The 135,863-nt window shown below is 45.3% G+C and overlaps 3 protein-coding genes across 8 annotated transcripts; 2 read left to right on the top strand and 1 right to left on the bottom strand.

Moving 5' to 3' along the window:
• Positions 1 to 7,717: 7,717 nt before the first annotated feature.
• On the top strand, positions 7,718 to 45,904 carry LOC120031732 (gamma-secretase activating protein). 6 transcript variants are annotated; one of them, XM_038977513.1, is made up of 31 exons: positions 7,718 to 8,099; positions 8,239 to 8,309; positions 8,955 to 9,011; positions 9,581 to 9,650; positions 10,063 to 10,110; positions 10,926 to 11,014; positions 11,177 to 11,246; positions 11,408 to 11,457; positions 11,549 to 11,653; positions 12,505 to 12,561; positions 12,654 to 12,700; positions 12,837 to 12,922; positions 13,637 to 13,714; positions 13,860 to 13,943; positions 15,494 to 15,586; positions 16,979 to 17,120; positions 17,750 to 17,834; positions 18,536 to 18,605; positions 18,690 to 18,850; positions 19,314 to 19,448; positions 21,162 to 21,220; positions 21,612 to 21,643; positions 25,877 to 25,938; positions 28,652 to 28,747; positions 33,439 to 33,509; positions 33,798 to 33,892; positions 34,121 to 34,240; positions 39,059 to 39,120; positions 43,924 to 44,028; positions 44,149 to 44,245; positions 44,447 to 45,904. In XM_038977513.1, the coding sequence occupies exons 1-31, from the start codon at positions 8,012 to 8,014 to the stop codon at positions 44,545 to 44,547; spliced, it is 2,586 nt and encodes an 861-aa protein (XP_038833441.1). In that variant the 5' UTR covers positions 7,718 to 8,011; the 3' UTR covers positions 44,548 to 45,904. The 6 variants fall into 6 exon arrangements, with proteins under 6 accessions (XP_038833441.1, XP_038833444.1, XP_038833442.1 ...); XM_038977516.1 differs by lacking the exon at positions 34,121 to 34,240 and having other exon boundaries at positions 44,447 to 44,564; XM_038977514.1 differs by lacking the exon at positions 18,536 to 18,605 and having other exon boundaries at positions 18,665 to 18,850; positions 44,447 to 44,564.
• Positions 45,905 to 46,757: 853 nt separating this feature from the next.
• ccdc146 (coiled-coil domain containing 146) lies at positions 46,758 to 98,402 on the bottom strand. Its single transcript, XM_038978036.1, has 16 exons — positions 98,150 to 98,402; positions 97,107 to 97,180; positions 96,572 to 96,799; positions 93,377 to 93,563; positions 85,805 to 85,915; positions 85,440 to 85,610; positions 84,181 to 84,269; positions 81,339 to 81,503; positions 81,055 to 81,130; positions 76,489 to 76,637; positions 62,013 to 62,241; positions 51,882 to 52,010; positions 51,498 to 51,635; positions 49,261 to 49,362; positions 48,506 to 48,652; positions 46,758 to 48,130 (listed from the first exon to the last, which is right to left on the bottom strand). The coding sequence occupies exons 1-16, from the start codon at positions 98,393 to 98,395 to the stop codon at positions 47,930 to 47,932; spliced, it is 2,442 nt and encodes an 813-aa protein (XP_038833964.1). The 5' UTR covers positions 98,396 to 98,402; the 3' UTR covers positions 46,758 to 47,929.
• A 15,198-nt stretch (positions 98,403 to 113,600) lies between these two features.
• On the top strand, positions 113,601 to 119,745 carry fgl2a (fibrinogen-like 2a). The gene is made up of 3 exons (XM_038978396.1): positions 113,601 to 114,471; positions 117,906 to 118,105; positions 118,387 to 119,745. The coding sequence occupies exons 1-3, from the start codon at positions 113,712 to 113,714 to the stop codon at positions 118,891 to 118,893; spliced, it is 1,467 nt and encodes a 488-aa protein (XP_038834324.1). The 5' UTR covers positions 113,601 to 113,711; the 3' UTR covers positions 118,894 to 119,745.
• Positions 119,746 to 135,863: the final 16,118 nt, after the last annotated feature.

A 135,863-nucleotide genomic window follows, 5' to 3' on the forward strand; every position in this document is an offset into this window, starting at 1 on the left:
CTAGAGTCATGTTGATGGTAACTCAGTTATAATGTGTCCAGAGTCATGTTGATGGTAACTCAGTTATAATGTGTCTAGAGTAATGTTGATGGTAACTCAGTTATAATGTGTCTAGATTCATGTTGATGGTAACTCAGTTATAATGTGTCTAGAGTCATGTTGATGGTAACTCAGTTATAATTAGTCCAGAGTCATGTTGATGGTAACTCAGTTAGAGTCATGTTGATGGTAACTCAGTTATAATGTGTCTAGAGTCATGTTGATGGTAACTCAGTTATAATGTGTCTAGAGTCATGTTGATGGTAACTCAGTTATAATGTGTCTAGAGTCATGTTGATGGTAACTCAGTTATAATGTGTCTAGAGTCATGTTGATGGTAACTCAGTTATAATGTGTCTAGAGTCATGTTGATGGTAACTCAGTTATAATGTGTCCAGAGTCATGTTGTTTGTAACTCAGTTATAATGTGTCTAGAGTCATGTTGATGGTAACTCAGTTATAATGTGTCCAGAGTCATGTTGATGGTAACTCAGTTATAATGTGTCTAGAGTCATGTTGATGGTAACTCAGTTAGAGTCATGTTGATGGTAACTCAGTTATAATGTGTCTAGAGTCATGTTGATGGTAACTCAGTTATAATGTGTCTAGAGTCATGTTGATGGTAACTCAGTTATAATGTGTCTAGACTCATGTTGATGGTAACTCAGTTATAATGTGTCCAGAGTCATGTTGATGGTAACTCAGTTATAATGTGTCTAGAGTCATGTTGATGGTAACTCAGTTATAATGTGTCTAGAGTCATGTTGATGGTAACTCAGTTATAATGTGTCTAGAGTCATGTTGATGGTAACTCAGTTATAATGTGTCTAGACTCATGTTGATGGTAACTCAGTTATAATGTGTCCAGAGTCATGTTGATGGTAACTCAGTTATAATGTGTCTAGAGTCATGTTGATGGTAACTCAGTTATAATGTGTCTAGAGTCATGTTGATGGTAACTCAGTTATAATGTGTCTAGAGTCATGTTGATGGTAACTCAGTTATAATGTGTCTAGAGTCATGTTGATGGTAACTCAGTTATAATGTGTCTAGAGTCATGTTGATGGTAACTCAGTTATAATGTGTCCAGAGTCATGTTGTTTGTAACTCAGTTATAATGTGTCTAGAGTCATGTTGATGGTAACTCAGTTATAATGTGTCCAGAGTCATGTTGATGGTAACTCAGTTATAATGTGTCTAGAGTCATGTTGATGGTAACTCAGTTATAATGTGTCTAGAGTCATGTTGATGGTAACTCAGTTATAATGTGTCTAGAGTCATGTTGATGGTAACTCAGTTATAATGTGTCCAGAGTCATGTTGTTTGTAACTCAGTTATAATGTGTCTAGAGTCATGTTGATGGTAACTCAGTTATAATGTGTCCAGAGTCATGTTGATGGTAACTCAGTTATAATGTGTCTAGAGTCATGTTGATGGTAACTCAGTTATAATGTGTCTAGATTCATGTTGATGGTAACTCAGTTATAATGTGTCCAGAGTCATGTTGATGGTAACTCAGTTATAATGTGTCTAGAGTCATGTTGATGGTAACTCAGTTATAATGTGTCTAGAGTCATGTTGATGGTGTCTCAGTTATAATGTGTCTAGAGTCATGTTGATGGTAACTCAGTTATAATGTGTCTAGAGTCATGTTGATGGTAACTCAGTTATAATGTGTCTAGAGTCATGTTGATGGTAACTCAGTTATAATGTGTCTAGACTCATGTTGATGGTAACTCAGTTATAATGTGTCCAGAGTCATGTTGATGGTAACTCAGTTATAATGTGTCTAGAGTCATGTTGATGGTAACTCAGTTATAATGTGTCTAGAGTCATGTTGATGGTAACTCAGTTATAATGTGTCTAGAGTCATGTTGATGGTAACTCAGTTATAATGTGTCTAGAGTCATGTTGATGGTAACTCAGTTATAATGTGTCTAGAGTCATGTTGATGGTGTCTCAGTTATAATGTGTCTAGAGTCATGTTGATGGTAACTCAGTTATAATGTGTCTAGAGTCATGTTGATGGTAACTCAGTTATAATGTGTCTAGAGTCATGTTGATGGTAACTCAGTTATAATGTGTCCAGAGTCATGTTGATGGTAACTCAGTTATAATGTGTCTAGAGTCATGTTGATGGTAACTCAGTTATAATGTGTCTAGAGTCATGTTGATGGTAACTCAGTTATAATGTGTCCAGAGTCATGTTGATGGTAACTCAGTTATAATGTGTCTGGAGTCATGTTGATGGTAACTCAGTTATAATGTGTCTAGACTCATGTTGATGGTAACTCAGTTATAATGTGTCTAGAGTCATGTTGATGGTAACTCAGTTATAATGTGTCCAGAGTCATGTTGATGGTAACTCAGTTAGAGTCATGTTGATGGTAACTCAGTTATAATGTGTCTAGAGTCATGTTGATGGTAACTCAGTTATAATGTGTCTAGAGTCATGTTGATGGTAACTCAGTTATAATGTGTCTAGAGTCATGTTGATGGTAACCCAGTTATAATGTGTCCAGAGTCATGTTGATGGTAACTCAGTTATAATGTGTCTAGAGTCATGTTGATGGTAACTCAGTTATAATGTGTCTAGAGTCATGTTGATGGTAACTCAGTTATAATGTGTCTAGAGTCATGTTGATGGTACCTCAGTTATAATGTGTCTAGAGTCATGTTGATGGTAACTCAGTTATAATGTGTCTAGTGTCATGTTGATGGTAACTCAGTTATAATGTGTCTAGACTCATGTTGATGGTAACCCAGTTATAATGTGTCTAGAGTCATGTTGATGGTAACTCAGTTATAATGTGTCTAGAGTCATGTTGATGGTAACTCAGTTATAATGTGTCTAGAGTCATGTTGATGGTAACTCAGTTATAATGTGTCTAGAGTCATGTTGATGGTAACTCAGTTATAATGTGTCTAGAGTCATGTTGATGGTAACTCAGTTATAATGTGTCTAGAGTCATGTTGATGGTAACTCAGTTATAATGTGTCTAGAGTCATGTTGATGGTAACTCAGTTATAATGTGTCTAGAGTCATGTTGATGGTAACTCAGTTATAATGTGTCTAGAGTTATGTTGATGGTAACTCAGTTATAATGTGTCTAGAGTCATGTTGATGGTAACTCAGTTATAGTGTGTCTAGAGTCATGTTGATGGTAACTCAGTTATAATGTGTCTAGAGTCATGTTGATGGTAACTCAGTTATAGTGTGTCTAGAGTCATGTTGATGGTAACTCAGTTATAATGTGTCTAGAGTCATGTTGATGGTAACTCAGTTATAATGTGTCATGTTGATGGTAACTCAGTTATAATGTGTCTAGAGTCATGTTGATGGTAACTCAGTTATAATGTGTCTAGACTCATGTTGATGGTAACTCAGTTATAATGTGTCTAGAGTCATGTTGATGGTAACTCAGTTATAATGTGTCCAGAGTCATGTTGATGGTAACTCAGTTAGAGTCATGTTGATGGTAACTCAGTTATAATGTGTCCAGAGTCATGTTGATGGTAACTCAGTTAGAGTCATGTTGATGGTAACTCAGTTATAATGTGTCTAGAGTCATGTTGATGGTAACTCAGTTATAATGTGTCTAGAGTCATGTTGATGGTAACTCAGTTATAATGTGTCTAGAGTCATGTTGATGGTACCTCAGTTATAATGTGTCTAGAGTCATGTTGATGGTAACTCAGTTATAATGTGTCTAGTGTCATGTTGATGGTAACTCAGTTATAATGTGTCTAGACTCATGTTGATGGTAACTCAGTTATAATGTGTCTAGAGTCATGTTGATGGTAACTCAGTTATAATGTGTCTAGAGTCATGTTGATGGTAACTCAGTTATAATGTGTCTAGAGTCATGTTGATGGTAACTCAGTTATAATGTGTCTAGAGTCATGTTGATGGTAACTCAGTTATAATGTGTCTAGAGTCATGTTGATGGTAACTCAGTTATAATGTGTCTAGAGTCATGTTGATGGTAACTCAGTTATAATGTGTCTAGAGTCATGTTGATGGTAACTCAGTTATAATGTGTCTAGAGTCATGTTGATGGTAACTCAGTTATAATGTGTCTAGAGTTATGTTGATGGTTACTCAGTTATAATGTGTCTAGAGTCATGTTGATGGTAACTCAGTTATAGTGTGTCTAGAGTCATGTTGATGGTAACTCAGTTATAATGTGTCTAGAGTCATGTTGATGGTAACTCAGTTATAATGTGTCATGTTGATGGTAACTCAGTTATAATGTGTCTAGAGTCATGTTGATGGTAACTCAGTTATAATGTGTCTAGACTCATGTTGATGGTAACTCAGTTATAATGTGTCTAGAGTCATGTTGATGGTAACTCAGTTATAATGTGTCCAGAGTCATGTTGATGGTAACTCAGTTAGAGTCATGTTGATGGTAACTCAGTTATAATGTGTCTAGAGTCATGTTGATGGTAACTCAGTTATAATGTGTCTAGAGTCATGTTGATGGTAACTCAGTTATAATGTGTCTAGAGTCATGTTGATGGTAACTCAGTTATAATGTGTCTAGAGTCATGTTGATGGTAACTCAGTTATAATGTGTCTAGAGTCATGTTGATGGTAACTCAGTTATAATGTGTCTAGAGTTATGTTGATGGTAACTCAGTTATAATGTGTCTAGAGTCATGTTGATGGTAACCCAGTTATAATGTGTCTAGAGTCATGTTGATGGTAACTCAGTTATAGTGTGTCTAGAGTCATGTTGATGGTAACTCAGTTATAATGTGTCTAGAGTCATGTTGATGGTAACTCAGTTATAATGTGTCATGTTGATGGTAACTCAGTTATAATGTGTCCAGAGTCATGTTGATGGTAACTCAGTTATAATGTGTCTAGACTCATGTTGATGGTAACTCAGTTATAATGTGTCTAGAGTCATGTTGATGGTAACTCAGTTATAATGTGTCCAGAGTCATGTTGATGGTAACTCAGTTAGAGTCATGTTGATGGTAACTCAGTTATAATGTGTCTAGAGTCATGTTGATGGTAACTCAGTTATAATGTGTCTAGAGTCATGTTGATGGTAACTCAGTTATAATGTGTCTAGAGTCATGTTGATGGTAACTCAGTTATAATGTGTCTAGAGTCATGTTGATGGTAACTCAGTTATAATGTGTCCAGAGTCATGTTGATGGTAACTCAGTTATAATGTGTCCAGAGTCATGTTGATGGTAACTCAGTTATAATGTGTCCAGAGTCATGTTGTTTGTAACTCAGTTATAATGTGTCCAGAGTCATGTTGATGGTAACTCAGTTATAATGTGTCTAGAGTCATGTTGATGGTAACCCAGTTATAATGTGTCTAGAGTCATGTTGATGGTAACTCAGTTATAATGTGTCTAGAGTCATGTTGATGGTAACTCAGTTATAATGTGTCCAGAGTCATGTTGATGGTAACTCAGTTATAATGTGTCTAGAGTCATGTTGATGGTAACTCAGTTATAATGTGTCTAGAGTCATGTTGATGGTAACTCAGTTATAATGTGTCTAGAGTCATGTTGATGGTAACTCAGTTATAATGTGTCTAGAGTCATGTTGATGGTAACTCAGTTATAATGTGTCTAGAGTCATGTTGATGGTAACTCAGTTATAATGTGTCTAGAGTCATGTTGATGGTAACTCAGTTATAATGTGTCTAGAGTCATGTTGATGGTAACTCAGTTATAATGTGTCTAGACTCATGTTGATGGTAACTCAGTTATAATGTGTCTAGACTCATGTTGATGGTAACTCAGTTATAATGTGTCCAGAGTCATGTTGATGGTAACTCAGTTATAATGTGTCTAGAGTCATGTTGATGGTAACTCAGTTATAATGTGTCATGTTGATGGTAACTCAGTTATAATGTGTCTAGAGTCATGTTGATGGTAACTCAGTAGCTGTAGCTGATGCAATATCTAATCGTTTCCATTGTAAATGTCTACATAATATAGGATGCAGTAATAAACTGCTTTGATATGTCCCTACTAAGTGCTAGAGGAGTCACTACAGACACCCTGGTTCGAATCCAGGCTGTATCACAACCGGCCGTGATTGGGAGTCCCATAGGGTGGCGCACAATTGGCCCAGCGTCGTCCGTGTTCGGCCGTCATTGTAAATAAGAATTTGTTCTTAACTGACTTGCCTACTTAAGTAAAGGTTAAATATATATATATATTTTTTAAATAAGCTACTGTAGGTTCATTCAGAACAGTGTCCGACTCGCATTAGGTTTTCTATACACTACCGCCACCGTGTGGGTACAAAGCTAGATTGCAGATTTGATGAAAATCGAACTTGAGACAGTGCTGATATAACTAGCCTAATTTATTGTCAGGTAGTATTATATAGCGCTATGACTAGTAGCCATATCAATAATAGGATACAATGCATGACGGACACAAAGACACCAACATAGCAAAACGAATATAAAGTGGGCTATTGTGAAAGGTAAATAAATAGCCTTCTGTGTTTGTTTATGTTTTACCCTCTAGTGGTCGCACAGCACCTCCATTCTGTGTTTGTTTATGTGTTACCCTCTAGTGGTCGCACAGCACCTCCATTCTGTGTTTGTTTATGTGTTACCCTCTAGTGGTCGCACAGCACCTCCATTCTTTTATGTTTTACCCTCTAGTGGTCGCACAGCACCTCCATTCTGTGTTTGTTTTACCCTCTAGTGGTCGCACAGCACCTCCATTCTGTTATGTTTTACCCTCTAGTGGTCGCACAGCACCTCCATTCTGTTATGTTTTACCCTCTAGTGGTCGCACAGCACCTCCATTCTGTTATGTTTTACCCTCTAGTGGTCGCACAGCACCTCCATTCTTTTATGTTTTACCCTCTAGTGGTCGCACAGCACCTCCATTCTGTTATGTTTTACCCTCTAGTGGTCGCACAGCACCTCCATTCTTTTATGTTTTACCCTCTAGTGGTCGCACAGCACCTCCATTCTTTTATGTTTTACCCTCTAGTGGTCGCACAGCACCTCCATTCTTTTATGTTTTACCCTCTAGTGGTCGCACAGCACCTCCATTCTTTTATGTTTTACCCTCTAGTGGTCGCACAGCACCTCCATTCTGTGTTTGTTTATGTTTTACCCTCTAGTGGTCGCACAGCACCTCCATTCTGTGTTTGTTTATGTTTTACCCTCTAGTGGTCGCACAGCACCTCCATTCTGTGTTTGTTTATGTTTTACCCTCTAGTGGTCGCACAGCACCTCCATTCTGTGTTTGTTTATGTTTTACCCTCTAGTGGTCGCACAGCACCTCCATTCTGTGTTTGTTTATGTTTTACCCTCTAGTGGTCGCACAGCACCTCCATTCTGTGTTTGTGTATGTTTTACCCTCTAGTGGTCGCACAGCACCTCCATTCTTTTATGTTTTACCCTCTAGTGGTCGCACAGCACCTCCATTCTGTGTTTGTGTATGTTTTACCCTCTAGTGGTCGCACAGCACCTCCATTCTTTTATGTTTTATGTTGTCCATAATCAGGTGACACACAGCCCAGGCAGGCAGCAAAGGCGGTGAGATATTCTGGTCCACCGGAGTGATCGCTTGCCCGGCCTATCAGAGCGGGCGTCTCCGCTGTCTGACCCGATAAGGGCGGGCTCTATGAACAGGGCGCAGTGAGCTGTGAAACTTGTTCCGTGTAAAGTTGAGTAAATTGCTGTATGGCTGCAGATCTCAAGGGAAGTGATTCCCTTTCAAATCACGCCTTCTGCTTTGTTTTCGGTGCGTAAAACACTGCTTAAACGGCTTCTGGACTATCGTCAAAACGTTATTTACAACTATCACATGATGCTGCATTATATGACAAGTTGTAACTTCAGGCTATAAGGGTGGCATCTTCCGGATAGTGTGAAATCACGGAGGCTCTAATTGAAAGGATTTCTTCATAAGTGTTTGATGTATAATAGACGTGGAAATCAGTAAGTTGTGAAGGAGGGCATCCGCACACATGTTGCAACTAAGCGCAACATTCGATTTGCAGCAGGATGTGGTGTCAAGTATATTTAAGAAAGAGGCGACTGTAGGAAGAATCAAAGGTAAGAGCTATCCGGTTGTGTCGCTCGACCGATATCCAAAACCTGTACGTTGTGCCTTTACGCACAAGGTGACAATGTGTGACAAATACCATGATAGTAGTGACACATGTAATGGCAAAATGTATGTTTTCCTCTACAGAATACTCAGGGATCGTTGACACTCGGATCCTCAACATTGAAAGGGATGGAGGAGTCCTCTACTCCTGGAAAGTAAGTGGACACTGGGCAAGGGGCATTCACATAGCATTATAATGGGTAGGTCAAGCGTGACGTCCCACACATAACCAATAGTGCTCTCTTCGGGACGTGGTGGGAACATTCTCTCTGTCTAGGGTGCATCCCAATGGCACCCTATTCCTTATAGTGCAGCATCCCAATGACACCCTATACCCTATAGTGCACTACTTTTGACCAGGGCCCATAGGGATCTGGTCAAAAGAAGTGCACTATGTAGGGGTAAGGGTGCCATTGGGACGTAGTCTCCAAATAGAAGCCCAAAACTCATGACAGACCACTGCAGCTGAATAAGATACTGGTTAAGAGCTACTGGTTAAGAGCTACTGGTTAAGAGCTACTGGTTAAAAGCTACTGGTTAAGAGCTACTGGTTAAGAGCTACTGGTTAAGAGGTATTCTGTTTCTTTATAACATAGAGTTGTTCATAAAGTATCCTCAGACTGTGAGGGAGTGTTAAGCCCTGCATAGACAGCTGAGATGTCATGGGCATAAGTATAGGTCATTACACACACACACACACACACACACACACACACACACACACACACACACACACACACACACACCACACACAGTCATTATGAGCCGTAATGGCTTTCCTCCCTCCTCTCATCTCTCAGGGGACAACAGGGACCACCAGGATCGGGAAATACGACCCCAATACCAGACAGAATAAGGTAGAGCTTCCTCTGTGTGTGTGTGTGTGACTGTGTTTGACTGTGAGTGTGTGACAATAAGAGTGAGTGAGTGAGTGAGTGAGTGAGTGAGTGAGTGAGTGAGTGGGTGAGTATGTGTGTGTATGCCAGCACATAGTCTTAATGGAATGTGAGGTTACTCCTGGTACACTGCCCGATCACCACCAGCTGTTTGTAGTGTTCATCATGGGCCCTAACCCCTCTCCCCTGTCCCCTTACCCCTCTCACCTCTCCCCGTACACTTCTCCCCTTACCCCTCTCCCCTTACCCCTCTCACCTCTCCCCTTACCCCTCTCCCCTTTCCCCTCTCCCCTCTCCCCTCTCCCCTGTCCCCTTACCCCTCTCCTCTAACCCCTCTCCCCTCTCACCTCTCCCCTTACACCTCTCCCCTAACCCCTCCCCTGTCCCCTTACCGCTCTCCCCTAACCCCTCTCCCCTCTCCCCTAACCCCTCTCCCCTGTCCCCTTTCCCCCCTCACCTTTCCCCCCTCACCTCTCCCCTTACACCCCTCCCCTAACCCCTCCCCTAACCCCTCTCCCCTCTCTTCACAGCTCCTCTACACATTTGACAAGCAGGTGTGTGTCAGCAGCTGTTCTCTGAATAAGGAGGAGACTCTGCTGGGTAAGGACCTGTTCATGGACTTAGAGATAGAATGCGTAGAACATAGAGATACATTAATTGTTCTATTGAATTCTATGGTGTAGAACAGATAAAACTCTAGAATCCATGGTATTCTAATTCTATATAACACACATGCGTAGTACAAAGACACACAGACAGTGAAACAAGGATCCTCACTAAGTGTTGAGCCAGTGTCTCCTCTTCTAGTGTGTCAGTGTTAGACTAGATACAGGTTTTCCTACATATAGCCTACTGACATTTCCAGTCCAAGATTGGGATCACCCCGTGGGAGTATCTTGTCATCACGAGAGAGGAACAATGTCTTGTGACTGAGCCGACAGCCAAGAGCCGTTGTATTGAAGTCACTGAACCCACATCAACTCACATACTTGTCTTTTAATCTCATTTTTAGCAGTCAGTTTGGCACAGAGGACAAGAACAGAGGAGCGCCTCAGACCAGGTACCTGTCTCCCCTTGGCCCGACCCCCCCTTGCCACACACACACACACACCTCCCAACGCTGATACAGACAAACACAGAGGCTGAAGATTAGAGAAATGCAACTAGACAGATAACCATGTAAATCTACAGTGTGTTATGAAGAGGGAAGTGGTAAGCTGCTGATAACTAGCTCTCTGTTTCCCTCTGTTTCCCTCTGTTTCCCTCTGGTTCTCTCTGGTTCCCTATGGTTCCGTCTGGTTCTCTCTGTTTCCCTCTGTTTCCCTCTGGTTCTCTCTGGTTCGCTCTGGTTCTCTCTGGTTCTCTCTGGTTCGCTCTGGTTCTCTCTGGTTCTCTCTGGTTCTCTCTGGTTCTCTCTGGTTCCCTCTGGTTCTCTCTGGTTCTCTCTGTTTCCCTCTGTTTCCCTCTGTTTCCCTCTGTTTCCCTCTGTTTCCCTCTGGTTCTCTCTGTTTCCCTCTGTTTCCCTCTGTTTCCCTCTGGTTCTCTCTGGTTCTCTCTGAGCCAATAGGGAGACAGACCTGTGGCTGTATTCACTACAACTCTAATAGTCAGATGGGTAACATTCAGGATGTTATTAAGTATCTATCCACACATGCACCACAGGTTTTTAAGTGTTTCAAGTGTACTCTACACGACAGGTTCAAACTGTACACAACTATTGGCTGTAGGCCGCACTATATCGGTCACCTGTATGTGTTGGAATGAGTAACAGTTATCACACGGGCAGCACAGGCGGTGAAGCAGTTTTCTGCTGTTTCAGGTCAGTGAAGTTAATCATTACCATATATAACACCTTTCCCCTTGTTCTACTCCTAGTTTCAAAATGTCTGACCCTCCTCATTGAGATCCATCCCATTAACAACACTAAGGTCCTGAAGGCTGTCGACTGCCGGGTCAGAGTTCAGGTATAGAGCTGTATTGTTTTGTACTGGGCCTCTACTGTACTCTTATCAGGAACACCTATTACAATGAGCTTCCCCTCGGTTGTTATTACATTGATGTAACAATGTGCTATAACATGGTTATACTACAAAGAATGTTAACCAGTCATCTTTGGTTTCATACAGTTCATCCATCCAGACACAGAGAGGGACTCAGTGCTAGAGAGTCACCTGCTGCTGGTAGCAGAAGATGGCTGTGAGTATCTGGGATGTGAAGTGGTGTTAAATCTCTGAGGGTCACAGCTTTTAACTATGATAGTACAAAGACATTAGATGACACTGTTTTTTGTTTTTTGGAGAGTTTGACTACTGGGCCTTCAGGGTTTAGGCTTTGAACTTTGACCTTTGACCTTTCAGATGTGGAGCAGCTCCATGTGATGCTGGTCAGACAAGAGGGTTACAGAGTGGTAAGAAACACTGTCACAGACTATAGAGAGCTGGAATGGAATGCAACTGTTCCGTAGTGACATCACTTCCTGTTGACTGGTGTTCTAACAGGTGATGTTGAACCCAGAGTGCCTGGCCAAAGACAGGGTGGCAGAGGAGTTCAGCTGGGTCCAGTGGGACAGCCAGACACAGAGACTCTTCTACCTCACACACAGGGTAACATACCATATATACAGTACCAGTCAAAAGTTTGGACACACCTACTCATTCAAGGGTTTTTCTTTATTTTTTCTATTTTCTACATTGTAGAATAATAGTGAAGACATCAACACTATGAAATAACACATATGGAATCATGTAGTAACCAAAAAAGTGTTAAACAAATCTAAATATATTTTATATTTGAGATTCTTCAAAGTAGCCAGCCTTTGCCTTGATGACAGCTTTGCACTGTTGGCATTCTCTCAACCAGCTTCACCTGGAATGCTTTTCCAACAGTCTTGAAGGAGTTCCAACATATGTTGAGCACTTGTTAGCTGCTTTTCCTTCACTCTGCGGTCCAACTCATCCCAAACCATCTCAATTGGGTTGAGGTCGGGTGGTTGTGGAGGCCAGGTCATCTGATGCAGCACTGCATCACTTTGCTTCTTGGTCAGATAGTCTTTACACAGCCTGGAGGTGTGTTGGGTCATTGTCCTGTTGAAAAACAAATGATAGTCCCCATTAAGCACAAACCAAAGTAGGGTGGCTACTTTAAAGAATCTCAAATATAAAATATATTTGGATTTGTTTAACACTTATTTGGTTACTACATGATTCCATATGTGTTATTTCATAGTTTTGACGTCTTCACTATTCTACAATGTAGAAAATACTAAAATAAAGAAAAACCCTTGAATGAGAAGGTGTGTCCAAACTTTTGACTGGTACTGTAGGTAACACACAGTAGGCTCTGATCTGGGCAACAACACCTTCAACTAATATGTTCTATTTCTTTTGAATTGTGAAGACGAATGCAGAAATTCCTCCTGATAATGCAATAATGACCTCCCTTCTTTCTCTGTCAGGAAAAAGCTGTGCTGAAATGTGTGCAGTTCTGCCATGACCACAACTGTGAGACCTTGGTGAGCCTAGCAGTAGAAATCATTTAATCATCAACACTTTATGGGTAGTGTTTCAGGTCAGGCTACTTAATGCTTCCCCCTCTTTCTGACAGTTTGAGCTTGAACTGGAGTTGCCCTCTAACCCTTTCACCTGTATGAGGTAAGAATGAAAAGTAAAATTAAATTAAATAACATAACTTTTCAGCTAAACGGTGTATTTCCTGAAAACAGTTCATCAATATTCAGCAATTTCTAGTGATGCTGTATGGATAACTCCTTGTGTGTTTGACCCTCAGGTTTGTTAACCTGGGCTTTGACCATCACCAAGAGACACAGCATGAACGGGAGGAGATGAGGATGGTGGTGATCACCAATAAAACAGGCACGTTTTGTTTGAACATAAACTGATTCACCTCCATACTGTATTGATAATGAACTATGCTCAGAGAACATTCCTCTCTCATTGAGTTTGTCATTACTTTTTGTTTGACATGGGACATGAATGGAAACAGAGGGTAAGTGCTGTAGCTGCTGTGATCTAGATGAACTGGGTCACTCCTTGATCAATGGACAGTTCAGTTCACCACCAGCACAATCACACTCACTTCACAGAGCCCAGATTTATAGAACTTCTCAATTCTCAAGATTGCATTAGTCAAGCTGCACAATTGGAAATGCTGCAGGCTTCCCAATCGTAAAAATAATGAGTGTTTCTTTGAAAGGCCTATCAAATCTAAAGATGGTTGACGACGGCCCAGGGCCAGGATCATAATCACTTCACTGTGCTACTTATTCCAAATGACATTCAAGATTCAACCAATAAAACACTGTTGCTTTTAATAAGACCCCAATCAATACCACATTGTTAAAATGCTATCCTTCTGCTTCTGCTTCTTCTGGTTCTGCTTCTGCTTCTTCTTCTGGTTCTGCTTCTTCTTCTTCTGCTTCTTCTGGTTCTGCTTCTGCTTCTTCTTCTGGTTCTGCTTCTGGTTCTGCTTCTTCTGGTTCTTCTTCTTCTTCTGGTTCTTCTTTGTATTCATCTGTTGTTAGAGTGTAATTGGTTGTTTTAATACCTGATCCTTACTGTTGATTGCAGGGAGTATGTGTGTGTGTTACAGCCAGCCTGCTTGTGCCGACCAGGAGATCAAATACACCATAGTCCTGGTGCACAGAGGTTCAGTATTATACGTCTTACCATGTTGCATTAGTTCCATACATTATTCACAAATGACTAATTAAGTTCCGTCAGGGAAAATCCAAAGTTCTTCTAAGTTTCAAGTTGTACATTGTAACCAACAGAGCCTCTCTGCCCTCTACAGGCTGCAGTAAAACGTTCTCAGTGGCTCTGGATGGCACCCCTAGTCCATGTAGTACAGATCTCCTCCCTCTCTTCATCCCTATAGGTCAGTCAACACATCTGTCTCACAGACGGCCTGTCCATCCTATCACAGCCCCTTAGAACCTGCTGAAACACTCCCACACAGCCCATCCATCCTATCACAACCCCTTCAGTACCTGCTGGAACACTCCCACACAACCCATCCATCCTATCACAACCCCTTCAGTACCTGCTGGAACACTCCCACACAACCCATCCATCCTATCACAACCCCTTCAGTACCTGCTGGAACACTCCCACACAGCCCATCCATCCTATCACAACCCCTTCAGTACCTGCTGGAACACTCCCACACAGCCCATCCATCCTATCACAACCCCTTCAGTACCTGCTGGAACACTCCCACACAGCCCATCCATCCTATCACTACCCCTTCAGTACCTGCTGGAACACTCCCACACAGCCCATCCATCCTATCACGACCCCTTCAGTACCTGCTGGAACACTCCCACACAACCCATCCATCCTATCACAACCCCTTCAGTACCTGCTGGAACACTCCCACACAGCCCATCCATCCTATCACGACCCCTTCAGTACCTGCTGGAACACTCCCACACAGCCCATCCATCCTATCACGACCCCTTCAGTACCTGCTGGAACACTCCCACACAACCCATCCATCCTATCACAACCCCTTCAGTACCTGCTGGAACACTCCCACACAGCCCATCCATCCTATCACGACCCCTTCAGTACCTGCTGGAACACTCCCACACAGCCCATCCATCCTATCACGACCCCTTCAGTACCTGCTGGAACACTCCCACACAGCCCATCCATCCTATCACGACCCCTTCAGTACCTGCTGGAACACTCCCACACAGCCCATCCATCCTATCACGACCCCTTCAGTACCTGCTGGAACACTCCCACACAGCCCATCCATCCTATCACGACCCCTTCAGTACCTGCTGGAACACTCCCACACAGCCCATCCATCCTATCACGACCCCTTCAGTACCTGCTGGAACACTCCCACACAGCCCATCCATCCTATCACGACCCCTTCAGTACCTGCTGGAACACTCCCACACAGCCCATCCATCCTATCACGACCCCTTCAGTACCTGCTGGAACACTCCCAGACAGCCCATCCCCCTTTAGTACCTGCTGGAACACTCCCATACAACCCATCCATCCTATCACAGCCCCTTCAGTACCCACTGGATCACTCCCATACAGCCCATCCATCCTATCACAGCCCCTTCAGTACTCACTGGAACACTCCCATACAGCCCATCCATCCTATCACAGCCCCTTCAGTACCCACTGGATCACTCCCATACAACCCATCCATCCTATCACAACCCTTTCAGTACCCACTGGAACACTCCCACACAGCCCATCCATCCTATCACAACCCCTGATAGTGGTACTTCTACTTGGCACTGAGGAAGTGGTTTTAGGAGTTATTTGTGATAAGATGTTTATTATTATTGTACAGTAGACATTTACATAAGAGAACAAACAAATAAACCAACCAAAAACATTTGAGGTCATTCCAAGATAGCTGATGAATATACGTAGACTAGCCTGCTGTTCTCTGCCCAGGTTACTACGTGGTGGTCTACCTGTCTGGTCACTTACTGCACTGCATCAACACCAGACAACAGGAGCTGCTCTGCCACAGTCTCTTCCTCTCAGGTAAGGCTAGACCTGGGGCATGTTCATCAGGACACACCGTAGCCAATTGTTTTGCAATGGAAAAGCAAATGTAGTTTTTTTTTACGGTTGAGATACCTCTGTGTTTCACTCCATTACGTGTCTATGAACACGACCCTGGTTACCAACACAAGTGGACTATATGAGGAATAGGGAGTCATCTGAGATGCAGCCCAAGTGTGTGTTTGTTAAACTGGCCTCAGTGTAACTGTGTTGCAGGTGTTGATGATGGCCTCAGTATAACTGTGTTACAGGTGTTGATGATGGCCTCAGTATAACTGTGTTACAGGTGTTGATGATGGCCTCAGTGTAACTGTGTTACAGGTGTTGATGATGGCCTCAGTGTAACTGTGTTACAGGTGTTGATGATGGCCTCAGTATAACTGTGTTACAGGTGTTGATGATGGCCTCAGTGTAACTGTGTTACAGGTGTTGGTGATGGCCTCAGTGTAACTGTGTTACAGGTGTTGATGATGGCCTCAGTGTAACTGTGTTACAGGTGTTGATGATGGCCTCAGTATAACTGTGTTACAGGTGTTGATGATGGCCTCAGTATAACTGTGTTACAGGTGTTGGTGATGGCCTCAGTATAACTGTGTTACAGGTGTTGATGATGGCCTCAGTGTAACTGTGTTACAGGTGTTGATGATGGCCTCAGTGTAACTGTGTTACAGGTGTTGATGATGGCCTCAGTATAACTGTGTTGCAGGTGTTGATGATGGCCTCAGTGTAACTGTGTTACAGGTGTTGATGATGGCCTCAGTGTAACTGTGTTGCAGGTGTTGATGATGGCCTCAGTGTAACTGTGTTACAGGTGTTGATGATGGCCTCAGTATAACTGTGTTACAGGTGTTGATGATGGCCTCAGTATAACTGTGTTACAGGTGTTGGTGATGGCCTCAGTATAACTGTGTTACAGGTGTTGATGATGGCCTCAGTATAACTGTGTTACAGGTGTTGATGATGGCCTCAGTATAACTGTGTTACAGGTGTTGATGATGGCCTCAGTGTAACTGTGTTGCAGGTGTTGGTGATGGCCTCAGTATAACTGTGTTACAGGTGTTGGTGATGGCCTCAGTATAACTGTGTTACAGGTGTTGGTGATGGCCTCAGTATAACTGTGTTGCAGGTGTTGGTGATGGCCTCAGTATAACTGTGTTACAGGTGTTGGTGATGGCCTCAGTATAACTGTGTTACAGGTGTTGGTGATGGCCTCAGTATAACTGTGTTGCAGGTGTTGGTGATGGCCTCAGTATAACTGTGTTACAGGTGTTGGTGATGGCCTCAGTATAACTGTGTTGCAGGTGTTGGTGATGGCCTCAGTATAACTGTGTTGCAGGTGTTGGTGATAGCCTCAGTATAACTGTGTTACAGGTGTTGATGCAGAGCTGGGTGTGTTGGGATCAGACAGTGTGGTGTTGTCTCTACCTGAGTCCTCTCTGCTGGACCTGAACACAGGCAGGATGTTCACTGTAGACCTCAACCCCTCCTTCCTAATGGACCTACTGCACTGCAGGTAGAATGGACTAGAATGGACTAGAATGGACTAGAATGGACTAGAATGGAGTAGAATGGAATAGAATAGAATGGAATAGAATAGAATGGAATAGAATAGAATGGAATGGAATGGAATAGAATGGAATGGAATAGAATGGAATAGAATAGAATGGAATAGAATAGAATGGAATAGAATGGAATAGAATAGAATGGAATGGAATAGAATAGAATGGAATAGAATAGAATGGAATAGAATGGAATAGAATGGAATGGAATAGAATGGAATAGAATAGAATGGAATGGAATAGAATAGAATGGAATAGAATGGAATGGAATAGAATGGAATAGAATAGAATGGAATAGAATGGAATAGAATGGAATAGAATAGAATGGACTAGAATGGAGTAGAATAGAATGGAGTAGAATGGAGTAGAATGGAATAGAATGGAATAGAATGGAATAGAATAGAATAACATAGATACAATATAGCTCAATCCATTGTTGAATGGAAAATGGTCTTGAGTGTTGGAGTGTGTATTTCATGCTTACTGCATGTAGAAAGTACTGGAGCATTGGGTATTATATTGATGCTACACTTCACACTCTGTTTATGTAGTATTCATGATGTCTGTGTGCTCTGTGCTGTAGCCACAGTAGACCTGATGCTCAACGCCTGGCTGCCCTGCACTGTCTGCTGCTCTACATGGGACCCAACGCTGCACTACAACTGAAGGTAGGAGATGCAAGCAAAACCCCGGAGAACACTTTGCTCAGAGAGAGAGAGAGAGACACAGAGGGTGTTTAAAAATATATATGTCACCTTTATTTAACCAGGTAGGCTAGTTGAGAACAAGTTCTCATTTACAACTGTGACCTGGCCAAGATAAAGCAAAGCAGTGCGACACAAACAACAACACAGAGTTACACATGGAATAAACATGGAATGACCTTAGTTATCCAAACTTCCGAATACTGCCCCCTATCCCTAAAAAGTTTTAACTTGGCTTTCGAAGACCTTAGAAAGGCAGGGTAGGATAGATATAGGTCCGTAGCAGTTTGGGTCTAGAGTGTCTCCCCCTTTGAAGCGTGTGTGAGATAGAGAGAGATGTTTTGGAGGGAGAAGTTCAGGACTGGGTTCTGACCATGAGTCAGGTTGTTTATAACAGAGAAAGTGCTGCACTTGAAATTTCCATCTGCAGTACTTGTTCTAAATGGTGTCTCTGTGGCCATGACAACTCACTAACACAGTTAGAGAGGTAACCCATCTTAGAGGTCCACGAGGACGAGGCTGCTGTGGTTTTATCAATTCTGTGGAAGCCCCTTACATAACATGGTTTTATACATGTGTGGTAACACTGGAATTACTATAGTAACAATACCAAGATGTTGTTACATAGCATAGCCCGGGTGTTACTTCATGTGTTTTCTCTGCAGATCATAGATTGGATCTGTGACAATGTCATGCCGTTCGACACCTTCGATCAAATTCAGGAATTTATTCTGGGTAAGTGGAACAAGACTTATCATCATTTTAAAATCTATTTTTGTGGTGTTTTATGGAAGAATCATCGTCTCCCTTCAACGACAGCGTCACTGTACAGGCTCATCTATAAGAAGTGTCTCAGTCTGGATGAAGTCCTACCCTACTCCTCTGTGTTTGAGAAGAAGAAGGTACCCGAGGGTCTCGACCAGGTCCCTGGTGTCACCTGCACCACAGAGCTCCATGCTGAACCAGTGTTCAAAGGAAAGGTAAGATATCTGTCACACACTCTAGCTATTCAACTACCCGATCAGTCACGTGTGTCATATTTAGTGATTTATTTCGAGGTTAGACACTAGGGGGCAGACAGGAGTGGGAAGCAGATCCAGTGCTCAGTAACAGATAAAGAATGCATATCTAATGAATTCAATGAAGAAGAGTTGTGTTGAAAGAAGGGACGTGATAATATTATATAATCTGGGCTATTTCCAATGAAATACCCAGTGATTATTCTGTAGATGGAGGCCTTCTTTAATTAAAGGCAAAACATTAACCATTTGTTACAATCAAGTGCATTTTATTTAATGTTATGCAGTAGGAACCCCATGTCATAAATCATTTTGTTTCCAAGGAGGTCTCAAGATGACCATAAAAGATGGACTTATTTTGCACAAACAGTAAAAGTAGTAAACATCTGGTGTTTACTAGATGTTTGGTAATGTTTCGCTGCAGGCCAGGAGTCTCCAGGGCTTTTGGGAAGAGCTGCAGTGGAGCACAGAAAAGATGAAGTACTTTGAGGCGGTTCCAAACCCACGATACAGAACATCTCAGAACCTGCCAGACTGGACCAAGCTGCTCACTACCCTGGTGAGTTCTGTTCAGACCTAGAAATATGTAGCAGCATTGGTGAGTTCACACATATTAGAGGATCAAACTGCAGATCCAGAACCTCTCACAGTCTGCTAGACTGGACCACGCTGCTAACTACCCTGGTGAGTTCACACAGAGAGACTGGACTATAGATTATCTCTGGGAGCTCAGTCCAACACAGGAACCATGGTCTCTCTCTCTGATCCCAAGCTTTACACTGCAGCTAGCAGTAGAACAGTATGGAACCATGGTCTCTCTCTCTGATCCCAAGCTTTACACTGCAGCTAGCAGTAGAACAGTATGGAACCATGGTCTCTCTCTCTGATCCCAAGCTTTACACTGCAGCTAGCAGTAGGACAGTATGGAACCACGGTCTCTCTGTCTGATCCCAAGCTTTATACTGCAGCTAGCAGTAGGACAGTATGGAACCATGGTCTCTCTCTCTGATCCCAAGCTTTATACTGCAGCTAGCAGTAGGACAGTATGGAACCATGGTCTCTCTCTCTGATCCCAAGCTTTACACTGCAGCTAGCAGTAGGACAGTATGGAACCATGGTCTCTCTGTCTGATCCCAAGCTTTACACTGCAGCTAGCAGTAGGACAGTATAGAACCATGGTCTCTCTCTGATCCCAAGCTTTACACTGCAGCTAGCAGTAGGACAGTATGGAACCATGGTCTCTCTCTCTGATCCCAAGCTTTACACTGCAGCTAGCAGTAGGACAGTATGGAACCATGGTCTCTCTCTCTGATCCCAAGCTTTACACTGCAGCTAGCAGTAGGACAGTATGGAACCACGGTCTCTCTCTCTGATCCCAAGCTTTACACTGCAGCTAGCAGTAGGACAGTATGGAACCACGGTCTCTCTCTCTCTGATCCCAAGCTTTATACTGCAGCTAGCAGTAGGACAGTATGAAAACATTCATCATTTCCAATTCCTGACATATTCTCTTATAGAACCACTTCAACAGGTTCCTAGCGTTTAAGAGCGTCGTTGGGTCAGTAACCGAAAGGTCGCTGGCTCGAATCCCTGAGACGAATCTGTTGTTTCCTTGAGCAAGGCAATGGACCCTAATTGCTCTTGTAAGTTGCTCTGGATAAGAGCATCTGCTAAATCAGTGATTCCCAACCAGGGCTACTAGGACCCTGGGGGCACTTGGACTATCCACAGGGGGTACTTGAGAAGACTCACGACACCATAGGTCTACTGGTAACATCCACATGAGGGGGTACTGCGGGCAGAGCAACATTTAGCTGGTGGTACAGTAACAGGTTGGGAACCACTGTGCTAAATGACTAACATGGACATGTAAAATGTAGTACAGTATACCTTCATAAGAGGAAGTTAGAGAACACATTCCTCCCTCTGTCTGTTCCAGAAGTCAGAGAACACATTCTACCCTCTGTCTGTTCCAGAAGTTAGAGAACATGTTCCTCCCTCTGTCTGTTCCAGAAGTCAGAGAACACATTCTACCCTCTGTCTGTTCCAGAAGTTAGAGAACATGTTCCTCCCTCTGTCTGTTCCAGAAGTTAGAGAACACATTCTTCCCTCTGTCTGTTCCAGAAGTTAGAGAACACATTCTTCCCTCTGTCTGTTCCAGAAGTCAGAGAACACATTCTTCCCTCTGTCTGTTCCAGAAGTTAGAGAACATGTTCCTCCTTCTGTCTGTTCCAGAAGTTAGAGAACATGTTCCTCCCTCTGTCTGTTTCAGAAGTCAGAGAACAAGAAGGCGTCTAACTATCTGCGTCACATTGAGGAGAACACTAAACAGTAGGTGGAGAACCGAAGAGCGAAGGGTCTCTTGTGTGTTGCAGAATGTTGTGTGTGTTGGAGGAAGCGTGTTGGTGGGGTACAGAGGAACTTGACTATTGAAAGCACAGATAGACAAACTCACAGGGATCAATGACATTGATAGATATTAACACACAGGGATCAATGACATTGATAGATATTAACACACAGGGATCAATAACACTGATAGATATTAACACACAGGGATCAATAACACTGATAGATATTAACACACAGGGATGAATAACACTGATAGATATTAACACACAGAGATCAATAACACTGATAGATAATAACACTCAAACATACAGACAGTTTCCACTTAAAAGTCAAGTAAGTCATCATCTGATATTTCCTCTGTTATTTTCAGAGTTCTGTCGATGGTGGACAGCTGGAATCTTGGTAAGATGTCACATTCTAAAAGTCACTATCAATTAATGTTAGTAGAAGGAATGTAAGAAACCTTGTCTCTCTAGGAATGTAAGAAACCTTGTCTCTCTAGGAATGTAAGAAACCTTGTCTCTCTAGGAATGTAAGAAACCTTGTCTCTCTAGGAATGTAAGAAACCTTGTCTCTCTAGGAATGTAAGAAACCTTGTCTCTCTAGGAATGTGAGAAACCTTGTCTCTCTAGGAATGTAAGAAACCTTGTCTCTCTAGGAATGTAAGAAACCTTGTCTCTCTGGGAATGTAAGAAACCTTGTCTCTCTGGGAATGTAAGAAACCTTGTCTCTCTAGGAATGTAAGAAACCTTGTCTCTAGGAATGTAAGAAACCTTGTCTCTAGGAATGTAAGAAACCTTGTCTCTAGGAATGTAAGAAACCTTGTCTCTAGGAATGTGAGAAACCTTGTCTCTAGGAATGTGAGAAACCTTGTCTCTAGGAATGTAAGAAACCTTGTCTCTCTAGGAATGTAAGAAACCTTGTCTCTCTAGGAATGTAAGAAACCTTGTCTCTCTAGGAATGTAAGAGACCTTGTCTCTCTAGGAATGTAAGAGACCTTGTCTCTCTAGGAATGTAAGAGACCTTGTCTCTCTAGGAATGTAAGAGACCTTGTCTCTCTAGGAATGTAAGAGACCTTGTCTCTCTAGGAATGTAAGAGACCTTGTCTCTCTAGGAATGTAAGAGACCTTGTCTCTCTAGGAATGTAAGAGACCTTGTCTCTCTAGGAATGTAAGAGACCTTGTCTCTCTAGGAATGTAAGAGACCTTGTCTCTCTAGGAATGTAAGAGACCTTGTCTCTCTAGGAATGTAAGAGACCTTGTCTCTCTAGGAATGTGAGAAACCTTGTCTCTCTAGGAATGTAAGAGACCTTGTCTCTCTAGGAATGTAAGAAACCTTGTCTCTCTAGGAATGTAAGAAACCTTGTCTCTCTAGAAATGTGAGAAACCTTGTCTCTCTAGAAATGTGAGAAACCTTGTCTCTCTAGGAATGTGAGAAACCTTGTCTCTCTAGGAATGTAAGAAACCTTGTCTCTAGGAATGTAAGAAACCTTGTCTCTAGGAATGTAAGAAACCTTGTCTCTAGGAATGTAAGAAACCTTGTCTCTCTAGAAATGTGAGAAACCTTGTCTCTCTAGGAATGTAAGAAACCTTGTCTCTCTAGGAATGTAAGAAACCTTGTGTCTCTAGGAATGTAAGAAACCTTGTCTCTAGGAATGTGAGAGACCTTGTCTCTCTAGGAATGTGAGAAACCTTGTCTCTCTAGGAATGTAAGAAACCTCGTCTCTCTAGGAATGTAAGAAACCTCGTCTCTCTAGGAATGTAAGAAACCTTGTCTCTAGGAATGTAAGAGACCTTGTCTCTCTAGGAATGTAAGAGACCTTGTCTCTCTAGGAATGTAAGAGACCTTGTCTCTCTAGGAATGTAAGAAACCTTGTCTCTCTAGGAATGTGAGAGACCTTGTCTCTCTAGGAATGTGAGAGACCTTGTCTCTCTAGGAATGTAAGAAACCTTGTCTCTAGGAATGTAAGAAACCTTGTCTCTCTAGAAATGTGAGAAACCTTGTCTCTCTAGGAATGTAAGAAACCTTGTGTCTCTAGGAATGTAAGAAACCTTGTCTCTAGGAATGTGAGAGACCTTGTCTCTCTAGGAATGTGAGAAACCTCGTCTCTCTAGGAATGTAAGAAACCTCGTCTCTCTAGGAATGTGAGAAACCTCGTCTCTCTAGGAATGTGAGAAACCTCGTCTCTCTAGGAATGTGAGAAACCTCGTCTCTCTAGGAATGTGAGAAACCTCGTCTCTCTAGGAATGTGAGAAACCTCGTCTCTCTAGGAATGTGAGAAACCTCGTCTCTCTAGGAATGTAAGAGACCTCGTCTCTAGGAATGTAAGAGACCTTGTCTCTAGGAATGTGAGAAACCTTGTCTCTCTAGGAATGTAAGAAACCTTGTCTCTCTAGAAATGTGAGAAACCTTGTCTCTCTAGGAATGTGAGAGACCTTGTCTCTCTAGGAATGTAAGAAACCTTGTCTCTAGGAATGTGAGAAACCTTGTCTCTAGGAATGTAAGAAACCTTGTCTCTAGGAATGTGAGAAACCTTGTCTCTCTAGGAATGTAAGAAACCTTGTCTCTCTAGAAATGTGAGAAACCTTGTCTCTCTAGGAATGTGAGAAACCTTGTCTCTCTAGGAATGTGAGAGACCTTGTCTCTCTAGGAATGTGAGAAACCTTGTCTCTAGGAATGTGAGAAACCTTGTCTCTCTAGGAATGTAAGAAACCTTGTCTCTCTAGGAATGTGAGAAACCTTGTCTCTCTAGGAATGTGAGAAACCTTGTCTCTCTAGGAATGTGAGAAACCTTGTCTCTCTAGGAATGTAAGAAACCTTGTCTCTCTAGGAATGTAAGAAACCTTGTCTCTCTAGGAATGTAAGAAACCTTGTCTCTCTAGGAATGTAAGAAACCTTGTCTCTCTAGGAATGTGAGAAACCTTGTCTCTCTAGGAATGTGAGAAACCTTGTCTCTCTAGGAATGTGAGAAACCTTGTCTCTAGGAATGTAAGAAACCTTGTCTCTCTAGGAATGTAAGAAACCTTGTCTCTCTAGACCTTGGTATTGGTCCTTTGGCTATGAAGCTGTTATTATGATTATTATTCCTAGAATAACACTGGTATATTAAGACGCTGGCAGGTCATTTAACGTGAGCTCATTTACCCTTGACTACAGATAGGAAATGTTTTCTGCTTCAGTTTAAGAAATCCCCCAACTTGAGTTTCAGGGTCACATACTTGAGTCCACTGGAGAACATCGCTCTCGGAGCTCACAGTTGTTGATGATTCATCATTCAGGGAGAGAGAGAGAAAAGAGGGGAAGAATGCCACATGGTTATATAAGAATGGGAGGAGAAGGGCGTCTCTCGCTTTCTTTCTTTCTCCCTCTCTTTTTTCTCCTCTCCTTCACTGCTTCCTGACCCCAGTGCAAATGTGGTAGCTCAACCACGAGATTGGACATCGCTCTACCTCAACCTCACATGGGCCACGCTCGGACAATACACACCCTCACTCTCTGTCACACACTGCTCTCTCGCTCAGAACTGCAGTTCTGAAATACATTAAAAAGCGTCAAGACTTCTGCCTGAAGCCCATACACGCCGCAGCGTACATGTTGGACCCCAAGTATGCTGGCAAGAGCATCCTGTCTGGTGCAGAGATCAACAAGGCCTATGGTGTCATCACTACCATGTATACCATGGATGAGGGCAAGGTTCTTGGCAGTCTGGTGAAGTACACTTCCAAGCAAGGGCTTTGGGAAGGAGATGCAATATGGCAGTCGTGCCAACATATCTCATCAGCCACCTGATGGAAAGGACTTTGTGGATCTGAGGCTCTTTCCCCTGTTGCCTCCAGCATCCTCCAAATCCCACCAACATCAGCCGCCTCAGAGCGCAACTGGTCCTTGTTTGGGAACACACACCAAAGCACACAACAGGCTGACCAATACCAGGGTTGAACAATTGGTGGCCATCCGGGCAAATTTGAGGCTTTTTGAGCCTGACAACGAGCCATCCTCAACCAGGTTGGAAAGTGACAGTGAAGATGAGGCCTCAGAGTCTGATGTTCAAGAGGTGGACATTGAGGAGGTCCAGGGAGAAGACATGGAAGCCTGAGAGGAAGACAACCAAAGCTTTAGTTTCTACACTATCATTTTATGATATTATGTTTATGTTGAAAAAGTTTTTGGGAGCTGCGATGAATCATTGGGGATCATTCAATATTCCCTTTCTTTTGCTGTTCAGTGAAATCATCCCATGTGACGAGTCAACTCATTTAATTCAAGTTCAATTTGTAACTAAATTGTTTTTTAAAATTTCTATTGGAAGGAAGGAATAATTTGAATTATGTCTACTTATGATAAGGTAAAAGGTTTATGTGTCTGTCTCCATATGATATAGTAAATATATCCAATGCAAAAAACATCAATATTTAAAGGTTATTAATTTGCATATATTCCTGTTTATTCCTGTTAATTCCTATGGAAAGTTTCCACCTCTGAATATTCCTCAAAATGTGCAACCCTATTCACTCATCTCTCTTAAATCATTAGGCAATCCCCTTCCTCTTCCTGACTCATGACTGTTTGTTTTGTTCAACTCTTTGAGATGTCATGAAAAGTCTAAATACACGGTGTTATGGTTTACCTCTGCAGATCAGAAAGTGGTTCCGTTGTTCCAGGAGGAGGATAGCCAGCAGAGGGCGCTCATAGGCCTGGTGAGTCAGAGGATACAGCAGCCATCATACTCTGGGTGGAAGGTGCCCTCGGCACAGACAGATCTAGGATCAGCTTACCCTCCCCAGATCCTAATCTTAACCATTAGGGGGGGAAATGTTAAACTGATCTTAGATCAGTGTCAGCACTGTTTTAGTGCTGGGTTGGAATGCAGGCTTGTCCAGCTTACCAAGACCAAGGTTCATCAGGGCAGGCAGTTAGCTGACAACACACACACAATGATAAAAATAGTTGTCCCTTTTCCATCCTGACATTGCAGTCTATTCCCAGGAGTTTTTAGCCTTACAGCAGTAACTATTTCCATCCTGAAATTGCTGTCCCTGAGGTTTAGGTGACGTTAGCTTTTCAGCAGGTTCTGTTCTACCTATCCCCCGTTGTAAAACACTAGGGTAGATGTGGTCCTCTCAGCATCACCCAGCAGGGTAACTATTCTACCTATCCCCCGTTGTAAAACACTAGGGTAGATGTGGTCCTCAGCATCAACCAGCAGGGTAACTATTCTACCTATCCCCAGTTGTAAAACACTAGGGTAGATGTGGTCCTCTCAGCATCACCCAGCAGGGTAACTATTCTACCTATCCCCAGTTGTAAAACACTAGGGTAGATGTGGTCCTCTCAGCATCACCCAGCAGGGTAACTATTCTACCTATCCCCAGTTGTAAAACACTAGGGTAGATGTGGTCCTCTCAGCATCACCCAGCAGGGTAACTATTCTACCTATCCCCAGTTGTAAAACACTAGGGTAGATGTGGTCCTCTCAGCATCACCCAGCAGGGTAACTATTCTACCTATCCCCAGTTGTAAAACACTAGGGTAGATGTGGTCCTCTCAGCATCACCCAGCAGGGTAACTATTCTACCTATCCCCAGTTGTAAAACACTAGGGTAGATGTGGTCCTCTCAGCATCACCCAGCAAGGTAACTATTCTACCTATCCCCAGTTGTAAAACACTAGGGTAGATGTGGTCCTCTCAGCATCACCCAGCAGGGTAACTATTCTACCTATCCCCCGTTGTAAAACACTAGGGTAGATGTGGTCCTCTCAGCATCACCCAGCAGGGTAACTATTCTACCTATCCCCAGTTGTAAAACACTAGGGTAGATGTGGTCCTCTCAGCATCACCCAGCAGGGTAACTATTCTACCTATCCCCAGTTGTAAAACACTAGGGTAGATGTGGTCCTCTCAGCATCACCCAGCAGGGTAACTATTCTACCTATCCCCAGTTGTAAAACACTAGGGTAGATGTGGTCCTCTCAGCATCACCCAGCAGGGTAACTATTCTACCTATCCCCAGTTGTAAAACACTAGGGTAGATGTGGTCCTCTCAGCATCACCCAGCAGGGTAACTATTCTACCTATCCCCAGTTGTAAAACACTAGGGTAGATGTGGTCCTCTCAGCATCACCCAGCAGGGTAACTATTCTACCTATCCCCAGTTGTAAAACACTAGGGTAGATGTGGTCCTCTCAGCATCACCCAGCAGGGTAACTATTCTACCTGTCCCCAGTTGTAAAACACTAGGGTAGATGTGGACCTCAGCATCACCCAGCAGGGTAACTATTCTACCTATCCCCAGTTGTAAAACACTAGGGTAGATGTGGTCCTCTCAGCATCACCCAGCAGGGTAACTATTCTACCTGTCCCCAGTTGTAAAACACTAGGGTAGATGTGGTCCTCTCAGCATCACCCAGCAGGGTAACTATTCTACCTATCCCCAGTTGTAAAACACTAGGGTAGATGTGGTCCTCTCAGCATCACCCAGCAGGGTAACTATTCTACCTATCCCCAGTTGTAAAACACTAGGGTAGTCTAGCTGTGGTCCTCTCAGCATCACCCAGCAGGGTAACTATTCTACCTATCCCCAGTTGTAAAACACTAGGGTAGATGTGGTCCTCTCAGCATCACCCAGCAGGGTAACTATTCTTAGACCCGTCAGCTCTGCTCCCAGCAGGCTATTCCATCTGCGGGTTAGATAGGTCTCTCCTGCTCCAGGAGTGTGTATCTGCAGTGTGTGTGTGTGTACCTGCAATGTGTGTGTGTATCTGCAGTGTGTGTGTGTGCATCTGCAGTGTGTGTGTGTGTACCTGCAATGTGTGTGTGTGTACCTGCAATGTGTGTGTGTACCTGCAGAGTGTGTGTGTGTACCTGCAGAGTGTGTGTGTGTGTGTGTGTGTGTGTACCTGCAATGTGTGTGTGTACCTGCAGAGTGTGTGTGTGTACCTGCAGTGTGTGTACCTACCTGCAGTGTGTGTGTGTGTGTACCTGCAATGTGTGTGTGTACCTGCAGTGTGTGTGTGTGTGTGTGTGTATATGTGTACCTACAATGTGTGTGTGTGTACCTACCTGCAGTGTGTGTATGTACGTCCCAGTAGGCTCCTGCTCCACTCTCCTTCCTGTTAATAAGAATGTAGGACACTGTTAGAGGAACAGGGAAACCGAGGAACAGGGAAACCGAGGAACAGGGAAACCGAGGAACAGGGAAACAGAGGAACAGGGAAACAGAGGAGCAGGGAAACAGAGGAGCAGGGAAACAGAGGAGCAGGGAAACAGAGGAGCAGGGAAACAGAGGAGCAGGGAAACAGAGGAGCAGGGAAACAGAGGAAACAGGGAAACAGAGGAACAGGGGAACATCAAGGGAAGCACACACACACACAGAAAGACACCTTCAATGTGAAGTGTTGTGTTTTCTATAGATGGTGGACAAGCTGAGAGAGCACCTCAACAGACACCTGCCTCGTCTGGGGAAGAAGAAGATCGACGTGCTGGTGGTGAACTACGTGGCCAAGCTGGTGTGTGTAGTTATTCTATAGTGCATTACCCAAACACTGTTTTCATTGTTTTTGCGGGTACAGAAAGAAAGGGCTGTGTTGACAAAGAAAGGGCTGAGACAGATTGTAGTTGAGAAATGACAATAACCATTATCCTCCAATACATGTATTTCCTCCTGTGGATGACAGATCTACTTCCCACAGTTCACAGCTCAGTTATGATGTCAGAGAGGCTCTGTACGTCACACATAGATATCACTGACTGAAGAAGAACACCCTGAACATGGAAATAATGCACTCCACATCAGGAAGACACAAGCCGTTCCATAAAGTGTGTGTGAGTGTGAGATTGTGTGTCAGGATGTAAATGTGGTCGTGTTTCTTCCTGTTATTGCAGTAAGAGAGAGAGGGGAAGAGGATGTGAGTAGTCATGCTTGGTCAGTCACAGTGTGTGTTAGTTGGCTAGCGGTGTGTGTGTGTGTGTGTTAGTCGGCTAGCGGTGTGTGTGTGTGTGTGTGTTAGTTGGCTAGCGGTGTGTGTGTGTTAGTTGGCTAGCGGTGTGTGTGTGTTAGTTGGCTAGCGGTGTGTGTGTGTTAGTTGGCTAGCGGTGTGTGTGTGTTAGTCGGCTAGCGGTGTGTGTGTGTTAGTTGGCTAGCGGTGTGTGTGTGTTAGTTGGCTAGCGGTGTGTGTGTGTGTGTGTGTTAGTTGGCTAGCGGTGTGTGTGTGTTAGTTGGCTAGCGGTGTGTGTGTGTTAGTTGACTAGCGGTGTGTGTGTGTTAGTCGGCTAGCGGTGTGTGTGTGTTAGTCGGCTAGCGGTGTGTGTGTGTTAGTTGACTAGCGGTGTGTGTGTGTTAGTTGGCTAGCGGTGTGTGTGTGTTAGTCGGCTAGCGGTGTGTGTGTGTTAGTCGGCTAGCGGTGTGTGTGTGTTAGTTGACTAGCGGTGTGTGTGTGTTAGTTGGCTAGCGGTGTGTGTGTGTTAGTCGGCTAGCGGTGTGTGTGTGTGTTAGTTGGCTAGCGGTGTGTGTGTGTTAGTTGGCTAGCGGTGTGTGTGTGTTAGTTGGCTAGCGGTGTGTGTGTGTTAGTTGGCTAGCGGTGTGTGTGTGTTAGTCGGCTAGCGGTGTGTGTGTGTTAGTCGGCTAGCGGTGTGTGTGTGTTAGTTGGCTAGCGGTGTGTGTGTGTTAGTTGGCTAGCGGTGTGTGTGTGTTAGTTGGCTAGCGGTGTGTGTGTGTTAGTTGGCTAGCGGTGTGTGTGTGTTAGTTGGCTAGCGGTGTGTGTGTGTTAGTTGGCTAGCGGTGTGTGTGTGTTAGTTGGCTAGCGGTGTGTGTGTGTTAGTTGGCTAGCGGTGTGTGTGTGTTAGTTGGCTAGCGGTGTGTGTGTGTTAGTTGGCTAGCGGTGTGTGTGTGTTAGTTGGCTAGCGGTGTGTGTGTGTTAGTTGGCTAGCGGTGTGTGTGTGTTAGTTGGCTAGCGGTGTGTGTGTGTTAGTCGGCTAGCGGTGTGTGTGTGTTAGTCGGCTAGCGGTGTGTGTGTGTTAGTTGGCTAGCGGTGTGTGTGTGTTAGTTGGCTAGCGGTGTGTGTGTGTTAGTTGGCTAGCGGTGTGTGTGTGTTAGTCGGCTAGCGGTGTGTGTGTGTTAGTCGGCTAGCGGTGTGTGTGTGTTAGTTGGCTAGCGGTGTGTGTGTGTTAGTCGGCTAGCGGTGTGTGTGTGTTAGTCGGCTAGCGGTGTGTGTGTGTTAGTTGGCTAGCGGTGTGTGTGTGTTAGTCGGCTAGCGGTGTGTGTGTGTTAGTTGGCTAGCGGTGTGTGTGTGTTAGTTGGCTAGCGGTGTGTGTGTGTTAGTTGGCTAGCGGTGTGTGTGTGTTAGTTGGCTAGCGGTGTGTGTGTGTGTGTGTGTTAGTTGGCTAGCGGTGTGTGTGTGTTAGTTGGCTAGCGGTGTGTGTGTGTGTGTGTTAGTTGACTAGCGGTGTGTGTGTGTGTGTGTGTTAGTTGACTAGCGGTGTGTGTGTATCTGTTAGTTGGCTAGCGGTGTGTGTGTGTGTATCTGTTAGTTGACTAGCGGTGTGTGTGTATCTGTTAGTTGGCTAGCGGTGTGTGTGTGTCTGTTAGTTGACTAGCGGTGTGCGTGTGTGTGTGTGTTAGTTGGCTAGCGGTGTGTGTGTGTGTGTGTGTTAGTTGACTAGCGGTGTGTGTGTGTGTGTGTGTTAGTTGGCTAGCGGTGTGTGTGTGTTAGTTGGCTAGCGGTGTGTGTGTGTTAGTTGGCTAGCGGTGTGTGTGTGTTAGTTGGCTAGCGGTGTGTGTGTGTTAGTTGGCTAGCGGTGTGTGTGTGTTAGTTGGCTAGCGGTGTGTGTGTGTTAGTTGGCTAGCGGTGTGTGTGTGTTAGTTGGCTAGCGGTGTGTGTGTGTTAGTTGGCTAGCGGTGTGTGTGTGTTAGTTGACTAGCGGTGTGTGTGTGTTAGTTGGCTAGCGGTGTGTGTGTGTTAGTTGGCTAGCGGTGTGTGTGTGTTAGTTGGCTAGCGGTGTGTGTGTGTTAGTTGGCTAGCGGTGTGTGTGTGTGTGTGTTAGTTGGCTAGCGGTGTGTGTGTGTTAGTTGGCTAGCGGTGTGTGTGTGTTAGTTGGCTAGCGGTGTGTGTGTGTTAGTTGGCTAGCGGTGTGTGTGTGTTAGTTGGCTAGCGGTGTGTGTGTGTTAGTTGGCTAGCGGTGTGTGTGTGTTAGTTGGCTAGCGGTGTGTGTGTGTTAGTTGGCTAGCGGTGTGTGTGTGTGTGTGTGTGTTAGTCGGCTAGCGGTGTGTGTGTGTGTGTGTGTGTGTTAGTTGGCTAGCGGTGTGTGTGTGTTAGTTGGCTAGCGGTGTGTGTGTGTTAGTTGGCTAGCGGTGTGTGTGTGTGTGTGTGTGTTAGTCGGCTAGCGGTGTGTGTGTGTGTGTGTGTGTTAGTTGGCTAGCGGTGTGTGTGTGTTAGTTGGCTAGCGGTGTGTGTGTGTTAGTTGGCTAGCGGTGTGTGTGTGTTAGTTGGCTAGCGGTGTGTGTGTGTGTGTGTGTGTGTGTTAGTTGGCTAGCGGTGTGTGTGTGTTAGTTGGCTAGCGGTGTGTGTGTGTGTGTGTGTTAGTTGGCTAGCGGTGTGTGTGTGTTAGTTGGCTAGCGGTGTGTGTGTGTGTGTGTGTTAGTTGGCTAGCGGTGTGTGTGTGTGTTAGTTGGCTAGCGGTGTGTGTGTGTGTGTGTGTGTGTGTTAGTTGGCTAGCGGTGTGTGTGTGTTAGTTGGCTAGCGGTGTGTGTGTGTTAGTTGGCTAGCGGTGTGTGTGTGTTAGTTGGCTAGCGGTGTGTGTGTGTTAGTTGGCTAGCGGTGTGTGTGTGTTAGTTGGCTAGCGGTGTGTGTGTGTTAGTTGGCTAGCGGTGTGTGTGTGTTAGTTGGCTAGCGGTGTGTGTGTGTGTGTGTGTGTGTGTTAGTTGGCTAGCGGTGTGTGTGTGTTAGTTGGCTAGCGGTGTGTGTGTGTTAGTTGGCTAGCGGTGTGTGTGTGTTAGTTGGCTAGCGGTGTGTGTGTGTTAGTTGGCTAGCGGTGTGTGTGTGTTAGTTGGCTAGCGGTGTGTGTGTGTGTGTGTGTGTGTGTTAGTTGGCTAGCGGTGTGTGTGTGTTAGTTGGCTAGCGGTGTGTGTGTGTGTGTGTGTTAGTTGGCTAGCGGTGTGTGTGTGTTAGTTGGCTAGCGGTGTGTGTGTGTTAGTTGGCTAGCGGTGTGTGTGTGTTAGTTGGCTAGCGGTGTGTGTGTGTTAGTTGGCTAGCGGTGTGTGTGTGTTAGTTGGCTAGCGGTGTGTGTGTGTTAGTTGGCTAGCGGTGTGTGTGTGTTAGTTGGCTAGCGGTGTGTGTGTGTTAGTTGACTAGCGGTGTGTGTGTGTTAGTCGGCTAGCGGTGTGTGTGTGTTAGTTGGCTAGCGGTGTGTGTGTGTTAGTTGACTAGCGGTGTGTGTGTGTTAGTTGGCTAGCGGTGTGTGTGTGTTAGTTGACTAGCGGTGTGTGTGTGTTAGTTGGCTAGCGGTGTGTGTGTGTTAGTCGGCTAGCGGTGTGTGTGTGTTAGTCGGCTAGCGGTGTGTGTGTGTTAGTTGGCTAGCGGTGTGTGTGTGTTAGTTGGCTAGCGGTGTGTGTGTGTGTGTGTTAGTTGACTAGCGGTGTGTGTGTATCTGTTAGTTGGCTAGCGGTGTGTGTGTATCTGTTAGTTGGCTAGCGGTGTGTGTGTATCTGTTAGTTGACTAGCGGTGTGTGTGTATCTGTTAGTTGACTAGCGGTGTGTGTGTGTTAGTTGGCTAGCGGTGTGTGTGTGTGTTGGGATGTAATGGGTGTGAAAGTGGCAGTGTATAAATAAATCATAGTAACACCTGTTTCTCTTGCTACGTGTTGGACGGACTACTATTCATGTGTTGCTCAATAGAGATAATAGGAAGTGTTACAGTGTGTGAAACTGTAGAAATAGGAAGTGAATGTGAAACGTTTTAAGAGTGGTCTTATCATGTAACATTTGAGTAAATCAGATGTTTAAATTCTCAGAGCATTCATCCCTGACCTCTTTTCTGTGTGTGTTTGTGTGTGTTTGGTGTGTGTTTGTTGTGTGTGTTGTGTGTGTGTGTGTTTGGTGTGGGTGTTTGGTGTGTGTGGGTGTTTGGTGTGTGTGTGTGTGTGTTTGGTGTGTATGTGTGTGTGTTTGGTGTGTGTGGGTGTTTGGTGTGTGTGTGTGTGTAGCTGGAGCTGATCAGACGCATGCTGGAGTCTGTGTGGCTGAAGTACAAACTGGGCCCTCTGGTGCTGTGCTTGTAAGTTGCTCCCTGTGTTAGTGTGTGTGTGTGTTTAGTGTGTGTTAGTGTGTATGTGTGTTAGTCTATTATTGTGTGTTTGTGTTAGTGTGTGTTTAGTTTGTGTTAGTGTGTGTGTGTTAGTCTATTATTGTGTGTGTGTGTGTGTGTGTGTGTGTGTGTGTGTGTGTTTAGTTTGTGTTAGTGTGTGTGTGTTTAGTTTGTGTTAGTGTGTGTTAGTGTGTGTGTGTGTCTACAGTGTGTATGTAAGTCCTGTTCCATTGATGTTTACTATCCTATCTGCTGTAGAAAGCAGCAGGGGAGTTCAGCGGAGTGGGCAGTGTTTCACGTGATGTGTCGGATACTGGAGGCTACAAAGACTCTGTGTCTCCCCCTCCCTCCTGGTAAGAAGAACCCTGTTTAATCTCCTCAAAATAACACTGTTTATTCATGTATTTTACCTTGTTCAACCTTCTCGAAATAACCAAGGCGTTAAATTAACTTTAACCTCCCTGTCCAGTGTCTCAAAATAACAAAGCACTTCAACAGAGCTCATAGAGAGCCTGCCTCTACAATATTAAATAAATATTCAAGCAAATGGCATCTGACGTGGCGTTGCTGTGTGTCTGCAGGGTATCACACTCTACTGTCCGTGTTGGGGGTTCGCTGTCTCCCCAGACACACCTTCCTGCAGTACGTTGACCATGGTGTGCTGCAGCTCACTGAGACCTTCGTCTCACGACTCATGACAGGTTCACGCTGCACTACACACACACACACACACACACACACACACACACACACACACAGGGCTATAGACACACAATATGTACATATACCCTGTATATACACACAATTTATCAGACTGGCATGATTCAGTTATTGTGCCATAATGTAATTTCTCAGTAATTACTACAGGAAGGTGTGTCCTCATGAACACTGAGTCAGAGAGCTGGCAATACAGTTCTGTACTTTTCCACAGTAAGCTGGAACCTCTTAGATGCATTACTGTCTGACTTACAGTGTAACCGCGTCTGCCTCCTCCATGCTTCAATACAGATTAATACTGTAACCGCGTCTGCCTCCTCCATGCTTCAATACAGATTAATACTGTAACCGCGTCTGCCTCCTCCATGCTTCAATACAGATTAATACTGTAACCGCGTCTGCCTCCTCCATGCTTCAATACAGATTAATACTGTAACCGCGTCTTCCTCCTCCATGCTTCAATACAGATTAATACTGTAACCGCGTCTGCCTCCTCCATGCTTCAATACAGATTAATACTGTAACCGCGTCTGCCTCCTCCACGCTTCAATACAGATTAATACTGTAACCGCGTCTGCCTCCTCCACGCTTCAATACAGATTAATACTGTAACCGCGTCTGCCTCCTCCACGCTTCAATACAGATTAATACTGTAACCGCGTCTGCCTCCTCCACGCTTCAATACAGATTAATACTGTAACCGCGTCTGCCTCCTCCACGCTTCAATACAGATTAATACTGTAACCGCGTCTGCCTCCTCCACGCTTCAATACAGATTAATACTGTAACCGCGTCTGCCTCCTCCACGCTTCAATACAGATTAATACTGTAACCGCGTCTGCCTCCTCCACGCTTCAATACAGATTAATACTGTAACCGCGTCTGCCTCCTCCACGCTTCAATACAGATTAATACTGTAACCGCGTCTGCCTCCTCCACGCTTCAATACAGATTAATACTGTAACCGCGTCTGCCTCCTCCACGCTTCAATACAGATTAATACTGTAACCGCGTCTGCCTCCTCCACGCTTCAATACAGATTAATACTGTAACCGCGTCTGCCTCCTCCACGCTTCAATACAGATTAATACTGTAACCGCGTCTGCCTCCTCCACGCTTCAATACAGATTAATACTGTAACCGCGTCTGCCTCCTCCACGCTTCAATACAGATTAATACTGTAACCGCGTCTGCCTCCTCCACGCTTCAATACAGATTAATACTGTAACCGCGTCTGCCTCCTCCACGCTTCAATACAGATTAATACTGTAACCGCGTCTGCCTCCTCCACGCTTCAATACAGATTAATACTGTAACCGCGTCTGCCTCCTCCACGCTTCAATACAGATTAATACTGTAACCGCGTCTGCCTCCTCCACGCTTCAATACAGATTAATACTGTAACCGCGTCTGCCTCCTCCACGCTTCAATACAGATTAATACTGTAACCGCGTCTGCCTCCTCCACGCTTCAATACAGATTAATACTGTAACCGCGTCTGCCTCCTCCACGCTTCAATACAGATTAATACTGTAACCGCGTCTGCCTCCTCCACGCTTCAATACAGATTAATACTGTAACCGCGTCTGCCTCCTCCACGCTTCAATACAGATTAATACTGTAACCGCGTCTGCCTCCTCCACGCTTCAATACAGATTAATACTGTAACCGCGTCGAAAGTGGGTTTTGGTCAAAAGTAGTGCACTATATCAGGAATAGTGTGGCATTTGGGACGTACACCTAGAGGTCAATCTAATCTGAGGACACTAACAGCAATAGCTTAGTCACAAAATGTAAGATGCCGCTCTGTTCATTGATTTATCATGGTCACTGTAACTGTCAAAAAGCCTTTGAGTTATAGGTCTGGGAGTTCAGTGTGAAGGTGACATTACAACGTTAGAAAGATACAGTACACACACACGCTCACACACACACACACACACACACACACACAATATGAAGTACATGTTCATCAAAGTTTATACAACAGGTGGGTCTAATCCTGAATGATGATTGGTTAAAACCACATTCCAGCCGGTGTCTCTTTCACAAATGACCACCGGCTGAATGTATGACGTTGAAATGGAAGGATGCTAAACTCTTCCTTAGTGACAGTTTTGAAGTCAACAACTTGTTTTCTTCTCTGCTAGCCAGCCCTCGAAGCAACGCACATCGCAGTTTATATTCTTAACTGTGTTTTTTTTCGTTGCGGCTTTTCTCTGTCATTCAGTGTCGCCCAAATCTGAGAAGATCTAAATAGCTAAATGTTCCTCTCATCCATTTTAGTTTTGGCAACAACAACAACAAAGTGTCGATTTAGCTCGTCAACTGGAAACAGTTGTGTATGTTGCTATGACAACCGGCTCAATTTGTTGTCTGTCTAGTTCGGACACATTCACTTTATATGAGAAGGTAGAGAAAAAAAACAATTAAGAAAAGGAAGGAGAGACGGACAGCAAGTTTTTATACAAATTTCTGCTGTTGAAAACCAAATGCCACTCTATAAGAAATGGGAGATAATGTCTTGATGCTTTTTATAGTGGAGATCAAGTTTATACATTTCCTGGCAGGGTTGATGAGACAGTCATAAGGAGCTAATGAGGCATGATTCCGCCTGGCATAGAACATGTTCTCTCTCGTTAGGAGAGAGTGCTTCATAGTTTCATCATAGTGCTTGATAGTTTTTGCAACTGCACTTGAAGAAACATTAAAAGTTCTTTAAATTTCCCGGATTGACGGACCTTCATGTCTTAAAGTAATGATGGACTGTCGTTTCTCTTTGCTTATTTGAGCTGTTCTTGCCATAATATGGACTTGGTATTTTACCTAATAGGTCTATCTTCTGTATACCACCTCTACCTTGTCACAACACAACTGATTGGCTGGTACTGTAGTTGAAGTGAAGGACTGGAGTGAAGGACTGGAGTGAAGGACTGGAGCGAGGGACTGGTGCGAGGGACTGGAGCGAGGGACTGGATTGAGGGAGTGAGGGACTGGATTGAGGGAGTGAGGGACTGGATTGAGGGAGTGAGGGACTGGAGCGAGGGACTGGAGCGAGGGAGTGAGGGACTGGAGCGAGGGACTGGATTGAGGGAGAGAGGGACTGGAGCGAGGGACTGGAGCGAGGGACTGGAGCGAGGGACTGGAGCGAGGGACTGGAGCGAGGGACTGGAGCGAGGGACTGGAGCGAGGGAGTGAGGGACTGGATTGAGGGAGTGAGGGACTGGAGCGAGGGACTGGAGCGAGGGACTGGAGCGAGGGACTGGAGCGAGGGACTGGAGCGAGGGACTGGAGCGAGGGAGTGAGGGACTGGAGCGAGGGACTGGATTGAGGGAGTGAGGGACTGGAGCGAGGGACTGGATTGAGGGAGTGAGGGACTGGAGCGAGGGACTGGCGAGAGGGACTGGAGCGAGGGACTGGAGCGAGGGACTGGAGCGAGGGAGTGGAGCGAGGGAGTGAGGGACTGGAGCGAGGGACTGGAGCGAGGGAGTGAGGGACTGGAGCGAGGGACTGGAGCGAGGGACTGGAGCGAGGGACTGGAGCGAGGGACTGGAGCGAGGGACTGGATTGAGGGAGTGAGGGACTGGAGTGAGGGACTGGATTGAGGGAGTGAGGGACTGGAGTGAGGGAGTGAGGGACTGGAGCGAGGGACTGGAGCGAGGGACTGGAGCGAGGGACTGAGGGACTGGAGCGAGGGACTGGAGCGAGGGACTGAGGGACTGGAGCGAGGGACTGGATTGAGGGAGCGAGGGACTGGATTGAGGGAGCGAGGGACTGGAGCGAGGGACTGGCGAGAGGGACTGGCGAGAGGGACTGGCGAGAGGGACTGGCGAGAGGGACTGGCGAGAGGGACTGGAGAGAGGGACTGTGTTGTGTAGATGTTGCACAGTGTAGTGTGATGATCAAATGGAATGTAAGCGCTAGAAGGCCAAGTGCCAGTACCACTCCCACCCACAGTCCTGCAGGGTTTTATCCCTGTTAGATACACGCTCAGACTACACATGCCCTCATCCCTCATCCAGCTTGAATTGCAACAATACTTGCATTCATATCTTCATATCTATAGTTGTTTATTTACAAAGATATTCTCGTGTTATTGCTATACCCAAACAGTTTGCTTCAGAGAATCTAAATGTCTTGAGTTACACTCTTGTAATACAAAGGTCACCGAGTACAAACCCTCCCTGACAGTCAGTACTTGGTAAGAAGAATGGTGCAATGCCTACAGCCCTAGATACCCGTTCATGCTTGGACAGGTTTCTCAAACACTTGCATTGACATCTCAATCTTTTAAGATATCCCATTACAATACAGTCTTGTATTAAGATGTTACAATACCCAAACAGTGGGATGTTAGTGTGGAAACAGGAACACGGACTCTTTTTGTACCGGGGAACAATCAGAAGGCAATACTAGAGACTGTTTCATGCTTGGCCAGTTTCAGTACAGTTTATATCACAGCTCTTCCCCAGGGGACAAACAAAACAATCTCTGAAGATGAAAGCAAAGTACAAAACATGTTTTCAGTATTTCGTCTAGACGGTGATAAGGAAAATGTTAGAATTCTGGGGAATAAGTTCTGTGTAAGAAAGTGGCAAAATTAATTGGTGTAATTGCCCTTAAAGTCTTTTGAATAATGTAGTAGTTAGCTATGGTTGATAATGTTTGATATGGACTTTACCTTGGTGTTTTTCACACTCCCAGAAAGTCTTCCTGGGACAATAGAAACAGTATTACTGAAGATGAAAGGTTTCGATGATTTTAAGTGAATTAAAAAACTGTCTATTTTTCCTCTTGTGTAGATCTAGACAACAGTGATGCCAACGAGGAGCTGAAGTTCAGCGTTCTGAAGAGACTACCGGAGGTAAAAGTTACATTTCTCTCAAAGGTGTTAATTGCATCGTGTAGTTGCTGATATTTGTTACTTCCAGCTGTCTAAGCAGTGGAATGTGATTTTTGTTTTTAGCCAATCAGAGAATTCTTGGACTGTTGTTGCAGCCAAGAGGGGAAGTGGAGAAGGTACAACAGAGAAACAAAGCATTCCTTCTGCTGTTCATTCTCATAAGGGGGGATCCCGACCCGAGTTAAGAGCACGTAAATGGAACGTAATTCCCTTTAGATGCACTTCTCTCTATGCATATTCTGACCTCGGTTTTGTTTGGGGTGGAGGTTAGAGCGTGGCGGACGTATTCTGACCTCGGTTTAATTCCCTCATAATTCCACCACCCTTACGCGTGATGAAACCAGGAATAAGGTCTAGCGAACCTACTGGTCTCAAGTGAGACAGTGAAATAGGCTATAAATAGCTGAGCCGTTATTCAGAGTTTTAATTGTACGCCCTCATAATTTGCGTGGATGAAATGTGGAGATCCAAGCTACAGGCTTCTATAGGGCTGAACCTGCCGACTTGATGTATGCGCTTTCAAATGTTTTAATTATATGCCTCGGCTTTTCGCCGTTTTGTTTGACAATTTGTATCATGTTAAATATTAGGCACTATCAGGAGCCACCATCAGTAATACCCACATACATTTATAAGTGTTAGTTTTATTCAATTTGTACCTTACATTTTGCATCATTCCATTCTGTTGACCTTTCCTTCCTCTGTCACGTCAGTGTCGCTGTTCCTGAAGGTCGTAGCATTACTGGATCATATTAGACAACGTTGTGCAATAATTTAGGACATGTAGCCTATTAGATCATTATGGAACTCAGACCACACGTAGCAGGTTAAACCTGGATCCTCACGGTTCACCACGCCTGGACCGGTAGCCTATTAGATCATTATGGAACTCAGACCACACGTAGCAGGTTAAACCTGGATCCTCACGGTTCACCACGCCTGGACCGGTAGCCTATTAGATCATTATGGAACTCAGACCACACGTAGCAGGTTAAACCTGGATCCTCACGGTTCACCACGCCTGGACCGGTAGCCTATTAGATCATTATGGAACTCAGACCACACGTAGCAGGTTAAACCTGGATCCTCACGGTTCACCACGCCTGGACCGGTAGCCTATTAGATCATTATGGAACTCAGACCACACGTAGCAGGTTAAACCTGGATCCTCACGGTTCACCACGCCTGGACCGGTAGCCTATTAGATCATTATGGAACTCAGACCACACGTAGCAGGTTAAACCTGGATCCTCACGGTTCACCACGACTGGACCGGTAGCCTATTAGATCATTATGGAACTCAGACCACACGTAGCAGGTTAAACCTGGATCCTCACAGTTCACCACGCCTGGACCGGTAGCCTATTAGATCATTATGGAACTCAGACCACACGTAGCAGGTTAAACCTGGATCCTCACGGTTCACCACGCCTGGACCGGTAGCCTATTAGATCATTATGGAACTCAGACCACACGTAGCAGGTTAAACCTGGATCCTCACGGTTCACCTCGACTGGACCGGTAGCCTATTAGATCATTATGGAACTCAGACCACACGTAGCAGGTTAAACCTGGATCCTCACGGTTCACCACGCCTGGACCGGTAGCCTATTAGATCATTATGGAACTCAGACCACACGTAGCAGGTTAAACCTGGATCCTCACGGTTCACCACGACTGGACCGGTAGCCTATTAGATCATTATGGAACTCAGACCACACGTAGCAGGTTAAACCTGGATCCTCACAGTTCACCACGCCTGGACCGGTAGCCTATTAGATCATTATGGAACTCAGACCACACGTAGCAGGTTAAACCTGGATCCTCACGGTTCACCACGCCTGGACCGGTAGCCTATTAGATCATTATGGAACTCAGACCACACGTAGCAGGTTAAACCTGGATCCTCACGGTTCACCACGCCTGGACCGGTAGCCTATTAGATCATTATGGAACTCAGACCACACGTAGCAGGTTAAACCTGGATCCTCACAGTTCACCACGCCTGGACCGGTAGCCTATTAGATCATTATGGAACTCAGACCACACGTAGCAGGTTAAACCTGGATCCTCACGGTTCACCTCGACTGGACCGGTAGCCTATTAGATCATTATGGAACTCAGACCACACGTAGCAGGTTAAACCTGGATCCTCACGGTTCACCACGACTGGACCGGTAGCCTATTAGATCATTGTGGAACTCAGACCACACGTAGCAGGTTAAACCTGGATCCTCACGGTTCACCTCGACTGGACCGGTAGCCTATTAGATCATTATGGAACTCAGACCACACGTAGCAGGTTAAACCTGGATCCTCACAGTTCACCATGCCTGGACCGGTGTGAGAATCAGGGTAGACTCACGGTTCACCTCGACTGGACCGTTGTGAGAATCAGGGTAGACTCACGGTTCACCTCGACTGGACCGGTGTGAGAATCAGGGTAGACTCACGGTTCACCTCGACTGGACCGGTGTGAGAATCAGGGTAGACTCACGGTTCACCTCGACTGGACCGTTGTGAGAATCAGGGTAGACTCACGGTTCACCTCGACTGGACCGCTGTGAGAATCAGGGAAGACTCACGGTTCACCACGACTGGACCGCTGTGAGAATCAGGGTAGACTCACGGTTCACCTCGACTGGACCGTTGTGAGAATCAGGGTAGACTCACGGTTCACCTCGACTGGACCGTTGTGAGAATCAGGGTAGACTCACGGTTCACCTCGACTGGACCGCTGTGAGAATCAGGGTAGACTCACGGTTCACCACGACTGGACCGCTGTGAGAATCAGGGTAGACTCACGGTTCACCTCGACTGGACCGGTTTGAGAATCAGGGTAGACTCACGGTTCACCTCGACTGGACCGTTGTGAGAATCAGGGTAGACTCACGGTTCACCTCGACTGGACCGTTGTGAGAATCAGGGTAGACTCACGGTTCACCTCGACTGGACCGCTGTGAGAATCAGGGAAGACTCACGGTTCACCACGACTGGACCGCTGTGAGAATCAGGGTAGACTCACGGTTCACCTCGACTGGACCGTTGTGAGAATCAGGGTAGACTCACGGTTCACCTCGACTGGACCGTTGTGAGAATCAGGGTAGACTCACGGTTCACCTCGACTGGACCGTTGTGAGAATCAGGGTAGACTCACGGTTCACCTCGACTGGACCGTTGTGAGAATCAGGGTAGACTCACGGTTCACCTCGACTGGACCGTTGTGAGAATCAGGGTAGACTCACGGTTCACCTCGACTGGACCGTTGTGAGAATCAGGGTAGACTCACGGTTCACCTCGACTGGACCGTTGTGAGAATCAGGGTAGACTCACGGTTCACCTCGACTGGACCGTTGTGAGAATCAGGGTAGACTCACGGTTCACCTCGACTGGACCGTTGTGAGAATCAGGGTAGACTCACGGTTCACCTCGACTGGACCGTTGTGAGAATCAGGGTAGACTCACGGTTCACCTCGACTGGACCGTTGTGAGAATCAGGGTAGACTCACGGTTCACCTCGACTGGACCGTTGTGAGAATCAGGGTAGACTCACGGTTCACCTCGACTGGACCGTTGTGAGAATCAGGGTAGACTCACGGTTCACCTCGACTGGACCGTTGTGAGAATCAGGGTAGACTCACGGTTCACCTCGACTGGACCGTTGTGAGAATCAGGGTAGACTCACGGTTCACCATGACTGGACCGTTGTGAGAATCAGGGTAGACTCACGGTTCACCTCGACTGGACTCGTTGTAGCTACGTTAAATTGAATCACATCATTTAGTGTGCACCACTAGGTTGGCAAGACAACAAAAAAACAACAGGAAAGATGGTGGTTTAATGTGAGGTTTAGTGATGTTAGGATTTTGAAAGTCGTGTAGTATACATCCGGCTTTAAGAGAAATGTACTGAAAACCATATTGGCTTTAAGAGAAATGTAGTGAAAACCATATTGGCTTTAAGAGAAATGTAGTGAAAACCATATTGGCTTTAAGAGAAATGTACTGAAAACCATATTGGCTTTAAGAGAAATGTAGTGAAAACCATATTGGCTTTAAGAGAAATGTACTGAAAACCATATTGGCATTAAGAGAAATGTACTGAAAACCATATTGGCTTTAAGAGAAATGTACTGAAAACCATATTGGCTTTAAGAGAAATGTACTGAAAACCATATTGGCTTTAAGAGAAATGTACTGAAAACCATATTGGCTTTAAGAGAAATGTACTGAAAACCATATTGGCTTTAAGAGAAATGAACTGAAAACCATATTGGCTTTAAGAGAAATGAACTGAAAACCATATTGGCTTTAAGAGAAATGTACTGAAAACCATATTGGCTTTAAGAGAAATGTACTGAAAACCATATTGGCTTTAAGAGAAATGTACTGAAAACCATATTGGCTTTAAGAGAAATGTACTGAAAACCATATTGGCTTTAAGAGAAATGTACTGAAAACCATATTGAATGAAAACTCCACGAGAAAATCTGTTGGCCAGCAAGTGGGAGGGTTTTCATCGGTTGAATTACATGCGCAAGGTAAACACGCTTGCAAAGCCCGTTACGCACCTGCATAAAGTCTGAATAGCAACTACTGAGAAGTGCGTAGGAAAGGCGTCATTCCCTAAGTCGGAATCGGGCCCATAGCGAATAACGACTCATTTACCAGTCAACACGATAGGTTTTACACAGGTTGAGAAACGTCTGTTGAAGGCCTGGTGATAGAGGACATGGTGTAACTAGATAACTGTTGTTACTTCCAGCGCATGGAGCAGAGGATCTGTCACCTGTGGGATCACCCCATCAGTTCAGCCTGTATCTCCAGAGACTATGTCAGAGGCCTGCTGGAGAAACACGCCAAAACCAAAGTAACACTGTCTTATTCAGCTTCGACTAATCAACTGTACAATCACCAATTCAATATCACCAAGAGCAGGAAGTAAATACTGCTGGGCTTGATTAGTTAGATGGTTTGTCTGTTGTTCCAGGGTTCTATGTTCATGGAGAGAGACGAGCCTGGCTTCAGGCCTGAGTTCCTGCCTCTCACCTTCCTGACCAAAATTCTGTTAGATGTGGAAGATCGAGGTATTTATTCAGAGAATGTTTCTCTTGTCTCTACAAGTGAAACTAGCTTATTAAACAGCCAAGCCAAACTGTGTGTGTGTACTGTGTGTGTTCTGTGTGTGTGTACACTGTGTGTGTACTGTGGGTGTCTGATGGTGTGTACTGTGTGTGTACTGTGTCTGTACTGTGGGTGTCTGATGGTGTGTCTATTCTGTGCTGCAGCTCTGAACCCTTTTGAGGAGCAGGAGAATGTGGATGCCAGGTTTGTGGAGGAGACGGCTCTGAAACAGACTCTGATCCTGCTGGGCTTCCAGGACAAGTGAGGGAGGGAGAGACCGAGAGGTGGAGGGAGGTGAAGAAAGAGGGGGAGCAGGTCAAGGCTCCCAAGTTTTCACTCAACACTCCATATTCCACTAGTACTCAGAGAGCGGGGACTGTGTCAGAGAGCGGGGACTGTGTCAGAGAGCGGGGACTGTGTCAGAGAGCGGGGACTGTGTCAGAGAGCGGGGACTGTGTCAGAGAGCGGGGACTGTGTCAGAGAGCGGGGACTGTGTCAGAGAGCGGGGACTGTGTCAGAGAGCGGGGACTGTGTCAGAGAGCGGGGACTGTGTCAGAGAGCGGGGACTGTGTCAGAGAGCGGGGACTGTGTCAGAGAGCGGGGACCGTGTCAGAGAGCGGGGACCGTGTCAGAGAGCGGGGACCGTGTCAGAGAGCGGGGACCGTGTCAGAGAGCGGGGACCGTGTCAGAGAGCGGGGACCGTGTCAGAGAGCGGGGACCGTGTCAGAGAGCGGGGACCGTGTCAGAGAGCGGGGACCGTGTCAGAGAGCGGGGACCGTGTCAGAGAGCGGGGACCGTGTCAGAGAGCGGGGACCGTGTCAGAGAGCGGGGACCGTGTCAGAGAGCGGGGACCGTGTCAGAGAGCGGGGACCGTGTCAGAGAGCGGGGACCGTGTCAGAGAGCGGGGACCGTGTCAGAGAGCGGGGACCGTTTGAGAGAGCGGGGACCGTGTCAGAGAGCGGGGACCGTGTCAGAGAGCGGGGACCGTTTGAGAGAGCGGGGACCGTGTCAGAGAGCGGGGACCGTTTGAGAGAGCGGGGACCGTGTCAGAGAGCGGGGACCGTGTCAGAGAGCGGGGACCGTGTGAGAGAGCGGGGACCGTGTGAGAGAGCGGGGACCGTGTGAGAGAGCGGGGACCGTGTGAGAGAGCGGGGACCGTGTGAGAGAGCGGGGACTGTTTGAAATTACACTTTAAATGTTGATTACTCAACGTTCCAATACATGAGAATCTATGAAAAGACATTAGATTCTGATGAACAATGGGTCTGGTGACAATAGTCATCAGTTAACCAGATTTATATTTCTGCCCTCTCTGCCTGTTGCTCAACCCTCCCACACAGACCAGATGGATGAGGCTCTTACAGTAAGAAGGGAAGTTCTCTGGAAGGTGTCTGAATTACCACAACACGTGTCCTGTATGATGTCTGTACATTTCCATTTCAGAGGAACTGATGCATGGTTAGATTTCAGGAATAACACAGTGATTTGGAGTGGAATCCAGGAAATGCGTTGGATCAGGTACAATAATAAACTGGAAAAGGGATTTTTGTTGTCATGTTTCACGTGTAAAGCCATATTGTATCAATGAAACTCTAAATAAAATATTTGTTGCATGTTTCTAACAACTGTCTGTCTTCGTTCAATAAGACTGACAGCCGTGGCAGCGGCACATTGACACTATTCCCCATGACTCATACAGTGACATTAAGGGACAGATAAGTCAACCATAAATAAGTATATTATCCCATGCTAATGTTAGCCACTCTGCTGCAGTGTGGATTGTTATGGTTGAGACAGTCAGAGACACACCCTGTTAGCTGAGGGAACAGACGGAGACCTGGCTGACTCCACAGATACAGTCGCTCAGGAAATGAACAGGCGTTCTACACCATATGATGTCACTGGTTTGGACGCTTCCACAAATCAGAACACCAGGCACACTTCTCCCAAAGCCAAACTTTGATTCTCAGAATCGCAGAGCTCACACACACACACACACACAAACACACACTTACCACACACACCACACATGCACACACACACACTTACCACACACTCACCGCACACACTTACCGCACACACCACACTCACCACACACACACTCACCGCACACACTCACCACACACACACACACACGCACACACTCGACACACACACTTACCACACACACCACACACTCACCACACACACAAGCACACACTCGACACACACTCATCACCACATACTGACAGTCCCACTCCACTTTCTCTTCCTCCTTCACCAGAAATGTAAAGACTGATCAGTGAAATCCCTCTGAAAGGTTCTCTGTGAGGTTACTGGAGGAGGGTAAATAGAAACAGCTACAGTATCGCCAGTAAGACCTCGTGCCTCTGACTTCATCAGAAATCCAACCCAGATGCATGGCACGCTCCCTGCTCCGCTTCTCAGGAAGGAACAAGGACCAAGACAGCAGACGAGGTTAAAATATACCTGCTGTTTAATGAGCTGTGTTGAGAATCTAAAGGCCCTATGATGATTGGCTGCTACACTCCTAGATGATAAATATTCTCCTGTCCCTGGTAACCCGAGTATGGAGTACGATTGGTGCCAACAGAAATTTAACTGAATTAAATGTTGATTAAATGTATATTGACACTCATGTCACAGATAGATCTAGGTGGGTTAGACGTAGTAGTAGCAGGGTTTGGTCCAGGTCTACAGTATATCTCAATATGTTTGGTCCAGGTCTACAGTATATCTCAATATGTTTGGTCCAGGTCTACAGTATATATCAATATGTTTGGTCCAGGTCTACAGTATATCTCAATGGGTTTGGTCCAGGTCTATATCTCACTGGGTTTGGTCCAGGTCTATATCTCAATGGGTTTGGTCCAGGTCTATATCTCACTGGGTTTGGTCCAGGTCTATATCTCAATGGGTTTGGTCCAGGTCTATATCTCACTGGGTTTGGTCCAGGTCTATATCTCAATGGGTTTGGTCCAGGTCTACAGTATATCTCAATATGTTTGGTCCAGGTCTATATCTCACTGGGTTTGGTACAGGTCTATATCTCACTGGGTTTGGTCCAGGTCTATATCTCCATGGGTTTGGTCCAGGTCTATATCTCAATGGGTTTGGTCCAGGTCTATATCTCACTGGGTTTGGTCCAGGTCTATAGTATATATCAATATGTTTGGTCCAGGTCTACAGTATATCTCAATATGTTTGGTACAGGTCTATATCTCACTGGGTTTGGTCCAGGTCTATATCTCCATGGGTTTGGTCCAGGTCTATATCTAAATAGGTTTGGTCCAGGTCTATATCTCACTGGGTTTGGTCCAGGTCTATATCTCAATGGGTTTGGTCCAAGTCTATATCTCAATGGGTTTGGTCCAGGTCTATATCTCAATGGGTTTGGTCCAAGTCTATATCTCAATGGGTTTGGTCCAGGTCTATATCTCAATGGGTTTGGTCCAAGTCTATATCTCAATGGGTTTGGTCCAGGTCTATATCTCACTGGGTTTGGTCCAGGTCTATATCTCAATGGGTTTGGTCCAAGTCTATATCTCAATGGGTTTGGTCCAGGTCTATATCTCACTGGGTTTGGACCAGGTCTATATTTCAATGGGTTTGGTCCAGGTCTATATCTCAATGGGTTTGGTCCAGGTCTATATCTCAATGGGTTTTGGTTCAGGCTTGCGAATGTGTCTGATGTTGGTGCCGGGCTCGGAGGGTTTGAAGGGGGCCAGGGCTCCGTAGGGCTTGGGCAGGGGCAGGGTGTCCCCCAGGGGGATGTAGGCATTGGGTCGGGCCTCGGCTGTGGTGTACACCCCACTAGGGAGCTGGGACCTCTCCTCCTCCTCCACCAGCTGTAACAGAGGAGAGAATCCAGGTCCTCAACATAGTATACCATATACTGGTATTTAACTCATGGTATACTGTACAACTAAAAGAGTATCTAGAAATGTACTCGAGAGAATTGGGTTCAATGTCCTGAACGTTGCAGATAGAAATACCATGAATAGAGCTGACAAGATTCCTCATTCTCTACATGTCAGAGAGGCACGTCTATTCTACATACAACTGTTCTATCTGATTGCCAGACAGTCAAAGTGTTAAATGCAGTGTTAACTTATCAGTGTAGAAGTACAAAAGTTCAGCATCAAGTTCAACATGTATGAATTCCTCCATTCATGATCCATAATTGAAAGTCCTGTGGTAGAGGGCCATGGAGGGAGACTGACCCTGTCTTTCTCCTGCTGGTCGGCCCGTCTGCGCTGCTCATCCCGGAGAATGTGTTGACACTCCAGCTCCAGGTCTTCAGAGGGGGGCAGACCCTGGTCCAGGCGCCGGTGGCAGGTGTCCAGGAACAGCTCCCTCTCCTTCAGCTCCTGACAGAGGTGGGATCAACACAACATGGAATGTCAGGAAGAGGAAGATTATTAGGAGGATGTTTGTGATTGGGTAGATCGATGTAGGGGAAGAGGATGATGTCGTAGAAGCAGGACATCCTTAGACTTGACCTTAGCCTGGTCCCAGTTGGCTACAGGGATCTACAGTATAATTCTTAGACTTGACCTTAGCCTGGTCCCAGTTGGCTACAGAGATCTACAGTATAATTCTTAGACTTGACCTTAGCCTGGTCCTAGTTGGCTACAGGGATCTACAGTATAATTCTTAGACTTGACCTTAGCCTGGTCCTAGTTGGCTACAGGGATCTACAGTATAATTCTTAGACTTGACCTTAGCCTGGTCCCAGTTGGCTACAGAGATCTACAGTATAATTCTTAGACTTGACCTTAGCCTGGTCCCAGTTGGCTACAGAGATCTACAGTATACTTCTTAGACTTGACCTTAGCCTGGTCCCAGTTGGCTACAGGGATCTACAGTATACTTCTTAGACTTGACCTTAGCCTGGTCCCAGTTGGCTACAGGGATCTACAGTATGGGTCCACCAGACTAGGAAATGCTGGTCAATCTAAAAGAGTCTCCTATTTACCTGCTGCAGGGTCATGGCGCTGGCTTGGCGCATCGACAACTCAGACACCACGGCCATCATCCTCCTGGTTGACTCCTTGATACGGCCCTGCAACTCATTCACCTGAGAGAGAGGAGAGAGGGGATTGGTTAACGCACAGACAGCCTGACAGACTGACAGATAGACAGCCAGACTGACATGATATTTGAAAAGACAGAGTTTCTCTAGCCGGCGGGGTAGTTGGGAACATGTTCTACTAGCCTGGTCTGAACAGTACTAGCCTGGTCTGAACAGTACTAGCCTGGTCTGAACAGTACTAGCCTGGTCTGAACAGTACTAGCCTGGTCTGAACAGTACTAGCCTGGTCTAAACAGTACTAGCCTGGTCTGAACAGTACTAGCCTGGTCTGAACAGTACTAGCCTGGTCTGAACAGTACTAGCCTGGTCTGAACAGTACTAGCCTGGTCTGAACAGTACTAGCCTGGTCTGAACAGTACTAGCCTGGTCTGAACAGTACTAGCCTGGTCTGAACAGTACTAGCCTGGTCTGAACAGTACTAGCCTGGTCTGAACAGTACTAGCCTGGTCTAAACAGTACTAGCCTGGTCTGAACAGTACTAGCCTGGTCTGAACAGTACTAGCCTGGTCTGAACAGTACTAGCCTGGTCTGAACAGTACTAGCCTGGTCTGAACAGTACTAGCCTGGTCTGAACAGTACTAGCCTGGTCTGAACAGTACTAGCCTGGTCTAAACAGTACTAGCCTGGTCTGAACAGTACTAGCCTGGTCTGAACAGTACTAGCCACGGGCTAGCGGGCTACATTCATTTCTATCCCTGCCTCCAATACACACACAACATGTATATACTCAGACACACTCAGTCACCCAATAATGCACTAAAATGAATATCTAACATCCTCCAGATCAAACTGATATCTAACATCCTCCAGATCAAACTGATATCTAACATCCTCCAGATCAAACTGATATCTAACATCCTCCAGATCAAACTGATATCTAACATCCTCCAGATCAAACTAACATCCTCCAGATCAAACGAATATCTAACATCCTCCAGATCAAACTGATATCTAACATCCTCCAGATCAAACGAATATCTAACATCCTCCAGATCAAACTGATATCTAACATCCTCCAGATCAAACTGATATCTAACATCCTCCAGATCAAACTGATATCTAACATCCTCCAGATCAAACGAATATCTAACATCCTCCAGATCAAACTGATATCTAACATCCTCCAGATCAAACTAACATCCTCCAGATCAAACTAATATCTAACATCCTCCAGATCAAACTGATATCTAACATCCTCCAGATCAAACTAACATCCTCCAGATCAAACTAACATCCTCCAGATCAAACTGATATCTAACATCCTCCAGATCAAACTAACATCCTCCAGATCAAACTGATATCTAACATCCTCCAGATCAAACTAACATCCTCCAGATCAAACTGATATCTAACATCCTCCAGATCAAACTAACATCCTCCAGATCAAACTGATATCTAACATCCTCCAGATCAAACTAACATCCTCCAGATCAAACTGATATCTAACATCCTCCAGATCAAACTAATATCTAACATCCTCCAGATCAAACTGATATCTAACATCCTCCAGATCAAACTAACATCCTCCAGATCAAACTAATATCTAACATCCTCCAGATCCCAGAGCCTCAGCCTGGCATGCTGGCTGATGGGGCCCAGTGAGGTTATCTAAGCGTGCTGAGAGGATTTGCCTCAGAGTGCACAGCAACTTTGGCTCATTGGCTGTGTGTGTGTAACATGACTCATTGGCTGTGTGTGTGTTAGGGAGCGTGTGTCTTTGTGAGGCTGTGTGTGTGTGTGTAACATGGCTCATTAACTCATTGATATAACTAACAGCCTTGGCCTGGTGGGCAGGTGATACTTCATCCAGGAGACACTGGGCTGGGCCCTGCAGGGAGCTGGGGTGAGAGGGGAGTCAGTCTGCTAGGCAGCACCAGGCACATGGAGACACCACGCTCCAAGATCCTCTACCCCGACTGTGAGTGTATGAATGGATGAGTTTGGCAGGAGATGCCTTCTTGGCTGCTTCCTGTGTGTGTGTGTACACCCTCTAGGCAGCCTCCTGTGTGTGTGTGTGTGTGTGTGTGTGTGTGTGTGTGTGTGTGTGTGTGTGTGTGTGTGTGTGTGTGTGTGTGTGTGTGTGTGTGTGTGTGTGTGTGTGTGTGTGTGTGTGTGTGTACCTTCTTGGCTAGCTGCAGTGTGTCCTGCTTGCCGTTCTCGGCCTTAGCTCTGATTCGCTGAGAAAGCCGGGTCACCTGCTCAAACACCAAGTCCTTCTCCAGGAGCAGCTCTTCCCTCTCCGCCAAGCCAACCTCCAACTGAACACACACACATTAACCCACATTAACATGAGACAGCTTCAACCTCAATCAATTATAACGAAGGGATATGATTAATTGGTGGCAATCTTGATTGATGACTTCACCTTCCCTCAAGAAAGAAAAGTGGCATAGTTTGTGTTCTTAGTCTCCTTCAGATACACTGACCGTTTAGACTCAGACCTGGCCACTGTTCTGAAATCTGCCTGCATGACTGTAAAGCAGCTTCACTACTGTAGACTTTACCTGTTCTATCTTCTGGATGAGTTCAACTGGAGATGGGTCGTTCCCCTCCAGCTCTCTGGCCCTGTTCTCCTGTCCTGGATCCTCCAAGGCCTTCTCTAGTTCCAACATACGCTCCTTACACTCTGACAGCTACAGGACAGGACAGGGAAGAGAGGAGACAGAAGAGAGGAGAAAGAAGAGAGGAGAAGAGAAGAAAGGAGAGGAGAAGAGAGGAGAGAAGAGGAGAGGAGAGAAGAAAGGAGAGGAGAAGAGAGGAGAGAAGAAGAGAGGAGAGAAGAGATGAGATAAGTCGACTTTTATTATCCATGAGGATATTCAGAGACCATTGGAGGCTGCTGAGGGGAGGACGGCTCATAATAATGGCAGGAACGGAGCGAATGGAATGGCATCGAACACTTGGAAACCATGTGTTTGATGTATTTGACACCATTCCACTGATTCCGGTCCAGTCATTACCACGAGCCTGTCCTCCCCAATTAAGGTGCCACCAACCTCCTGTGTCAGAGACCAACTCGACCTCACAATCATCTAAATAGTGTTGGGGTGATGTGTCAGACAACACCATGACAGAAGTCGATATGGTTTGTTTCAGCATGACGAGCAGCTTAACAGAAACACTAGGCTTCCTGTCCTGGTAACCATTATATCCTCAATTAGCATTCACAGGGTTTGTTTCTGCATGAGTTGCAGGTTAATAATGTGTAGGTTTCCTATCCTGGTAACCATTATATCCTTTCTCATTATTCACAGAATTACTGTAAATCAGCTGTTGACCCCAGAATGGAGATTTGGGATGTGCAGATCTTTCACACAGCCATGGTTTCTACACATGTCCGTGCATGGAGCGCCACGCCACGCCACGGTCTGAATGAACCCGTCGGGAGACATATCACCACCCTCTCCTTTTGCGTGTGTGATGCCCATTCTTTTCCAGTTGAAGCTTTCTAATGAACCAGAGCTGATTGGGAGGAGAAGAGGTCAACAGACAGGAAGAAAAAAGAAGCTCCTTCTCTTCTTCTCTTCTGCCTTTAATGAAGGAGAGATGATCCTAGCAGGTCTGTGACAGGACGAGCGTAGCTGCATGACTCCTGTTTAACACCATACACCTCACATGATCAACCTCATGGAGTCCAGTGGAAGTGAGCACGCTCAGAGACTCACAGTTCCTCTGTCTCCAGTGTCTTAGTGTAATGTGATGTAATGTGTACGTGTTCTAAGCAACATCCTCCATGTACTCTAACAACGGAATGAGATTTTGAAATGCCTCTGCTATTCATAATCAAACTCTGATGGACTAAAAGACGACTGTACTGTAGCCTGAGACCACCCTCAGAGAGAGAGACCGAGAGGAGAGAGAGAGACCGAGAGGAGAGAGAGAGACCGAGAAAAAGAGGGAGAGCGCATGAGAGAACAAGAGAATGTGAGAGTGAGAGATTGGATCTGAGACCTACATTACATTAGAGGCAGATGATTTACTATGTGATTGAATCACTCTGCACACCACCCTCACATCAGTCACATCAGTCAGAGAGGGAGACAGAGCTGCATGCTGAGGCCCATTCTGGAGGACGTCACTGTCTCACTGCCTGACTGGCTGACAGTGACTGACTGTCTGGTTGGCTAACTGTCTCACTGCCTGACTGACTGTCTGGTTGGTTAACTGTCTCAATGCCTGACTGACTGTCTGGTTGGTTAACCGTCTCAGTGCCTGACTGTCTGGTTGGCTAACTGTCTCACTGCCTGACTGACTGTCTGGTTGGTTAACTGTCTCAATGCCTGACTGACTGTCTGGTTGGTTAACCGTCTCAGTGCCTGACTGTCTGGTTGGCTAACTGTCTCACTGCCTGACTGACTGTCTGGTTGGTTAACTGTCTCAATGCCTGACTGACTGTCTGGTTGGTTAACCGTCTCAGTGCCTGAATGTCTGGTTGGCTAACTGTCTCAATGCCTGACTGTCTGGTTGGCTAACCGTCTCACTGCGTGACTGACTGTCTGGTTGGCTAACTGTCTCACTGCCTGACTGACTGTCTCTGTACTGTAAAACCCCCATGCTCTCAGAGCACTGATAAACCAGGGCAGCTCTGTACTGTAAAACCCTTACCCCCTCAGAGCACTGATAAACCAGGGCAGCTCTGTACTGTAAAACCCCCACCCCCTCAGAGCACTGATAAACCAGGGCAGCTCTGTACTGTAAAACCCTTACCCCCTCAGAGCACTGATAAACCAGGGCAGCTCTGTACTGTAAAACCCCCACCCCCTCAGAGCACTGATAAACCAGGGCAGCTCTGTACTGTAAAACCCCCATCCCCTCAGAGCACTGATAAACCAGGGCAGCTCTGTACTGTAAAACCCCCACGCTCTCAGAGCAATGATAAACCAGGGCAGCTCTGTACTGTAAAACCCCCACCCCCTCAGAGCACTGATAAACCAGGGCAGCTCTGTACTGTAAAACCCCCACCCCCTCAGAGCACTGATAAACCAGGGCAGCTCTGTACTGTAAAACCCCCATCCCCTCAGAGCACTGATAAACCAGGGCAGCTCTGTACTGTAAAACCCCCACCCCCTCAGAGCACTGATAAACCAGGGCAGCTCTGTACCGTAAAACCCCCACCCCCTCAGAGCACTGATAAACCAGGGCAGCTCTGTACTGTAAAACCCCCACCCCCTCAGAGCACTGATAAACCAGGGCAGCTCTGTACTGTAAAACCCCCACAGAGCACTAATAAACCAGGGCAGCTCTGTACTGTAAAACCCCCACAGAGCACTGATAAACCAGGGCAGCTCTGTACTGTAAAACCCCCACCCCCTCAGAGCACTGATAAACCAGGGCAGCTCTGTACCGTAAAACCCCCACCCCCTCAGAGCACTGATAAACCAGGGCAGCTCTGTACTGTAAAACCCCCACCCCCTCAGAGCACTGATAAACCAGGGCAGCTCTGTACTGTAAAACCCCCACAGAGCACTAATAAACCAGGGCAGCTCTGTACTGTAAAACCCCCACAGAGCACTGATAAACCAGGGCAGCTCTGTACTGTAAAACCCCCACCCCCTCAGAGCACTGATAAACCAGGGCAGCTCTGTACCGTAAAACCCCCACCCCCTCAGAGCACTGATAAACCAGGGCAGCTCTGTACTGTAAAACCCCCACAGAGCACTAATAAACCAGGGCAGCTCTGTACTGTAAAACCCCCACAGAGCACTGATAAACCAGGGCAGCTCTGTACTGTAAAACCCCCACCCCCTCAGAGCACTGATAAACCAGGGCAGCTCTGTACCGTAAAACCCCCACCCCCTCAGAGCACTGATAAACCAGGGCAGCTCTGTACTGTAAAACCCCCATCCCCTCAGAGCACTGATAAACCAGGGCAGCTCTGTACTGTAAAACCCCCACAGAGCACTAATAAACCAGGGCAGCTCTGTACTGTAAAACCCCCACAGAGCACTGATAAACCAGGGCAGCTCTGTACTGTAAAACCCCCACCCCTCAGAGCACTGATAAACCAGGGCAGCTCTGTACTGTAAAACCCCCACCCCCTCAGAGCACTGATAAACCAGGGCAGCTCTGTACCGTAAAACCCCCACCCCCTCAGAGCACTGATAAACCAGGGCAGCTCTGTACTGTAAAACCCCCACCCCCTCAGAGCACTGATAAACCAGGGCAGCTCTGTACCGTAAAACCCCCACCCCCTCAGAGCACTGATAAACCAGGGCAGCTCTGTACTGTAAAACCCCCACAGAGCACTGATAAACCAGGGCAGCTCTGTACCGTAAAACCCCCACCCCCTCAGAGCACTGATAAACCAGGGCAGCTCTGTACTGTAAAACCCCCACTCCCTCAGAGCACTGATAAACCAGGGCAGCTCTGTACTGTAAAACCCCCACAGAGCACTGATAAACCAGGGCAGCTCTGTACCGTAAAACCCCCACCCCCTCAGAGCACTGATAAACCAGGGCAGCTCTGTACTGTAAAACCCCCACTCCCTCAGAGCACTGATAAACCAGGGCAGCTCTGTACTGTAAAAACCCCACCCCCTCAGAGCACTGATAAACCAGGGCAGCTCTGTACTGTAAAACCCCCACCCCCTCAGAGCACTGATAAACCAGGGCAGCGCTGTACTGTAAAAAAGTGTAATTGTTTATTTGGAAGCGATTAAAGGTTGCTTCTGGCTTGGGTCAAGGAAAGCTATCCAGAGTGTATATTGAATTTCACACACAAACTTTAATATTTTATACTGTGTGATCTTAAGTGCATTCTAACAACAGACACATTCCTCTCTGAAGTGTAAACAGCCTGAGAATAAGAGACATCTGTTTCACAGTAATACATTGTTGTTTAATGTGATCACATCATGGTGGATCGTGAGTGGATTGTGAATGCTGTTTACTTCCTCTCTGCCAATACCACAATCCCCCTGACTGTCTAAATCACACAATCTCCCCCCGACTGTCTAAACCACACAGTCTCCCCTGACTGTCTAAAACACACAGTCTCCCCTGACTGTCTAAATCACACAGTCCCCCCCTGACTGTCTAAATCACACAGTCCCCCCCTGACTGTCTAAATCACACAGTCTCCCCCTGACTGTCTAAATCGCACAGTCTCCCCTGACTGTCTAAATCACACAGTCTCCCCTGACTGTCTAAATCACACAGTCTCCCCCTGACTGTCTAAATCACACAGTCTCCCCCTGACTGTCTAAATCACACAGTCTCCCCCTGACTGTCTAAATCACACAGTCTCCCCCTGACTGTCTAAATCACACAGTCTCCCCCTGACTGTCTAAATCACACAGTCCCCCCCTGACTGTCTAAATCACACAGTCCCCCCCTGACTGTCTAAATCACACAGTCTCCCCCTGACTGTCTAAATCGCACAGTCTCCCCTGACTGTCTAAATCACACAGTCTCCCCTGACTGTCTAAATCACACAGTCTCCCCCCGACTGTCTAAATCACACAGTCTCCCCCCGACTGTCTAAATCACACAGTCTCCCCCCGACTGTCTAAATCACACAGTCTCCCCCCGACTGTCTAAATCACACAGTCTCCCCCCGACTGTCTAAATCACACAGTCTCCCCCCGACTGTCTAAATCACACAGTCTCCCCCCGACTGTCTAAATCACACAGTCTCCCCCCGACTGTCTAAACCACACAGTCTCCCCCGACTGTCTAAATCACACAGTCTCCCCCCGACTGTCTAAACCACACAGTCTCCCCCCGACTGTCTAAATCACACAGTCTCCCCCTGACTGTCTAAATCACACAGTCTCCCCCTGACTGTCTAAATCACACAGTCTCCCCCTGACTGTCTAAACCACACAGTCTCCCCCCGACTGTCTAAATCACACAGTCTCCCCCTAACAGTCTCCCCCGACTGTCTAAATCACACAGTCTCCCCCCGACTGTCTAAATCACACAGTCTCCCCCCGACTGTCTAAATCACACAGTCTCCCCCCGACTGTCTAAATCACACAGTCTCCCCCTGACTGTCTAAAACACACAGTCTCCCCCTGACTGTCTAAAACACACAGTCTCCCCCTGACTGTCTAAAACACACAGTCTCCCCCTGACTGTCTAAAACACACAGTCTCCCCCTGACTGTCTAAAACACACAGTCTCCCCCTGACTGTCTAAATCACACAGTCTCCCCCTGACTGTCTAAATCACACAGTCTCCCCTGACTGTCTAAATCACACAGTCTCCCCCTGACTGTCTAAACCACACAGTCTCCCCTGACTGTCTAAATCACACAGTCCCCCCCTGACTGTCTAAATCACACAGTCTCCCCCTAACTGTCTAAATCACACAGTCTCCCCCTGACTGTCTAAATCACACAGTCTCCCCTGACTGTCTAAATCACACAGTCTCCCCCTGACTGTCTAAATCACACAGTCTCCCCCTGACTGTCTAAACCACACAGTCTCCCCCCGACTGTCTAAATCACACAGTCTCCCCCCGACTGTCTAAATCACACAGTCTCCCCCCGACTGTCTAAATCACACAGTCTCCCCCCGACTGTCTAAATCACACAGTCTCCCCCCGACTGTCTAAAACACACAGTCTCCCCCTGACTGTCTAAAACACACAGTCTCCCCCTGACTGTCTAAAACACACAGTCTCCCCCTGACTGTCTAAAACACACAGTCTCCCCCTGACTGTCTAAAACACACAGTCTCCCCCTGACTGTCTAAATCACACAGTCTCCCCCTGACTGTCTAAATCACACAGTCTCCCCTGACTGTCTAAATCACACAGTCTCCCCCTGACTGTCTAAACCACACAGTCTCCCCTGACTGTCTAAATCACACAGTCCCCCCCTGACTGTCTAAATCACACAGTCTCCCCCTGACTGTCTAAATCACACAGTCTCCCCCTGACTGTCTAAATCACACAGTCTCCCCTGACTGTCTAAATCACACAGTCTCCCCTGACTGTCTAAAACACACAGTTTCCCCCTGACTGTCTAAATCACACAGTCCCCCCCTGACTGTCTAAATCACACAGTCTCCCCCTGACTGTCTAAATCACACAGTCTCCCCCCGACTGTCTAAATCACACAGTCTCCCCTGACTGTCTAATTAACACCATCTCCCCCTGACTGTCTAAACCACACAGTCTCCCCCCGACTGTCTAAACCACACAGTCTCCCCCTGACTGTCTAAACCACACAGTCTCCCCCTGACTGTCTAAATCACAGTCTCCCCTAACTGTCTAAAACACAGTCTCCCCCATGACTGTCTAAATCACACAGTCTCCCCTGACTGTCTAAATCACACAGTCTCCCCTGACTGTCTAAATCACAGTCTCCCCTGACTGTCTAAAACACAGTCTCCCCCATGACTGTCTAAATCACACAGTCTCCCCTGACTGTCTAAATCACACAGTCTCCCCTGACTGTCTAAATCACAGTCTCCCCTGACTGTCTAAAACACACAGTCTCCCCTGACTGTCTAAAACACACAGTTTCCCCCTGACTGTCTAAAACACACAGTCTCCCCTGACTGTCTAAAACACACAGTCTCCCCCTGACTGTCTAAATCACACAGTCTCCCCTGACTGTCTAAATCACATAGCCAACAGCACGGCTGAGGAACAGAGGGGACAGAGGGGTGGATAGATGGATGAATGGCTTGACTGATTTATGGATGGAAGGTAACAGAATAGGACAAAACTATGGTAGAATTTCCCACTGTCAGAAAGCAGCTGAGCGGTGATTGGAGAGTTGAGGAGTCTGTCCCAAGTCCACCCATTCTCTCCAGTGGGCACTGAGAGGCCTGTGAGACTTGGGGCCATAAGAAGCCATTGCCCCTTAGTTATTGGGGCCAGGTTACACAATCCAGACAGAGACATTGGGGCCATCAGGGGACATCCACTGCCTGTTGGTCATTATGGACGGATTCTAGTAAAGAGCAGTGGGCCAACGACACCCCAACTCAGGCCTCAACCTTTGCTCCGGCCCCGTCTCCAATGCTGGCCTGTCTGGCTTGTAGACAGAGAGAAGAATGTCTCTATAAAAGTGCCAGGTTATGGAAAGACAAAGGTCACCTATTCAGCCGAGGAACAACCGAGGCATGGAATCCTAGAACAGTTCTGAATTTATTCACCCTTAGTAAAAAGCTAACTACAGTAACTAAGAGCAATGGTTGATGTCAGGAAATTAAAGCTCAAATACCACCTGTCTGATGAGGCAACAGAGGCTGTCTCTCTCAGACTTAGCCTTTGTGACAGTGTTTGTGTTATATGATCGGTTACATTGGCACTGTAGCTAATGAGCCTCCTCTCTAACCCAGTGGTATTCAAAGTCAGGGTTGCAACCCCTAGTGGGGTCATGGTGGAACTGCAGTGGGGTCACCCCCCCCAAAACAAATATAATATATAAGAGTACAGATTATTGTTATACGTTTTTGAAAAATATAATTTATTGAATAAAAGTATTTATTGGTTTCTTTTCATTTTGATAAGAAAATGCAATGAATTTAAGGTTATTTGTTGATATAAAAATCTAAATGTACAGATTTTAAGGTTTAAGATTTGGCCTGGGATGGAGTCGCGAGAAATTCTGACAGAAAAAATGGGATCCCGTTGAATTGTTTTAATAGCATTGCTCTAACCCTTTGAGCACTGAACATCACAGGAGGATGGTGAAGGGAGGACGGCTCATAATAATGCCTGGAATGGAGAGAATGAAATGGTATTAAACACAAGGAAACCATATGTTTAATGGGTTTGACACCATTCCATTCAATCCGTTCAGCCCATCCTCTGATTTAGAGTGCCACCAGCCACCACTGCTGAGCTATTGAATCCATTAAAGATATGCTCCGGAACTTTGGTGACTAGTAAATATTTTTTAAACCACCCGCTTTGGGCCGGATGTGTCAACATGTAGTTCATACATGCATAATCTATGAGCAGATTACTCTCTTAAATTAGCCACGAAAGCGACTGTTTTCTGGAAGCTGTGCTGTGCCATTTTCCCTACATTTTCCCCCCATGTGGGCCAGACCCTTAGCAAATCGAGTTTCAGCCAATGAGCTTCAGCCCTGCGCCATTTGAGTGACGCACACACAACAGAGCGAGAGAGAGAGAGAGAGCAATGACGTGGTGCACATATCTGCACATATGTGACGTAGTACACGATTTTTGGGGACCACTTTTGGCTCGTGAGTGCTACTTTCAGAACTGCTGGATAAAAAGTATACAAAAGTACCGGAGAATCTCTTTAAGTGGCTTTTCTCCAGGGTGTCCTTGTCAGGTCCCTACTAGCAGATGGTGTCATGGAGAAGCTATCTGAGGAGGCATCTAGTCAGCTACCCATTAGGCTACAGTACTCTCCAGTCAGAGATGTTGGCGAGGACAGCCACGTTACCGTACGACAGTAACGTTCAAAAGTGTCGGTTGGTTTGAATGTTTACATCAAACACTTTTAAATGTGGAAGTCATTTATATATTATAAAAACAATGTTTAGACATATCACTGCACAAATGGGACAAATTTCAGTGGAATAGTTTATGGCTGCATCTCAAATGGGACCCTATTCCCTTTATAGTGCACTACATTTGACCAGGGCCCAGGATACTATATAGGGAATAGGGTGCCATTTGGGATGCATCCCAAGTCTCTGAGAACATCTGATCTGACAGGACTTTAAAAACCTATAAAGGTGAGGAGAGACTGGAGTGACTCACCAGGCATCAATATGTACAGCATGAAGTCCATTATACACAGCTTTGTGTGTGTTATGTTTAGCTAAAGACTAGGAGGTACAACAGGGGACTTTAGATACACGTCTCCTTAGTAGGGGCCTTTCTGAGTCCTGACAGTGTTAAAGAGGCTGTGTAGTCCAACGTTAAGTTATACTGGGGATATCAACGAGCAGTCAGTGCATGGGAAACTCTGAAATAAACATCCTATTATCCATCTAGAGCTCTGGTTAAAAATAGAGCAAAACATGAGGACTTGAAACAACCTGCTCGAAATCAAGTCAGAGTTAACAACCAGTTCTCAGAGGTTCCTATCCACTTCCTCCCGTCTGACGCTGTCATTCCTACCCGCCCTTTGACTGACAGTCCAGTGTTATCTGACGTCAGACAACAGGGTCGTATTCATAAGGCTCTAAACGGAAGAAAACTGACTGAAACAGGGAGGGACTAGCTGAACAGGGAGGGACTAGCTGAACAGGGAGGGACTAGCTGAACTGGGAGGGACTAGCTGAACAGGGAGGGACTAGCTGAACAGGGAGGGACTAGCTGAACTGGGAGGGACTAGCTGAACAGGGAGGGACTAGCTGAACAGGGAGGGACTAGCTGAACAGGGAGGGACTAGCTGAACAGGGAGGGACTAGCTGAACAGGGAGGGACTAGCTGAACTAGGAGGGACTAGCTGAACAGGGAGGGACTAGCTGAACAGGGAGGGACTAGCTGAACAGGGAGGGACTAGCTGAACAGGGAGGGACTAGCTGAACAGGGAGGGACTAGCTGAACAGGGAGGGACTAGCTGAACAGGGAGGGACTAGCTGAACAGGGAGGGACTAGCTGAACAGGGAGGGACTAGCTGAACTAACCAATAAGAAGGGACTAGCGTTTTGGAACGGTGTGCCTTAGTGAATATGACCCAGGCTTCTAATGTACCTGTATCTGCAGCATGGTGCTCTCTCCCTCCAGTCTCCTCTGGCAGGGCACCAGTTTCCTCCTGAGGTCTGTCTGTCTTCCTTCTTCCTTGGTGATCATCTGCAGGCAGCACGTCTCCTCCTCCAGCACCTGCATCTCTATGTTACCGTCTCTGATCAGGCCCTCCTGAACATTCACCTTCTCATAGAAAATACACATCTCCTCCTCACGCTCCAGCAACTGTACCCCTCTGTCAGAGAGAGAGAGAGAGAGAGAGAGAGAGAGAGAGTCATGCTCAACATGAGCTCCTGATATATTTGATTTTTTTTGGTTTTTAGAATGAGATAAACACTCTAATCGAAGAAGAATTCCAGACAAGAAGTGATGAACAACAACTCTATACATTCAGAATAGAAAAAAAAGTAACTTTGCGCCTCAAGTTAAGAAGTTTTGAGTCTAGCTAGCTAGCTACACAACAAAGACCTAGCCAGCAGACTAACAAGCTAGCCAGAAGAAACGAGCTAGAACAAACCTAGCAAGGACAGTTAATACAACTACATCAAACGACCAAACTGAGTGAGTAAACCAAAAAGGAGCACGGACTAACTGTAAACATATCTTCAGTTTTTTGTGTGAGGATTTTTCACTCTTATTGCTGTTTTTTGAACTAAAGTAGCGCGAACAGCAGACAAACAAATCGGTTGCCATGGCAACGGGGCAGCAGAACAGCGCAGTAGGAGCAGTAGTAGCAGAGCGCACAGACACCATGTCCCCACTCCCCCTCAGCGCAGAATCCATTCTCTACCCAAAAAGGGCCAAAAATGACACAATGAGGAAAGCTTTTAAACAGAAACTACTAGAGGAGAGGCCAGAAACCCTTTTTGCAGACCTCTACAAAAACGGTGACGTGAGTAATCTCATCTTCCTCACTGACCAGCCAAATGCATGGCGCTCAGCAGTCTGCTCTCACTACCCATCCATAAAGAAAGAGGGAATCTGTAATGGGTGGAAGCTGAAAATCAAAGAGACAGACGACCCTGACAGCACCATGATAACAATCAACCTCTACAAGACTGGAACTGTCATGGTGCAAGGTAACATTAGGCTGTTTGAAACAGACTTTCAGACCATTAAGGAGAGAGCGGAGAGAGAGAAGGACACCACCAGTGACATGCCCTCCCACAACACAAACTCCACCCTCACCCCTACCCTCCCCACCCACAAAGGCACATCCAGCACCTCTCTTCCCACCACAGTGGAGGACACGCCCCAGGAGGAGAGCGACCCCCTCAGTGCAGAGCAGGCTCAGGCCCTCCTCACCACCATGGCTGCCATGAGGGATGAGTTCACCAAACTGGAGGGGGAGGTGGTCCTGCTCAGGGAGAGCGTGAGCAAACAGCAACCAGACAACCACACCTTAGAGGAGCTCCTAACCAAGGTGAGGACAGAGCAGGACAGCAGCCTTGCAACACAGCTGAAAGAGGTTCAGCAAGAGAGAGACGGACTCAAGAGAGAGCTGGCTGATCTAACAAAGGAGGTGAGAGAGCTCCAAAAAGACAGGCAGAGCAGCAATAAGGAGCTGACCGCACTAAGAGAGGAGCTGCAGGAGAGAAAGAGAGCAGAGGACAGGCTGCAGGAGCAGATAGATCACCAGCCTATGACCTGCCCTCACACAGCAGAGGAGCCCAGCTCAACCAGCCAGACTTCCCCAGCCCTGCCTGCTGCACCCCTCCTCCCCAACCCACAGAACAGCCTCCCACTGACAGTGGCACCAACACAGACCAGCCACACCCCAGCTCCAACACCCACCAGCCCCCACTCTGCCCCCCCCAGTCCAGAAGAAACACTGGCTGACATCGTCCTGTTAATGGACTCAAATGGGAAGTATGTTCAGGAGAAGAAACTTTTCCCTAGACACAAAACGAGAAAGGTGTGGTGCCCAACAACGCAGAGTGCCATGGAGCTGCTTGATAAGGCCCATCTCGGGTCGCCAAGCCACATAATCATACATACCGGAAGCAACGACCTGCGTGCTCAGCAGGAGAGGGTGGCGACTTCACTACGGGGAGTGATTGAGAAGGCCTGCGCAATCTTCCCCAACACAAGAATCATAGTGTCAACCCTTCTACAGAGGAGGGACTTCCACCCTGCCACAATCCAAAGAATAAACGCCAGCCTATCCCGGGACTGTGCCCTGCGACCCAATGTACACCTGGCCCACCATCCCACCCTCGATCTGGACTGTCTCTATGACCATGTTCACCTGTACAGGGAGACAGTCCCCATCCTTGCCAAGACTCTCAAGGACGTCGCTTTAAACCGCAGCCCGACCTCTCCACCCAGGAACAGCGGAGCAATCTCCACCCCGCCGAGATCACCGAGACAACATCCCGGACCAGCACCCTGGACCCCCCAGCCACGACCACAGCACCACCAACCTCAATGCCCACCACAGCCAGCGCAGCACAGACCACCCCAGCCCAGCTTCAGAGCCACCCAGACGAGGCCTCCCACCCCCCTGCCCCCCACCGCAGACCCAAACCTGGAGGAGCCACAGCCCAGCAGGCAGAGCTACGCACAGGCTGTGAGAGGAGCAACTGGCCCAGCCCCCACCAACCAAATGAGTGACATCAAACAAATGCTGAGTCTACTATGCTCACATGTGATGGGCCGAGGGTCATGGTAAGATGAGCACATGAACTCCACCATTCTCACACTACATCCACCCAAGTGGCATGACACAAATTCTATCTTAAATTATAAACAAATCACATTTGCAAAATAAGAGTTTACTTTAATTGAAAAGTCCTATTTTAATGGTTCTTCTTGGATTGTGAGTGTTTGTCTCATTTTGAAAGGTAAAGAAAAGAAAAGAAAAAAAAAAAAGTTATGAAGTCTTTTTACGTTGCATGTTGGAATTTACAAGGATTGAAGTCCTCTGCTTTTGGGCTAAAGAGCAGAAACCCAGACTTCATGAAAGAAATTGATGATGTTGATATTGTAGTACTACAGGAAACATGGTGCAGAGGTGATGTTTCCACTGGCTGTCCACTAGGTTATAGGGAGATAATCATACCATCCACTAAATTAAAAGGAATCAAACAGGGCAGAGACTCAGGGGGAATGCTAATATGGTATAAATCTGAACTAATTAATTCAATCGAATTGATCAAAACAGGAGAATTCTTTATCTGGTTAAAAATCAACAAGGAGGCTATCTTGACAGATAAAAACGTCTTCCTCTGTGCCACATACATTCCCCCCTCAGAGTCACCCTACTTCAATGAAGAGAGTTTCTCCATTCTAGAGGGGGAGATTAGTCACTTTCAGGCCCAAGGCAACGTACTGGTCTGTGGAGACCTGAATGCTAGAACAGCAGAAGAACAAGACACTATTAACAGTCATGGGGATAAACACCTACCAGGAAGCAATAACCTTTCCCTCCCCACATACCCCCACAGAAACAACTATGACAAAGTGAAAAACAAAAACGGAGTACAGCTCCTGAGGCTCTGTCGAACACTGGGTCTGTACATAGTCAATGGCAGGCTGAGAGGAGACTCTTTTGGTAGGTACACCTACAGCTCATCTCTTGGCAGCAGCACTGTAGACTACTTCCTCACCGACCTAAACCCAGAGTCTCTCAGAGCCTTCACAGTCAGCCCACTAACACCTCTCTCAGACCACAGTAAAATCACAGTGTATCTGAGAAGAGCAGAACCCAACCATGAAGCATCACGGCCCAATAAATTACATGGTACTAAACAAGCCTATAGATGGAGTGCAAACAGTACAGACATCTACCAAAAAGCAATTAGTAGCCAAAAAATACAATCTCTCCTGGACAACTTTTTAGCCTTAACATTCTCCTTCAGCAATGAAGGTGTAAATTTGGCCGTTAGGAACATAAACTTTATATTTGACAAATTAGCCTCCTTGGCTAATCTAAAGAAGCATAAGAGCAAACCAAAAATAACAGATAATGAAAAATGGTTTGATAAGGATTGCAAAAATCTAAGAAAGTCATTGAGAAATATATCTAATCAAAAACACAGAGAACCAGACAACAAAAATATACGCCTTCAATATGGAGAAACACTGAAGCAATACAAACGCACCCTAAGAACAAAAAAGGAACAGCACATTAGAAATCAGCTGGATGGAATTGAGGAATCCATAGAATCAAACCACTTCTGGGAGAATTGGAATAAATTAAACAAACCTCATCATGAGGAATTGGCTATCCAAAATGGGGATATGTGGAGAAATCACTTTGCAAACCTCTACAGCAATATAACAAAGAGCCCAGAACAAAAAGATATACAAGAAAAATTACAAATCCTTGAATTAGCAGTCAAAGACTATCAGAATCCTGTGGATACCCCAATTACAGAAGAAGAATTATTGGAAAAACTATGCAATCTCCAACCCAAAAAGGCCTGTGGTGCTGATGGTATTTTAAATGAAATGATCAAATATACAGACCACAAATTCAAATTGGCTATACTCAAACTCTTCAACATTATCCTCACTGCAGGTATTTTCCCCGATATTTGGAACCAGGGATTGATCACACCAATCTATAAAAATGGAGACAAATTTGACCCAAATAATTACAGAGGAATTTGCGTTAACAGCAACTTGGGGAAAATTCTCTGCAGTATTATAAATAGCAGACTACATCATTTCCTTGACGAACACAACGTCCTGAGCAGAAGCCAGATTGGATTTCTAAAAAATTATCGTACAACAGACCACATTTACACCCTCCACACTCTAATTGATAAACAAGTTAACCAAAACAAAGGCAAAATCTACTCGTGTTTTGTAGATTTCAAGAAAGCATTTGATTCAATTTGGCACGAAGGTCTTTTTTATAAACTAATAGAAAGTGGTATTGGAGGGAAAACATATGATTTTATTAAATCAATGTACACTAAAAACAAATGTGCGGTTAAAATTGGCAACAAGCAAACAGACTTCTTCTCTCAGGGGCGTGGAGTGAAACAGGGCTGCCCAATAAGTCCAACATTATTTAACATCTACATTAATGAATTGGCAAAAATATTAGAAGAATCGGCAGCACCTGGTATCACCCTACACAACACTGAAATCAAGTGTCTGCTGTACGCAGATGACCTGGTGCTGCTGTCTCCCACTAAAGAGGGGTTACAGCAGCACCTAGATCGTCTTCACAGGTTCTGTCAGACCTGGGCTCTGACCGTTAACCTAAAAAAAACAAATATAATGATATTCCAAAAAAGGTCGGGAAATAAGGATGACAAATATAAATTCTATTTGGACACAGTTCTATTAGAACACACCAAAAACTACACATATCTAGGACTAAATATCAGCAACACAGGTAGCTTTCACATGGCTGTGAATGAGCTGAGAGACAAAGCAAGAAGAGCATTCTATGCCATTAAAAGGAACATCAAAATTGAAATTCCAATTAGAATCTGGCTCAAAATTTTTCAATCAGTTATAGAACCAATTGCTCTATATGGCAGTGAAGTATGGGGTCCACTCTCTAATAATGAATTTACCAAATGGGACAAACATCCAATTGAAATATTGCATGCAGAGTTTTGCAAGACTGTATTGCAAGTACAAAGAAAAACTCCAAATAACGCATGTAGGGCAGAATTGGGCCAATACCCCCTCCTCATTCGAATAGAAAAAAGAGCCATCAAATATTACAACCATCTAAAAACAAGTGACCCCAAAACATTCCATCACACAGCTCTACAATGTCAAGAGATGAAACCAGAGAAGAGTCCCCTCAGCCAGCTAGTTCTGAGGCTCAGTTCACCAACCCAAACCAACCCCATAGAGCCTCGGGACAGCCCTCAGAAAATCTGGCCCAACCAAATCATCACAAAACAAAAAGAAAAATATATCACCTATTGGAAAGACACCACAAAAAATCAAAGTAAACTTCAATGCTATTTGGCTCTAAACAGACAGTACATGGTGGCAGACTATCTGACCACTGTGACTGATAGAAAACTGAGGAAAACATTGACTAGGTACAGACTCAGTGAGCACAGTCTGGCTATAGAGACCGGTCGTCACAGACAAACCTGGCTGCCCAGAGAGGACAGGCTGTGCTCACTCTGCTCCAGGGGAGAGGTAGAGACAGAGGTGCATTTCCTACTACACTGTGACAAATACTCAGACCTAAGAGCATATTTCTTTCCCAAAATTATAACTCAATACAAAGAATTTGAAACTATAAAAGATGAAGAAAAAATCAAATATTTATTGGGTGAAAAGCCAAAATGTGCAGTTTTGGCAGCCAAATATGTGTCCTCCTGCCACAACCTGAGGGACAGCCAGTGAAAATTGCAAAGTAATGTTGATAATATTTCCCATTTAGCTTAGTTTTGTTTTGTCTTTCATACCAGGTCATATGTCTTCTCAAGTCATGTTGACACTGGTCTACTACCATTGATTTAATATATTGTTGTTCTGATTAATATTGTTGTTGTAGTTGCTGTTAATGGTAATCCCATGTCCACTACTACTATTATTATTACTGTTGGTTCCACCATTTATTTATATATAAATATATATATATTTTGTATATATATACATATATATTAGATTTTTATTTTTCGATATGTATACTTTGACAATGTAAGTAATAATGAACTTGCCATGTCAATAAAGTCAATTGAATTGAATTGAATTGAGAGAGAGAGAGAGAGAGAGAGAGAGAGAGAGAGAGAGAGAGAGAGAGAGAGATCAAACTGTAAAGTAGGGATGAGGATCGGTCAAATACCATCAGTAGCTGCCCAATCGCCCACATTGTTCAGCATCGTTGCCTGTAGTTAGTCGTAAGCAGTAGCTGTCTTTCCCTATCTGGTATGTAGAATCTTGGTTGGTGGTCGTGTGGACGGTGCAGACTGATCAACAGAAAGCCAGACTCACCTGTCATTGTGGCTCTGCATGGCTGTGTTTTGTCTCTTCCTCATCTAACAGACAGACAGACTCACCTGTCATTGTGGCTCTGCATGGCTGTGTTTTGTCTCTTCCTCATCTGACAGACAGACAGACTCACCTGTCATTGTGGCTCTGCATGGCTGTGTTTTGTCTCTTCCTCATCTAACAGACAGACAGACTCACCTGTCATTGTGGCTCTGCATGGCTGTGTTTTGTCTCTTCCTCATCTAACAGACAGACTCACCTGTCACTGTGGCTCTGCATGGCTGTGTTTTGTCTCTTCCTCATCTAACAGACAGACTCACCTGTCACTGTGGCTCTGCATGGCTGTGTTTTGTCTCTTCCTCATCTAACAGACAGACAGACTCACCTGTCACTGTGGCTCTGCATGGCCGTGTTTTGCCTCTTCCTCATCTAACAGACAGACAGACAGACTCACCTGTCACTGTGGCTCTGCATGGCCGTGTTTTGCCTCTTCCTCATCTAACAGACAGACAGACAGACTCACCTGTCACTGTGGCTCTGCATGGCTGTGTTTTGTCTCTTCCTCATCTAACAGACAGACTCACCTGTCATTGTGGCTCTGCATGGCTGTGTTTTGTCTCTTCCTCATCTAACAGACAGACTCACCTGTCATTGTGGCTCTGCATGGCTGTGTTTTGTCTCTTCCTCATCTAACAGACAGACTCACTTGTCATTGTGGCTCTGCATGGCTGTGTTTTGTCTCTTCCTCATCTAACAGACAGACTCACCTGTCACTGTGGCTCTGCATGGCTGTGTTTTGTCTCTTCCTCATCTAACAGACAGACAGACTCACCTGTCACTGTGGCTCTGCATGGCTGTGTTTTGTCTCTTCCTCATCTAACAGACAGACAGACTCACCTGTCATTGTGGCTCTGCATGGCTGTGTTTTGTCTCTTCCTCATCTAACAGACAGACTCACGTGGCTCTGCATGGCTGTGTTTTGTCTCTTCCTCATCTAACAGACAGACAGACTCACCTGTCATTGTGGCTCTGCATGGCTGTGTTTTGTCTCTTCCTCATCTAACAGACAGACATACTCACCTGTCACTGTGGCCATGCATGGCCGTGTTTTGTCTCTTCCTCATCTAACAGACAGACAGACTCACCTGTCATTGTGGCTCTGCATGGCCGTGTTTTGTCTCTTCCTCATCTAACAGACAGACAGACTCACCTGTCACTGTGGCTCTGCATGGCTGTGTTTTGTCTCTTCCTCATCTAACAGACAGACAGACTCACCTGTCATTGTGGCTCTGCATGGCCGTGTTTTATCTCTTCCTCATCTAACAGACAGACTCACCTGTCATTGTGGCTATGCATGGCTGTGTTTTGTCTCTTCCTCATCTAACAGACAGACTCACCTGTCACTGTGGCTCTGCATGGCTGTGTTTTGTCTCTTCCTCATCTAACAGACAGACAGACTCACCTGTCACTGTGGCTCTGCATGGCCGTGTTTTGCCTCTTCCTCATCTAACAGACAGACAGACAGACTCACCTGTCATTGTGGCTCTGCATGGCTGTGTTTTGTCTCTTCCTCATCTGACAGACAGACTCACCTGTCACTGTGGCTCTGCATGGCTGTGTTTTGTCTCTTCCTCATCTAACAGACAGACAGACTCACCTGTCATTGTGGCTCTGCATGGCTGTGTTTTGTCTCTTCCTCATCTGACAGACAGACAGACTCACCTGTCATTGTGGCTCTGCATGGCTGTGTTTTGTCTCTTCCTCATCTAACAGACAGACTCACCTGTCATTGTGGCTCTGCATGGCTGTGTTTTGTCTCTTCCTCATCTAACAGACAGACAGACTCACCTGTCATTGTGGCTCTGCATGGCTGTGTTTTGTCTCTTCCTCATCTAACAGACAGACAGACTCACCTGTCATTGTGGCTCTGCATGGCTGTGTTTTGTCTCTTCCTCATCTAACAGACAGACTCACCTGTCACTGTGGCTCTGCATGGCTGTGTTTTGTCTCTTCCTCATCTAACAGACAGACAGACTCACCTGTCACTGTGGCTCTGCATGGCCGTGTTTTGCCTCTTCCTCATCTAACAGACAGACAGACAGACTCACCTGTCACTGTGGCTCTGCATGGCCGTGTTTTGCCTCTTCCTCATCTAACAGACAGACAGACAGACTCACCTGTCACTGTGGCTCTGCATGGCCGTGTTTTGCCTCTTCCTCATCTAACAGACAGACAGACAGACTCACCTGTCACTGTGGCTCTGCATGGCTGTGTTTTGTCTCTTCCTCATCTAACAGACAGACTCACCTGTCATTGTGGCTCTGCATGGCTGTGTTTTGTCTCTTCCTCATCTAACAGACAGACTCACCTGTCATTGTGGCTCTGCATGGCTGTGTTTTGTCTCTTCCTCATCTAACAGACAGACTCACTTGTCATTGTGGCTCTGCATGGCTGTGTTTTGTCTCTTCCTCATCTAACAGACAGACTCACCTGTCACTGTGGCTCTGCATGGCTGTGTTTTGTCTCTTCCTCATCTAACAGACAGACAGACTCACCTGTCACTGTGGCTCTGCATGGCTGTGTTTTGTCTCTTCCTCATCTAACAGACAGACAGACTCACCTGTCATTGTGGCTCTGCATGGCTGTGTTTTGTCTCTTCCTCATCTAACAGACAGACTCACGTGGCTCTGCATGGCTGTGTTTTGTCTCTTCCTCATCTAACAGACAGACAGACTCACCTGTCATTGTGGCTCTGCATGGCTGTGTTTTGTCTCTTCCTCATCTAACAGACAGACATACTCACCTGTCACTGTGGCCATGCATGGCCGTGTTTTGTCTCTTCCTCATCTAACAGACAGACAGACTCACCTGTCATTGTGGCTCTGCATGGCCGTGTTTTGTCTCTTCCTCATCTAACAGACAGACAGACTCACCTGTCACTGTGGCTCTGCATGGCTGTGTTTTGTCTCTTCCTCATCTAACAGACAGACAGACTCACCTGTCATTGTGGCTCTGCATGGCCGTGTTTTATCTCTTCCTCATCTAACAGACAGACTCACCTGTCATTGTGGCTATGCATGGCTGTGTTTTGTCTCTTCCTCATCTAACAGACAGACTCACCTGTCACTGTGGCTCTGCATGGCTGTGTTTTGTCTCTTCCTCATCTAACAGACAGACAGACTCACCTGTCACTGTGGCTCTGCATGGCCGTGTTTTGCCTCTTCCTCATCTAACAGACAGACAGACAGACTCACCTGTCATTGTGGCTCTGCATGGCTGTGTTTTGTCTCTTCCTCATCTGACAGACAGACTCACCTGTCACTGTGGCTCTGCATGGCTGTGTTTTGTCTCTTCCTCATCTAACAGACAGACTCACCTGTCACTGTGGCTCTGCATGGCTGTGTTTTGTCTCTTCCTCATCTAACAGACAGACTCACCTGTCACTGTGGCTCTGCATGGCTGTGTTTTGTCTCTTCCTCATCTAACAGACAGACAGACTCACCTGTCACTGTGGCTCTGCATGGCCGTGTTTTGCCTCTTCCTCATCTAACAGACAGACAGACAGACTCACCTGTCACTGTGGCTCTGCATGGCCGTGTTTTGCCTCTTCCTCATCTAACAGACAGACAGACAGACTCACCTGTCACTGTGGCTCTGCATGGCTGTGTTTTGTCTCTTCCTCATCTAACAGACAGACTCACCTGTCATTGTGGCTCTGCATGGCTGTGTTTTGTCTCTTCCTCATCTAACAGACAGACTCACCTGTCATTGTGGCTCTGCATGGCTGTGTTTTGTCTCTTCCTCATCTAACAGACAGACTCACCTGTCATTGTGGCTCTGCATGGCTGTGTTTTGTCTCTTCCTCATCTAACAGACAGACTCACCTGTCATTGTGGCTCTGCATGGCTGTGTTTTGTCTCTTCCTCATCTAACAGACAGACTCACCTGTCATTGTGGCTCTGCATGGCTGTGTTTTGTCTCTTCCTCATCTAACAGACAGACTCACCTGTCACTGTGGCTCTGCATGGCTGTGTTTTGTCTCTTCCTCATCTAACAGACAGACAGACAGACTCACCTGTCATTGTGGCTCTGCATGGCCGTGTTTTGTCTCTTCCTCATCTGACAGACAGGCAGACTCACCTGTCACTGTGGCTCTGCATGGCTGTGTTTTGTCTCTTCCTCATCTAACAGACAGACAGACTCACCTGTCATTGTGGCTCTGCATGGCTGTGTTTTGTCTCTTCCTCATCTAACAGACAGACTCACCTGTCACTGTGGCTCTGCATGGCTGTGTTTTGTCTCTTCCTCATCTAACAGACAGACAGACTCACCTGTCATTGTGGCTCTGCATGGCTGTGTTTTGTCTCTTCCTCATCTAACAGACAGACAGACTCACCTGTCACTGTGGCTCTGCATGGCTGTGTTTTGTCTCTTCCTCATCTAACAGACAGACAGACTCACCTGTCATTGTGGCTCTGCATGGCTGTGTTTTGTCTCTTCCTCATCTAACAGACAGACAGACTCACCTGTCACTGTGGCTCTGCATGGCTGTGTTTTGTCTCTTCCTCATCTAACAGACAGACAGACTCACCTGTCACTGTGGCTCTGCATGGCCGTGTTTTGCCTCTTCCTCATCTAACAGACAGACAGACAGACTCACCTGTCACTGTGGCTCTGCATGGCCGTGTTTTGCCTCTTCCTCATCTAACAGACAGACAGACAGACTCACCTGTCACTGTGGCTCTGCATGGCTGTGTTTTGTCTCTTCCTCATCTAACAGACAGACTCACCTGTCATTGTGGCTCTGCATGGCTGTGTTTTGTCTCTTCCTCATCTAACAGACAGACTCACCTGTCATTGTGGCTCTGCATGGCTGTGTTTTGTCTCTTCCTCATCTAACAGACAGACTCACCTGTCATTGTGGCTCTGCATGGCTGTGTTTTGTCTCTTCCTCATCTAACAGACAGACTCACCTGTCATTGTGGCTCTGCATGGCTGTGTTTTGTCTCTTCCTCATCTAACAGACAGACTCACCTGTCATTGTGGCTCTGCATGGCTGTGTTTTGTCTCTTCCTCATCTAACAGACAGACTCACCTGTCACTGTGGCTCTGCATGGCTGTGTTTTGTCTCTTCCTCATCTAACAGACAGACAGACAGACTCACCTGTCATTGTGGCTCTGCATGGCCGTGTTTTGTCTCTTCCTCATCTGACAGACAGGCAGACTCACCTGTCACTGTGGCTCTGCATGGCTGTGTTTTGTCTCTTCCTCATCTAACAGACAGACAGACTCACCTGTCATTGTGGCTCTGCATGGCTGTGTTTTGTCTCTTCCTCATCTAACAGACAGACTCACCTGTCACTGTGGCTCTGCATGGCTGTGTTTTGTCTCTTCCTCATCTAACAGACAGACAGACTCACCTGTCATTGTGGCTCTGCATGGCTGTGTTTTGTCTCTTCCTCATCTAACAGACAGACAGACTCACCTGTCACTGTGGCTCTGCATGGCTGTGTTTTGTCTCTTCCTCATCTAACAGACAGACAGACTCACCTGTCATTGTGGCTCTGCATGGCTGTGTTTTGTCTCTTCCTCATCTAACAGACAGACAGACTCACCTGTCATTGTGGCTCTGCATGGCCGTGTTTTGTCTCTTCCTCATCTAACAGACAGACTCACCTGTCATTGTGGCTCTGCATGGCTGTGTTTTGTCTCTTCCTCATCTAACAGACAGACAGACTCACCTGTCATTGTGGCTCTGCATGGCCGTGTTTTGTCTCTTCCTCATCTAACAGACAGACAGACTCACCTGTCACTGTGGCTCTGCATGGCCGTGTTTTGCCTCTTCCTCATCTAACAGACAGACAGACAGACTCACCTGTCATTGTGGCTCTGCATGGCTGTGTTTTGTCTCTTCCTCATCTGACAGACAGACTCACCTGTCACTGTGGCTCTGCATGGCTGTGTTTTGTCTCTTCCTCATCTAACAGACAGACTCACCTGTCATTGTGGCTCTGCATGGCTGTGTTTTGTCTCTTCCTCATCTAACAGACAGACTCACCTGTCACTGTGGCTCTGCATGGCTGTGTTTTGTCTCTTCCTCATCTAACAGACAGACAGACAGACTCACCTGTCATTGTGGCTCTGCATGGCTGTGTTTTGTCTCTTCCTCATCTAACAGACAGACTCACCTGTCACTGTGGCTCTGCATGGCTGTGTTTTGTCTCTTCCTCATCTAACAGACAGACTCACCTGTCATTGTGGCTCTGCATGGCCGTGTTTTGTCTCTTCCTCATCTGACAGACAGGCAGACTCACCTGTCACTGTGGCTCTGCATGGCTGTGTTTTGTCTCTTCCTCATCTAACAGACAGACAGACTCACCTGTCATTGTGGCTCTGCATGGCTGTGTTTTGTCTCTTCCTCATCTAACAGACAGACTCACCTGTCACTGTGGCTCTGCATGGCTGTGTTTTGTCTCTTCCTCATCTAACAGACAGACAGACTCACCTGTCATTGTGGCTCTGCATGGCTGTGTTTTGTCTCTTCCTCATCTAACAGACAGACAGACTCACCTGTCACTGTGGCTCTGCATGGCTGTGTTTTGTCTCTTCCTCATCTAACAGACAGACAGACTCACCTGTCATTGTGGCTCTGCATGGCTGTGTTTTGTCTCTTCCTCATCTAACAGACAGACAGACTCACCTGTCATTGTGGCTCTGCATGGCCGTGTTTTGTCTCTTCCTCATCTAACAGACAGACTCACCTGTCATTGTGGCTCTGCATGGCTGTGTTTTGTCTCTTCCTCATCTAACAGACAGACAGACTCACCTGTCATTGTGGCTCTGCATGGCTGTGTTTTGTCTCTTCCTCATCTAACAGACAGACAGACTCACCTGTCATTGTGGCTCTGCATGGCCGCGTCATGGCTCTTCCTCATCTAACAGACAGGCAGACAAACAGACAGACAGACTCACCTGTCATTGTGGCTCTGCATGGCTGTGTTTTGTCTCTTCCTCATCTAACAGACAGACAGACTCACCTGTCATTGTGGCTCTGCATGGCTGTGTTTTGTCTCTTCCTCATCTAACAGACAGACAGACTCACCTGTCACTGTGGCTCTGCATGGCTGTGTTTTGTCTCTTCCTCATCTAACAGACAGACAGACTCACCTGTCATTGTGGCTCTGCATGGCTGTGTTTTGTCTCTTCCTCATCTAACAGACAGACAGACTCACCTGTCATTGTGGCTCTGCATGGCCGCGTCATGGCTCTTCCTCTTCGGACAGACAGGCAGACAAACAGACAGACAGACTCACCTGTCATTGCCGCTCTGCATGGCCGCGTCATGGCTCTTCCTCTTCGGACAGACAGACAGACAAACAGACAGACAGACTCACCTGTCATTGTGGCTCTGCATGGCCGCGTCATGGCTCTTCCTCTTCGGACAGACAGGCAGACAAACAGACAGACAGACTCACCTGTCATTGCGACTCTGCACAGCGTTGTCGTGGCTCTTCCTCTTCGGACAGACAGACAGACAGACAGACAGACAGACAGACAGACTCACCTGTCATTGCGACTCTGCACAGCGTTGTCGTGGCTCTTCCTCATCTGTAGCAGGTTCTGTTCATGGTAGTTGATCATGTGGGTCAGCCGGCCCAGGTTCAGCTTCTGCTCCTCCCTCTTCTGTCTCATCTCATGAAGCACCTGGGTCACCTTGGAGATGGAATCAGAACAGAGAAACATCATAACCCTAACCCAGGTCACCTTGGAGATGGGATCAGAACAGAGAAACATCATAACCCTAACCCAGGTCACCTTGGAGATGGAATCAGAACAGAGGAACATCATAACCCTAACCCAGGTCACCTTGGAGATGGGATCAGAACAGAGAAACATCATAACCCTAACCCAGGTCACCTTGGAGATGGGATCAGAACAGAGAAACATCATAACCCTAACCCAGGTCACCTTGGAGATGGGATCAGAACAGAGGAACATCATAACCCTAACCCAGGTCACCTTGGAGATGGGATCAGAACAGAGAAACATCATAACCCTAACCCAGGTCACCTTGGAGATGGGATCAGAACAGAGAAACATCATAACCCTAACCCAGGTCACCTTGGAGATGGAATCAGAACAGAGAAACATCATAACCCTAACCCAGGTCACCTTGGAGATGGGATCAGAACAGAGAAACATCATAACCCTAACCCAGGTCACCTTGGAGATGGGATCAGAACAGAGAAACATCATAACCCTAACCCAGGTCACCTTGGAGATGGGATCAGACAGAGAAACATCATAACCCTAACCCAGTCACCTTGGGATGGGATCAGAACAGAGAAATCATAACCCTAACCCAGGTCACCTTGGAGATGGATCAGAACAGAGAAACATCATAACCCTAACCCAGGTCACCTTGGAGATGGGATCAGAACAGAGAAACATCATAACCCTAACCCAGGTCACCTTGGAGATGGGATCAGAACAGAGAAACATCATAACCCTAACCCAGGTCACCTTGGAGATGGGATCAGCAGAGAAACATCATAACCCTAACCCGTCACCTTGGAGATGTTCAGAACAGAGAACATCATAACCTAACCCAGGTCACCTTGGAGATGGGATCAGAACAGAGAAACATCATACCCTAACCCAGGTCACCTTGGAGATGGATCAGAACAGAGAAACATCATAACCCTAACCCAGGTCACCTTGGAGATGGGATCAGAACGGAGAAACTCTATAACCCTACCCGGTCACTTGGAGATGGGATCAGAACAGAGAACATCATAACCCTAACCCAGGTCACCTTGGAGATGGGATCAGAACAGAGAAACATCATAACCCTAACCCAGGTCACCTTGGAGATGGGACTAGAACAGGAAACATCATAACCCTAACCCAGGTCACCTTGGAGATGGGATCAGAACAGAGAACACCATAACCCTACCCAGTCACCTTGGAGATGGGATCAGAACAGAGAAACATCATAACCCTAACCCAGGTCACCTTGGAGATGGGATCAGAACAGAGGAACATCATAACCCTAACCCAGGTCACCTTGGAGATGGGATCAGAACAGAGAAACATCATAACCCTAACCAGGTCACCTTGGAGTGGGATCACAGAGAAACATCATAACCCTAACCCAGGTCACCTTGGAGATGGGATCAGAACAGAGAAACATCATAACCCTAACCCAGGTCACCTTGGAGATGGGATCAGAACAGAGAAACATCATAACCCTAACCCGGTCACCTTGGAATGGGATCGAAACAGGAAACATCATAACCCTAACCCAGGTCACCTTGGAGATGGGATCGAACAGAGAAACATCATAACCCTAACCCAGGTTCACCTTGGAGATGGGATCAGAACAGAGAAACATCATAACCCTAACCCAGGTCACCTTGGAGATGGGTCAGAACAGAGAAACCATAACCTAACCCAGGTCACCTTGGAGATGGGATCAGACAGAGAAACATCATAACCCTAACCCAGGTCACCTTGAGATGGATCAGAACAGAGAAACATCATAACCCTAACCCAGGTCACCTTGGAGATGGGATCAGAAAAGAGAAACATCATAACCCTAACCCAGGTCACCTTGGAGATGGGATCAAACAGAGAAACATCATAACCCTACCCAGGTCACCTTGGAGATGGGATCAGAACAGAAACATAATAACCCTAACCCAGGTCACCTTGGAGATGGGATCAGAACAGAGAAACATCATAACCCTAACCCGGTCACCTTGGAGATGGATCAGAACAGAGAAACATCATAACCCTAACCCAGGTCCCTTGGAGATGGGATCAGAACAGAGAAACATCATAACCCTAACCCAGGTCACCTTGAAGATGGGATCAGAACAGAGAACATCATAACCCTAACCCAGGTCACCTTGGAGATGGGATCAGAACAGAGAAACATCTAAACCCTAACCCAGGTCACCTGGGAGATGGATCAGAACAGAGAAACATCATAACCCTAACCCAGGTCACCTTGGAGATGGAATCAAACAGAGGAACATCATAACCCTAACCCAGGTCACCTTGGAGATGGGATCAGAACAGAGAAACATCTAACCCTAACCCAGGTCACCTTGGAGATGGGATCAGACAGAGAAACATCATAACCCTACCCAGGTCACCTTGGAGATGGGATCAGAACAGAGGAACATCATAACCCTAACCCAGGTCACCTTGAGATGGGATCAGAACAGAGAAACATCTAACCCTAACCCAGTCACCTGGGGATGGATCAGAACAGAGGAACATCATAACCCTAACCCAGGTCACCTTGGAGAGGGATCAGAACAGAGAAATATCTAACCCTAACCCAGGTCACCTTGGAGATGGGATCAGAACAGAGAAACATCATACCCTAACCAGGTCACCTTGAGATGGGATCAGAACAGAGAAAACATATAACCCTAACCCAGGTCACCTTGGAGATGGGATCAGAACAGAGAAACATAATAACCCTAACCCAGGTCACCTTGGATGGGATCAGAACGAGAAACATCATAACCCTACCCGTCACCTTGGAGATGGGATCAGAACAGAGAAACATCATAACCCTAACCCAGGTCACCTTGAGATGGGATCAGAACAGAGAAACATCATAACCCTAACCCAGGTCACCTTGGAGTGGAATCAGAACAGAGAACATCATAACCCTAACCCAGGTCACCTTGGGATGGGATCAGAACAGAGAAACATCATACCCTAACCCAGGTCCATTGGAGATGGGATCAGAACAGAGAAACATCATAACCCTAACAATCACAAAAAAACATAACACCACCGGTCGAGAGAGAGACACTAATAACAACAAACACAAACAACGCCAGACCCAGTCACCTTGGAGATGGGATCAGAACAGAGAAACATATCTAACCCTAACCCAGGTCACCTTGGAGATGGGATCAGAACAAGAAAACATCATAACCCTAACCCAGGTCACCTTGGAGATGGATCAGAACAGAGAAACATCATAACCCTAACCCAGGTCACCTTGGAGATGGGATCAGAACAGAGAAAATCATAACCCTAACCCAGGTCACCTTGGAGATGGGATCAGAACAGAGAAACATCATAACCCTAACCCAGGTCACCTTGGAGATGGGATCAGAAACAGAGAAATCTAACCCTAACCCAGTCACCTTGGAGATGGATCAGAACAGAAGAACATCATAACCTAACCCAGGTCACCTTGGAGATGGGATCAGAACGAGAAACATCATAACCCTAACCAGGTCACCTTGGAGATGGGATCAGAACAGAGAACATCATAACCCTAACCCAGGTCACCTTGGGATGGATGCGCAGGAAAACATCATAACCCTAACCCAGGTCACCTTGGAGATGGATCAGAACAGAGAACTCATAACCCTAACCCAGGTCACCTTGGAGATGGGATCAAACAGAGAAACATCAACCCTAACCCAGGTCACCTTGGAGATGGGATCAGAACAGAGAAACATCATAACCCTAACCCAGGTCACCTTGGAGATGGGATCAGAACAGAGAAACATCATAACCCTAACCCAGGTCACCTTGGAGATGGGATCAGAACAGAGAACATCATAACCCTAACCCAGGTCACCTTGGAGATGGGATCAGAACAGAGAACATCATAACCTAACCCAGGTCACCTTGGAGATGGGATCAGAACAGGAAACATCATAACCCTAACCCAGGTCACCTTGGAGATGGGATCAGAACAGAGAAACATCATAACCCTAACCCAGGTCACCTTGGAGATGGGATCAGAACAGAGAAACATCATAACCCTAACCCAGGTCACCTTGGAGATGGGATCAGAACAGAGAAACATCATAACCCTAACCCAGGTCACCTTGGAGATGGAATCAGAACAGAGGAACATCATAACCCTAACCCAGGTCACCTTGGAGATGGGATCAGAACAGAGAAACATCATAACCCTAACCCAGGTCACCTTGGAGATGGGATCAGAACAGAGAAACATCATAACCCAGAGAGCTGAGTCTCAAATGGCACCCTATTTCCTCTATAGTGCGGTAGGTCGATGCTATTATGTCTAGAGGATGGAGTGAGAAGAGCAGGATTTCCTGATTAATCAGGTAGGATAAATCACCTTGGAGATGTCGTTCCTCAGGCTGTCTCTGACGGTGTGGCTGTGGAAGTGCTTCAGACGGGACTTCTGGAGCAGCCTGAGGAACGCAGACACACACACACACACACACACACACACACACACACACACACACACACACACACACACACACACACACACACACACACACACACACACACACACACACACACACACACACGGGATGTTAATCATTTACATCTAAACAGGGTGGTGAACGTCTGAATGTTCTTTTGAGGACAGGATGTACTCTCTATCTCTCTCACTTCTCTTTGTTGATGGCGTTGGTTCTGAGGATCTCAATCTCGTTGTCCAGGATCTTGAACTTCTCTCTCATCTCAGCTGTTCTCTGGGAGGCCATCTGGATCAGGTTCATACACTTGTTCCTATCACCCTTGATGTTGTCGTACAGCTTGGCAAACACACCAAGCCTAGATGCAGGGATGGAGAAGGAGAGGGAAGAAAAGAGAGAGAGAGAGAGAGAGAGAGAGCGAGAAAGACAGAGAGACAGAGACAGAGACAGAGAGAGAGTTTGTATTGGCACCGAGGAAACACCAAAATGAATCAAGGTAGGCATTCAAATCTTTAGCCACCCAGACACGTTATTTTCCAGGTATGTCTGAACTGAACTGAACTGCATTAGGGGTTAAGGTAAGGGTTAAGGTTAGGGGTTAATGTTAGGGGTTATGGGTTAAGGTTATGGCTTAAGGCTAGGCATTAGGGGTTAGGGTTAGAGTTACAGGTTAAGGTTAGGAGTATGGGTTAAGGTAAGGGTTAAGGTGTTAGGGTTAGGGGTTAAGGTTAGGGTTACAGGTTAAGGTAAGGGGTTAAGGTTAGGGTTAGGGGTTAGGATTACAGGTTAAGGGTTAAGGTAAGGGGTTAAGGTTAGGGTTAGGGGTTAGGTTTACAGTTAAGTTGGGGTTAAGTGGTTTTTAGGTTAGGGTGGTTAGGTTAGGTTAGGGGTTATGGTTAGGTAGTGGTTAAGTTAGGTTAAGGTTAAGGGTTAGTAGGCGTTAGGTAGTTAAGGTAGCTAGGCGTTAAGGTACGGTTAAGGTATAGGCTAGGCTTAGGTTAAGGTTAGGAAGGTTAGTTAAGGGTTAAGGCTAGGCATTAAGGTACTAGGTTAAGGTTAGGCTAGGCGTTAGGTTACAGGTTAAGGTTAAGGCTAGGCTTTAGGTTACAGGTTAAGGTTAAGGTTACAGGTTAAGGGTTAAGGCTAGCGTTAGTTACGGTTAAGGTTAAGGCTAGGCGTTAAGGTTACAGGTTAAGGGTTAAGGCTAGGCGTTAAGGTTACATGTTAAGGGTTAAGGCTAGGCGTTAAGGTTACAGGTTAAGGGTTAAGGCTAGGCGTTGAGGTTACAGGTTAAGGGTTAAGGCTAGGCGTTAAGGTTACAGGTTAAGGCTAGGCGTGAGGTTACAGGTTTAGGTTAAGGCTAGGCGTTAGGTTACAGGTTAAGGGTTAAGGCTAGGCGTTAATTTACAGGTTAAGGTTAAGGCTAGGCGTTGAGTTACAGGTTAAGGGTTAAGGCTAGGCGTTAGGTTACAGGTTAAGGCATTAAGGTTACAGGTTAAGGGTTAAGGCTAGGCGTTAAGGTTACAGGTTAAGGGTTAAGGCTAGGTGTTAAGGTTACAGGTTAAGGGTTAAGGCTAGGCGTTAAGGTTACATGTTAAGGGTTAAGGCTAGGCGTTAAGGTTACAGGTTAAGGGTTAAGGCTAGGCGTTAAGGTTACAGGTTAAGGCATTAAGGTTACAGGTTAAGGGTTAAGGCTAGGCGTTAAGGTTACAGGTTAAGGGTTAAGGCTAGGCGTTAAGGTTACAGGTTAAGGGTTAAGGCTAGGCGTTAAGGTTACAGGTTAAGGCATTAAGGTTACAGGTTAAGGGTTAAGGCTAGGCGTTAAGGTTACAGGTTAAGGGTTAAGGCAGGGTTAAGTGGTTACAGGTTAGGTTAAGGTTAAGGTTAAGGGTTAGGCTACGTTAAGGTTACAGGTTAAGGGTTAAGGCTAGCGTTAAGGTTACATGTTAAGGGTTAAGGCTAGGCGTTAAGGTTACAGTTAAGGGTTAAGGCTTAAGGTTAACAGGTTAAGGTTAGCTAGGCGTTAAGGTTACAGGTTAAGGGTTAAGGCTAGGCGTTAAGGTTACAGGTTAAGGGTTAAGGCTAGGCGTTAAGGTTACAGGTTAAGGGTTAAGGCTAGGCGTTAAGGTTACAGGTTAAGGGTTAAGGCTAGGCGTTAAGGTTACAGGTTAAGGGTTAAGGCTACAGGTTAAGGTTACAGGTTAAGGGTTAAGGTTACAGGTTAAGGGTTAAGGCTAGGCGTTAAGGTTACAGGTTAAGGGTTAAGGCTAGGCGTTAAGGTTACAGGTTAAGGGTTAAGGCTAGGCGTTAAGGTTACAGGTTAAGGGTTAAGGTTACAGGTTAAGGGTTAAGGTTACAGGTTAAGGGTTAAGGTTACAGGTTAAGGGTTAAGGCTAGGCGTTAAGGTTACAGGTTAAGGGTTAAGGCTAGGCGTTAAGGTTACAGGTTAAGGGTTAAGGTTACAGGTTAAGGGTTAAGGTTACAGGTTAAGGGTTAAGGCTAGGCGTTAAGGTTACAGGTTAAGGGTTAAGGTTACAGGTTAAGGGTTAAGGCTAGGCGTTAAGGTTACAGGTTAAGGGTTAAGGCTAGGTGTTAAGGTTACAGGTTAAGGGTTAAGCTAGGTCTGTTAAGGTTACAGGTTAAGGGTAGGCGTTAAGGTTACAGGTTAAGGGTTAAGGCTAGGCGTTAAGGTTACAGGTTAAGGGTTAAGGCTAGGCGTTAAGGTTACAGGTTAAGGGTTAAGGTTACAGGTTAAGGGTTAAGGTTACAGGTTAAGGTTACAGGTTAAGGGTTAAGGCTAGGTGTTAAGGTTAAGGTAAGGGTTAAGGCTAGGCGTTAAGGTTACAGGTTAAGGCTAGGCGTTAAGGTTACAGGTTAAGGGTTAAGGCTAGGCGTTAAGGTTACAGGTTAAGGGTTAAGGCTAGGCGTTAAGGTTCGGTTAGGTAAGTTCAGTAGGGTTAAGGCTAGGCGTTAAGGTTACAGGTTAAGGGTTAAGGCTAGGCGTTAAGGTCTCCATTCAGCAGAGGGAGAGCTACCTGGACTGGACCTCCTGGTTCTGCTTCTTGAGTTCATGGATCACCAGACTCTTGCCTCTCACCTCTTGCTTGATGCGATTGTATCTTTGCTGTTGAGACATTAAAATAATACATGATCTTTCTTATCTTCTTAGTAAAAGCTGATGAGTCAACTTTCCCCAATGTGCAAGAAAGATAGTCTTAGCTAGTGTGTTTTGTTGTTTTGTTGAGAACATCAACATGTCACTATGGAAACCATTACCAGAGTCATGCTGAAGCTACACTGTAACTGATTACTGTAGCTGTAGTAAATGATTGCAGCAAAGGCCTGTTACCTCAGGCATGTCGCTGTTGCTCGGGTTATTTGGATTACCTGTGGACATATTACGTCACAATCTGTGTGTTACTTAACTCAGACTGTGTGTGTTATCTCAGGTCTATATGCAAACAGACCATTGCCATATATGGATCTGTGCCATTCACTTTGAACTGGGCTGTGTTTACAACATGAGCGGTCGATAGTAGATGCGTTTGTTTTGAGATCAAAGCGAGAGCTGCATGTAGCAGCGTGTGCACATTTTGTTCATGTCCTTTTCTAGTCAGTGAGTTATTAGCCCAGTTCAAGATCAGTTGTAGTCGTCAATAGGGGAGTGGTGGCTTCCTACAAGACCACAACACCTGTACGTTTCTAGACATCTTTGAAAAGCGAGTCAGGTAAAGAGATTTTTTTTATCTTAAAGGGGCAGTGTTGTATTTTGAGACAGGCTTCAATAATTTGCCTGATTCTCTGTAATAATGGTATGGGAATAATAATGCATTTTATTGTGTAAAGTGGAGTCTTGCATCAAACAACACAGCAACATCTTCAGTCAAACAGGTTCATGTGAAGCCCTGCATGTTGTTTTCAAAAGTCTCATGGAATGTAGGTCCACATTGAACACCACACATTGGCTGCTACTGTCGGCTGAATGATAGAACAGATATTTCCATGTTTAAATGTTATGGGATACATGTTCTCCATTGTTTTTGATGGTAGGCCACTCTGGTAGGCCTACAGACATTATGATCAAATAGCCACAGTAGCCTACATAGTCACTGTTAAAACTGTAACTTAAAGTGGGTACAGCCTCAGTGTTCATTGTAAACACACACTGGGAGTTTCACAGAATTTTAACAACGTTCAAATTCGCGCTCAGCAGACCTGAAATTTGCCCCCCCAAAAATGGGAGGGAACATTGATGGTGAGATGTTCTATAGTGATCTGATATGATGTGTTTTACCTCAGCCCTGTGGCGGTCCCTGGACTTCTGCTCTCTCTCATCAGCTTTGATCTGAGTCAGACAGCGGAGGGTGTGGAGCTCCTCTCTGTGTCTGTGAGACTGTCTCATCAGCTCCTTCTCCTGTTCCACACACTGTTCTATCAGCTGGGTCTCCACCTCAGCTACTGGTTGCTACACACACACACACATTAATGCATATTTTAATCAAAATACACTACACAAGCACACACACACACACACACACACACACACACACACACACACACACACACACACACACACACACACACACACACACACACGTTTATGCCTTACACAAATCAAAAACACACACAAACACACAAATTCAAACATATGCTTTTTACCTGATGAATCAAGTTTCTCTTCAGCTTGTCCACTTCTAACTGTATCTCCTGTCTCGTCTTTAGAATCCTGTCACTTTTGGGTTTGGCATCCCTCTGTAACAACAACCTCTCCTAGTATTAATGTCTCTAAACAGATATGACCTGTCTCTGTTTGACATCCCTCTGTAACAACAACCTCTCCTAGTATTAATGTCCTAAACAGATATGACCTGTCTCTGTTGGCATCCCTCTGTAACAACAACCTCTCCTAGTATTAATGTCTCCTCAAACAGATATGACCTGTCTCTGTTTGACATCCCTCTGTAACAACAACCTCTCCTAGTATTAATGTCTCTAAACAGATATGACCTGTCTCTGTTTGACATCCCTCTGTAACAACAACCTCTCCTAGTATTAATGTCCTCTAAACAGATATGACCTGGTCTCTGTTTGACATCCCTCTGTAACAACAACCTCTCCTAAGTATTAATGTCTCTAAACAGATATGACCTGTCTCTGTTTGACATCCCTCTGTAACAAACACCTCTCCTAGTATTAATGTCTCTAAACAGATATGACCTGTCTTCTGTTTGACATCCCCTCTGTAACAACAACCTCTCCTAGTATTAATGTCTCTAAACAGATATGACCTGTCTCTGTTTGACATCCCTCTGTAAACAACAACCTCCCTAGTATTCATGTCTCTAAACAGATATGACCTGTCTCTGTTTTGACATCCTCTGTAACAACAACCTCTCCTAGTATTAATGTCTCTAAACAGATATGACCTGTCTCTGTTTGACATCCCTCTGTAACAACAACCTCTCCTAGTATTAATGTCTCTAAACAGATATGACCTGTCTCTGTTTTGACATCCCTCTGTAACAACAACCTCTCCTAGTATTAATGTCTCTAAACAGATATGACCTGTCTCTGTTTGACATCCCTCTGTAACAACAACCTCTCCTAGTATTAATGTCTCTAAACAGATATGACCTGTCTCTGTTTGACATCCCTCTGTAACAACAACCTCTCCTAGTATTAATGTCTCTAAACAGATATGACCTGTCTCTGTTTGACATCCCTCTGTAACAACAACCTCTCCTAGTATTAATGTCTCTAAACAGATATGACCTGTCTCTGTTTGACATCCCTCTGTAACAACAACCTCTCCTAGTATTAATGTCTCTAAACAGATATGACCTGTCTCTGTTTGACATCCCTCTGTAACAACAACCTCTCCTAGTATTAATGTCTCTAAACAGATATGACCTGTCTCTGTTTGACATCCCTCTGTAACAACAACCTCTCCTAGTATTAATGTCTCTAAACAGATATGACCTGTCTCTGTTTGACATCCCTCTGTAACAACAACCTCTCCTAGTATTAATGTCTCTAAACAGATATGACCTGTCTCTGTTTGACATCCCTCTGTAACAACAACCTCTCCTAGTATTAATGTCTCTAAACAGATATGACCTGTCTCTGTTTGACATCCCTCTGTAACAACAACCTCTCCTAGTATTAATGTCTCTAAACAGATATGACCTGTCTCTGTTTGACATCCCTCTGTAACAACAACCTCTCCTAGTATTAATGTCTCTAAACAGATATGACCTGTCTCTGTTTGACATCCCTCTGTAACAACAACCTCTCCTAGTATTAATGTCTCTAAACAGATATGACCTGTCTCTGTTTGACATCCCTCTGTAACAACAACCTCTCCTAGTATTAATGTCTCTAAACAGATATGACCTGTCTCTGTTTGACATCCCTCTGTAACAACAACCTCTCCTGGTATTAATGTCTCTCAACAGATATGACCTGTCTCTGTTTGACATCCCTCTGTAACAACACCAACCTCTCCTAGTATTAATGTCTCTAAACAGATATGACCTGTCTCTGTTTGACATCCCTCTGTAACAACACCAACCTCTCCTAGTATTAATGTCTCTAAACAGATATGACCTGTCTCTGTTTGACATCCCTCTGTAACAACAACCTCTCCTAGTATTAATGTCTCTAAACAGATATGACCTGTCTCTGTTTGACATCCCTCTGTAACAACAACCTCTCCTAGTATTAATGTCTCTAAACAGATATGACCTGTCTCTGTTTGACATCCCTCTGTAACAACACAACCTCTCCTAGTATTAATGTCTCTAAACAGATATGACCTGTCTCTGTTTGACATCCCTCTGTAACAACAACCTCTCCTAGTATTAATGTCTCTAAACAGATATGACCTGTCTCTGTTTGACATCCCTCTGTAACAACAACCTCTCCTAGTATTAATGTCTCTAAACAGATATGACCTGTCTCTGTTTGACATCCCTCTGTAACAACAACCTCTCCTAGTATTAATGTCTCTAAACAGATATGACCTGTCTCTGTTTGACATCCCTCTGTAACAACAACCTCTCCTAGTATTAATGTCTCTAAACAGATATGACCTGTCTCTGTTTGACATCCCTCTGTAACAACAACCTCTCCTAGTATTAATGTCTCTAAACAGATATGACCTGTCTCTGTTTGACATCCCTCTGTAACAACAACCTCTCCTAGTATTAATGTCTCTAAACAGATATGACCTGTCTCTGTTTGACATCCCTCTGTAACAACAACCTCTCCTAGTATTAATGTCTCTAAACAGATATGACCTGTCTCTGTTTGACATCCCTCTGTAACAACAACCTCTCCTAGTATTAATGTCTCTAAACAGATATGACCTGTCTCTGTTTGACATCCCTCTGTAACAACAACCTCTCCTAGTATTAATGTCTCTAAACAGATATGACCTGTCTCTGTTTGACATCCCTCTGTAACAACAACCTCTCCTAGTATTAATGTCTCTAAACAGATATGACCTGTCTCTGTTTGACATCCCTCTGTAACAACAACCTCTCCTAGTATTAATGTCTCTAAACAGATATGACCTGTCTCTGTTTGACATCCCTCTGTAACAACAACCTCTCCTAGTATTAATGTCTCTAAACAGATATGACCTGTCTCTGTTTGACATCCCTCTGTAACAACAACCTCTCCTAGTATTAATGTCTCTAAACAGATATGACCTGTCTCTGTTTGACATCCCTCTGTAACAACAACCTCTCCTAGTATTAATGTCTCTAAACAGATATGACCTGTCTCTGTTTGACATCCCTCTGTAACAACAACCTCTCCTAGTATTAATGTCTCTAAACAGATATGACCTGTCTCTGTTTGACATCCCTCTGTAACAACAACCTCTCCTAGTATTAATGTCTCTAAACAGATATGACCTGTCTCTGTTTGACATCCCTCTGTAACAACAACCTCTCCTAGTATTAATGTCTCTAAACAGATATGACCTGTCTCTGTTTGACATCCCTCTGTAACAACAACCTCTCCTAGTATTAATGTCTCTAAACAGATATGACCTGTCTCTGTTTGACATCCCTCTGTAACAACAACCTCTCCTAGTATTAATGTCTCTAAACAGATATGACCTGTCTCTGTTTGACATCCCTCTGTAACAACAACCTCTCCTAGTATTAATGTCTCTAAACAGATATGACCTGTCTCTGTTTGACATCCCTCTGTAACAACAACCTCTCCTAGTATTAATGTCTCTAAACAGATATGACCTGTCTCTGTTTGACATCCCTCTGTAACAACAACCTCTCCTAGTATTAATGTCTCTAAACAGATATGACCTGTCTCTGTTTGACATCCCTCTGTAACAACAACCTCTCCTAGTATTAATGTCTCTAAACAGATATGACCTGTCTCTGTTTGACATCCCTCTGTAACAACAACCTCTCCTAGTATTAATGTCTCTAAACAGATATGACCTGTCTCTGTTTGACATCCCTCTGTAACAACAACCTCTCCTAGTATTAATGTCTCTAAACAGATATGACCTGTCTCTGTTTGACATCCCTCTGTAACAACAACCTCTCCTAGTATTAATGTCTCTAAACAGATATGACCTGTCTCTGTTTGACATCCCTCTGTAACAACAACCTCTCCTAGTATTAATGTCTCTAAACAGATATGACCTGTCTCTGTTTGACATCCCTCTGTAACAACAACCTCTCCTAGTATTAATGTCTCTAAACAGATATGACCTGTCTCTGTTTGACATCCCTCTGTAACAACAACCTCTCCTAGTATTAATGTCTCTAAACAGATATGACCTGTCTCTGTTTGACATCCCTCTGTAACAACAACCTCTCCTAGTATTAATGTCTCTCAACAGATATGACCTGTCTCTGTTTGACATCCCTCTGTAACAACAACCTCTCCTAGTATTAATGTCTCTCAACAGATATGACCTGTCTCTGTTTGACATCCCTCTGTAACAACAACCTCTCCTAGTATTAATGTCTCTAAACAGATATGACCTGTCTCTGTTTGACATCCCTCTGTAACAACAACCTCTCCTAGTATTAATGTCTCTAAACAGATATGACCTGTCTCTGTTTGGCATCCCTCTGTAACAACAACCTCTCCTAGTATTAATGTCTCTAAACAGATATGACCTGTCTCTGTTTGACATCCCTCTGTAACAACAACCTCTCCTAGTATTAATGTCTCTAAACAGATATGACCTGTCTCTGTTTGGCATCCCTCTGTAACAACAACCTCTCCTAGTATTAATGTCTCTAAACAGATATGACCTGTCTCTGTTTGACATCCCTCTGTAACAACAACCTCTCCTAGTATTAATGTCTCTAAACAGATATGACCTGTCTCTGTTTGACATCCCTCTGTAACAACAACAACCTCTCCTAGTATTAATGTCTCTAAACAGATATGACCTGTCTCTGTTTGACATCCCTCTGTAACAACAACCTCTCCTAGTATTAATGTCTCTAAACAGATATGACCTGTCTCTGTTTGACATCCCTCTGTAACAACAACCTCTCCTAGTATTAATGTCTCTAAACAGATATGACCTGTCTCTGTTTGACATCCCTCTGTAACAACAACCTCTCCTAGTATTAATGTCTCTAAACAGATATGACCTGTCTCTGTTTGACATCCCTCTGTAACAACAACCTCTCCTAGTATTAATGTCTCTAAACAGATATGACCTGTCTCTGTTTGACATCCCTCTGTAACAACAACCTCTCCTAGTATTAATGTCTCTAAACAGATATGACCTGTCTCTGTTTGACATCCCTCTGTAACAACAACCTCTCCTAGTATTAATGTCTCTAAACAGATATGACATGTCTCTGTTTGACATCCCTCTGTAACAACAACCTCTCCTAGTATTAATGTCTCTAAACAGATATGACCTGTCTCTGTTTGACATCCCTCTGTAACAACAACCTCTCCTAGTATTAATGTCTCTCAACAGATATGACCTGTCTCTGTTTGACATCCCTCTGTAACAACAACCTCTCCTAGTATTAATGTCTCTAAACAGATATGACCTGTCTCTGTTTGACATCCCTCTGTAACAACAACCTCTCCTAGTATTAATGTCTCTAAACAGATATGACCTGTCTCTGTTTGACATCCCTCTGTAACAACAACCTCTCCTAGTATTAATGTCTCTAAACAGATATGACATGTCTCTGTTTGACATCCCTCTGTAACAACAACCTCTCCTAGTATTAATGTCTCTAAACAGATATGACCTGTCTCTGTTTGACATCCCTCTGTAACAACAACCTCTCCTGGTATTAATGTCTCTAAACAGATATGACCTGTCTCTGTTTGACATCCCTCTGTAACAACAACCTCTCCTAGTATTAATGTCTCTAAACAGATATGACCTGTCTCTGTTTGACATCCCTCTGTAACAACAACCTCTCCTAGTATTAATGTCTCTAAACAGATATGACCTGTCTCTGTTTGAGCACAAATACTGTCGAAGAACAAAACTTTATTGTCCTTTTCAGAGCACAGAAATGTATCTTATTAAAACCCAGTTTTAACCCCCAGAGAAACACACACATACAAACTGTAATGGTTAATTGAGGAATGATTGAGGTGGAATGGGAGAATGGCAATGGTAGAACATGCCATGAATAATACTGGGACATAATTATGGTTAATCATTAGATCATGTTATTATGTTGGGTTTGTTGTCTCACACAACACAAGGCTTTATATTAAACCAGTCAATCATAAAGCATCAACAATGGCAGTTATTACAGAGAGGCTGTTATTACCATAAAACCACTATTACCATGGCTACCTTCCAAATGGTACACTATTCCCTACATAGCACCTTTTTTTTCTAAGAGTGCACAATCTGGAACATAAAAGGGTTCTTCAGCTGTCCCCATAGAAGAACACTTTGAAGAACCCTATTTGGTTCCAGGTAGAACCGTTCTGGTTCCAGGTAGAACCGTTCTGGTTCCAGGTAGAACCATTCTGGTTCCAGGTAGAACCCTTTTGGGTTACACGTAGAACCCTTTCCACAGAGGGTTCTACATGGAACACAAAAGGGTTCTTTCTACCTGGAACTATAAAAGGGTTCTCCTATGGGGACAGCCGAAGAACGCTTTTGGAACCCTTTTTTCTAAGAGTGTGCACAACTTTTACAGTAGTGCCCTATTGTAAGGAACTGGGTTCCATTTGGGACGCAGCCCTTCCCTCCGCTGCATAGTGTTTTATACAACTGTGGCAGACGGCGAAGCTCAATTAGATCAGAATTCAACTGAGGAAATAAATAATGACAGATAAATCATTGGATTGAGTTCATAAAACCGGGAAAACATTATATTGTGTAAGGTTTCCTTCATTAATAGGGGAAGTTCCACATGCGTCACGACACCAATGTCTTTCATGTTTTATGGTGTAAAATCTGCTGACACTTTTCCAGTTCCTCTCTCTGTCTGTCACTCATGTCCCATGTGGACATTTGTAAACCTGTGAGTGACGTGTGTCACTGCCACTTTGATCTTTGGACACATCATCAAGGAAGCACAGAGGCTTTTGGGGGGATGAAACATCAACCAATTAAAATCTATAAAATAACATATTTTAAAGTGAGAGAGAGATACCATTACATAGTCCATACATATTGGAAGTGGAGGTCGTGCAGGAGCTGTGTGTGAACTGTGAACTCCATTGACTAGTCGTGCAGCAGACTGTGGACCAGAACATTGTGGGCCTGTTTGGTGTTAGTGTGTGAACTGTGAACTAACCGTAGACTTGGTCTTGTCATGCAGTAGCTGAGCTGTGGACCAGTGCATCCTGGGCCTGTTTGGTGTTAGTGTGTGAACTGTGAACTAACCGTAGACTTGGTCTTGTCATGCAGTAGCTGAGCTGTGGACCAGTGCATCCTGGGCCTGTTTGGTGTTAGTGTGTGAACTGTGAACTAACCGTAGACTTGGTCTTGTCATGCAGTAGCTGAGCTGTGGACCAGTGCATCCTGGGCCTGTTTGGTGTTAGTGTGTGAACTGTGAACTAACCGTTGACTTGGTCTTGTCATGCAGTAGCTGAGCTGTGGACCAGTGCATCCTGGGCCTGTTTGGTGTTAGTGTGTGAACTGTGAACTAACCGTAGACTTGGTCTTGTCATGCAGTAGCAGAGCTGTGGACCAGTGCATCCTGGGCCTGTTTGGTGCTAGTGTGTGAACTGTGAACTAACCGTAGACTTGGTCTTGTCATGCAGTAGCTGAGTGTGGACCAGTGCATCCTGGGCCATTTTGAGCTGCAGCTCCACCTTCTTCAGCTCTCTGAGCTGCCGGTCCCTCTCACGCTGCTTCCGTGCCAGGTTCTCATGCACGCTCTTCCTTTCCATGATGCAGTGGCCTGTATTGATGTCCAGCATACCTCTGACAAATAGAGAGAGAGAGACATACAGAGAGAGAGAGAGAGAGAGAGAGACATACAGAGAGAGAGAGAGAGAGAGAGACATACAGAGAGAGACATACAGAGAGATATAGAGAGAGACATACAGAGAGATATAGAGAGAGAAAGAGAAAGAGAGAGAGAGAGAGAGAGAGAGAAAGAAAAGCATACAGAGAGATATAGAGAGAGGGATACAGAGAGACATACAGAGAGAGAAAGAGAAATAGAGAGATTGAGAGAGAGAGAGAGAGAGAGAGAGAGAGCGCGAGAGCGAGGGAGGGAGGGAGAGGGAGAGAGAACTCATAGGAAAACCCCATTATCATTGTTCCCCACAGCACTGTCCCCTTATATCTGCCAAAGACTACATAGAACCAGTAAGATAGAGAAGCTGCATATGGTTCCCATCTCAGTCTAGTTACAGTGGAATGGGTTTTTGTGCCGTCCTTGTGCTATGGCCAGAGGGGAGAAACAGTAAAGGCACTGCAGGTCCCAGTGGGGGGTTCTACAGCAGTTGTGGTTCTGAAGAGAGACAGCGTCTGGACTAATGGGGACAATACAACCTAATGCACCCACATTACAATGATTGAAAACCTTGTCAAAATGAATGGGGGATAATTAGAAAATGTTCTGACTCTTACTGGGCACATCAAGCTCTGTTTGTGGCCCCAACATGTGGCCCCAACATTTTGTGTTTTTGTTGTTTATTCTGTTGGGAACCCCTGAAAACATGATGGTGGGAACATCACTATCCAGGGATTTACCTCACGTAATAAAACATGTTCAGGAGAAGGCAGTGATACAATAAACAATGTATCAACAGTGTAATGTACAGCTGAAGTCGGAAGTTTACATACACTTAGGTTGGAGTCATTAAAACTTGTTTTTCAACCACTCCACTGTCACGCCCTGATCTGTTTCCCCTGTCCTTGTGATTGTCTCCACCCCCTCCAGGTGTCGCTTATTTTCCCCAGTGTATTTATCCCTGTGTTTCCTGTCACTCTGTGCCAGTGTATTTATCCCTGTGTTTCCTGTCTTTCTGTGCCAGTTCGTCTTGTATGTTTCCAAGTCACCCAGCGGTTTTCCCATTCTCCTGCTTTTTGCATTCTCCTTTTTCTAGTCCTCCGGGTTTTGAACCTTGCCTGTTCTGGACTCTGTACCCGCCTACCTGACCGTTCTGCCTGCCTTGACCACGAGCCTGTCTGCCACTCTGTACCTCCTGGACTCTGATCTGGTTTTGACCTGTTTGCCTGTCCACCATTCTCTTGCCTACTCCTTTGGGTTAATAAACATTGTAAGACTCCAACCATCTGCCTCCTGTGTCTGCATCTGGGTCTCACCTTGTGCCTTGATATCCACAAATTTCTTGTTAACAAACTATAGTTTTGGCAAGTCGGTTAGGACATCTACTTTGTGCATGACACAAGTCATTTTTCCAACAATTGTTTACAGACAGATTATTTCACTTATAATTCACTGTATCACAATTCCAGTGGGTCAGAAGTTTACATACACTAAATTGACTGTGCCTTTAAACAGCTTGGAAAATTCCAGAAAATTATGTCATGGCTTTAGAAGCTTCTGATAGGCTAATTGACATAATTTGAGTCAATTGGAGGTGTACCTGTGGATGTATTTCAAGGCCTACCTTCAAACTCAGTGCCTCTTTGCTTGACATCATGGGAAAATCAAAAGAAATCAGCCAAAACCTCAGAAAAAAAATGTGTAGACCTCGACAAGTCTGGTTCATCATTGGGAGCAATTTCTAAACGCCTGAAGGTACCACGTTCATCAGTACAAACAATAGTATGCAAGTATAAATACCATGGGACCACGCAGCTGTCATACCGCTCAGGAAGGGGTCACGTTCTGTCTCCTAGAGATGAACGTACTTTGGTGCGAAAAGTGCAAATCAATCCCAGAACAACAGCAAAGGACCTTGTGAAGATGCTGGAGGAAACGGGTACAAAAGTATCTATATCCACAGTAAAACGAGGCCTATATCGACATAACCTGAAAGGCCACTCAGCAAGGAAGAAGCCACTGCTCCAAAACCGCCATAAAAAAAGCCAGACTACGGTTTGCAACTGCACATGGGGACAAAGATCGTACATTTTGGAGAAAAGTCCTCTGGTATGGTGAAACAAAAATAGAACTGTTTGGCCATAATAACCATCGTTATGTTTTGAGGAAAAAGGGGGAGGCTTGCAAGCCGAAGAACACCATCCCAACCGTGAAGCACGGGGGTGGCAGCATCATGTTGTGGGGGTGCTTTGCAGCAGGAGGGACTGGTGCACTTCACAAAATAGATGGCATCACGAGGATGGAAAATTATGTGGATATATTGAAGCAACATCTCAAGACATCAGTCAGGAAGTTAAAGCTTGGTCGCAAATGGGTCTTCCAAATTGACAATGACCCCAAGCATACTTCCAAAGTTGTGGCAAAATGGCTTAAGGACAACAAAGTCAAGGTATTGGAGTGGCCATCACAAAGCCCTTACCTCAATCCTATAGAACATTTGTGGGCAGAACTGAAAAAGTGTGTGCAAGCAAGGAGGCCTACAAACCTGACTCAGCTACACCAGCTCTGTCAGGAGGAATGGGCCAAAATTCACCAAACTTATTGTGGGAAGCTTGTGGAAGGCTACCCAAAACGTTAGACCCAAGTTAAACAATTTAAAGGCAATGATACCAAATACTAATTGAGTGTATGTAAACTTCTGACCCACTGGGAATGTGATGAAATAAATAAAAGCTGAAATAAATAATTATCTCTACTATTATTCAGATATTTCACATCCTTAAAATAAAGTGGTGATCCTTACTGACCTAAAACAGGGAATTTGTATTTGGATTAAATGTCAGGAATTGTGAAAAAATGAGTTTAAATGTATCTGGCTAAGGTGTATGTAAACTTCCGACTTCAACTGTATGTACTATCGCTGCATACAGATGCTGCTCTAGATACATAGACATTGTCTGCAGTCCTGTACCTCTGTCCCATCATAATGACCTCCTTCTCCTTGGTCATCTCCTGCTCTTTCTGCAGCATGCTGTGTTCCCTCTCGGCAGCCTCCAGGTGTGCCCTGCGCCCCTCCACCTGCCTCCTCACCTCCCTCTTCTCCTCCTCCAGGGAGCGACAGCGGGCCTCCGTCATCTTCTGCAGAGCCGTCACCTCAGACAGCTGCTCGTCCAGGGCCGCCTTACTTTTCTCAACGTCCCTGGCCACCACAGAGGAAGACATACATTACACCAGGCTGGTAGACTGTAGGCTTAACCCAGCGAGCAAAACAGCCTGCAAAGACGTCATTCCAGCCAGTTTTGACAGATACATTGGTCTGTAGGGTTAGCCGTTTACTCTTGGTAGGTGCCCCAAAAAACTGTGGACTGGTTCAACATTTATGTTGAGTCTCCCTTCATGACTCATGAACATGGCCTTACTTCCTGCTTTAGTAGCTACAGAGTTAGTTATGAAGGTTCCATATAGCACATCACCAGTACATGGATTCATAGCCAGCCACATCTTACATCTTCTTCCTGTTGATCCTCTCAATCTCCTTCCCCAGCTGGCCAGGCACAGACAGAAGCTGGGCCAACTCAGCCTGGGGACACAAGACAACACACCACAGAGAAGGACATTATAGGAAAACTAATGAGCTCTTTTACTTCAATGGTTTTATATAATGCCCTTCTCTATGTTGTTTTAAACACAAGACTGACCCTCTACCACTCTCTAACACCCCTCTACCACTCTCTAACACCCCTCTACCACCTCTCTGCCACCCCTATACCACCTCTCTGCCACCCTCTACCACCCCTCTGCCATCTCTCTACCACCCCTCTACCACCCTCTACCACTCTCTAACACCCCTCTACCACCCCTATACCACCTCTCTGCCACCCCTCTACCACCCTCTACCACCCGCTACCACCCCTCCCCACACTCTACCACCCCTATACCACCCTCTACCACCCCTCCCCACACTCTACCACACTCTACCACCCCTATACCACCCGCTACCACCCCTCTACCACCCCTCTACCACCCCTCCCCACACTCTACCACCCGCTACCACCCCTCCCCACTCTCTACCACCCGCTACCACCCCTCTACCACCCCTCCCCACACTCTACCACCCCTATACCACCCCTATACCACCCTCTACCACTCTCTAACACCCCTCTACCACTTCCCTCTACCACTTTCTAACACCCCTCTACCACTCTCTACCACCCCTCTACCACCCCTCCGCCACCCCTCTACCACTCTCTAACACCCCTCTACCACCCCTCTACCACTCTCTAACACCCCTCTACCACCTCTCTACCACCCCTCTACCACCCCTCTAACACCCCTCTAACACCTCTCTACCACTCTCTACCACCCGCTACCACCCCTCTACCACTCTCTACCACCCGCTACCACCCCTCTACCATTCTCTACCACCCTCTACCAGCCTTCCCCACCCTCTACCACCAATCCCCCTCTACCACCCTCTGCCACCCCTCTGCCGCCACCCTCTGCTGCCACCCCCCCTCTGCCACCCCTTGTGCCCCCTCCAACCAGTCACCTGGTTGTTTACTATGATGTCCTTCTTGTGGTCCAGTTCTCTCTGCTCCCTGGTCATCAGTTTGTGCCTGGCCTCCACGTCCTCCAGCAGGATGTGTATCTCCTGTCTCCTCTGAGACACCTCCTTCCTCAGCTCCTCACTGCTGTCCTTCAGGGCCTTCGCACGCTTCTCCAGCTCCTGAGGACACACCAGGAGCAATGGCTTATGGGACATACAAAATACATCAACATTGACACAAATACACATTCATGCAAGTGCAAATCATGGACACACACACAGTACTGTGCCAGCTATTTGAAGCGGATATCAAAGCTAATAGCTGGGTCGTGACATTCTTGGGAATTTGATTATATACATCCATGTGATTATAGTGTTGCTTAACTGGGTGTTAAAAAGTAACTACTGTTTAACTGTAACCAAACCAACTGTAATAAAAAGTTCATTAAAGGAGTAATGTAAAATATCATTAGATCAATGATCGGGCCTCTCTTAGTGGTAGACACAGAAGCATGTATGGTACCACAACCCAATGACAATGAGGAGACTGAACTGTCAAGAAGCCAGCCTCATCAATCAAGCATTTTGACAAGGATGCCTGGCAGCAAAGACACAGTCTGTTTCTCTGTCCTGTCACTGTGTCATTTCTCTGCTTCTAAATGAGTGATTTACTACTATAGGTGACATGAAGGAATGTGATGCTGTGGTGCCAGGTGTATGATGGGACAGATCATGTGAATGACTATCAACGGGAGGTAAATCTGTGACTGTTGCACTGGGATACTTACAACTGGTTTGGGTTGAGTCTCATACTCCTTCTCCAGGCAAAGCTTCTCTTCTGTGAGACTGTAAACAGACACGGCATCATGTACAGCACGTGTCAGTCTCCTTCCACGGAGGGCCGAGCGTCTGCAGCTTTTCACTCTTCACTTGTACTTGACTGATGAATTAAGGTCACTAATTAGTGAGGAACTCCCCTCACCTAGTTGTCTAGGGGTTAACTGAAAAGAAAAACCTAAAACCCACAGACACTAGGACCTCTATGGAATGATGTTGACACCCCTGATTTAGAGGAAGGAACAAGAGGAAGGAACTTGAACACAAATTCTCAGAAATACAGAGAAGATGCAAAAGTGACCAACGTTCACGACAAGCTTAGGAAACAAGTGGCTGTGCAATATGCTCAAGTGACCTAGCCTAGGCCTTAGCTCAACCCCCTAACACAGTGACCTAGCCTAGGCCTTAGCTCAACCCCCTAACACAGTGACCTAGCCTAGGCCTTAGCTCAACCCCCTAACACAGTGACCTAGCCTAGGCCTTAGCTCAACCCCCTAACACAGTGACCTAGCCTAGGCCTTAGCTCAACCCCGTAACACAGTGACCTAGCCTAGGCCTTAGCTCAACCCCCTAACACAGTGACCTAGCCTAGGCCTTAGCTCAACCCCCTAACACAGTGACCTAGCCTAGGCCTTAGCTCAACCCCCTAACACAGTGACCTAGCCTAGGCCTTAGCTCAACCCCCTAACACAGTGACCTTGCCTAGGCCTTAGCTCAACCCCCTAACACAGTGACCTAGCCTAGGCCTTAGCTCAACCCCCTAACACAGTGACCTAGCCTAGGCCTTAGCTCAACCCCCTAACACAGTGACCTAGCCTAGGCCTTAGCTCAACCCCGTAACACAGTGACCTAGCCTAGGCCTTAGCTCAACCCCCTAACACAGTGACCTAGCCTAGGCCTTAGCTCAACCCCCTAACACAGTGACCTTGCCTAGGCCTTAGCTCAACCCCCTAACACAGTAACCTTGCCTAGGCCTTAGCTCAACCCCCTAACACAGTGACCTTGCCTAGGCCTTAGCTCAACCCCCTAACACAGTAACCTTGCCTAGGCCTTAGCTCAACCCCCTAACACAGTGACCTTGCCTAGGCCTTAGCTCTACCCCCTAACACAGTAACCTTGTCTAGGCCTTAGCTCAACCCCCTAACACAGTGACCTTGTCTAGGCCTTAGCTCTACCCCCTAACACAGTAACCTTGTCTTAGCTCAACCCCCTAACACAGTGACCTTGCCTTAGCTCAACCCCCTAACACAGTGACCTTGTCTAGGCCTTAGCTCAACCCCCTAACACAGTGACCTTGCCTAGGCCTTAGCTCAACCCCCTAACACAGTGACCTTACCTAGGCCTTAGCTCAACCCCCTAACACAGTGACCTAGCCTAGGCCTTAGCTCAACCCCCTAACACAGTGACCTTGCCTTAGCTCAACCCCCTAACACAGTGACCTTGTCTAGGCCTTAGCTCAACCCCCTAACACAGTGACCTTGTCTAGGCCTTAGCTCAACCCCCTAACACAGTGACCTAGCCTAGGCCTTAGCTCTACCCCCTAACACAGTGACCTAGCCTAGGCCTTAGCTCAACCCCCTAACACAGTGACCTTGTCTAGGCCTTAGCTCAACCCCCTAACACAGTGACCTTGCCTTAGCTCAACCCCCTAACACAGTGACCTTGCCTAGGCCTTAGCTCAACCCCCTAACACAGTGACCTTGTCTAGGCCTTAGCTCAACCCCCTAACACAGTGACCTTGCCTAGGCCTTAGCTCAACCCCCTAACACAGTAACCTTACCTAGGCCTTAGCTCAACCCCCTAACACAGTGACCTTGTCTAGGCCTTAGCGCAACCCCGTAACACAGTGACCTTGCCTTAGCTCAACCCCCTAACACAGTGACCTTACCTAGGCCTTAGCTCAACCCCCTAACACAGTGACCTAGCCTAGGCCTTAGCTCAACCCCCTAACACAGTGACCTTGCCTTAGCTCAACCCCCTAACACAGTGACCTTGCCTAGGCCTTAGCTCAACCCCCTAACACAGTGACCTTGTCTAGGCTTTAGCTCAACCCCCTAACACAGTAACCTTGTTTTAGCTCAACCCCCTAACACAGTAACATTGTCTAGGCCTTAGCTCAACCCCCTAACACAGTAACCTTGTCTTAGCTCAACCCCCTAACACAGTGACCTAGCCTTAGCTCAACCCCCTAACACAGTGACCTTGCCTAGGCCTTAGCTCAACCCCCTAACACAGTAACATTGTCTAGGCCTTAGCTCAACCCCCTAACACAGTGACCTAGCCTTAGCTCAACCCCCTAACACAGTGACCTTGCCTAGGCCTTAGCTCAACCCCCTAACACAGTAACATTGTCTAGGCCTTAGCTCAACCCCCTAACACAGTGACCTAGCCTTAGCTCAACCCCCTAACACAGTGACCTTGCCTAGGCCTTAGCTCAACCCCCTAACACAGTGACCTTGCCTAGGCCTTAGCTCAACCCCCTAACACAGTAACCTTGTCTAGGCCTTAGCTCAACCCCCTAACACAGTAACCTTGTCTAGGCCTTAGCTCAACCCCCTAACACAGTGACCTTGCCTAGGCCTTAGCTCAACCCCCTAACACAGTGACCTTGCCTAGGCCTTAGCTCAACCCCCTAACACAGTAACCTTGTCTAGGCCTTAGCTCAACCCCCTAACACAGTAACCTTGCCTAGGCCTTAGCTCAACCCCCTAACACAGTGACCTTGTCTAGGCCTTAGCTCAAGCCCCTAACACAGTAACCTTGCCTAGGCCTTAGCTCAACCCCCTAACACAGTAACCTTGCCTAGGCCTTAGCTCAACCCCCTAACACAGTAACCTTGTCTAGGCCTTAGCTCAACCCCCTAACACAGTAACCTTGCCTAGGCCTTAGCTCAACCCCCTAACACAGTGACCTTGTCTAGGCCTTAGCTCAACCCCCTAACACAGTAACCTTGTCTAGGCCTTAGCTCAACCCCCGTAACACAGTGACCTTGCCTTAGCTCAACCCCCTAACACAGTGACCTTGTCTAGGCCTTAGCTCAAGCCCCTAACACAGTAACCTTGCCTTAGCTCAACCCCCTAACACAGTGACCTTGCCTTAGCTCAACCCCGTAACACAGTAACCTTGTCTAGGCCTTAGCTCAACCCCCTAACACAGTGACCTAGCCTAGGCCTTAGCTCAACCCCCTAACACAGTGACCTAGCCTAGGCCTTAGCTCAACCCCGTAACACAGTGACCTAGCCTAGGCCTTAGCTCAACCCCCTAACACAGTGACCTAGCCTAGGCCTTAGCTCAACCCCCTAACACAGTGACCTTGCCTAGGCCTTAGCTCAACCCCCTAACACAGTAACCTTGCCTAGGCCTTAGCTCAACCCCCTAACACAGTGACCTTGCCTAGGCCTTAGCTCAACCCCCTAACACAGTAACCTTGCCTAGGCCTTAGCTCAACCCCCTAACACAGTGACCTTGCCTAGGCCTTAGCTCTACCCCCTAACACAGTAACCTTGTCTAGGCCTTAGCTCAACCCCCTAACACAGTGACCTTGTCTAGGCCTTAGCTCTACCCCCTAACACAGTAACCTTGTCTTAGCTCAACCCCCTAACACAGTGACCTTGCCTTAGCTCAACCCCCTAACACAGTGACCTTGTCTAGGCCTTAGCTCAACCCCCTAACACAGTGACCTTGCCTAGGCCTTAGCTCAACCCCCTAACACAGTAACCTTACCTAGGCCTTAGCTCAACCCCCTAACACAGTGACCTTGTCTAGGCCTTAGCGCAACCCCGTAACACAGTGACCTTGCCTTAGCTCAACCCCCTAACACAGTGACCTTACCTAGGCCTTAGCTCAACCCCCTAACACAGTGACCTAGCCTAGGCCTTAGCTCAACCCCCTAACACAGTGACCTTGCCTTAGCTCAACCCCCTAACACAGTGACCTTGTCTAGGCCTTAGCTCAACCCCCTAACACAGTGACCTTGTCTAGGCCTTAGCTCAACCCCCTAACACAGTGACCTAGCCTAGGCCTTAGCTCTACCCCCTAACACAGTGACCTAGCCTAGGCCTTAGCTCAACCCCCTAACACAGTGACCTTGTCTAGGCCTTAGCTCAACCCCCTACCACAGTGACCTTGCCTTAGCTCAACCCCCTAACACAGTGACCTTGCCTAGGCCTTAGCTCAACCCCCTAACACAGTGACCTTGTCTAGGCCTTAGCTCAACCCCCTAACACAGTGACCTTGCCTAGGCCTTAGCTCAACCCCCTAACACAGTAACCTTACCTAGGCCTTAGCTCAACCCCCTAACACAGTGACCTTGTCTAGGCCTTAGCGCAACCCCGTAACACAGTGACCTTGCCTTAGCTCAACCCCCTAACACAGTGACCTTACCTAGGCCTTAGCTCAACCCCCTAACACAGTGACCTAGCCTAGGCCTTAGCTCAACCCCCTAACACAGTGACCTTGCCTTAGCTCAACCCCCTAACACAGTGACCTTGCCTAGGCCTTAGCTCAACCCCCTAACACCGTGACCTTGTCTAGGCTTTAGCTCAACCCCCTAACACAGTAACCTTGTTTTAGCTCAACCCCCTAACACAGTAACATTGTCTAGGCCTTAGCTCAACCCCCTAACACAGTAACCTTGTCTAGGCCTTAGCTCAAGCCCCTAACACAGTAACCTTGTCTTAGCTCAACCCCCTAACACAGTAACCTTGTCTTAGCTCAACCCCCTAACACAGTAACATTGTCTAGGCCTTAGCTCAACCCCCTAACACAGTAACCTTGTCTTAGCTCAACCCCCTAACACAGTGACCTAGCCTTAGCTCAACCCCCTAACACAGTGACCTTGCCTAGGCCTTAGCTCAACCCCCTAACACAGTAACATTGTCTAGGCCTTAGCTCAACCCCCTAACACAGTGACCTAGCCTTAGCTCAACCCCCTAACACAGTGACCTTGCCTAGGCCTTAGCTCAACCCCCTAACACAGTAACATTGTCTAGGCCTTAGCTCAACCCCCTAACACAGTGACCTAGCCTTAGCTCAACCCCCTAACACAGTGACCTTGCCTAGGCCTTAGCTCAACCCCCTAACACAGTGACCTTGCCTAGGCCTTAGCTCAACCCCCTAACACAGTAACCTTGTCTAGGCCTTAGCTCAACCCCCTAACACAGTAACCTTGTCTAGGCCTTAGCTCAACCCCCTAACACAGTGACCTTGCCTAGGCCTTAGCTCAACCCCCTAACACAGTGACCTTGCCTAGGCCTTAGCTCAACCCCCTAACACAGTAACCTTGTCTAGGCCTTAGCTCAACCCCCTAACACAGTAACCTTGCCTAGGCCTTAGCTCAACCCCCTAACACAGTGACCTTGTCTAGGCCTTAGCTCAAGCCCCTAACACAGTAACCTTGCCTAGGCCTTAGCTCAACCCCCTAACACAGTAACCTTGCCTAGGCCTTAGCTCAACCCCCTAACACAGTAACCTTGTCTAGGCCTTAGCTCAACCCCCTAACACAGTAACCTTGCCTAGGCCTTAGCTCAACCCCCTAACACAGTGACCTTGTCTAGGCCTTAGCTCAAGCCCCTAACACAGTAACCTTGCCTAGGCCTTAGCTCAACCCCCTAACACAGTGACCTTGTCTAGGCCTTAGCTCAAGCCCCTAACACAGTAACCTTGCCTTAGCTCAACCCCCTAACACAGTGACCTTGCCTTAGCTCAACCCCGTAACACAGTAACCTTGTCTAGGCCTTAGCTCAACCCCCTAACACAGTAACCTTGTCTAGGCCTTAGCTCAACCCCCGTAACACAGTGACCTTGCCTTAGCTCAACCCCGTAACACAGTAACCTTGTCTAGGCCTTAGCTCAACCCCCTAACACAGTAACCTTGTCTAGGCCTTAGCTCAACCCCCGTAACACAGTGACCTTGCCTTAGCTCAACCCCCTAACACAGTGACCTTGCCTTAGCTCAACCCCGTAACACAGTGACCTTGCCTTAGCTCAACCCCGTAACACAGTGACCTTGCCTAGGCCTTAGCTCAACCCTCTAACACAGTGACCTTGCCTAGGCCTTAGCTCAACCCCCTAACACAGTGACCTAGCCTTAGCTCAACCCCCTAACACAGTGACCTTGCCTAGGCCTTAGCTCAACCCCCTAACACAGTGACCTTGCCTAGGCCTTAGCTCAACCCCCTAACACAGTGACCTTGCCTTAGCTCAACCCCCTAACACAGTGACCTAGCCTAGGCCTTAGCTCAACCCCCTAACACAGTGACCGTGCCTAGGCCTTAGCTCAACCCCCTAACACAGTGGTGGAGGACAGATGACCAGGGTTCTACTGTAACTCAGTTGATAAAAAGGCAGGGAAATATAGCCATGTAGCCATACTGAAAATATGTATTGCTTTCAGAAAAGTGTTGGTCAAATTCTGAGAGTTTCTTGGCAACATCTGAGTAAAACAGTGGTTTGTTGCTACTATGTGAAAGGTTCAACTGAGTTCAACTGTTGACAGGGATCAGATATTTAAGTCCAGGGGTAGATATTAAATTCCTGACACTTATAAAATATCCTCAGTGAGAAATTTCTGGGTGGATAGACAGCCCTCCAGGCTACTTTCACAGCACTTGTGTTGCTTCCTGGTCATCTGTAAATACTGCATTTGAAGTTAAAATGACTGACAGTTGAATTCCTGTCTATCTGTCTGGCTTGTGATCAAGGGCTTAACATTGCACATCTGAAGACATATCTTCCCAGTGAGCATCTGTCTGTCGTATGGAGGGTAGTTCAGCAGAGGAAGAGAGGAGGCTGCCAAACGGACTGTCAGAGCTATACACATCCACAAGATAATATACAACAAGAGACAGCAGAGTTCATTACAACATCTAGTCAGAATGCAATGTAAGCAATGGTTTTCATTTAGCCTCATATTTCAATTACTGCTGTAGGCCTTCTCATCTTAACAATAGGAACAACATCTACCCACTGATACAAAGGCCACATCATCAGGAACAATGTGAATATCATTTACCCACTGATACGAAGGCCATATCTTCAGGAACAATGTGAATATCATTTACCCACTGATATGAAGACCACATCTTCAGGAACAATGTGAATATCATTTACCCACTGATATGAAGGCCACATCTTCAGGAACAATGTGAATATCATTTACCCACTGATATGAAGGCCACATCTTCAGGAACAATGTGAATATCATTTACCCACTGATATGAAGGCCACATCTTCAGGAACAATATGTTCTAGGCCCCATCCCTGGTGAATCATAGTGTGCGTCTCAAATGGTACCCTAATCCCTATGTAGTGCACTACTTTTGACCAAAGCCCTATGGTCCCTGGTCTAATGTAGTGCATTATATAGGGAATAGGGTGCCATTTGGGACAGCCATAGCCGTATTCTAGTCCTTGCTGATTAAATGACTGATGAAGAGACCTTTCCTTTCATGTCCTCTTTCTTTGTTTTTTACACAAGCTTGTTTCATCAGTTGCTAAGCAATGTTCCAATGGCCTCTCTGTGGCCTTTCAGTTTAACTGTGTGTGTGTTGTGCAGAGAGAGGACAGCAGCGTTCTTTTCCGTGCTGTGTTTCGGAGGCGTGCTTGACCTTTCGGACACAAGGACAGGAGTGTTGTTGAGAACAAGTGGAGGAGACTAGTGACACGGCTGGCTGGAGCCAGAGGCACACCTAATAATGATGAATCATTTGGTGGGTTATATTTGTCCTGTTTCATTATACGTGTGTGTGAAGTGGTAATGTGTTTAATGCATAACCCCCTGAGACACCCTCAGAGAGTGGGGTCACATGCAGGGTCAGCCATTATCAACAGAGAGTGGGGTCACATGCAGGGTCAGCCATTATCAACAGCAACCCTGGAGCAATTAGGGTTAAGTGCCTCGTCAAGGGCACAATGGCAGATTTTTCACCTTGTCGTTAAGGGATTCGAACTAGCGACCGTTCAGTTACTGGCCCAACGCTCTTACCCCTAGGCTACATGCCGCACATACCACTTCCTGGACTGACTGGACTAAAGTGGCTCAAGAGCTGGGCCTACCCTTAACCTCAGACAGAGACAGAGACAGAGACAGAGACAGAGAGACAGAGAGACAGAGAGACAGACAGACAGACAGACAGACAGACAGAGACAGAGACAGACAGACAGACAGACAGACAGACAGACAGACAGACAGACAGACAGACAGACAGACAGACAGACAGACAGACAGACACACACACACACACACACACACACACACACACACACACACACACACACACACAGACACAGACACAGACACACAGACTCTCTCTCTCTCTCTACGCTAGGCTCTAGTCAGTGTGTGTGTCCTCACCACTCTAGCTGGTAGTTCATCTGGTAGTCCCTCTCCTCTGCCTGTCGCAGATCGTTGTGGAACTTGAGGAGCTGCTGTCTCATGCGGCAGACCTCTGTGTCCGGCCCCTCAGGGAACTGCTCAGCCTTCTCCAGATCTCTCTGCTGGCGCTCCAGCTCTGCTCTGAACCGCTTGGCCTCCTGCAGCAGCCGGATCTCTGACTGCTGAGAGCTGGGGTGGGGAGATGGGAGTCACAGACAGACACAGCCAGATCTCTGACTGCTGAGAGCTGGGGTGAGGAGATGGGAGTCACAGACAGACACAGCCAGATCTCTGACTGCTGAGAGCTGGGGTGGGGAGATGGGGGTCACAGACAGACACAGCCAGATCTCTGACTGCTGAGAGCTGGGGTGGGGAGATGGGAGTCACAGACAGACACAGCCAGATCTCTGACTGCTGAGAGCTGGGGTGGGGAGATGGGAGTCACAGACAGACACAGCCAGATCTCTGACTGCTGAGAGCTGGGGTGGGGAGATGGGAGTCACAGACAGACAGCCAGATCTCTGACTGCTGAGAGGGGGTGGGGAGATGGGAGTCACAGACAGACACAGCCAGATCTCTGACTGCTGAGAGCTGGGGTGGGGAGATGGGAGTCACAGACAGACACAGCCAGATCTCTGACTGCTGAGAGGGGGTGGGGAGATGGGAGTCACAGACAGACACAGCCAGATCTCTGACTGCTGAGAGGGGGTGGGGAGATGGGAGTCACAGACAGACACAGCCAGATCTCTGACTGCTGAGAGCTGGGGTGGGGAGATGGGAGTCACAGACAGACACAGCCGGATCTCTGACTGCTGAGAGCTGGGTACTGGTACTGATGGGTCATATGACAGGGCAGAGATGTGGTCAGCTGACTCAGCTCATCACCCTCAGGTAGGAGGGAATCACACAGGTCCTAGTGGTACACATACACAGATGCTGGTCGGGACTAGCCTCTGTCACAGACTGTCACCTCAACTGGGCGTCCGAGGGTAGTTATACACTGAGTCTACAAAACAATAAGATCACCTTTCCAATATTGAGTTTCACCCCCTTTTGCCCTCAGAACAGGCTCAATGTGTCAGGGCATGGACTCTACAAGGTGTCTAAAGCGTTCCACAGGGATGCTGGCCCATGTTGACTCCAATGCTTCCCACAGTTGTGTCAAGTTGACAGGTACTAATGGGTCATTTTAAACAGGTACTGATGGGTCATTTTAAACAGGTACTGATGGGCCATTTTAAACAGGTACTGATGGGCCATTTTAAACAGGTACTGATGGGTCATTTTAAACAGGTACTGATGGGTCAATAATATGGCACAGGTCCAGTCCAGTCCTCATACAGAGTGGCTTGTGTTATCCATATAAACATGTAAGGAGCGTCTGTGGACAGGGAGAGATGAGATCACTTACCTTTTCAAGGTGTCATGGAGCAGGCTGAAACTGGCTTTGAGCTTCGCTGCTTTGGTCCCGCTGATCTTCCCAGTAGAGAACAGCTACAAGAGAACAAAATCCTTCTTTCAATAATCATCTGCCTAAAGCCTTGGACCAGAATCAGCATCTGGGAAGCCATCCATGTCTCTCCATCTGACCACAGAGCGATTAGCTCTCCTTGCACATGTCAAATAATAGCTCAACCACACAGATTAGATAGTTCCAGTGGCTGTAAACAAGTCTGTTGTTTACCCCCATCTCTCTTTGGTGTTTATCACCGTGCCAACGCTACAGAACATCTGTCTTTGCTTCAACTACAAAGGAACAAAAACAGAACTCCATATCCGTAAACGTACTTCAGTTGCTATTCAGCGAGAAAAGTCTTCCAGCCGTGAAGTATCTTTATCCAGCTGATCTTCACAGAGCCAGACTGATCTTCACAGAGCCAGACTGATCTTCACAGAGTCAGGCTGAACTTCACAGAGCCAGGCTGAACTTCACAGAGCCAGGCTGATCTTCACAGAGCCAGGCTGATTTTCACAGAGCCAGGCTGTGATGGTTGGAATGATGAAAGACACATCAAACAGCCAACACGTGTGTGCATCACTGATGTTTTAGGTGATTGTCTTAGATCAGAGTGAACTACCACACTGTGATATGTTATAAAGACTTCATCTCACCGGGGAGCTACAGCTGGCAGAAAATAACTGATACTTTGGATTCATTACAGTTTATCAGAGCACTGCAAGTTTACTGGAAACCCCATGTCTTAAAAGGAACATGGAGAATAACGAAGGTATAGAATAATGTATTATTTACCTGGGGCTGGTTGCATCAAGAGGTTAATGAGTCATACAGGTATTAAGACACACATAGGACTACAGGTATAGAGACACATAGCACTACAGGTATAGACACACATAGGACTACAGGTATAGAGACATATAGGACTACAGGTATAGAGACACACATAGGACTACAGGTATAGAGACACACATAGGACTACAGGTATAGAGACACACATAGTACTACAGCTATAGAGACATATAGGACTACAGGTATAGAGACATATAGGACTACAGGTATAGAGACACACATAGGACTACAGGTATAGAGACATATAGGACTACAGGTATAGAGACACACATAGGACTACAGGTATAGACACATATGACTACAGGTATAGAGACACACATAGGACTACAGGTATAGAGACATATAGGACTACAGGTATAGAGACACACATAAGACTACAGGTATAGAGACACACATAAGACTACAGGTATAGAGACACATAGGACTACAGGTATAGAGACACACATAGGACTACAGGAATAGAGACACACATAGGACTACAGGTATAGAGACACACATAGGACTACAGGAATAGAGACACACATAGGACTACAGGTATAGAGACACACATAGGACTACAGGAATAGAGACACACATAGGACTACAGGTATAGAGACACACATAGGACTACAGGAATAGAGACACACATAGGACTACAGGTATAGAGACACATAGGACTACAGGTATAGAGACATATAGGACTACAGGTATAGAGACATATAGGACTACAGGTATAGAGACACACATAGGACTACAGGTATAGAGACACACATAGGACTACAGGTATAGAGACACATAGGACTACAGCTATAGAGACACACATAGGACTACAGGTATAGAGACACACATAGGACTACAGCTATAGAGACATATAGGACTACAGGCATATACACACATATGACTACAGGTATATACACACATAGGACTACAGGTATAGAGACACACATAGGACTACAGGTATAGAGACATATAGGACTACAGGTATAGAGACACACATAGGACTACAGGTATAGAGACATATAGGACTACAGGTATAGAGACACACATAGGACTACAGGTATAGACACATATGACTACAGGTATAGAGACACACATAGGACTACAGGTATAGAGACACATAGGACTACAGGTATAGACACATATGACTACAGGTATAGAGACACACATAGGACTACAGGTATAGAGACATATAGGACTACAGGTATAGAGACACACATAAGACTACAGGTATAGAGACACACATAGGACTACAGCTATAGAGACACACATAGGACTACAGGAATAGAGACACACATAGGACTACAGGTATAGAGACACACATAGGACTACAGGTATAGAGACACACATAGGACTACAGGTATAGAGACACACATAGGACTACAGGTATAGAGACACACATAGGACTACAGGTATAGAGACACACATAGGACTACAGGTATAGAGACACACATAAGACTACAGGTATAGAGACATATAGGACTACAGGTATAGAGACACACATATGACTACAGGAATAGAGACACACATAGGACTACAGGTATAGAGACACACATAGGACTACAGGTATAGAGACACACATAGGACTACAGGTATAGAGACACACATAGGACTACAGGTATAGAGACACACATAAGACTACAGGTATAGAGACACATAGGACTACAGGTATAGAGACACACATAGGACTACAGGAATAGAGACACACATAGGACTACAGGTATAGAGACACATAGGACTACAGGTATAGGTTGGTACTGTAACTCTACAAGTTCTGTCTGTTAGAGCTGAGATCCAGGCCTGGTTGGTACTGTAACTCTGCCAGTTCTGTCTGTTAGAGCTGAGATCCAGGCCTGGTTGGTACTGTAACTCTGCCAGTTCTGTCTGTTAGAGCTGAGATCCAGGCCTGGTTGGTACTGTAACTCTGCCAGTTCTGTCTGTTAGAGCTGAGATCCAGGCCTGGTTGGTACTGTAACTCTGCCAGTTCTGTCTGTTAGAGCTGAGATCCAGGCCTGGTTGGTACTGTAACTCTGCCAGTTCTGTCTGTTAGAGCTGAGATTCAGGCCTGGTTGGTACTGTAACTCTGCCAGTTCTGTCTGTTAGAGCTGAGATTCAGGCCTGGTTGGTACTGTAACTCTGCCAGTTCTGTCTGTTAGAGCTGAGATCCAGGCCTGGTTGGTACTGTAACTCTGCCAGTTCTGTCTGTTAGAGCTGAGATCCAGGCATGGTTGGTACTGTAACTCTGCCAGTTCTGTCTGTTAGAGCTGAGATCCAGGCCTGGTTGGTACTGTAACTCTGCCAGTTCTGTCTGTTAGAGCTGAGATCCAGGCCTGGTTGGTACTGTAACTCTGCCAGTTCTGTCTGTTAGAGCTGAGATCCAGGCCTGGTTGGTACTGTAACTCTGCCAGTTCTGTCTGTTAGAGCTGAGATCCAGGCCTGGTTGGTACTGTAACTCTGCCAGTTCTGTCTGTTAGAGCTGAGATCCAGGCCTGGTTGGTACTGTAACTCTGCCAGTTCTGCTCTACCAACATGGAATAGGTCAATTATAAGGTCTATGGTTTTCCCTTCCTCTGTAAAAATGAAAGCCAGTTTCTCGTTCAGTGGCTGGGAGCCACTTAAAGGAATGGATAGTTGAAAAGTTTCAATTCTCAACAACAAACACAGTTTCCCTGTCAGTTATATAGAGTTCCAGACAGTTACAATATTCATGAGGATGAGTCTTGAACAGTAGATTATTCCATAGATATCGTAGGAATAACAATAACAGTCACTTTATTCGTAAAGTCAAGTGCTTTTCCTGCAGGTGAGGAGGACTCGTTAATGTGCAGCCCATCTGGCTCAGAGGGAAAATACTTCCTGATCACAAGATGGCTGACGTTGACCCATGACCGCCACCACACAGAGCCCTGGGACACTGCCAGTTTCAGCCTGCTACAGGATCTGACCTGTTATGTTTATCTTTCACGGCTCTACTGTCATCTCACCTTTGACCCAAAACTAAGGTGTATAACGTGAGTTTCAATAGAGGGTTTGAATTGCAAATATTGCATCACTTTCAATATGACTAATCCTGAATGAAACACCCTACTGTGGAATAATATAGCGTGAATGACTTCCAGCTTGTGAAAAGCTATTGCCCACTTTACAGGAATCCCACAACCCACCACAAACTGACCTCAAACCGACCACTTCTACCACTTCATAAAGGGCTTAGTGTCCTAGTTCAGGTGTCACGCCCTGGCCTTAGTTATCTTTGTTTTCTTTATTATTTTAGTTAGGTCAGGGTGTGACATGGGGGATGTTTGTGTGTTTTTTGTCTAGTCTAGGGTGTTTGTATTGTATAGGGGTTTTTGTAGAGTTCATGGGGTTGTGTTCAGTGTAGGTGTTTATGTAAGTCTATGGTTGCCTGGATTGGTTCTCAATCAGAGACAGCTGTCTATCGTTGTCTCTGATTGGGAGCCATATTTAAGGCAGCCATAGGCATTAGGTAGGTTGTGGGTAATTGTCTATGTTTGACGTTAGTAGCTTGTGTCTGCACTTTCGTTTGTTAGCTTCACGGTCGTTTGTTGTTTTGTTTAGTTTGTATTAGTTTCGTGTTCGTTTCATTCTCTTCAAATAAATAGAAGATGTATCTATATCACGCTGCGCCTTGGTCCTCTCTTTCACCTAAAGACGATCGTGACATCAGGCTAAATATCCAAGAACACAAAACAGCAAAACAACAAGATGGGGGAAACCTACAGGAGAGAATCTTAATTCCTTTGTACTGACTCACTTGTCTGTTCAGGGAAATGGGCTGACTTTTAAAAGGACTGCAGCTCAGTCAGAACTCTGCCCTCCTACTTTCTCTTTAAATGTTTGACTTTGCTGCTGGTATGGAGTGGTGGAATTACGCAACACAGCCCCTCCCATCCCTCCCTCCCTCTCTCTCCCCTGATATTAATGACACAACTATCTCAGGCAGGAGGCTCCTGCGCTCACTCTCCTGCAGGCTGCTCTCACGCTGCTCTCGCTCTCTCTGACTGCATAGCTGAGAAACACTCACTCACTCACTCACTCAAACACACACCATGAGGCTGGTCGTGCTGTGTGTTGTGGCCTCCACCACTCTTCTGCTGGCAGTCCCATGGAGCTCTGCAGCAGACCCAGGAGACGGAGCCCAGAGATGGGATAAGGTCCAGGATAAGCCTGCTACAGGAGAGGTTTCAGGGGGCTGCCCTGTGAGGATGAAGCCTTCTGGCCAGTGTGGAGAAGAGGACGACTGCCCCTACCAGATCACCCTGCCTCCACTGACCATCCAGCTGCCCAAGCAGTTCAGGATGCTGGAGAAGACCATGAAGGAGCTGCAGAGCCTGAAGGAGACGGTGAACCGGCTGAAGAGGGACTGTCTGGAGTGCCGGCAGCAGGCTGACCAGAGCCTGCAGAGGGACAGCGGGGAGGCAGCAGGGGGTCCCGGTACGGGGATGGGACCAGGGTTTCTGGAAATACAGTCTAGCACCAGTAAGGAGGAACGAGGAGACGGGGGAACCAACACAGGACCTGATGGGGATGGCATTGGCACTAGCACCGGTTCTGGTACTGGCAAAGGCACTGGCTCTACCAGCGGTTCTGTGTTTGGGATGCAGGTGAAGATGAACAAGATGTCCAGCAGCCTGCGTAACGCACGGGGCCAGATCACGGCTCTGCAGGGCCGTCTAGAGGAACTAAGCCTCATCAACATGAGGAACGTGGAGGCCATCGTGGACAGCAAGGTGGAGAACATCACTGGAGTGATCAACAAGCTCAGCAACAACTGTAACCACCAGTGTGCCGTCCAGCCCTCTCCTCAGTGTACGTCTATTTACTTATTCTCTTGATTTAATTCAACAAATAGCTTCTTGAGAATTTGACAGTAAAATGCTGTATAACCTTTAACTGATTTACAAAACCCTGTGTTATTACTAAACTATAATTATTCTGTAAACTGCAGAACTCCCCTCGGTGAAAGTGTTATTGAAAATAGCCCCTCTGTTCTCTTATAGAAGCTCCTCTCGTCTCTTGTTATTGCTAACCTACTGTTCTCCTCTAAGCTTCAGTCAGACAGACTTATTATAAAACCAGGCTTTCATGCACTGCATGCAGTATTTTACAGTATGCCAGCCCTCTGTACTGAGTGTGAGTACTCTGCCGTATCAAAAGGAGAATCGCAGGTTTAACTCCAGATCATCACCCTTTATTTATGCATGGTCATTAACTAACACTGCTACTGTACAAGGGAATTACATCATTTCCTCACACTTTATCTTTCAAAACTCATTGGGATATTCTGATATTTTGAGTGTGAGATGTTCTGACATTTTGAGTGTGAGATATTCTGATATTTTGAGTGTGAGATATTCTGATATTTTGAGTGTGAGATATTCTGATATTTTGAGTGTGAGATATTCTGATATTTTGAGTGTGAGATATTCTGATATTTTGAGTGTGAGATATTCTGATATTCTGATATTCTGATATTTTGAGTGTGAGATATTCTGATATTTTGAGTGTGAGATATTCTGATATTTTGAGTGTGAGATATTCTGATATTCTGATATTCTGATATTCTGATATTTTGAGTGTGAGATATTCTGATATTCTGATATTTTGAGTGTGAGATATTCTGATATTCTGATATTTTGAGTTTGGGATATTCTGATATTTTGAGTGTGAGATGTTCTGATATTTTGAGTGTGAGATATTCTGATATTCTGATATTTTGAGTGTGAGATATTCTGATATTCTGATATTTTGAGTGTGGGATATTCTGATATTTTGAGTGTGAGATATTCTGATATTTTGAGTGTGAGATATTCTGATATTCTGATATTTTGAGTGTGAGATATTCTGATATTCTGATATTTTGAGTGTGAGATATTCTGATATTCTGATATTTTGAGTGTGGGATATTCTGATATTTTGAGTGTGAGATATTCTGATATTCTGATATTTTGAGTGTGAGATATTCTGATATTCTGATATTTTGAGTGTGAGATATTCTGATATTCTGATATTTTGAGTGTGAGATATTCTGATATTCTGATATTCTGATATTTTGAGTGTGAGATATTCTGATATTTTCAGTGGTCCTTCCGATGGAAAGAGATATGTATATTTTCATATGGGCTTAATAGGAACCAATTTGAAACTAATAATTTTCCTGTCAGTTTCAATACTGTAGACCACTGTAAGGTACTTCATTTTGGAGATCTGAACTGAAAACCCCATGTCCAATTATCAATGGAATGCAAACTAGTCATATCAAAGTTCCATTTCCATCTAGAGGTATCTCTAGGGGACATATTTCAGTAGTAATCATATAACATATTACCATCCATCCAAACGGATATGGAACCATTCCTAAAGCATGTGACAACCATCTCCTCCATTGGCTATTATCTGAAAAACACATGTGAGATCCTTTTGAAATGGATCAACTCCCGACAGCAGTGTGATTTCTCCAGCCAGTGTAACAGCTATAATTTCAGTGTGAACAGCTAACTCCTTTATTACACTTGCCAACAAAATGATGCAATGTGTTGCCTTCCGACAGTTGGTCATGGTGAGATCAGAACACTATGTAGAAGCACTTGTCTTAGATGAATCTGTCATGTAAGAGCTCTGCAAATTACTCTGGATAGCTTGACAAGATAATGTCAAAAGTGATTCATGTAAAGATGATGGAGAAACAGGCCATATAAAGTGTTTCCAGTAAGAGTCGGGAGTGTCCAGTATCAAAGTGCAGTAGTGCTTGTGTGTTCTGTTGTTGACACAGCCTTCTCTCTACTGGCCACGTTTCTATCTTGATATGGGAAACTCTACTGTCCACGTTTCTATCTTGATATGGGAAACTCTACTGTCGGCTCAACGACAACAGAACGTCAGCAGTCAGACATCTCACAATCTCAGCTCTGTAACGGATCATTAAGCCCCAATTCACAGTTAAACTAAACAGTGTGCTTTCTATCTCTGATTGGATTTGAAGGTGTTCGTGGACATACATGGAGGGAGTCTACCTTTGGATCATTTAACTGAATCATGTTCTCTATTCATTTATAAACACTTTTACGCCTTTTTCTGTAGGAATTAAAGGAACTGTTTGCCTGTAATGTGAGAATGCACAAGCTTTTCATTGGGACGATGTTACTTCCAGATGAGGGTTTTATGTCTCTGCATACTTCCTTGATAATACAGCTGCTCTTCTGTTGCTGTCAATCCCCTTTATCAGTCTGCATGGCTGTCTGTCCATCTGCCTGACGGACTGTTATATTTGGGTCAGTCACAGCCTGGCGCCCATATTCTGAGAACCACTAATACTATCACATATGGGCAGACTTTGATAGGAGTACTACCCACAGGGGGGAGATACAGAGACACACACACAGAGACACACACACAGAGACACACACACAGAGACACACACACAGAGACACACACACACACACACACACACACACACACGCGCACGCGCACACACACACACACACACACACAAACAGCCTGCTCTGCTGTGCTCTGCTCTGCCCTCTTCTGTGCTCTGCTCTGCCCTCATCTGGCTTTACTCTGACCTCTTCTGTGCTCTGCTCTGTCCTCTTCTGTGCTCTGCTAACTCAACTCCTCTCTCATGCTTCCTAGGCTCCTATCCTGAGCAGCCGACTGGCGTCACTTTCCAAAACTCAAAGCTCCAAAAGTGGGTGTCAGGATGCATTATCATCACAAACACAGAGTGGGGACTGGCAGGGTCTCCAGCAGCATTGGTTAATCCCATTTTACACTTTCCCACGTTTTGACAAGTCTGTCCTCCCCTTATATGAAAACACTCTGACGGTCGTGGCTCAACTCGCTCGGTCAGCTCTGGGGCTGAAAGTCAGTAACATTCCATGCAATGGCCTGCTGGGTTGTGAGAGTCTTGTGCTTTGAGGGAAACAGTGTTTTCTTTACTCCTCGGACACTGACCGTTGCCTCTCTCTCCCTCCCTCCCCCTGCCCTGTCTCTCTCTGTCTCTCTCCCTCCCCCTGCCCTGTCTCTCTCTGTCTCTCTCTCCCTCCCCCTGCCCTGTCTCTCTCTGTCTCTCTCCCTCGCCCTGCCCTGTCTCTCTCTGTCTCTCTCTCCCTCGCCCTGCCCTGTCTCTCTCTGTCTCTCTCTCCCTCCCCCTGCCCTGTCTCTCTCTGTCTCTCTCCCTCCCCCTGCCCTGTCTCTCTCTGTCTCTCTCTCCCTCCCCCTGCCCTGTCTCTCTCTCACAACAGTCATCATCGCTCCAAAGGACTGCTCTGACTACAACATGCTAAAGGAGAGGAGGAACGGCGTCTACCGGGTCACGCCAGACCCCAGGAACGGCACGTTCGAGGTCTACTGCGACATGGAGTCGTTCGGCGGCAGCTGGACCCTGGTGCAGCAGCGCCTCAATGGCACCGTCAGCTTCAACCGCTCCTGGGCTGAGTACAAGGTTAATAAACCCATTTGACAAAACTCTTTGACAGACCGTGGTTAGTAACATTCCATGCAATGGCCTGCTGGCCTGTGAGAATCAGGGAGAACAGGGGCTGTCCCAAATGGCACCCTATTCCCTATATAGTGCACTACCTTTGACCAAACACTATGTAGGGAATAGGGTGTCATTTGGGACAGAGTTTACTCCTCTGACACAGACCTATACCTTTTTCTCTCTCTCTCTCTCCCCCTGCCCTTGCCCTCTCGCTCTCTCTCTCTCTCTCTCTCTCTCTCTAGAGGGGCTTTGGTGACCCCCGGGGAGAGTTCTGGTTGGGCAACGACCGCATCCACCTCCTGACCAAGGCCAAGGACATGGTGCTGCGCATCGAACTGGAGGACTTCCAAGGGGTGCGGGAGTACGCCAAGTTCGACCAGTTCTACGTAGCCAACGAGTTCCTGAGGTATCGCTTATCCATCAGCGGGTACAGTGGCACGGCCGGCAACGCGCTGCACATGAACAAGCACTTCAACCACGACCAGAAGTTCTTCACCACGCCAGATAGGGACAACGACATGTACCCGTCAGGGAACTGCGGCGCGTACTACAGCTCTGGGTGGTGGTTTGACGCCTGCATGTCAGCCAATCTCAATGGGAAATACTACCACAAGAGATACAAGGGCGTGAGGAACGGCATCTTCTGGGGAACATGGCACAACATGTCTAGTGAAGCATACCCCACCAACTACAGGCAGGCCTTCAAGACCGTCAAAATGATGATACGGCCAAAGAACTACGCTCCGTAAAGGAAAGAGGCATGAGAACGGAAACGACCGGAAAGATCTGACATACTTTTTTTCTTCTTAACTTTCTGCTCCTTTGACCTTTCTGCCTCCCACTGTCAAGTTCAACCACGTGGTTCAGAGACAGTCTGAGACACCTGGGTTCCCGGTAATAAAACAGCAATGAAATCTTCAAAAGGTTGGAAAAGTCTCCACCGAAGACAAATGTATGATATCACAGTCATAGTAAAAGTCTGGCTATCGGTCAAACAACATACTATGGACCATGTGCTACTGAACTAATAACAGCAACAAAATGGAGTCAGATATGTTTGCTTTCTGCAGAATAATTACATTGGTTGACTGCAGGCACTGCAACTGTTTCCAGACATCTGTACGTCCAAAGCGTTTTCTGTATAATACTGCCACCTAGCTGTATGTCATTACATTGCATCCTCATCTAGACAGGCTAAGCAGCATGGAAACTAAAGGCCGCAAGTTCAAGGAGGAAATGTACAGTATTTATTTTTGAACGTATGATAGCTTTTATATAACTAATATATGGACTGTATTTTCATGCAGTACACAGCGATTGCCTAAGATGAGCACCCCAAAAAGTATTGTATTCGGAATAAAAAACATTGTATTGGGGTTGAGAAGTTGACCACAGAGATGTTTAAAACTAAAACATGGAGTATTTCGACTTGTATGAAAAGGTTTAAAGTGTAGGTCTATTTGAATAGAATAATTGATTATGTAGCTTGATGTATGGAACTGTATGTACACTAGAAGCTTTTTATTCACCTTCTATTGTCCTATTCAAATGTGTATTTACTTTTTATATAAAAACATGAATAAACTTTTTACAGATTTGCACTGAGTACTGAATGTTTTGTTATCCATATCCCGCATGAAACACAGCAGGTAAATAGCCCTGACCCAGCTGCCTATATCTGCCAACCATCAGCGGGCAAATAGCCCTGACCCAGCCTATATCTGCCAACCATCAGCAGGCAAATAGCCCTGACCCAGCCTATATCTGCCAACCATCAGTAGGCAAATAGCCCTGACCCAGCCTATATCTGCCAACCATCAGCAGGTAAATAGCCCTGACCCAGCCTATATCTGCCAACCATCAGTAGGCAAATAGCCCTGACCCAGCCTATATCTGCCAACCATCAGCAGGTAAATAGCCCTGACCCAGCCTATATCTGCCAACCATCAGTAGGCAAATAGCCCTGACCCAGCCTATATCTGCCAACCATCAGCAGGCAAATAGCCCTGACCCAGCCTATATCTGCCAACCATCAGCAGGCAAATAGCCCTGACCCAGCCTATATCTGCCAACCATCAGCAGGCAAATAGCCCTGACCCAGCCTATATCTGCCAACCATCAGCAGGCAAATAGCCCTGACCCAGCCTATATCTGCCAACCATCAGCAGGCAAATAGCCCTGACCCAGCCTATATCTGCCAACCATCAGCAGGCAAATAGCCCTGACCCAGCCTATATCTGCCAACCATCAGCAGGCAAATAGCCCTGACCCAGCCTATACCTGCCAACCATCAGCAGGCAAATAGACCTGACCCAGCCTATATCTGTCAACCATCAGCAGGCAAATAGCCCTGACCCAGCCTATATCTGCCAACCATCAGCAGGCAAATAGCCCTGACCCAGCCTATACCTGTCAACCATCAGTAGGCAAATAGCCCTGACCCAGCCTATATCTGTCAAAAATCAGCAGGTAAATAGCCCTGACCCAGCCTATATCTGCCAACCATCAGCAGGCAAATAGCCCTGACCCAGCCTATATCTGTCAACCATCAGCAGGTAAATAGCCCTGACCCAGCCTATATCTGCCAACCATCAGCAGGCAAATAGCCCTGACCCAGCCTATATCTGCCAACCATCAGCAGGCAAATAGCTCTGACCCAGCCTATATCTGCCAACCATCAGCAGGCAAATAGCCCTGACCCAGCATATATCTGCCAACCATCAGCAGGCAAATAGCTCTGACCTAGCCTATATCTGTCAACCATCAGCAGGTAAATAGCCCTGACCCAGCCTATATCTGCCAACCATCAGCAGGCAAATAGCCCTGACCCAGCCTATATCTGTCAACCATCAGCAGGCAAATAGCCCTGACCCAGCCTATATCTGCCAACCATCAGCAGGCAAATAGCCCTGACCCAGCCTATATCTGTCAACCATCAGCAGGCAAATAGCCCTGACCCAGCCTATATCTGCCAACCATCAGTAGGCAAATAGCCCTGACCCAGCCTATATCTGCCAACCATCAGTAGGCAAATAGCCCTGACCCAGCCTATATCTGCCAACCATCAGCAGGCAAATAGCCCTGACCCAGCCTATATCTGCCAACCATCAGCAGGCAAATAGACCTGACCCAGCCTATATCTGTCAACCATCAGCAGGTAAATAGCCCTGACCCAGCCTATATCTGTCAACCATCAGCAGGCAAATAGCCCTGACCCAGCCTATATCTGTCAACCATCAGCAGGCAAATAGCCCTGACCCAGCCTATATCTGTCAACCATCAGCAGGCAAATAGCCCTGACCCAGCCTATACCTGTCAACCATCAGTAGGCAAATAGCCCTGACCCAGCCTATATCTGTCAACCATCAGCAGGTAAATAGCCCTGACCCAGCCTATATCTGCCAACCATCAGCAGGCAAATAGCCCTGACCCAGCCTATATCTGTCAACCATCAGCAGGTAAATAGCCCTGACCCAGCCTATATCTGCCAACCATCAGCAGGCAAATAGCCCTGACCCAGCCTATATCTGCCAACCATCAGCAGGCAAATAGCTCTGACCCAGCCTATATCTGCCAACCATCAGCAGGCAAATAGCCCTGACCCAGCATATATCTGCCAACCATCAGCAGGCAAATAGCTCTGACCTAGCCTATATCTGTCAACCATCAGCAGGTAAATAGCCCTGACCCAGCCTATATCTGCCAACCATCAGCAGGCAAATAGCCCTGACCCAGCCTATATCTGTCAACCATCAGCAGGCAAATAGCTCTGACCTAGCCTATATCTGTCAACCATCAGCAGGTAAATAGCCCTGACCCAGCCTATATCTGCCAACCATCAGCAGGCAAATAGCCCTGACCCAGCCTATATCTGTCAACCATCAGCAGGCAAATAGCCCTGACCCAGCCTATATCTGCCAACCATCAGCAGGCAAATAGCCCTGAACCAGCCTATATCTGTCAACCATCAGCAGGCAAATAGACCTGACCCAGCCTATACCTGCCAACCATCAGCAGGCAAATAGCCCTGACCCAGCCTATATCTGCCAACCATCAGCAGGTAAATAGCCCTGACCCAGCCTATATCTGTCAACCATCAGCAGGCAAATAGCCCTGAACTAGCCTATATCTGCCAACCATCAGCAGGCAAATAGCCCTGACTCAGCCTATACCTGCCAAACATCAGCAGGGGTTGAGGGCAGGACTCTATTTGTTAGCTTATAATAATGTGTTTTAAGGTAGTGTATGTAAATCAAACAATTGTCTGGGTGCTGTAGTGCACAGCAATAGAACTAGCCACACACGCTGGCATACTCCTACAGCTTACACTGGAGTATACAACAGTGTACTGGCATACTCCTACAGCTTACATTGGAGTATACAACAGTGTACTGGCATACTCCTACAGCTTACACTGGAGTATACAACAGTGTACTGGCATACTCCTACAGCTTACACTGGAGTATACAACAGTGTACTGGCATACTCCTACAGCTTACACTGGAGTATACAACAGTGTACTGGCATACTCCTACAGCTTACATTGGAGTATACAACAGTGTACTGGCATACTCCTACAGCTTACATTGGAGTATACAACAGTGTACTGGCATACTCCTACAGCTTACACTGGAGTATACAACAGTGTACTGGCATACTCCTACAGCTTACACTGGAGTATACAACAGTGTACTGGCATACTCCTACAGCTTACATTGGAGTATACAACAGTGTACTGGCATACTCCTACAGCTTACACTGGAGTATACAACAGTGTACTGGCATACTCCTACAGCTTACACTGGAGTATACAACAGTGTACTGGCATACTCCTACAGCTTACATTGGAGTATACAACAGTGTACTGGCATACTCCTACAGCTTACACTGGAGTATACAACAGTGTACTGGCATACTCCTACAGCTTACACTGGAGTATACAACAGTGTACTGGCATACTCCTACAGCTTACACTGGAGTATACAACAGTGTACTGGCATACTCCTACAGCTTACACTGGAGTATACAACAGTGTACTGGCATACTCCTACAGCTTACATTGGAGTATACAACAGTGTACTGGCATACTCCTACAGCTTACACTGGAGTATACAACAGTGTACTGGCATACTCCTACAGCTTACACTGGAGTATACAACAGTGTACTGGCATACTCCTACAGCTTACATTGGAGTATACAACAGTGTACTGGCATACTCCTACAGCTTACATTGGAGTATACAACAGTGTACTGGCATTTCTGTTCATTTTCCTTTCATAAGGGTTCAGGATTGGCTGATGTTAAATACATTTTCCCTTCATAAGGGTTCAGGATTGGCTGATGTTAAATACATTTTCCCTTCATAAGGGTTCAGGATTGGCTGATGTTTTATTCATTTTCCCTTCATAAGGGTTCAGGATTGGCTGATGTTAAATACATTTTCCTTTCATAAGGGTTCAGGATTGGCTGATGTTAAATACATTTTCCTTTCATAAGGGTTCAGGATTGGCTGATGTTAAATACATTTTCCCTTCATAAGGGTTCAGGATTGGCTGATGTTAAATACATTTTCCCTTCATAAGGGTTCAGGATTGGCTGATGTTTTATTCATTTTCCCTTCATAAGGGTTCAGGATTGGCTGATGTTAAATACATTTTCCCTTCATAAGGGTTCAGGATTGGCTGATGTTAAATACATTTTCCCTTCATAAGGGTTCAGGATTGGCTGATGTTTTATTCATTTTCCCTTCATAAGGGTTCAGGATTGGCTGATGTTAAATACATTTTCCTTTCATAAGGGTTCAGGATTGGCTGATGTTAAATACATTTTCCCTTCATAAGGGTTCAGGATTGGCTGATGTTAAATACATTTTCCCTTCATAAGGGTTCAGGATTGGCTGATGTTCTATACATTTTCCCTTCATAAGGGTTCAGGATTGGCTGATGTTTTATTCATTTTCCCTTCATAAGGGTTCAGGATTGGCTGATGTTCTATACATTTTCCCTTCATAAGGGTTCAGGATTGGCTGATGTTAAATACATTTTCCCTTCATAAGGGTTCAGGATTGGCTGATGTTTTATTCATTTTCCCTTCATAAGGGCTCAGGATTGGCTGATGTTTTATACATTTTCCCTTCATAAGGGTTCAGGATTGGCTGATGTTAAATACATTTTCCCTTCATAAGGGTTCAGGATTGGCTGATGTTTTATTCATTTTCCCTTCATAAGGGTTCAGGATTGGCTGATGTTAAATACATTTTCCCTTCATAAGGGTTCAGGATTGGCTGATGTTTTATTCATTTTCCCTTCATAAGGGCTCAGGATTGGCTGATGTTAAATACATTTTCCCTTCATAAGGGCTCAGGATTGGCTGATGTTTTATACATTTCTCCTTCATAAGGGTTCAGGATTGGCTGATGTTTTATTCATTTTCCCTTCATAAGGGTTCAGGATTGGCTGATGTTTTATACATTTCTCCTTCATAAGGGTTCAGGATTGGCTGATGTTCTATACATTTTCCCTTCATAAGGGTTCACGATTGGCTGATGTTTTATACATTTCTCCTTCATAAGGGTTCAGGATTGGCTGATGTTAAATACATATTCCCTTCATAAGGGTTCAGGATTGGCTGATGTTAAATATATTTTCCCTTAGTAAGGGTTCAGGATTGGCTGATGTTTTTTTAGTATTTACTATTTATTAGGATCCCCAATTAGTTGTTGCCGAGGCAACGGCTACTCTTCCTGAGGTCCAAACAGGAAACAACACAACAAATAAAAGCCATAATATACATAAATATACATAGCACTACATTTACATGACAATTTAGCCATTCAGCAGACGCTCCCATCCAGAGAAACCCACAGCTAGTGCATTTACCTGGAGATAGACAGGCGAGACAACCACAAACTGTATCCCAGTGGTATCCCAACCACGTATCACATACATAATACAATACATAATACAATATATAATACAATACAAAATACAATATATAATACAATATACAATACAATATATAATACAATATATAATACAATATATAATACAATATATAATACATAATACAATATATAATACAATACATAATACATAATACAATATATAATACAATATATAATACATAATACAATATATAATACAATATATAATACATAATATAATATATAATACAATATATAATACATAATACAATACATAATACAATATATAATACAATACAAAATACAATATATAATACAATATACAATACAATATATAATACATAATATAATATATAATACAATATATAATACATAATACAATATATAATACAATGCATAATACAGACAGGCGAGACAACCACAAACTGTATCACAGTGGTATCCCAACCACGTATCACATACATAATACAATACATAATACAATACATAATACAATATATAATACAATATATAATACAAAATACAATACATAATACAATATATAATACAATATATAATACATAATACAATATATAATACAATACATAATACATAATACAATATATAATACAATACATAATACAATATATAATACCATACATAATACAATATATAATACAATATACAATACAATATATAATACATAATATAATATATAATACAATATATAATACATTATACAATATATAATACAATGCATAATACAATATATAATACCATACATAATACAATACATAATACAATGCATAATACAATACATAATACAATATATAATACAATATACAATACATAATACCATACATATTACAATATATAATACAATATACAATACAATGCATAATACAATGCATAATACAATATATAATACAATATATAATACAATATACAATACATAATACCATACATAATACCATACATATTACAATATATAATACAATATACAATACAATGCATAATACAATACATAATACAATATATAATACAATATATAATACATAATACAATATATAATACAATATACAATACATAATACAATATATAATACAATACATAATACAATATATAATACCATACATAATACAATACATAATACAATACATAATACAATATACAATACAATGCATAATACAATATATAATACAATATATAATACAATACATAATACCATACATAATACCATACATATTACAATGCATAATACAATATATAATACAATATATAATACAATATATAATACAATATATAATACAATATATAATACAATATACAATACAATGCATAATACAATATATAATACAATATATAATACATAATTCAATATATAATACAATATATAATACAATATATAATACATAATACAATATATAATACATAATACAATACAATACATAATACAATATATAATACAATACATAATACATTACATAATACAATATATAATACAATACATAAAACAATATATAATACAATACATAATACAATACAAAATACAATACATAATACAATAGATAATACATAATACAATATATAATACAATACATAATACAATGCATATTACAATACATAATACAATGCAAAACGCAATACAATGAAAAATACAATACAATATATAATACAATACATAATACAATACAATACATAATACAATACGCATTACAATACATAATACATAATACAATAGATATTACAATACATATTACAATACACAATACAATACACAATACAATGCATATTACAATACATATTACAATACATAATACAATGCAAAATGCATCAAAATATCTGTGTGTTTCTTCACAGTCCGTGTCATGCCGTCAAGTGTGAGTTACCTGGGGTGGCAGACAGTTCCATGTAGTCATGGCTCTATTTAATATTGTGTGTTTCCCAGCCTCTGTTCTGGACCTGGGGACTGTGAAGAGACCTCTGGTTTCAACTGGTCATGGTGATAGAGTTCTAGTAACTATGGTGGATGCATAACTAGGTCAGCCCAGTAGGGGTCAGCTTGGCTCGGTTTGTCTCAGTAGCGTGAAAAGAGTATGTGTTACCTGGTCTAAGCACTGGAAGGCTGGGCTGGCAGAGACGTGAGTGGGGCCCAGGGCCAGGCTCTCCTCCTGTAGGGCAGCATCAGGAGCCAGGGCTGATAGAGGAGTAGTCTCCTCCTCACCTCCTCCTCCACTGGGAGGGTTGGTCTGCTCCCCAGCTTGGCTCATAGTGGCCCTGTCACACACACGTAGACAGACACGCAGACAGACAGACACGCACACAGACAGACACGCAGATAGAGACAGCAGACAGACGGAGACAGCAGACAGACAGACACGCACGCAGACAGACATGCAGACAGAGACAGCAGACAGACAGAAACAGCAGACAGACACACAGACAGACACGCATGACAGACAGAGACAGCAGACAGACAGACAGAGACAGAAGACAGACAGACAGAGACAGCAGACAGACAGACAGACAGACAGACAGACAGACAGACAGACAGACAGACAGACAGACAGACAGAGGCAGCAGACAGACAGAGACAGCCGACAGACAGAGACAGCCGACAGACAGAGACAGCAGACAAACAGAGCCAGCAGACAGACAGCCAGAGACAGCAGGCAGCAGACAGCAGACAGACAACCAGAGACAGCAGACAGACAGAGACAGCAGGCAGCAGACAGGAGACAGACAGACAGCCAGAGACAGCAGACAGACAGACAGCAGACAGACAGGATTAGTCAGCATTTTCATGATCTTCTAAAGAAGAAGAGCACTAGACAATTTCGTAACTACTGGTCATTTATAAGATTATTTTACATTTATTGGCTTTGCAAAGTATTTACAGGAATATACAAAATCTTAGCCTTGTGTATTCTATCCACTCTACATTACACTGATGAAAGACAGACTGCTGCAACCCTCATAGCCTCCAGCTCCAGTCTTTGACCTAGAATGTGTCCCAAATGGCACCCTATTCCCTATAGTGTAGTACATTTGATCAGGCCCCATATGGGACGCATTGGTCCTGGACAAACGTAGTCCACTATAGGGAATAAGGTGCCATTTGGGACACAGATCAGTGTTCTGGAACCTACAGAAAATACTAAACCCAGCTGCTTTGCTGGACCCCTCTAAACCATGGCTGCTGGCCCAGTGGGCCTCTTACTGTAAGTAAAGTCACTATCCTCTCCAGACTTACTTCCCTCTGAGCACAGGCGTCAGTTCAATGTTTAGTTTCGATTAACATTTGGTTGAGTGTCAACTAACGTTAATTCAACGTGAAATCAACACATTTTTGCCGAATTGTTAGGCCTAAGAAGTATACAATAAAAACTGGTAGAAAGGCTATTGAACCCGTTTCAACTGGAGACTAGGCCTGTGTTCAGGGCTCCAAATGAACCTTTTCCACTCCTAACTCATTTTTCTAGAAGCGCAATGTTTGTGTTCATTTGCAAGGTGCAATGTCAATGATCATTGTTCTATCTGTGATATACCGTTACTAGCTAGAGAGCATTGGATTTAGATGATACGAATGAATCATTTTAGCCAAACAGAACCGAAAAATTCGCTTCCTACTCAAAACTGCTAACTACTAGTTACAACTATTTGACCAGACTCGTATTAGCTAGCTGGGGAAAGAAGAAATAGCTATAGATAGCTAACGTTAACTGTTACAATTACACTCTGTTATTCTTACCTGTAACAGTCCCTTTATTCACCTGTGACTCCAAGTTTGTCAAAATAATGATCCAGCATTAAGCCATAAAAGTTAGGTCTGGGAAGTAGAGCTATTTGTAAATGTTGTTGGTAGCTAGCTCGCTAAACAACAAAATGCTTCAGTAAATCTCAGCCTCTCTGTTTTGTTGAATTCCTTGAAAACGTTGCCATAACAACGACATCCCAACATCCTTTTCAGCAAGACTGAAAAAACAGTTTTTAAACTTTTAAAAACAGCAAAGAGACAATAAGACATGTAAAATACTAGTTATATTTGAATTGTTTAATTAAAACAGTGCATGCAGTGTGTTTATTTGTCGTTTAGAAAAATGTATTGATCATATTGAATCGCATGCTTGCAGGGGCAAACAGACAGCTAAATTCCAGCAGAGGGCGCCAAGTATTCATTATCATGAGTACAGAGAATTTTCTCCACAAGCTGAGCTGTAGTAACCTTTGTGTCCTGCAGCCCGCTGAGCAGGACAAAAACATCGTGTACTGAGAGCATCATCAAGGTCTGCTCGTCATTTGAACCAAGCCAACCAACCCCTGTCCTGGAGGCATCCTCTGTAGGAGGCATATACATACACAGGAAATAACTCTAAGGATTGTTATGGATTGCACCAAGAACTGTTGAGTTTGGAGAGTTTAGGTCCAGACAATGGGTTTTTGTGATATAGATATATAAAGACGTTTATTTACTCTGAAACAATTTAATTTGAACACCCTGGAGTTGAGACCAGGGCTTGTATTCATAAAGCTTCTCAGAGTAGGACTCCTGATCTAGGATCAGGTCCCCCTGTCTATATAATCATATTCATTATGATCTAAAAGGCAACATTTATCCTAGATCAGTACTCCTACACCGTGACTCTTTATGAAGACAGGCCCAGAACAGCTGAAGAGTTCCCTTCTCTCCATTGTCACATGGTGACATCACCCTCTCAGCTCAGGAGAAACTGGAAAAACATTTAAGATCATTGTTCTTTCCCCTGGATCCAAATGTAGTTTTGATTCCTCTCCTTGTATTATAGGTCCTCTATGCAAATTAATCTGGGTCCATTCATTGTTCTTCAATCTTAAAACACATAGAAAAGATTCATAACAGCCTTCTGGTTCAACACATCAAAATGTTTGTGAAACACTCCAGATGGTGCTTGTGGTGTGTGTGTGTGTGTGTGTGTGTGTGTGTGTGTGTGTGTGTGTGTGTGTGTGTGTGTGTGTGTGTGTGTGTCTCTATGTGTGTGTTTGTGTGTGTGTGTGTGTGTGTGTGTGTGTGTGTGTGTGTGTGTGTGTGTGTGTGTGTGTGTGTGTGTGTGTGTGTGTGTGTGTGTGTGTGTGTGTGTGTGTGTGTGTGTGTGTGTGTGTGTGTGTGTGTTAAAGGGGTAGTAGGATTTGGCAGGTCCCGTGAAGTAGGATTCTCATTTTGGGAGAGACATTTATAGTGGCCCTGTACTGAACATAAATGTTCATAGATAGACTTGATCCTCTGTCCTGTGACTACTGTTATAGGTTCTTTGAGGCAGTATCAAATGGTTGGCCTTTGGCTCAGATGTTGAGGTTTTTCATGGTCCATTTATAGTTCATAAGAACGTTGTATCTCATTAATCACTGATCTGGTCGGTTCTGGTTCAGTAGAGGGTTCGCTCCCAGCATGAACCTTGACTTCCATCACATTTCTGGACTGATTTCTGGAACCTGCCCATGTTTTTGTTTTCTATAACAATATGCCCTTCAAGTGAATTATAAATTTGGCAAGTTAAACAAGTTCCTGCACTTCTCATAAATTATTTTTAGATTTGTGTGTAACTCAGAATTTCAAATGCATGAGGGCATGCAGCTAAGTTAGGACAGTAGATTTAGCTAACTGTTCACAATTAACAAGGTTTGTTTTTCTTATCAATTCATATTCCATCATGGTAAACTGTCAACAATACTACTTCATTTGAGTTATGTTTGTTCCTAATAATGTAGCAGCACAGGAAAACAGCGTTCTGCGCTGTATTCAGTAAACACAACAGGTGGTGGTAAACAATAGCCATTAAAGATGAGGGAATGTGCACCATTCCATACAGACACATTGTCAAGGCTGTAGGTAACTGGTGAAAGGAGTCAGGCGCAGGGGAGCTGAGATGCGTGGACAAGGTATTTAATACAAGAGAACACCAGTATAAACACAATACTACGGTGCGGGAAAAATACCGGTACCACGAAATAAACGGGCGTAATAACAAAACCCGGCAACAAAATATCAGCCGTCAGTAACAGCCTGAACAATAAAACAAACACGCACACAAACATGGGGGGAAAACAGAGGGTTAAATAATGAACATAATGGGGGAATTGAAACCAGGTGTGTAGAAAACAAAGACAAAACAAATGGAAAATGAAAAGTGGATCGGCGTTGGCTAGAAGGCCGGTGACGTCGACTGCCGAGCGCTGCTCGAACAAGGAGAGGGGCCGACTCCGGCGGAAGTCGTGACACATATTTAGTTTAATTTTCTGAGTAGGTTTTCAGTCTAACTTTGTGCATAGAATGTGTCTCGACCTGTTCTGACCATCCAGCCTGTCTTTAGCGCTCTTTAGTGGTTTAGTGTCCTCCTTAGTAGTCAGTGAAGTCATACACACTTCTTCCTTCTGAGTGCCATAGTAAAGTGTGTTTTCTTCTCATGACTTCCAGAGAGCACTCTATTTCTAGTAGGTCTAATATTTGTTCTTAAAATAGTGCTGAACAGGGCTTGTTCTTAGAATAGTGCTGAACAGGGCTTGTTCTTAGAATAGTACTGAACAGGGCTTGTTCTTAGAATAGTGCTGAAAGGTGCTTGTTCTTAGAATAGTGTTGAACAGGGCTTGTTCTTAGACTAGTGCTGAACGGTGCTTGTTCTTAGAATAGTGCTGAACAAGGCTTGTTCTTAGAATAGTGCTGAACAGGGCTTGTTCTTAAAATAGTGCTGAACAGTGCTTGTTCTTAGAATAGTGCTGAACAGGGCTTGTTCTTAGAATAGTGCTGAACAGGGCTTGTTCTGAGAATAGTGCTGAACGGGGCTTGTTTTTAGAATAGTCCTGAACAGTGCTTGTTCTTAGAATAGTGCTGAACAGTGCTTGTTCTTAGAATAGTGCTGAACAGGGCTTGAAGTGGATTAAAGTACATCATATTTATGTACCGGGGTTTGTATTTTTGAGCCGGTATTCTCTAAAGAGGTGCCGGCACTCAAACAGTAGAAAATGTAAGCTTCTCTGTAGATGTGAGCGCTGGTCCACTTTGAACACAAAGTGGACCAGCAGCAGGTTGCCTAGCAGTTAAGAGCATTGGGCCAGTGACTGAAAGGTTGCTGGTTTGAATCCCTGAGCTGGAAACATCTGCTGTTCTGCCCTTGAGCAAGGCAGTTACTGTACATTTTAGTAGATGCTGTTATCCAGAGCCATTTACATTAGTGAGTGCATACATTTTCATACTGGTCCCCCATGGGAATCAAACCCACAACCCTGGCATTGCAAGCACCATGCTTTACCAACTGAGCTACATGGACCACAGTTCACCCACAACAACTGGGTGTTGATGAAGGCAGCCCCTCGCACCTCTAATTCAGAGGGTTTGGGTTAAATGCGAAAGGCATTTTGGTTGAACGCATTCAGTTGTGCAACTGACTAGGTATTTCCTTTCACTAACCAGATGCAGAACAACTCATGAATGATGATTGTATGATGTGTTCTCATTGCTGTACAGATGTAGGATCTTAATTTGAGCCAGTTCGCTACAGCAGTAAAATAACCTTGCAGCAACAGGAAATGTGGATTATAATTAATGATTTGTTTTGTAGGGGTTGATACATTTTTCGTTAGGACAGTTTGTTAAACTGGAAATTACAAACATTAGAAGTCTTTTTAAAGGTTGAATACACTACAAGTTTGCATTTCCTGCTGTGCAGGAACATTCGTGCATCAACGTGACGATGAAATTAAGATATGGCATCTGTATCTTGGAGAGAAAACAACCCAAAATCTTATTTGAAGTGATCTGGTTGCAGCTGTGCATAACCATACGCTGGTCGAGTGACAATCTCTTACAGCTGTTCTATGGCTCTGTGAAGCCTGTTTCATTTATATGATCACCCTGGGTGGTGTGTTTCATAAAGCTTATCATCCCATGAATCACTATTGCTGAATGAAATAATCAGAGGAAAAAGTTACTGTATCCTATACACTACCTTTCTTTTGTACCTGTGTATTGTAGTCATAACAAAGGCAAATTGGGGGTAATATTATGATCCTTCTGCAGGCTCTTTCAAGTTAGGCAGTGTTCTGTTTTCAATATCCCAATTAATCCAAGTTGGGTTTTCTTCCAGACACGTATTCTGCACAGTGAGAAGTATAGTTCCACAGTCACCGTAGAAGGTTCCGTTCCAACTGACGAAAACTGCAGATACTTAATACAATCTATTAAAGCCTTTCGAGAGGTTAATATTAAACTCTTTTTAATAGTTACTCTATAACAAATTGTCTTGCTCGCATCAAAGTGTTGCGGAACAAAGGACAGAAATGTAATTTGAAATGGAAAACAGCCACCGGGATCCAGAAATAAACATCTCTCCGGGAAGAAGGGCGAGGGTGTACTTTTCATGATTAATGACTCATGATGTAATTGTAACAACATGCAGGAACTCTAGTCCTTTTGTTCATCTGACCTAGAATTCCACGCGATCGTATTATCTCTTCCACCGTATTATCTCCCAAGAGAATTCTCGTCGGTTATTGTCACTGTAAGGGGTGCGTAACTGGTGGCAGTGAAGTCAGACGCAGGAGAGCAAAACTAGGTAATCGCCGGAGCAGTTTAATTTCAAAACCAACAGCATACAGAAATAACCAACATGGGTGCAAAACCCGACGCGCACCAGTAACCATGTGCACAAGCACTTACAACAAACAATTCCACACAAAGACATGGGGGGAACAGAGGGTTAAATACACAACACTTAATGAGAGAAATGAGAACCAGGTATGTAAGAAAACAAGAAAAACAAATGGAAAATTAAAAGTGGATCGACAATGGCTAGAAGACCGGTGACGCCGACCGCCGAACGCCGCCCGAACAAGGAGAGGAACCGACTTCGGTGGAAGTCGTGACAGTCACAGCCGTGTATATCCCCCCTCAAGCCGATACCACGACGGCCCTCAAGGAACTTCACTAGACTTTATGCAAACTGGAAACCATATATCCTGAGGCAGCATTTATTGTATCTAGGGAATTTAACAAAGCTAATTTGAGAACAAGGCTACCTAAATTCTATCAGCATATTGACTGTAGTACTTGCGCCGGCAAAACTCTGGATCACTTCTACTCTAACTTCCGCGATGCATACAAGGCCCTCCCCTGTCCTCCCTTTGGCAAATCTGACCACAACTCCATTTTTCTTCTCCCTTCCTTTAGGCAGAAACTCAAACAGGATGTACCCGTAACAAGGACTATTCAACGCTGGTCTGACCAATCGGAATCCACACTTCAAGATTGTTTTGATCACGCGGACTGGAACATGTTCCGGGTAGCCTCAGAGAATAATATTAATTTATACGCTGATTCTGTGAGTGAGTTTATAAGGAAGTGCATAGGAGATTTTGTGCCCACTGTGACTACTAAAACCTACCCTAACCAGAAACCATGGATAGATGGCGGCATTCGCTCAAAACTGAAAGCACGAACCACCGTATTTAATCATGGAAAGTTGACTGGGAATTTGGCAGAGTACAAACAGTGTAGTTATTCTCTTCATTTGCGTAATGCCCCAATAGGTCCACAGACGATGCAATCGCCATCACATTGCACACTGCCCTATCCCACCTGGACAAGAGGAATACCTATGTAAGAATACTGTTCATTGACTACAGCTCAGCATTCAACACCATAGTACCTTCCAAGCTCATCAGTAAGCTTGAGGCCCTGGGTCTCAACCCCGCCCTGTGCAACTGGGTCCTGGACTTCCTGACGGGCTGCCCCCAGCTGGTGAAGGTAGGAAACAGCATCTCCACTCCGCTGATCCTCAACACTGGGGCCCCACAAGGGTGCGTGCTCAGCCCACTCCTGTACTCCCTGTTCACCCATGACTGCATGGCCATGCATGCCTCCAACTCAATCATCAAGTTTGTAGACGACATAACAGTAGTAGGCTTGATTACCAACAATGAAGACGGCCTATAGGGAGGAGGTGAGGGCCCTCAGAGTGTGGTGTCAGGAAACAACCTCTCACTCAAGGTCAACAAAACAAAGGAGATGATTGTGGACTTCAGGAAACAGCAGAGGGAGCACCCCCTATCCACATCGACGAGACAGCAGTGGAGAAGGTGGAACGTTTTAAGTTCCTCGGCGTACACATCATGGACAAACTGAAATGGTCCACCCACACAGACAGTGTGGTGAAGAAAAATTAAACTAAGAACCTCAGGAGGCTGAAGAAATTTTAAACGCTCACAAACTTTTACAGATGCACAATTGAGAGCATCCTGTCGGGCTGTATCACCGCCTGGTACGGCAACTGCACTGCCCATAGCCACAGGGCTCTCCAGAGGGTAGTGAGGTCTGCACAACGCATCCCCGGGGGCAAACTCCCTGCCCTCCAGGACACCAACACCACCCGATGTCACAGGACAGACAAAAAGATCATCAAGAACAACAACCACCCGAGCCACTGCCTGTTCACCCCGTTACCATCCAGAAGGCGAGGTCAGTACAGGTGCATCAAAGCTGGGACCAAAAGACTGAAAAATTGCTTCTATCTCAAGGCTATCAGACTGTTAAACAGCCATCACTAACACAGTGAGGCTGCTGCCTACATACAGACTTGAAATCATTGGCCACTTTAATAAATGGATCACTAGTCACTTTAATTAAGCCACATTAATAATGTATACATATCTTACATTACTCATCTCAAATGTATATACTGAATTTTATACCATCTATAGCATCTTGCCTATGCCGCTCGGTCATTGCTCATCCATATATTTATATGTATATATTCTTATTCCATTCCTTTACTTACATTTGTTAGATT

This window comes from Salvelinus namaycush, chromosome 38, assembly GCF_016432855.1.
Source record: "Salvelinus namaycush isolate Seneca chromosome 38, SaNama_1.0, whole genome shotgun sequence".
Lineage (NCBI taxonomy): Eukaryota > Metazoa > Chordata > Actinopteri > Salmoniformes > Salmonidae > Salvelinus > Salvelinus namaycush.

What these genes read in the sequence shown, in the direction of transcription:
- LOC120031732 (XM_038977513.1), top strand. Translation starts at nt 8,012, where the DNA reads ATGTTGCAACTAAGCGCAACATTCGATTTGCAGCAGGATGTGGTGTCA. An exon ending in TAAGGAGGAGACTCTGCTGG is followed by an intron (nt 9,651 to 10,062) that starts GTAAGGACCTGT and finishes TCTCATTTTTAG; the next exon opens with CAGTCAGTTTGGCACAGAGG. An exon ending in GGTGATCACCAATAAAACAG is followed by an intron (nt 12,923 to 13,636) that starts GCACGTTTTGTT and finishes TGTTGATTGCAG; the next exon opens with GGAGTATGTGTGTGTGTTAC.
- ccdc146 (XM_038978036.1), bottom strand. Translation starts at nt 98,395, where the DNA reads ATGTGTATTTGTGTCAATGTTGATGTATTTTGTATGTCCCATAAGCCA. An exon ending in GGGACCGCCACAGGGCTGAG is followed by an intron (nt 84,270 to 85,439) that starts GTAAAACACATC and finishes ATGTCTCAACAG; the next exon opens with CAAAGATACAATCGCATCAA. An exon ending in GTGCAGAGTCGCAATGACAG is followed by an intron (nt 62,242 to 76,488) that starts GTGAGTCTGTCT and finishes TCTCTCTGACAG; the next exon opens with AGGGGTACAGTTGCTGGAGC.
- fgl2a (XM_038978396.1), top strand. Translation starts at nt 113,712, where the DNA reads ATGAGGCTGGTCGTGCTGTGTGTTGTGGCCTCCACCACTCTTCTGCTG. An exon ending in CGTCCAGCCCTCTCCTCAGT is followed by an intron (nt 114,472 to 117,905) that starts GTACGTCTATTT and finishes CTCTCACAACAG; the next exon opens with TCATCATCGCTCCAAAGGAC. An exon ending in GCTCCTGGGCTGAGTACAAG is followed by an intron (nt 118,106 to 118,386) that starts GTTAATAAACCC and finishes CTCTCTCTCTAG; the next exon opens with AGGGGCTTTGGTGACCCCCG.